This window comes from Mugil cephalus, chromosome 4 (assembly GCF_022458985.1).
Source record: "Mugil cephalus isolate CIBA_MC_2020 chromosome 4, CIBA_Mcephalus_1.1, whole genome shotgun sequence".
In the NCBI taxonomy this organism is placed as follows: Eukaryota; Metazoa; Chordata; class Actinopteri; order Mugiliformes; family Mugilidae; genus Mugil; species Mugil cephalus.
Genome location: NC_061773.1, coordinates 910,094 through 1,029,103, shown reverse-complemented (window position 1 = coordinate 1,029,103; position 119,010 = coordinate 910,094). Strand labels below are relative to the sequence as shown.

Genomic DNA, 119,010 nt, shown 5'->3' with positions numbered 1-119,010 from the left:
GCTGGCAACCTGTCCAGGGTGTACCATGCCTCTAGCCCAATGACAGCTGGGATAGGCTACAGCAACCCCTGCAACCCTAGTGAGGATTAAGCAGTATGGAAGATGAGATGAGTAAATGTGAACACATTTACTCTTGAAATCATGAAATGATGAGTTCCATTCTACGCTGTAGAACTCTTAAATGCTTTAGGTTTGCTATTATTACTATTATTTGCTACTATTAGGGTACTATTGTTTGTGATTATTAAGTTAATTATTAAACGGGGTTCTGTGTTAATAGTTAGCATACCCACCTTTATGAGACTGATTTTGGTAAATTGGCTGTCTGTTGTCCCGAGGTGGATTTCATGTTAATTAAATCCTATTATATTTTTGCACTGTAAATAGCGGCCTCTATGTCAAATAGAGCTTGATATTTACAGTGCAAACCTAGACCAGCACTATCCGTAGGAGGCAGTGTACAATTCCCAAAATAAATGGTGCTTCCATAAGAGGCATCACATTCTTCATATTCTTATGAGTATTACTAGCTTTGGTTAGGGAGTGAAAACTGTAGCCTATTATATGCATCTGCACATTTGGTGCAGTACACCCTAAAAAAATGTTGGATTTATACCCAAAAGCTGGGTTGCATCTTTTGTGTAATTTTTCTGGGTCATCTCTAAAGAATTGGGTAATTTCAGGGTCATTGAGGTGATAAAAATTTGCCCTTCATGTTTCTGACGTCACCGTCATATCTCAGAGCTCCCAAAGTCCCTGTGGAAACTTTTGAAGAGCATTCTGAATAATTACCTGCACAGATTGCCATGAGGCCCAAACTAGAGCCTTCTGCAGTGCCATATTGGGTGTACATTAGGCGTAAAGTCTAACCTTCCACAGGACCATATAGGCAATACATAAACACTATAAGAAAAAAAAACATACAATGCAGTATTATAAAAGCAGATTTAAGTACATAGCTGTACTTAATGTACTGTTTTAAAAAAGATGTGTTTTACGTCTGGATTTGAAGCATGTTAGTGAGTGTATATTTTGAATGTCAGGTGGGAAAATGTTCCAAAGATGTGGAGCTGAGTGATTGAATGCTCTGAAACCATGGTGGTGGCAGGTGGTGCCCTGACGGTAAGTAGCAGGATCTTGTATCCAATGCTGGATTTTACTGGAAGCCAGCGGAGCTGCCGAAGAACTGGAGTAATGTGGCTATGGAGGGAGTTTGGGTGATGATATGTGCTGCAGCGTTTTGGACCAGTTGAAGTTTGTGGAGACGGTAAACCAAAAAGAACATAGTTACAGTAGTTGATGCATGAGGTGATGAGAGTAGTTGATGCATGAGGTGGTGAGGGAGTGGACAGGGATGGCAGTACTGCATAAATCCCTGCACAGGTTGCCATGAGGTCCAAACTACAACCTTCCACAGAGCGTAGTGACCTTGTGTGACAGGGATGGCAGTGCTATAACTCAGTGAGTAGAGGGAAGTACAGCAAAGATGTGGAAGTGGACTCATCAATTCTTCTTGATGTGGCCCAACACAGCAGGTGACAACACATATGCATGTGGGCATTCCCTAAATATGAGTGAGACCATTTCCAGTGTCCAAAGTCAGGTCAGGAGTCCCAGCCTCAAAGAACCACCACCCAAGTGTGGGGCGCATGGGTACCAAGACTAGAGAACCACCATAGCCACGGGGCACGCCACACCCCAGCGCACATGGCGAGCGACGGGAATCACCCCCAGACTGACCAAGCGAGCAACCCCAACTCCAGTGTGGTGGACTCCAGGGAACCCGCCAACCCAGACCGCCACGGCCCACAGGGAGACCCAGGAAGGGTCGGCCACCGATACACCTCGACCCCAGGACAGTGAGCAAGTCCCAGAGCCACAGGAAACCCCAGGCAAGACTCCAGTGTCACCCCACGTGTGGGAGAGGGAGGTCAGCTGGGTAGACCGCTCATGGCCAAAAATCAACCCTGGGGTGAGCAGGAGGAGGGCACCCCTAATGCATGCTCACGGTTTTGTGGTCTGGGGATCCTCCATTGTGGATGGATGTGGAGGGCAGTCAAATATTTTCCATAACAAGTTACCACTATAAGAGAAATATTAAAGTAATTTACACAATTACGCTGATGTACCTAAATGTGTAACGATGATCTTGTTGGCACGATGACGTGTGAGAGGGACGAACAAAACAGGTACGCAGCTCTCACAGTTGAAGGTCAGAAAATCCCATGTCGACCTGGGATTTTCGATGTGAAAGGGGTATTACTTAGACACACCTAGACCAGACCAGACACCCTATAGCAATGACACTCCTTGATGGGAGCAGCCATCCCCAGCACACGGACACACACACAAAATGCTTTTGCAATAACTCAGAAAACATGAAAAACAGCACAAGGTGTTGACCTGACCTCCGAATTCACTAGATCCCAAACTGATCACGTATCTCAACATTCTTTCGCCAGACACCACAGGTTTGGGGGCACATAGAAGGTCTACACAATATTAGGAAGGTAGTCATAATGCTATGCATGATTGGTGTATCTGTGCATATATGTTTTTTCTGTTCCAGCCAAAAATTTCAGACCACATTTATTAGAGGAACAGAAAACATTAACATTCAGTTCTTCCAAATGTCATGTTCTTGTCCTAATAGGAAAGCCCGGCATTGCCCACAGAGACCTTAAGTCCAAGAATATCCCTGTGAACAAGAACCACACCTGTGTCATTGCTGACCTAGGTTTGGCTGTACACCATGACTCTACAGACAAAATCGACATTGCTCCGAATCAGCGAGTGGGAGGTAGGAGGTATTTGACAACGCTAAAAATTAAATAAACTTGAATAAAGTCTTCTCATGGATATCTTTGACGGCTTCCCTAGAAAATTCAATTGTGAGTTGTTTTTATGTCTCCCAGGTACATGGCTCCAGAGTTTCTGGATGAAACTTTCAACACAAGACAGTTTTAGTTGTTCAAGTGATAGAAACAGTGATAGCATTATAACCTACAAATAACCTTTGTTTTAGTGCAAGGAAGAGCAAGTATATTACATATATCAATTTCTTAAGAATATTGAAGTGTAATTGTAGCTGATTGCTGCCATCTACTGTTAAGTTTTGGTTTCTCAGGTTTGTGTAATGTAAGCAACTCTTAGTGGACAAGTTAGGAGTAGGTAACTATTTGGTGAAAAAGTACAGTTTATGTCTTTTTTTCTTCTTCTTTCTCTTCCTTTGATTTCTTCTTTTCCTTTTTTCATCTCTGCTTCTTCCTTCTTTTTCTTTTACATCCTCCTCCCCCTACTTCTTCTTCTTTTCCTCCTTCCCTATCTACTTGTTTTCATCCTCTTTTCTCTCTTCCTCCTTCTTATACATTTCCCTTTTCCGTTCCCTTTGTCTTGCTTATTACAATGTTAACATATATAAAGCAGTTGACGCTTTCTGTGTTAATGCAGTGGCCGCTGCAGCATATTATGGCAGCTTGCCAGACATGAACCCACCTGAAGGCTTTCCCATAAGCTGTTTTAATCCTCAGGTCTTCTTTATACTTAACCAATCTTACAAGCACATTTTGAAATATTTTATAATTTTTATTTATTTATTTTTAACTAGGATAAAGGGTTTGCTGTAGAGCAAGCAGGTGACTCTGACAGGATAGCGCGCATAGTGATACAACAAGCATACAGCAGCATGGTATGTGTATCATGTCTATGTTACATAACCATTAAATAAGCTGTTAAACACTGTTCCATGCTTCATACACTAATATACATTCAGATAAACCTTCATCTCTTAGACTCTTCCTTTAAATATGAATGATAATATGATTTTATTATTTTCTTTTACATGGCATGGTTTCCAATGTTGTTTATCAATGCTTATTGTCTCTACTGCTGTATTGCATATTTTAAGGAGATACTTGTACATATTGAACAAACTGAGTATCTTTTACACTGTTGAATGGGAGTTGGTTTAGTTGGTTGGTTAACGTTCTGTTCGCCCTGCTCACACTGAGCTTCTCTTATAACCTTGTTTAACTGTAGAGCTGTATTTGATGTTTCCTTCTCCTTTATATGCATATTAAATATGGTTTGTTTCCTTTAGTTTCTGTCAGACCTCACTGTCTGCGCGTGCACATGCGCGCGCACACACACACACAGGTTTAATGATCCGTGCAGTGGTGGAAAAACCCCATGCATTTGTTGAGTATTGCATTAAGATTCACTCTTAGGTCTTCAAGTGCTATTTCTTTTAGTACAGTCCCAGACAAAATACTAAACAAATCCTAAAATTGATTGGTTCCATAAAACTACATAAGAGATTTTGAGTATTTTTTGTACCAGTGATCCACTAACGAAGGCTGTGCCACACTGAAGATCTGTGGTGGATTATCAAAAGGTCTGTTTCAAAGCGCAAACCAAAGAATGTAGAAGAATTAAAATTAGTAATTCAAGAAGAATGGGACAAGATTAGCCCTCAACAGTGTGAAAGGCTTGTGGGGAACATGCCAGCCAGGATTAGAGCTGTACTGCTGCTAATGGCAGGAGTACTGATTATTAACTTGATGATGTGATTGTGTATTTACTTTTTTGTTCAGTTTTGAACAAATTCTCTGTTATTTGTAGACTTTGACGCTGATGTTGAAACCTGACATATTGAAACTGTCAGTAATTTAGTTTTGTTAGTTTTTCTTGTAATACTTTTGTAAAATTTGTCTTCCAATATTTCATATTTGAGATTGTGAAAGCCTAAGAGGCCACAAGTGCACTACTACTGACCTCACAGCAGTAAAAACCCAACTGTTTTCTGAATTACCATGGCTGTGGCCTCCAGGTGTTTATTTAAGATCATGCTAGCGAAAATGCCAGTGTTTACACAAATTGTGCTAGTGAGCAGCAGCCATCTTTTCACTGTAAGAGTTTTTTTTTTTTTTTTTAATCCGTGTAAGACGAATGGATAATTGGGGTTTGATGCAGTTGTGGACTGAAGATGAATAATAGAAGGCTTTGAGTATAATATCCAGGATGTGAAGTTCCCAGGTTTCTGTCCAGTTATAAACAAATGTGTAAAAAAAAAACTTTAGGACATCAGTAAATTCCAATATAAATTAAATCAGTCTATATCTACCCCACCCACACCTCTCTACCCCGATAAATCGATAAGTTATCAAGCCTTTAAATAATTAATGCTCTTTTAAACACTTTTGAAGAATATTTATTGCTCGACTTTTAAATTATCATCTCAATACAGATTAGTACAAAAAACTGTGCCATGACATACTTTTGTATACGCTCAATTTCATATGACAAAACAGTAAGCGTGACATGTTTGCTCGCTTCTCTTTAGAAAATGACAAGAAAATGCTGGTATTAAGTGATTTTAGGAAAGCCCCCTAAACACAGAAAAACTCAAAGCTACAATATCAGACTTTAACTGATGTCAACGAAATACAGCAATGACGAATAAATTTGATAATCAATAACAGATTAACTGTTGACCATTTCTTTCAAGTGACGGACCATTTTTCTGAAAACAGTAAGATTTTGCAGCACTGTAGCAATAACCACTACTAATGCCAAAACCAAGAGTGTAGACAACAAAACGTGCAGAAAAAATATCTCAGATCAAATAAACAATCCATTTTTAGAATACGTGACAACACAAAAATACCCAAACTTAAAGCCCATAAATATCCAAAGCTGTACATTTAAAGAGAATACAACACGGTTAATGGCCGTCTCCAACAGCAGGTTAATCTTTGCAGTTATAGACTTCACAGATGAGGTTGCCATGGGAATTTGAAGAGCTCTTTTAAATTTGCTCTCAGGCTATAATACAGATCAAACTCTCAACCCTTGAATTCTTTGCACTATGTTTACTGCACAAACTTATCGTAGCTGGTTTTGAAGAAACATGTCTAGAAGTTTAAACTTTCAAATTTAGGCCAGGACAAGAGCTTTTTAACATCTGTTACAGTTGTGATGAAACACAGACTTTTGACAATCTGACAATCTCCAAGGTATTAAAAATATAGTGTTTGGATTTTAAATTCAGCTAAATAATTCCATGCGTTAAACACACAGGGTTTATGCGGCTCTTACAAGCATTTGCAATTGGTACGACGCACACAAAGACATAAATATTGCCTTTGCAAATTAGAAAAGTAGGTAAAAAGTCAAAAATACAGTGGGGGAAATAAGTATTTGATCCCCTGCTGAATTTGTAAGTTTGCCCACTTCCATAGAAATGATCAGACTCTGGTTTTTATGGTTGTTTACTGGTTATGGGTATAGACAGAATATCAGTCGAAAATGCATAAAAAACACACAATCTAAAAGTTATAAATTGTTATGTATTTTATTAAGGGAAATAAGTATTTGATCCCCAACAATTCACTTAGAATTCAGGCTCCTACAGATTGGCTGGTGCGCATGTGGCACACAGCTGTTCTCAGTCAACTAATTACCAATACTCCTGATCTTAACTCGTCATGTATATAAAGCACACCTGCTCTAAGAATCAGTTTCTTACATTCCAACTTCTACAGCACCATGGGCAAGACCAAAGAGCTGTCAAAAGATGTCAGGGACAAGATTGTAGACCTGCACAAGGCTGGTATAGGTTACAAAACCATCAGCAAAAGGCTTGGTGAGAAGGTGACAACTATTGGTGCCATTATTCGCAAGTGGAAGACCCATAAAAGGACCATCAACTGTCCTCGGTCTGGAGCTCCCCGCAAAATCTCGCCTCATGGAGTGAGGATGATGATGAGAAAGGTGAGGGAGCAGCCTAAAACAACACGGCAGGAGCTTGTTAATGATCTGGAAGCAGTTGGGACCTCCGTCACCAAGAAAACAGTTGGCAACACACTGCGCCGTTATGGATTGAACTCTTGCAGTGCCCGCAAGGTCCCCCTGCTCAAGAAGGCACATGTACAGGCCCGCCTTAAGTTTGCCAGTGAACATCTAAATGACTCAGAGAAGGCTTGGGAGAAAGTGCTGTGGTCTGACGAAACCAAAGTTGAGCTATTTGGCATTAACTCGACCCGCCGTGTTTGGAGGATGAAAAAACGTGAGTATGACCCAAAGAACACCATACCCACGGTTAAGCATGGAGGTGGAAACATCATGTTTTGGGGCTGTTTTTCAGCAAAGGGTACAGGGCAACTTCACCGCATTATGGGGCCAATGAATGCAGCCATGTACTGTAACATCTTGGACAAAAACCTCAGCAAGAACACTGAAGATGCCTCGTGGGTGGGTTTTCCAACATGACAATGACCCAAAACATACTGCCAGGACAACAAAGGAGTGGCTCAAGAAGAAGCATATTAAGGTCATGGAGTGGCCCAGTCAGTCTCCAGACCTTAACCCGATCGAAAACCTGTGGAGGGAGCTGAAGCTCCGAGTTTCCAAGAGGCAGCCAAGAAACTTGAAGGATTTAGAGACTGTCTGTAAAGATGAATGGGCCAAAATCCCTCCTGCGCTGTGTGCAAACCTGGTGACCAACTACAAGAAACGTCTCATCGCTGTGCTTGCCAACAAAGGTTTCTCTACAAAGTACTGACTTGTGTTGTGCTTGGGGATCAAATACTTATTTCCCTTAATAAAATGCATAACAATTTATAACTTTTAGATTGTGTGTTTTTTATGCATTTTCGACTGATATTCTGTCTATACCCATAACCAGTAAACAACCATAAAAACCAGAGTCTGATCATTTCTATGGAAGTGGGCAAACTTACAAATTCAGCAGGGGATCAAATACTTATTTCCCCCACTGTATATTAATGGTTTAATATTCCACCAGACTTAGGCATAACATGATCCTTTAAACTGGATAACATACTACTTAAACCAATCAGGCATATCATTATGACCACTGACAGGAGAATAACATCGACCATTCAATGTTCTACTGGAAAACTTTTGGACCTGGCATTCATTGGATGTTACATAGACATGTAGCAGTCATCCCCAGCAGGATGCAGCCTGACACAGAGACACATACACAAAACACTTTAGGAACAGTCAAAAAAAAAAAAAAAAACATGAAGAACAGCACAAGGTGTTGACCTGGCCTCCAAATTCACTAGATCCCAAACTGATCAAGTATCTGTGGGTTGATCCACAGAGGCCCCTCCCCTCAACCTATAGGACCCAAAGACCCCCACTAACAACATTCTGTTACCAGACACCACAGGACACCTTCAGAAGACCCATGTCCATTCCCTGAGGAGTCACAACTGTTCTGGAGGCACAAGGGACCTACACAATATTAGGAAGGTGGTCATAATGTTATGCCTGACCCGAGTATTCATACGCATAAAAATGCTCAAGAAATGTGTGATCTGTTAGAATAAAAACACAAATCAGCCAAAGCCAGTTTAATATTACCTTGAGGCAGGCCCTATGTGCTTGTAGATTTCATCCTTTTAACAGAAATGAAATACTTCAAACAAATGACCATACAGGGATATCAGTTCTCCTTCACAAGGTAATTGGTTATTATTGGGAAATTTTTTGTAATCAGTCACAAAGAACTGACCCTGTCTATGAAGATCAGCTACTGAGGTGAGTAAAGTGCTGAGTTTCCTTGAGTGACTACACCTCCTTCTCAAAGGTTTTTTGGCTGTATGGTGATTCAGAAATTGGTTCAATTTTCAAGAAGCTCTGTGCTACTACAAGTATATGTTGTATTGCTAAAACATCATATTTTTATTTTGCAGAAAGGGAGAAGTCTTCATCTGTGAATGTTACAGGAGATGGATAATACTTCTGTACACTGTTTTAATTTCCCTCTGGAATATCTGTTCGTTCTCCATTTGCTCTGGCCTCGTCTTAAAAATACGTAGCCTTTCCACATTTCAGTGACTTAGTCAAGCTGTGACTGTAAGAAGAAAAGAAAACAAATGATCACTTAAAACAAATTTACAATGCTTATTTTTAATGCTTCACATATTATATTGGTGTTTATTTACCAAAGACAGCCACACGGCTGTATTTACCTTCTTCTCCATCAGTCAGCACTAGTGCCTGGAGGATATCTGAAAGGGACACTATTCCCTTCACCACCTCCTGCTCGTCCACCACCACCAGCCTGTGCACCTGGAGGACAAACAGGAACACCGTTCATGTTCCTCTCAAAAAAATTCTAACATAGCAACACAGCAGTGGCCACTGCAAGAGATTAGTCTATAAGTTTTTCTTTTTTTTTTTTATTCAAATGAAATATGAAGAATGGCAGACATCAGAGAGAAGGGTATGTCAATGGGGTGGCAAAACATTTACATTTCCAACAACGACAACACTGAAGAAAAGATGCACTGGTCTGTTTTTCAGGTTGTGTTTGATGAGGAACTTGGAGGGTAAGCCAGTCAGACACTTTTTGACACATAATGACATCTTCTTCTCACCTCAGCCTCCACAAGTCTGTTGATAATGGCTTCCAGTGTCTCATGCCTGTTGCATGTCAGCACTCCTTCAAAGTACTGAGAGCGGTGCTGCAAGGCTTTGGTCACTGTCACGTCCAAGTTGTTGTACGTCTTTTCTGCTGCCAGGTTCTGTATAAGATGTGTCCTTTACATACAACACTTACATACACACTCCACTATACATCGTTCTTATTATTGCCATCTTCAATTATCATGTTCACAAGAATGTACCACAACAACATAAAATACAAATACAAAGTCACTGTTTTTAACTTACTATAACGTCAAATTTTGAGTATATGTCCACCACTCGACCTGCAGGACAGTGACGGCACACAAGACATATTAAATTCAAGAGCAACCTCGTCATTAATGCAAAACCAACACGGGTGACTACCTTTGTCGTCCACAACAGGGAGTGCTGACACTCGCTGCTCAACAAAAATACCCAGAGCTGTGTACAGTGGCGTGTCTTTACGGACCACTGCTATGTTCTGGAATGTCCCGATGTTCAGTTCCTCTAAAGTTTGTCTCAGGAATGAAGGTTTTGGCATCTCTGATATCTAGAGAAAAAAAGATTGCACACACTGGATAAAAACTGAGTGTTTGTTCAGTAAGTTTAAACATGGACATGCTTCAAATTTGACATCTAAACGGTTACAACCACACGCAAGCATACATACAAACAAACAAAAAACATCAACAGCAGATGATTTTAAGTATTTAATGGAGCAGCAGTAAGGTGAGAAGCCCAGGGAGACTTACAAAAAGCTTCAGGAACTTGAGAATCCTCTTATGTGTGAGAATATAGAGTGTGTTTCCTGTGAGGGGGTCGATTACAGGCAATCTGTGGATCTTGTTCTTCAGCAGAGATGAGACTGCATCATACAAACTGTGATACAAAGATGTTGAGTGAGGGCTGAGTTTATCAAGTAATTTGAGACATGGCATGTCGTGACAGAACAGAAACTAAAAAACTAACAAAGAAGGAGATTGTTACTATTGCTACCCAGTCAGATCTGGGCGTCTTGGAAAGAAATGCATGTTGGGTATAGTGATTGTATAATAAAATAAATGTTTTGCAGTTACAGACAAAATTTCAAATTTCCCACAATCGATCATGAAACATGAAAAAAGCTTTTAGTAGCCCAAGCTACATGAATGTACTAATAAACATTAAGTACAACATCAACTTCTAAAGGGCAATAAACCCACACACATTTAGAGAAGTGGATCAACAAAATTCAGACACTTGTTCGTGCTACACTCACCTTGCATTGGGAGATATGCAAACCAAAGGCTTGAAGGAGTCTTGAAGGTACAGCTCTATTGTAAAAAAACAAAAAAAAACAAAAAAGTACAATCTAGTTTAGCCTTAAGATTACCAGAGTAAATGACACTATTATTGACAGTATTATAACACATTCATTAAACACTCTCACCTCTCCACGTCTCAATTTTGTGTTCTTCCAACTCATATATCTGAACCTGAAGGAATACAATAAGAGAACAGGTTAAGTAACTAATAAAAAAAAAAAATGAGTCAATTAATATCTTATTTATATCCAAAATAATGATACAGATGGAGATTTAATGTTACATCTCCTGAAAGACAACAATCATCTTACCAAGGGAGATTTGTAATAGCGATGAAGAATGTTAATGAAGTCTGTGATGGTTAGCATACCTGCAGAGTACAAAGAGGAGCATAAAATCTGTTTATTATGTCACTTATGGTAAGATGAGACAAAGTCAGATGAAAATGACACTTACCAACAAAGCACTGCTTCTTACTGTCCCACAGAGGAGCTGCTCTCACCCCATTAGAAACAAGAGCGAAAAAGGCCTTCTTCACCTGCACCATTATTCACACAAAAGATTTTATCTTATAGATAGATAGCAGAGAAAGAGAGAATTTTGGAAATGTATATGAGGTCTCTGTTCACCTGAAGTGAAGTATCAAACACTACTAATTTGGAGCTGGTGGGTACAAGGTCATAACAACGGTGGGACTTCATAAACCTGGTGTACACATTGTGCTCTGGGTCTGAGGAAACAAGGAAGATGCGATTAAGGACGTGTCTCTGTGTGGTCTCTAAAGATTTATGCAAGTTCCTTTACCTTCTGTGACCGTGTCCTTTTTGCCCTCAACATCATTGATAGTTACTGGAATCTAGAAGAAAAGGTCAACGAGCATTACAGTTCAGGTGGTATGGGCATACTTCCAGATACAAAAGTAGATACATGCTTAAACAATCCCGAGCCATGCTAGACTATTGAGTTCATCTGAAATAAGGGAAGAAACAGTGACTGGTCAGATAAATAAATCTGTACCCATGATGTTTAAAAGTCTGTTTAGTCATGACACTTGACATGGTTGAGTTTATGAAAAAATACAGGTACATTGGAATTCTTGTGCGTTTCCTTCAGTGAATCTTCCTAAAATTTAAGAGGACAAATAAGTTTTTTTTAAAGGCAGGCATACACGACAGGCATAAATGATACTATGTCAGTTTACATTTATCTAAATGCCTCAAGTGTATCCATCAGGTTTCTCCAATATGTCAGATGCTACATTAAAACCCAAAGCAGCTGACACAGATACTTTTATAACATAACGATGTTTAACGTCATCGTGACACAGAACATATGTGCAACCTGAATAACGGCATTATACAACAGGAACTTAGCGAAGCGTGGCGAATTCAGCTAGCACCACAATGTGTTGACATTATCAAACCGGTCGAGGTGACTTTTCATTTCGGCTCGGGCTTTAGCGTTCACTTCCTCGGCGAGGCATTATGCAGCCTATTGTCGATTTTTACCGGGACTAAAACTGCACTTGTGAGCTTTTCTGACGGTTAACCGACCTCACCAACAAGATACTTAGCTCAAAAACTACTACTACTATCAAGAATTAGCTCGCTAGCTAGCTGCTACCGTTAGCATGCCTCGAAAAGTCGAGTTAGTTTATTTATTAACAGGTGGAGAGTCTTTGTTGGAAAGTTGTCTAAACAAGTGACAGCAGGCTAGATAACTTACACAGTCCATATTCCATTAGCCGAACCGCCTTCCTGTAGCCGCCGGGTCGGAATACAACAAGGAACAGCACCTGCACGTAAGTCACTGCGCAGCTTTTCCGCTACAACATAATAATGAGCAACAGGAATTGGGTGCGCAGTCCTTACCGTAATACAAGCAAGAGACAACTACTGGATGTGGTGCGCACTGACACCCTGTGACTACTTGTCAGGATCTTCCTAGTGGCCCTGTGACAACTTGGATCCCTCCCAGTGACACTGACGCCCTGTGCGTTACTGGCAATAACTGCCGCTCTTTTAGGCAGAGACTGTCGCCCTTTCCGCAGTTGACGAAGCACTTGTATTCATCGAGTTGTATTTAAATAAACCAGGAAGGGAAAGATAATTAGTGGATAAGACCCTATATACCCTATCCTATATTCAGCGACTGCTCGTGTTTTGGTCTAATGTGTTGTACTTTGGTACCATTGCTACTGCGTTGTCTCAGGTCCACCTACTGTTATATTTTACAAGTGGTCAGCCTCCTGTCCTGGTTATTCTGGACACTTACCTGTCTGTACTGATACAAAATTGTAGCGCCTTGACTAGATGAACACTAAAAAGAAGCCTTTTCAATCACCACAATACATGACTACATGAGAACCACCCATGAGAAAAAAAAGTTGTAATTTGAGAAAAAAGAAATTTCGTGAAAAAGTTGAAACTTTCTTATGTATTCTGTTTTCTAATAATACATAATGATAGAAAATGATGTAGGTCTAAGTTAATTCACCACAGTTTCTTTGTTTTAAAAGGTTATTGATTTCTGTTCTCTTCACACATGTGTGCTTCATGTACATTTCTGAAACTATGTCTCTATTATTACTCTTATAATTCAAGACAACAACATCTGGGAACATAGGAAAAACTTTATTAATTCTCAGTAGCAACAACAACAATATTGTCATTACTATCTCTCTGCACATGTCCCTCATACACCTTCAAACCTCCAAAAAAAAAAGAAAAGAAAAACCACACAGTCCCCAGTGCAACCATGCTTTCATACCATTACACTGCGTAAGCCTCCTTAACCTAGGAGAGTTTAACTTTTATAAGACACAACAATTATTTATTTTGTATTTGCTGCATTTTAACAGGTCAATCATTCCTAGACATAAAAGCAACATGTCTATGGATCATGGTGTGGGAGCAAGTGACACCGGTGGCTCATTGCTCATGTATGGCAGGGCTGGTAGAGGTGTGTATGCACCCAGAAGCCATGTGCATGAACAGAGTTAAGTGCAAAGAAGGTTCTGCAGCACATGAGACCATCCGCTGATGAGTTCAAGTTCTTCTATGATCAGCACCACCAAGAGGTAAAGACCAAGAGGCAAAGCCCAATGTGCAATCCTGTCAGTCATCAAAGATCATTCCCTTAGATACATGCTCAAAACTGAACAATTAAATCTGTCAACACCTCTGACAAGTCTGTATTTAAACACCAGGCTTGAAATGGATTTCCTATACTGCTGAAAGAGGTTACCAAGATCTTTGAAGAGCTCCATCTCACACGAGAGCACATTAGAAATGCAAGTCAAGAATGCCATAATCTCAATATATAAACGTCACAAAATTCATTGCGATTACTTTAATTCTTTTGTGATAATTACACCTGTTTCAGTTGTTCAAATCCTTTTTGAGTGTTTGTTACTTGAGGAGAAGACCATTGAACAGAGAGAATCAAAAGTGTGGTTTGATCAGAGAGCAGAGCAGGAAAAGTTACTGGATCATCGTTCCACGAGACAGCCAGATATACTTAGATTTTATTGTCCCCATGGGGAAATTCTTTTTCACTGCCCATCTCCATTCCACCGACTCCAACACATTAAAGCAGACAGCAAGTCACATGGTAAAAAAACAAACACACAAACAAAAAAACACAAGGGACACACATTGTTAAAACAGACAAAACAGTATCAAGCCATTTATCCATTTAGCAAGGCCTTTTGTTAAGGGCAGCTATGGCAACAGGTATCATGTTTTTTCCAGAGTGAGTCATTCTGCACCTCAGTGCTCAGTATCTTTGCCCTGAGGGGAGTGGGATGAAGTGGATGTTTAGTGGGTGTGTGATGACCTGTTCTACTGTGGTTGCGATGCATGTAATTGCCCTGCTGTTGCGATCTGTTTGGGAAGGTGAGACCTATCATTCTGGAAGCTGGTTATGCGTGGTGGTAGTTTGGTCTCGTTTTTAACAGATAGCATGTTGAAGAAGTAGGTTGAATAGTACAAGTGTATGGATTGGATCACACTTTTATATAGCAGCAGGAGACAATGAGAGAGCAACAGAGTCCTTTCAGTTTGCGAGTATTTGCTGAGTGTTTCAGAAACTGCTTATCTACTGGGATTTTCACGCACAACCATCTATAGAGTTTACAGAGAATGGTCAGAAAAAGAGAAAGTATCCACTTTGGGCCTCTTAGCACAATTTGAGCATGGTTTAAATGCCACAGCCTGCCTGATTTGATAGTTGCTGTTGACCATGTCCATCCCTTTATGACCACAGTGTACCATCTTCTGACGGCTACTTCCAGCAGGATAATGCACCATGTCACAAAGCTCATATCATCTCAAACTGGTTTCTTGAACATGACAATGAGTTCACTGTACTCCAATGGCCTCCACAGTCACCACATCTCAATCCAATAGAGCACCTTTGGGATGTGGTGGAACAGGAGATTCACATCATAGATGTGAAGCCGACAAATCTGCTGCAACTGTGTGATGCTGTTATGTTAATATGGACCAATGTGGACACCGTGTTAAAAGTAGGCCACGAAGAGTTAGGGCAATTGAGCCAGTGAGTGTTATACGTATAGGTTTATGAAGCAAGACAACCTGAAGCATTTTACTACTTTAGTATGAACAAATACAACTGAGAACTGGATTGAGAAATGATATATAACCTTACACTGTTAGGGTTTCTTTTGACATAATGAACATGTACATCCAGTATCATCCATATATCTCATTGTTGTGCTGTTTTCATCAGATGAGGCGTAGAAAATGAGAACACTGCTAGAGAATCCTACCTGATGGCCTTGAAGATGGCCATGCAGACCTCAAGGTTGCAGCATCAGGATTTATCGCTAGCCAGCTGCCACGGATCAGTGCTTCACCAGGGGGCCTGGTGACCTGTGCTTACTGTGAGCCTGGGCCTGGCATGTTAGAGATGGTGTCCTTTAGTGCAAAAAAACAAAAAACAAACAAACAAACAAACAAACAAAAAACCACTCTACATGAAGGTGCCAAAGACTCAAAGTTCTGTCTAACTGCCAGTGAGGAAGGTATAATGACAATGAAACTAGATCACGGTTACATATATCAAGTGTAGCCCAGATGTATGTAGCAGAGGTACTGTGATTTGGACACCTTCAGAATTTTTTAAACACCATATCCTTTTTTTTTTAAACATAATGTTTTTTGTTTGTTTTTTTCCATTGCCACAGATTATAAACTCATTTACTTAAAAACATAAAACACAATACATTTACAATAAAAATGTGAAATAATGTAACAGACTTGCAGGTCTCCTCAGGATTAGTAAACACAATAAAATGAAATAAAATTATTACTACACTCAAACACAACCCTCATCCTCAACAAATCCAACCAATTCATAGCATTATACCAATAATATGTGGGTGAGAAAAAAAAATCAAACAAACAAACAGAAAAAACAACAACAGACAAATAATTTGGGGGAGGTAGAGCCTCACATACATTGCCAATTTCAAATAATCAATTACTGGGCTCCATCTTCTCAAAAAAAAAAAAAAATTAAAAAATAAAAAAAAAAATCAGATTTTAATTGTATTTTGGCTGTTATTTTTTCCATGAAGTATGTGGAAACTATGTTATTATTTCCGTTTTGCTGTATCGTGGGCGGATGAGGATTCCACCAAAATAAGATGATAATCTTCCTTGCAATCAGTAGGAGAGTATCTAATATATACTTTTTATGACTGGGATCAGGCCTAAAATATCCAAGGTTAAATCAATACCTAGGATAGCTAGTATCTCTGAATGGATACATTGCCAGTACGAATTCAATTCTGGACAATTTCCAAAAAATACGTGGATGATCCCCAATCTGCTTGCAATCTCTCCAACATAACTTTGTTATTCTTTGATCATATTTAGAAACAATACTAGGAGTTCTAAAACATCTGATTAACTAATTAACTAAATTCTTTCCAGGCTGGACTACTGGTAATTTTATGAGCTCTTGCACACCCCCTCCCAGTCTTTATCCTCAGTAGTCACATTTAACTCTAATTCCCATTTCTCCTTAATATCCAAGATATCACATGTCAAAAAGGATTGCAGGAATTCATACACCTTTGATACAATTTTCATATTATCCTTTTCTAAGATAAGCTAATTAGTATTGACTCCAGTGGGGATGGTGGTGGTTTTAGTGTATCCCAACCTTTATGTGACATGAAATAGCATCTGATTTGTAAATATTTAAAATGATCCCTAGAGCTGAGCCCATATATTTTTTTCAACTGATTAAATGATTTATATTACACCCTTCAAACAGCTAATGGATAACAATGATCCCTTTCTCTGCCCAGCCCAGAAAACCCAGCTCCATCCTACTCAGTAGAGTCCCTAATGTTAACTATATGTTAACTTACTTGATATTGATGGTGGTAGATTTAAATATTTTCTCACAACTGACTGGATGTTGACTCTAAGTACACCCACTATCAATGGTAATGACTCTAGAGGTGAATGGGGGCTAGAGCTTTATTCCATCTCACGCCAATTTAATTGATTATTAAGCTTTAACCACTTTATTTACTCAATTAGCTGTGAAGGCCAATAATATACTTTTAGATTTGGGAGGCTGCAGATTTGGGGTAAGTTAACACTTTCCCTTTAATCCCTGATTTCCTCTTTTGCCATATCATACCCTTTCAATGGCACTTGATGATGAGTATTGGAAGGTGGTTGACTTTATCAAGACAGACTTGAAAATGTTTAGGGTGCAAAAAGCAAAAAAGAAATAAGGTGCTCCACATGTGAGACACTCGCTGTCAAAACTAAGCTCTGTGGCCTCATATGGCCTTGTGATGGCTACACCCACAGTCACCCAACAGAATGGAAGTGGATAACCCCCTGGCACTGACACCTTCAGTTTGTAGTTCATTTGTGCTCTCAATTAGTTGCTTTCAATAGTTTTCTTTTCACGCTTTCCATATAGTTTACAGATAAAAGACAACACGGGCTTTGTTTCACACATTACATATATATTTTATGCTGCAGGTTACAGTAATTAGTTCTAATTGGATGCATACATTTAGATTATCAGTAGATTAGATTAGATCATCCAGTTTAAATTTTATGTTAGTTTACACCTGTCTTTCTTTCTTTTCTTTGTTTTTTTGGTGTTCCTGTGCTAAGGTCCATCTAGTGCTAAGGGCCAAGTGAAAGGGTTGGCTAGATAGATAGATAGATAGATAGATAGATAGATAGATAGATAGATAGATGGCAGCAACAGTTATGTAATAATAATAATATACGCATAGAAATGTGTCATATGTGCAAGGTGAGCAGTGTATGCTTGAATGCTTTTTGAATGCTAAAAAATCCAGGTCCAGGCAAGTTTGAAAAATAAAAGGACTTTATTTTAAGGGACAACATCATCGTCCCATTTTAATACTAACCTCACAACGTGTCCTCCAAATGTTATGGTTATTATTAACTTCATTTTGAATGAGATACAGTATTTTACCCCCCACCCAAAAATGATATTTTAATAAATTGCATCTTAAAGCAAAAATCTACTCTAGATTTCGCAGATATGCTAAATACATAAAATTAGGTTTAGCTACCTAAATAATGCAGCAAAACTCAGCAGACACATGAAATGAGTAACAGATTTATTTATATACAAAACTGTTTACAGCAAGGTTTCTGAATCAACATTGACTCACAAGGGAATATTGGTGTTCAGGTGCACAACACCTGCACCCATGGTGTCAAGTCAACAGAAGAAAAAAAAAAGCACCTTGAGTCATGAAAAGAATTAGATGAAAGAGTTTGAACAACTGTAAGGCACAAGACACAGCATCACCAGCGTCTGTTCAACGTTCATCAACCATTTACTCAGCAAAGCACTTGATAAAATTACAATCACCCACTACAAAAATAACATGGGGTTTGTGAAGGAAAATTCACCGTCTGTCATGCTTTATGTAAGGCGTCAAGATGTTTGAAAAACAGGTCATATAGTACTGGCTTAGATTTATCAAGCCTGTATTAACCATCAAATCTGAACAATGAGTTCAAAAATTACTAACCAACCTTTTTGGCCACTTAAATTGTCATAGGCAATGTTAAAATGTAATTTAAAAACTGTTCATAATTACAATGCACATATATGAAGGCAGTCGACTAAGGATGTTGAAGAGAGTGTGCACCACACTCAAAGTATAACCAATAGTACCAAACCAGTTTCTAAGATTCTATTACTATTGATAAAAAGGCCATAACAGGTACTTAGCAAGATCAATCCAATCTATACTAAAACTGTGCTGTCCATAACATCTTTATTACAGTTAATAAGAAGAAAGGAAACTGTAGAAATAACCAAGGTCTATCTGCTTAGCAGAAGGGCTAAAAATATGTGGTTTTAAATATACAGTAAGACTCCTCCGTCATGAAGACACAGCTCCATAGTTCACTGGTAAACGGTACCTGAAGATGGGTTGATAAAAACTACAGTGAGAACTGCGAGAACAGAGTGAGATTTCATGTGTGAAATCCCAATACAGGGTGTTGAAGGAAATACAACATATGTGAGAAATAGCAACACCTGAACACCACATTTAAAGCAATGTGTACTGTGACTCTGGATGGCTGTAAAATAGATCTGATGAAAAAATACACAAATCCTCAGAAAGGTTATTAATCAGTCCCCACTGTTCATAACTCAAATGTTTGAGACAGAAGTCAATTATGTCCCAAACATTACAAAAAAAAATCAAACAGACAATTTGGACCAAAATATTTCGGCAGTCCTACTATTTTTCTTCGCATTTGATTGAATCCAATATCAGTATTCTTCCTAGTCATGGATTACATTTCAGTATTTAAAGAAGGTGGTTTCAGGTTTAAAACAGAAATTAATCTTGGAAAACTCTCCCTGCGATTACAATTAGTGATAGTTTATCAACTGGCTGAGCGGCGGCTTTGTAATGTAAATCAATCTGGTCACAACGAAGTTGAAAAGTTCCACTGCAGTGTCTTGGTGCTGATGAGGTCACGATTGGCAAGCTGGTGAAGTTGTGCCTCCTGTCTTCAGTAAATCAGCTTACTGATGTCCTGGAAACACTTTTACATCACAGCACACTTCCTCTCCTCTGCCGGTGCATTTCCATCAGCTTTCTCCATCTCCAATATGATCCGCTTGAAAACCTCCACAGCAGTCTGCATTGCAAAAATATTGTTAACAGAGTGTGAATCTGTGTCAGAGATAAAATGTGGACTGCTCCGATGAGTTGGCATCCTTATCTATCATTACCTCATTCTCCTTGGCTGAGGACTCCATGAACGCAGCACCCCAGGAATCAGCGAGTTTTTTTCCCTCCTCTGGCTTGATCACTCTGAGACAAGAAAGGAAAATAGTATTTTAATTTTTTTATGTTATACTCAATAAGTCACCAAGCATTGGCTACACAGGCAATTGATTGCCAAAAAGAAATATACAAGGACAACACATGACCTTTTCTGAAACTGCCAAAATTACAAATGGTTACATTTACCATTAAAGTATCTTTAATTATGAATTACACAAAGTGCCAGTATATTTATACCCATCTTATACTCTAAAGATTTTTTATTCCTATTTATTACCTTTCCATGTGAAGATCTTTTTTGTTCCCTACAAGAACAGTTGGGACCCTAAAAAGAAAATAGTCTTGTTGAAAAAAAAATAAACTAATTTGGAAACAAAAAGATCATTTTGTAAAGAAAGAAGTTTAAAGAATCATCTAAACTTACTGAATCTTCCCAACCATGTCTAGCAGCTTGTCATGTAGAACCTGCACAACTTCAAAACTGAACACATACAGATATCAATAGTCAGTGAGTTCAAAAATACACAAATATACTCTTAACTGTGTTCCATTTAAGTAGTGATCACGCATGAACATATATAACTGCAGAAAGGTAGATTTAAGGCCTCTCAAGTACTTGACTAGATTACACTCCTGTGTTTGAGGGTCAATGCATCACTCACCTTTTCATGGAAGTCACTGAATAGACAAGGACATAGCCATGAATGTCCATTGAGTGGGATTGTGGAAAAATTGAGTACTCATCCTACAAACAGAGAATAAGTGTTGTAATGTCATTGACAAATACAACATTATTAAAAAACTGCAGCTTCTATCAGATTCCTTGTCATAATATCTGCATGGTTAGATTAAAAAAACGTCAATGTCAGTCATAAGAGTGGATTCACTACTTACTTGCCCAGCTGTATCAACTAGCTGAAGATTGAAGTCTTGACCATTCACGCTGACCATTTTGTTAAAGGCTGAGGAGAAGCATGGGCTAGTTAAACAATTCTTACAATAAGCCAAAACTACCATGATTTTCTTTGCTACAAAATGTTACCAACAGGCCTAAAGATTACACTCACTGTTTTCGATGGTGGGGTCATAGGAGTCAACAAATTGTCCTTCCACAAACTGTATTGTAAGAGATGACTTTCCTGTGCAAGGAGGAGAAATGTAAAAATGCTTATTGGTTTTTAACATTTTTTAAATATCACTGAAAGCTTGAAAACTCTTGAATCCACTACGTTATCATATATGTATATTATTACCGCACATTTTGTGAACTGATCAGGGATTTCAGTTATACTGTCAAAGTAATTTTATAATAATAAATTTATATTTTTTTCCATATCTATCTATCTATATATATCTTTATCACATACATATTCTGTTATCCATGTTAAAACATGGTGTGTCTTTGGTAGCGATTTTCGAATTGATTGTTTTGGATCAATAAAGAATCTGTAAGGTTAATTGAGGAGGTCTGGAGATACAGACATTTATATGACACAAGTTTGGTGAAATTTCACCTAATGAATGCCATTTTGCCATGAAATCTATGATCTGACTTCAAGAGGAAAGGACAGGAAAGGATTTCTTGTAATAGACATGTGATAAATACACGAACTCTAAAGAGCATTCAAAATGTGTGTATCTATGTATAAATGTATCTATGGTGTTATGATTTTCAGCAAAATTTGCAAATTCTATTGTGCTTGTGCTGAGTCGTAAGCTTTTACATGTTTTCTTTTTGGTCATGCACATGGAAGACTTCTTGCAATGTACAATCAACAGGATATGTTTCCCACAAATATTTCCTCAAATAGTTTTCTCTTTAAATAACTATATGTATATACAGATATTTAGAGCACAAGAGCACATTTACACAGAAACTTGTATATAAAAGTCCCATCCACATTCTCCCTTATGATACATACACCCTATATAATGACACTGAGAGCAAGGTGTAAACGCAGACAAATTCCTTGTATGTGTGAGCATTCATGGTCAAATAAAATTGTGATTTGGAAATGTATATATTTAAATGGCAGTAGCCTACATCGTCTTCATTAAAGAGTAAATAGAAATATATTTAAAAGATAAATATGCATATTACATATGTACTTACATATGCTGCTGTAGTAGGCATAGTTTCTATTAACCAAAGTTCTATACTGTAAATATCCAGCTGCAATATCTGTACAAATCCTGATTTATATAACCATTGTGTACAATGGAAAACGGTCTGTTTTCACTTTAATTAGCCATATATATACTGCTTCTGCATTTCTGGTTGGATGTTAAGGGCGTTGGATGCCTTGTGCTTGGACATGTGTAATGACAATAAAATGCGATCTAATCTAATTTGATGTGGAACAAAATCTGGTGTAACACCGATCATATAATGTATGTGTACAGCATACACGTATTATGACTAACATGCTAGGCAACAAGTTTCAATCCGCACATCATTTGGCACTGTACCAGTATATGACCGGCTGAGCTAACTCTATTTTCACATATCATTTCCCATCTAGTAACGTGTGGTTAACAGCAAGAAAATGTTAAATTGAGTGTGATAAACTGCGCGGTGGATCCATATAACAGAGAAGCCAGAACAGAGGTGAGCTAGCGTTGGTGGTGTTGTTGTCATTCGGATGACTGAAGATGAAAACAAAGCCAGGACGTTAGCTTGTTAGCCAGCTAGCTGCCTAACGTTAGCTGTGCGCGAGCTCGAAAATGTAGTACTCACCTACAGATCGGTAACCAATTACGGCGATCTTTCGGTATTTTGGTTGAGGCATTGTGGTGAAACTGTGTTCAATAGGTTTTGAAAATGTACTACGCCACCTAGTTTTAGTATCTAAACAAAGTTTTATCGCCACATTCGTCTAAGGTCACGTGACAACAACAAACTTTTCAGAGCCGCCGCCGTTCGAGCTCTCCGCTGGGCCTCGAGCTGAAACTTCAAAATTTAACAACAACAAATACACCTTGTACTTATCACCAAAAATTCTACTATTCTGGTGTATCTGGTGCAGTCGTCGATATCGACAGGTAAATTGTAATTAAGAAATTGTCTTTTCAACTGAAACTGGAAACAAAAAAGCTCGTGGTTCAACGCGGTTACGATCCACAAGTCAAACTGACGGAAACTGACATTGTGTAAGCACACCGTCGTAAAACCAGCCTATACGTCAGAAGTGACATGGACGCCCATTCAGGCCAATTTTTACAGTAGAGGTCACTCTTGTAAGTCCCAGCATGTTCCTGACCACTGTCCATTTAGACTTGACTGACCTTCATAAGCCAATTCCCGGTACATAGTTTATAAAAATAAAAGTTTTACAATACGATAGTCAGAATATTTGCTGACAACAGTCCTTCACTAAAGCTTAAATTCAGAATCAGAATTCTCTTTAATGACAGACAAGTTCACTCTCAGGAATTTGTTGTGGTCGTTAGTGTAATACACATACACATAAGTTTGGAATATGATATAGAGAAAATATACGTAGATGATAAACTCTACCATATTAATCGTGCATTAAGACACAAACAAGATGCATTAAAGGATTCAAAAGTTCATGAAAGTTATGGTATTAAGCATTTATTTAACTGAGAGAGCTGATGATTCAATTGTGTTTTAACTTTGGAGACGTTTGTTTGTAGTGCAGTTGAATTATGTTGTACCACCATGTGTTTCTCAATTGTATTAAATTTTATATATATATATATCACCCGAGTGTATAGTAGTCTATAGACTATAGTAGACTCTATAGAGTCTATACTTAGAAATGACACAACCAATCAACCGATTGCACATGTGACTTTTATTTGGGATCCAACCCGGATGTGATTTGAAGCTGGAGGTAACCCCTGCCGGGAGATGCAGTCGTCATAAAAACAGGCACATGAAAATATAGAATAACCTCAGTGAAGAGGCCCTGACAGGGACAGGTAATACCATAGGTACTCGAGAACTAGGCAGTGGTAAAAGGACTTCTAGTTGTCCGTCTCCGCTGTGTTGTTTTATAAAAGTTAGATTTAAGGCTTCAAGGAGAGCAAGCTAGCAGGCTAACCGCTTAGCTAGCTAATTGTAGCGTTTTGGGTGGCGGCGGTTGCCATAGCAACCGCGTAGGAAACACTGGCTGCTGTGCTAGCTAGCTAAGAGACTTCAGGCTAGCATTAAACACGACGCCGAGGATTGTTGAATGTCCAGTTCCGCTATAACCAGTCTATTTATATCACATGTCAGCATTATTTAGTGGAGTCGTCGCATATGTTACGAAGTTGTAACTTTGCTCCATGCTTTTGCGCAAGCTGTCGACGATGGCAAATTGTTGTAACGTTACAGTGTTTAGTTTAGCTAACTTGGCCAACGCTAATTTCCATCCCATGCAGTAAGCTAACGTTAGCCATCAAGGCCTTAAACTTTGGTTATCTCAACGCCACCGTTATGTAAACGTTGCCAACGCTGTCTTTCGCTATTATCTCTAGATTCCAGGTCAGTTTGTCTCAGATGGGCCTGACGTTAGATTAGCTCAACTTCAGGTTACTTCAGCAATTTTGTTATGGCTCGTCCTAATTGTTGGTGGGTCTGGCGTGTGGCTGTTGAGGCGCTAACTTATAGCTAATTGTTTTCTGGTACAATTTATTAACCAACGTTCATTTTGCATTACTGATAAAACCAAAGGCTAATGTTGCAGTTAAATATTTGTGCAGTCCAAAATGTTTGGCCTAACTAGCTTGGCACACACCAACAAGTTAGCAGTAGTACGTTATAGTTAGCCAGGATCCATGCTAGCATTTCCTTTTCCTTTTTTTTCCTTTTTTTTTTTTTAGTTTAAAGTGTCTACTATATTTTAATTGTCAGACATCTTTATTCATATCAAGCTAACTTGATATACGTTTTTATTTCACAATGTGATGTGAAACCTGGCCGGAACTTGTAAAATTTACTGTTTCCATTACATGAATGGAGGTTGTAGAGTGATTATGTTTATATTTCAGTGAATCAGTGCTGTGAGATGCTGTATGTGAGAGAGGATTCACTTCCGATTTAAATGTTGTTTCAGCAGCCAGCTTGAACTAGCATGGATATTGATGACTGCAATGGCCGGTCTTACATATCAGGTAAAACTTTGTTTATTTACCCAAAGAGATATATACTTTCTAACATTGTCATGGTTTTCAAATGGCATATCTTTCTTTTAATTTTTCTTTTGATTGCAGCTAGTGGAGACTCTTCAATGGAAAGAGACTTTTCAGGGGCCCTTGGTGGTCCAACAGTGAGCACCCCAAACAGCAAGGAGAACTCTCCCAGTCGCTCGCTCAGTGGTCAGTGAGATTAGGCATCTTTATTAGGTCCCCCTGTACTCTATGGTGAAACTGTTATATGGTACACTTTAAAAGATGTGCACATTTTTTGATCATTATTTTCACTTATTTCATAAATTATATTAATATGAATTTGAGTTTGGGTTACCAGGCAGCCCTATCCGTATAAGTTATGACATGTAAACCAATGCTGATGTCGCTGTCTCATAAGTCTGGTATCATCAACAAATTATTTAATTTAAGCATTCTTTATTTTTTACCTTTGTGCCACTGTAGCTAACTCCATTAAGGTGGAGCTGTACAGTGATGAAGACCCAGGTCGCAGTACTGAAGATGAAAGAGGGGAGCGGGTAGAGGAAGGAGGAGCAGAGCAGAGATCTGAGGTTGTTGGAGGCTACAGGGAGCTCAACCCGGAAACCATGCCATCTGGTGCCACCAGACTACCAAATGGAAAGCTCAAGTGTGACATCTGTGGAATGATCTGCATTGGACCTAATGTTCTCATGGTGCACAAACGCAGCCATACAGGTGACTGATATGTCCAGTTTAGATAATATTTACCTTGATAAGGTGCAAGTTATATTTTCTTTTTGGTAAACCGCATTAGATACAAAAATCTTTTTGTATTATAATTATTGGAATTGTAAAATAAATTTTGATTGTCTCAAGCACATTATTTCTGCACACATCAGATGTACCGCATACTCTTGTTGACTTATGAAGAACTAACATCAATTCATAGTTATAATATAGTTAAAATATGTCAGAAAAAAATATTAAATATGCAGAACCTTGCATGTTTAAACATATTTGAAGCCATACAATTAAGATGAAGTGCAGAAGAAAACTTTGATGCACCGGTGTACTTGCAGTTTAACAGATGTTGTTATGGATATAATGAAACAAAACACTAATACTGCATTTGGAGACGTTAGGTTGACAGGTTTGATCTCTCCATAGGTGAGCGACCATTTCAGTGTAATCAGTGCGGTGCCTCATTTACACAAAAGGGTAACTTGCTTCGCCACATCAAGCTGCACTCAGGGGAGAAGCCCTTTAAATGTCCCTTCTGCAGCTATGCCTGTCGAAGACGAGATGCACTCACTGGCCATCTTCGCACTCATTCAGGTAAGACACATTTTACCCTGATAAGTGTGTGTTTTATCATGGCAATAAAAAAAAAAAATATTTACCAATATTTGACCATGGGAATAAAAATCTTATCTGCCAGTGAAATCATTCCTGCCTGTGGCCATCAACCTGTTGGTTGGTTGAATAAATTCCTTCTTGTGCAATACCCCATATTCAATCAGAACACATGTTCATTCGTACTTGTACACACACACACACAGATATGTGTATTCTTATTGCATATTCTTATTGCCTACATTGCTTTTTCTTCTGAACACTGGTACACTTTGAGTAGGAACTGTTGTAACAGAAAGTAATTTCCCCTTGGGATCAATAAAGTGATTCTGATTTTTTTGTCCGCAGTGTCCTCTCCAACTGTAGGGAAGCCATATAAGTGTAATTACTGTGGCCGTAGTTACAAGCAGCAGAGCACACTTGAGGAGCACCGTGAGCGCTGCCACAGCTACTTACAGAGTCTGGAGTCACAGCAGCCACCCAGTGTGCAGAATTCAGGTATGTGTTTCATGAAGTAAGAAATACTTTCTGATATAAAACAGTTATTTAACCCAAAATTTGGTGTTATGTCAATATCAACTCTAAACTGGATTATAATAGCATCCAACATACAAATGTAGTCTAACTCCTTAACACGGTAAAGCATAGAATCCCAGATTTATAATCACTTCCAAAAGGTGGTTTAGATTGTAATTTAAACCACCGTTTTGGAAAAAGAAATGGCCGGTTAATAGGAAAATCCCCAAATAATGTTAGTTTGTTTGTACTCCGTGCAGGAGAGGAGATGAGAGAGCTAGAGTTTATACCAGACTCTCTTCTGCAGCCCTCCTCAGACAAGATGGCATTTATCGATCGGCTCGCCAACAGCATCACCAAACGCAAGAGATCCACACCACAAAAATTTGTAGGTGAGCATTATGTCTCAGTGTGGACGGTTTGAGGAAACCTACAAAGCAATATTCATTGCTTAAGATGAGATAACATGCGATAGGACAGACTTTTGTGGTTTGGGAATTTTTAGTTCATCCAAGGTATATGATTTGATGCAGCTTGCAAGAAAGACTACTCAGTATAGTTTAGTCACTATATTGAACCAAACTAAAACTTGTGTTGTAAACTCAATAACACTTCATTTTGATCCAGAAAACTTTGCTGGCTGTTTTTTCTTTCCAATTAAGAATATGTTTCTTTTGAAAACAACTCTTCATGCTTCTGTTGTGCTGTATCATGAAATTGTACCTCTCTGTTTTGCAGGGCAGAAGCACATACGTCTCAGCCTTGCAGATGGACCTTATGAGCTCACTGCTGGTTTGGATAAAGATGGGGATATGCATACAGGAGACCTTGAAGGTCCGCACTTTACTGGTCTGGGAGGAGAATACACAGGTGTAGTAGGTAATGGAGGAGGAGGGGTATCAGACACAATGAGGCCCCTACACCTTCCCACCACTCACCCTTCATGTTTGTCAGAACTCAGGTCAGTCCACAGCTCCACTCACCATCCCATTGCTCTTGGCCCAAGGTTGGATTGCACAGGGACAGGAGCTGGTCTGGGTGCTGGGGCTGTTGGTGGAAGGGAGGCAGCAGAGGGTCACGAAGACCTGCCTGCTGGTCGAAGTCACGCACCCTCACCGAGCAATGGTTGCCAGGACTCGACAGACACTGAAAGCATGCCAGATGAGCCGTGCAACAGTACTGCTCCGACTCCGACCTTGCACAGTAACAACGGCCATCACCTCCTTCACTCCAACAACCATCACTCAGCACCTGCTCCCATTTCACATCACAGGAGTCGGGACCGACACAGCCCCGGCCATGCCAAAGACCGAGAAGTAGAAAGAGATGATGTAGGCCATTCTGTCCTCCCACCTCCTGCTATTGCTCCTACACCCAGCTCACCTACAGCACCCTCCTCCACCTCCAGAGAGGCTTTTCGAGTTGTTGATGGGGAAGGTCGGGCCGTGCGTTCTTTCCGCTGCGAGCACTGTCGCGTGCTTTTCTTAGACCACGTCATGTTTACCATTCACATGGGCTGCCATGGTTTTCGCCAGCCTTTTGAGTGTAACATCTGTGGCCATCGCAGCCAGGACCGCTATGAATTTTCTTCACACATTGTCCGTGGAGAGCACATCCTTGACTGAGGATAAAAGATGGACAACCTGCTTTGCCTAGAGCTTTTTAACACTGAGACGAGGACCTGACTGGGTTTGGTCTGCACATGTGTTAAAGAGGTCACTGATGGCATGAAACTGATTATTGCAAACAGGCACAGTTTGCATGTGTCATCATTAACGAAAAGCTAATTTATATGACCCCAAAATTCAATGCACTTTAACAACAAATGCATTTTTAATTAAATGTGTTTTAAAGTAGAGGAAGAGCCAAAGCATTTTTTCATCTAGACATGCCTTGCTCCAGAACTCTGGGTTCAAACCCAGTGCACATATTATAGTAGGTGAGTCAGACTTTTGTCCATAACATGAAGTTCCCTTTTTGAGCACTTTAACAGAGATTATATCAAAAACCAAATATGATGTTTATAGATTTTCCTGCGATGGAATCTGTACAGATGTTAATGCCTTGTTCTAAAAGCACCACATGCAATGAAATGATTCCCTTACAAACCTTACTTTTGACAAAGTTGTTTCCATTGTGGACAATTAATTGCATTTCACAGTGTGAATAAAAGTGCAGACCAAACTCAGAAACCAGGTCGAAGTCAATTAGAAGTTGGGGGGACTGTCTGTGAATTGGAAATGCACTTTGGTTTTTAACAGGGGGTCAAATGAACAGATCTAATTGTGTGTGTGTGTTATTGTTTGTGTGTGATCCGAGGAGACCTTGTGTTCTTTGGAAGCAAACTAAATAGGTAAAGTGTAAAATGAAGGTCTTTATTTGTGTTAAAGCCGTGCAGGGCGGTGAATTGTTTGTTTTTCTTTTCTATGACTGCTTCTGTTGCACTGATACCTGCCAGAATATTCTGATTATATTAAACCATTTTCTAGAAGACATTAATGATCTGCACATTTCTCTCAAAACTATGAGGAAAACCTGGTGGAAAGGCTTTCAAGTGTCACTGCCACAATTTTAGAGATTACCGAAGTGGATGGGTTATTTAAGTTTTCCCTTTCATGACCACATCCACTGCAAACCAACACTACCACCAATTTATGCTTTATTTAAACATTGTGTTGGTGTTATGTCATTGTTGTATTGTGCCTTTCTTCACCTCGTTGAACAGATTGAAGGACATGAGCTAGCTGCTTTTGATGTCATAAAAACAAATCTTCATCTGTGGGTGTTGATCAAGAACATGACTTATTCATTGTTTTCTAGACACTATGAAGTCTCTGGCCTGTTGTTTTAAAGTATGAATTTGTCCTATTCATCTAGGTTTGAACTGATTTTTTTTTTTTAAACCCTCATCTAATTTCCAGTCAAAGTCTAAATGTGCAAGGCATATCACAGATGTTGCTTTCACATTAATGCAGTTTACTACCATCCACACAAATGCAATTCATAATTATTTTTCCTATGAAAACATTTCAGTCTGCAGTTACAGTCACTTTATTACCATTGAAAGAAACAGATGTTATAATTTTTGATTTTGTCAGTTGTGATCTATAATCCTCTATCGGTTGTTTGTGCAGATATGAAACATAAAGAGAAATGTGCCAGTTAAAAGGAGGCCATCAGAACCTGAATCTCCAGTGGATATTTGACTTAAAATAGTTTAAGCACAATAGGTTTTTTGTCCAGGAGGCTGCATGAAGTCTAGGTCACCAACTTGGGCACAAAAGTTAAAACTTTGAAACGTTGATGAACAGGACATTAGTGGATGAGATTTATCTTCCATGTGCACTGCATTAATATCAACAAATATAGATTTTGATGAAACAACTAATTTGTCCAGGATGTATTTAAAATCGAGGAGGTCGCAAAAACGCTAAACTAAGATTCAACTGCTGGTTTGAGTCCATAAATGTTTGTGTATCGCTGGCAAAGGCCTGTTGATTTTTCACTGTGTTTATCTTAACTGGTATTTTGATGCTATATAAAGATTTGACGCTATACTGAAACCACACAACCATTCATGGCTCCAAGTGAATATTTGAGATCACGTTAGCATTTGCAAATGGTTGCTTTGTGTCATATAGTGAACTCAGTATTGTATGGATTCGCACATTTTAAATATTTCAATTGTCTAGATGCTCGGTAATATCATTTAAAGGTAGTACTTTGTTTTCTGACTGTTTTTAGAACAGCATGAGTGTGGTTCTGAATAGCACCAAATAATTTCCCCAGGGCTGAGCCAAAGAACCACTATTTCGTACTGTTAGGCACTTTTCCCTATTATGGTGGCACAATTTAAAAAAAGGTGAATTTAATATTTATTATGTACATAACGCATAAATTAGGAAGAAGCTGCAAGGTAACAATTTATTTTCAAAAATTTAAGCCATGTTGTTGAAATGTATCTCATCTCTATTTAGTGTTGCTAAAGAGTTTTCTAAATAAATGATCTAAATGTTTACCTCACTTGATCTGAGCAAAGAAGGAGCTCCAGAGCAGAGCGACAAAATTTGACAGGAAGCTGGCAGATAGCTGTCGAGATTTGAGTCATCATCTGTAGCCACCACACAGCACGGTGACCATTGACAATAATAATACCAATCTAAATATGATTAACTTTATTTCTTCTAAAGTTACTTTAATAGTCACATTATCTTGCCTTAATATAAGAATAGACTGTTAGATGATGGTGGCACATCAGTCAGTTTGTCAATGGAATTTTAAAACTAGTTTCCTGTCTAATCTGAAAAGGACACCAAAGTTGTCACTGAAAATTGGTGAAACTGTCTTACTTTCAGTTTGCATAACTTAAAATGTTTTGACCAATGAATTACATATTTTCTGCCATTTGTGTGAATTCTCCTTTTGTTGTGATCTGTGTGAAGTAGTTTGCTGTTGTGCCTTTGGCTGGAGGTCTTGCACACATTTTCTCTTAACTGTTTAAATTCTCAGTCTAATAACTAAATGTTATGATGACGAACATAATACATGGTTTCATTTTAGATTTAGAATAAACCTTACACCTTTGTTTAGTGACCCTGGCCAGAACTAGTTTTTGATTTTTATCTGTTGACCACCATGAGCCAAAGAATATATCCAAAACAAAACATGTAAAACTTTACCCTTAAGATATTTTGACCTCACGCGAGGCTGGTCTGTAGAATTGAATTCTGCATTACAGAAGGTGCAAATCCATGTTTTTTGTGTGCGACCCCTCAGTTACATGCTTCTAAACCTGATGCATGCTTTACCAATGTTTGCTACTTAAGAGGCATCCATTCACCTTTGTTCCAGATGTTAGGGCAATTAAGATGTCTACACTACCTTCCTTCAGCAGCAAAAAAAAAAAAAAAAGCTAGCTTTGTTGTATTTTGTGTGGAAAGGTTTCCTTGCTGCACTATTTGCCCCCCTCAGTTTCTTTTATTTCCCTACTCTCTGTGGTCTGATATCGCTTTAAATAACTGCAGAGCCTTTTTAAATGTATCATATGTAATTATGCTTTTGCATAATTCAATCTTAAACTACTGTAAGTTTTGTACTGTAAGAAAAGTTTATTCCAAATAAAATACTTGACAGGCTTGTCTTTCCTACGACTGCATCATAAGATTCATCAATGACACACACAATTGAGGTGTTGTAAAGATTTTCAAATTTATTTTTCAGATGTACAGCATCTTCAAATTTTGCTTTACATGGGCTTTGGAGGAGCTCTTGGTGCACCAGCCTGTAAAAAAGAAAGAAATTAAGCTCAATACGAGTATCCTATGCAAGTGGCTCGATTTGTTCCTATAGGTGTAACCAGGGCTTTCTGTTGTAATGGGCTTAAACATTCTCTCAACATAATAAACCACTTTTAACTGTTCTTGTGATGATGATTCAGATTATCCTGTACACAAAAAATGGGCAGTAAACAGAAGTGCATGCGTTTTGGCTGGTACTCACAGCGGGCCTGAATCTGGGTGGTGGGGTACGGTCTTTCCTGGCCTCACAGGAACGGTTCCTCACCACCTTGCTGTGGATGGCACAGCTCACACAGTAGTGCAGCTTCACATAGAGCTTGGGCAGAACATATGCTGCAGAGTGGAGAAGAGTACAGATCAGAACAAACCACTGGATCAGAAAGCAGGGAGTTTGTAATGATGTACAACACTGGGGTTAAAAAAACAATAATGACACTCACAGTCAAAGACACTGGCCTCTGAGATGTCTCTCACAGCTGCTGCCTCCACAATGTTCCTGATGACAAACTTCTTGATGGCCTTGTCCTTGGGGACACAACGGGCACAGTTGGTGCAGCGGATGGGCTGCACATGCCCACGGCCCTTCTTGGCACGACCGTTATTCCTCCTCTTCTTGGTCTGCAAAACAGGTCACAGTAAGAACGAGCCATGTGTGAGGAAACTCACAGCGCGCGCACACACACAAAAAGCTTGGAACAAATTGACAGCTTGTAGTATTTTAGTTAAAAAAAAAAGAAAAGAAAAAAGAAAAGAATAAAAAGTATTTTCAGTACATCTTGGCCCTACTGACAATTACTGAAAGCAGTCACAGCAATCATTTCAGCATCCCATGTGTTGTTTTTTTTTTTTTAAATGTATTTATTTATTTTTTTAATGTAAGCTTAAAGACAGTTTACTGACAATTAAAATGACATAAAGTTAACGTGTACAAACGGGGAATATTCAAACTACGCTACACTGCCTGTCACAACATTTACAGAAGCCCTCAATGAAAAGGTATCCGCAAGCTTGTCGAGTCCAATTCATCGCAGTCAGTATTCACAAAGTCGTCTGTCGGTAATTCGCTAGCTTTAACCCATTTGTATTGAGTACAGCACCATTAACTCAGTTCTATGCGGATGGCCAAACGCATAGAACGGCTGCGGGGCCACTGCAAAACGTATTTAAGATAATGTACCGTAACTATTTGAGTGTTTTTTTTTTTTGTTTGTTTGTTTTTTATTTCTCCCCCCTAACAGGCACACGATAACAATTACTGGATAGATATAAAAATTCTTGCATGTCCGCCAATTCACTGTATTTCTCCATATTAGCATATTGTAACTTGCTAGCTAACAGAACACATGCACAAAATGGCTAGCCTGCTAACAACTAGCATTAGGCCCCAAACTCATTTTGTAATAATTTTAAGTGACATTTAATAACGATTCTTCAGATGGTGATTTCTTTGTGTGTTCATAATATCTAACAATGACTAATTGTGTAGTCCCGTTCGAATAAAATATCGGTTTATTCAGTTTTTGTCACAAGACCGCCAGTGAAACACACTCACCATGATGCACGGGAAGCTGGAAAGAGGACCGGAAGAGGTTGTGCTGCGAGAAGTAGCGCCATTCGCTCCGCCCTACAAAAGTCTGGATTTAAAATAAAGATTATTTGAGTCTTATTTTATTTTCTATAGTTTTAGAAATACACAGTCTAAAGTAGCTTATAATAATACCCTATAAAATAGTTAATTTATCTGTAGGTTAAAAAAAAAAAAAATCATAAAATAGTTTAAGCCGCGGAGGAATATCAGTACACACTCGACACACAAGTGTTGGCGTGAGCGGAGATTTCAGTTATTGTATCAATCAATCCGAACAGAAAGATAGTCCGGTTTTTCTTCTGAAGGGTTTCCAGTAAATAAATTATGTACATATTATCTTGTTATCTTAAAATAACATGCACAGCGATAGTACCAAAATAATCTGGCTGTAGATAGATAGATAGATAGATAGATAGATAGATAGATAGATAGATAGATAGATAGATAGATAGATAGATAGATAGATAGATAGATAGATAGATAGATAGATAGATAGATAGATAGATAGATAGATAGATACTACCCAGTCCACATTAGTAGGTGCTACAACCTCATCAAATTGTTTTTAGGACTGTTAGTATTCATGATTACATTTATGCTATACAGACTGTACACACGACAACAACCAATTTTGCAACCTTTAATACACCACTCTACAATCTCCATGCCCTCTTCTGGCTTGAGCAACAACAACATGCACTGTGGATCAGGTTCCAGGTCAAGAAGGAGCATTTTGAGCATCAGGACCAAAATGACGATGTTGTGATTATCAGACTGCTTTTGAGCCATTGTGCTCCTGTGACAATGTGTAGTAATGAATGAGTAGTACTACTCTACAATGAGTAGTAAAGCTGTCCACAACATGTGATATTTTAAAAGAATCTGTCCTAAGTTTGCATTAATCCACATGTTGTTGGTCTTTTAGTGTGTCCTGCTGTTTTCTTCTCAAAGGAGGTAGCCAGAGCTTGTCCCATTAGCTGATGCTACACTTATTTCCAAATAATACTTGGTAACGCATTACATTGTTGCTAATTACTGATGCTTGTTGTTATATCAGGCTGGTCTTCTTATGGTTGCCTCTTGTTACAAACAGACAGGTTCTTGCACAAGATGCAATTCATTGCAATATCATACAAAACATACAAAGGAATACAACTGATTTGTCTGTGCTGATTCATGTCAAGACTGTTTTAACATTAATTAACTGCCCTGCACTTATGTTATGTCCTTCTACTGTCCTGGTGCTGTAAGTAAGCCTTGTGCCACCATCTATAGTTAAGAAATCCACTAATTCTGGTAGTATGTAATGTGACTGTTGCTGACTTGCTGCAGAGTTACAATATAACATCCCTGCTTTTAGTGATTATTAGTTGTGCCAATTTGGTATTAACATTTGACATGTGTTTGGACATCTCTTTCATGGGTCTTTGCATTTGTAGGGCTTTATAATCATATCGTGCTCAGTGTAAGATGGAGATGTACCAGGCCAACATTTGCTAAATTTAGACCTATAAACGTGTGTCACTGTTAATAAGATCATTAATAGCACAGCACATCACCCAGATGATCACAGCATTACAGACTCATTATTACTCCAGTATTAGCTTCTCTTCATTGGCTCCCTTTAAAATCTAGAATTGAATTTAAAATCCTCCTCCTTACATACAAGGCCCTGAAAGGCCTAGCTCCATCATATCTGAAAGACCTCATAGTACCATACTGTCCCAACAGATCACTACGATCTCTAAGTGCAGGTCTACTTGTGGTTCCTAGAGTTTCTAAAAGTAGAATGGGAGGTAGAGCCTTCAGTTATCAGGCTCCTCTCCTGTGGAACCAGCTCCCAGTTTGGGTTGGGGAGGCAGACACAGTCTCTACGTTTAAGGTCAGGCTTAAGACTTTCCTTTTTGAAAAAGCTTATAGTTAGAGCTGGACTTAACCATCCCTTAGTTATGCTGCTATAGGCCTAGGCTGCAGGGGGACAATGCACTGAGGACATGTCCTCTCCTCTTTCTTCTCTGGCTCCTGTCCTCTAATATCTTATCATTTTATTTTCTATCTCTTATAATTTACTAACCACTGTGTCTTACTCTCTCCCCTCTGCTCCCCTCCCCCTCCATCATCTTGTGAGGGTCTCTGGTCTGGAGTGCTGAATATCTGACCTGTGGAGTTCTAAGCTACATCTGCTGTCGTGGCCTCATCAACCAGCCAAGTCTTCATGGTCTGGAGTGCTGTGTATCAGACCTGTGGAGCTCCATAAACTGCATCTGCCCCAGTCATCATGGCCTCCTCCAGTTGTCCACTCCTACCTAGATGAACAATTCACCAACCTGCCCATGAATCCTGTCATACTCACAAACTGTCACAGATCATCAGCTATGTGTTATATTACTAGACCCTACATGTTTCCTTCCGCTTGATGTATGTATCTATGACAGAAGTTTGTTTATCTTGTTTCTCCTGCTCTTCTTTTCTCTCTATCTTCTCTGTTTCTACCCGGCTGGCCTTCAGCAGATGGGTCCCTCTATATGAGCTGGGTTCTGCTCAAGGTTTCTTCCTGTTAAAAGGGAGTTTTTCCTTGCCACCGTTGCCCTCAGGCTTGCTCTGGAGGTTGCAGGCTGGTTTTTGTGAAGTGTCTTGAGACGATTTGTATTGTTATTGGCGCTATATAAATAAAACTGAATTGAATTGAATTGAATGTTTTCTTCTCTTTAACTCCAATAGTGACGAATCCATAGTTTTTGATAGTGGACTCAATCTGATAAACTCTCAAAAAGTATACTTAAGTATACTGTGAGTTTTGTCTGTCCAGTCAATGTTAATTTAAGTCAAGTTTTTAAGTTTTGAGTTGTAAAAATCAATGGGGGAGGAGGAGGTGAATACGATATGAATACAGAGAAATATCTGTGCTGCTGCCATTCTTGCATTTTTCATCAGGAAACTATAAATGTGCAATACCGTTGAAAGAAGGCTCTATTAGAAGAGGATTAATCCACTGTATTACAATGTCAGCAAAAATATTGTCAACATAAGCGTAATGGATGGATGAATTTTTGGAACGTCTTCCAAAGTGGCTGCTTTATTTGGATCAAATTTTAATGTCTTCCTCTCTAAACAACCCAAATGGCATCAAGTGAGGGCTTTGTTTCAAATACCAATACCAAACATTGAACATCTTGTCAATTTATCTTAACATAAATGTTAAATTTTAATATAGTACAGCTGTTTAGTTGAAATAGTGAAGGAATTCCAGTTCAAGAGGGGGAAAAAAATCTTGAATGGTTAACCTAATTCATTTTTTAACTGATAGTATCAAGTTGAAACAAGAGATGATTATTAGCTTAGCTTTTTGTGTTGAAACAGCTTTTCCTGTTCACAAAAATTTGTAAGTCAACAAGTTTTACTGACTTGAAATTTATTACAGTGAACTGTATCCTTAAAAGTCCTTATTTCCATATCATGATACTTTAATAAAATTGAGGATGAGTATTAAATAAACATCAAGAACAGATTCAATTAAAAAAAATTTATTTAAATAATTGTGTTCCTTTGCCCTTATTTCTTCTTGCTCTTCTTATCCTTTGCCTTCTTTTTGTTAGGTTTCTGGGCATTGGCTTTTTTGTAGAGGTAAAGTCCCACCAAGCCAAGTAAAGTGGGTACCAGGGCCAAACACACCAGGGGGAAAACATCGTTGACCATTTTCTGCCACGGCGTCTGTTGTAACAGAGAAATCACCTCCACATCGAACTCAAGAGCAGCATCACCTAGAAAAGATCCAGGTATTTCAGACCAGTTTTGTAAAAATCATGCAGAACATGAAGAAGATGCTTGTGTATGACTGAAGAATCTATACATATTTAGACATACACCCATCAGGCATAACATTATGACCACCTCCCTGATATTGTGTTGTGACTCATCAGAGAATGGACATGGGTCTTCTGAGGGTGTCCTGTGGTGTCTGGTAACATAATGTTGTTAGTGGGGGTCTTTGAGTCCTATGGGTTGAGGGGAGGGGCCTCTGTGGATCATCCCACAGATACTTGATCAGTTTGGGATCTAGTGAATTTGGAGGCCAGGTCGACACCTTGTGCTGTTGTTCATGTTTTCTGAGTTGTTCCTAAAGTGTTGGTGTGTGTGTGTGTGTCAGGTTGCATCCTGCTGGGGATGGCTGCTTCCATCAAGGAGGGTCATTATTTTGTCGTAGGGGTGTCTGGTCTGGTCTAGGTGGGTGCTACATGTCTAAGTAACAGCAGAACAATGAATTGTCATAAGATGGTTTAATGTTATTTACTTCTCCTGTCAGTGGTTTTAATGTTGTGGCTGATCTGTGTATACAGCATGTACATTCATAAGGTGCTAAGAATCTAAATGTTGGTGTTCTTCAACTATGTCTTGTTGTTTCACCACTCCATCAACTGTTAATGTCTGGCACTAACACACCAATACTGAGAAAAAAACACCTTGACACCCAGTTGGATAGTGACAAATGCTTCTCGACGAATACCTTAATTGTGTAGTGACCTTTTAAAGTTGTTTCGCTGTCAATGTCTATTTTTCAAACCGATGTGATAGCTAAATCTGAATCTCTCGTTTCTCTGACTGCAGCCACTTTTTTGCAAACAAACTCAACCCTGATGCTCTGTTAAGCTTTTGTCCATCATCACAATAGGCCATCAAAACAATTAAACTGTCCCAGCAGATCCTTTAAAAGTTTGTGGATGGGGGATGTTCAGGCTTGCTTCATGGCTACTAAATGAATATGGTGATATTCTGTTGAAATAATTTCTAAGAAAATATTGAACGTTTCACCAAAGATGAACTTTTCTAGGTATATGCAAAAATATGGCATAATATCAAATACATATACGTATTAAAATCATTCTTTTTGTAGTTAAGAATTATTAGTCTGACCTGTTCTGCAGTGTGTGTATTAGTGCTACAGTTTTTCACTTAATATTGACTCTATTGCCTTTTTGTGTATATTGAATTGGAAGCACGTGTTCAGTACCTGGAATCGTAGGAGGGTAACCTTTTTTTCCATATGCAAGGTGTGGTGGAATAGTGGCTTTGATTTTTTGCCTGAGTGAGAGAATGAAAAAAATATCTCAGATTCAGTCTAAAAACTCTGGTATTCTTTGATTCATTCCTGTAAACAAATGGCTCAGCTCTTTCTTCTTCTCACTTACCCTTCACACACGCCAACCAAGCTTTGTTCCAGACCTGATAAGATAATCACACAGAGCCAGTCAATCAGTAGAGCAAGCACATTTTGTCACCGCGTGAAAGTCAGGGTAAATGAAAGCTGTTCAAGTTTACCTGCAATAACAGTCCTCTTCCCTAGCTCAACAACGAGAGGATCCCGAGACAGCGATGAGTCAATCACCTTTCCATCCATCAGTTTACCCTGATCAGTAAAACATTCAGCAATAGAAGGAAGCTGGTGATTTTACAGCTTAATTTTTTGATATTGTGAAATTGTGCATACTTTAAAAAGGTGGAGTTAAATCAACTGTTATTAAAAAAAAGAAAATTATTTTTGCTTAATCATCATAAAAACATATAATTCCTATACAGTTACTATGTACAAGTAAAGTGCTTTTACAAATATACATGGTGATGTGATATACATAGATGTTAAAATGACTTAAATAAATGCATTATCGAAATCTTTTTAAGTAGCATTAGCAGTAGCGCTCGAAGGAACAAATCTTTCTTTCAGTCCTGTTTATTTAAACAAAGAAAAAACAAATGATGCTTTATTAGGAACCTTCCTAGACTTCCAGCACTATCAAATTACTAAAAAACCCCAACTCTAAATCTAATCAAATTTGAGATTTTCGTTTCAATGTAGGATATAACAGTTGTGTACTATTTTTCACTTCACTAAATGTTATATACACATATATTTAATTACACAATAGTTGTTAAATGCAAAAAAAGGTCAATTGTACATTATATTATAGTATTTATCTTCTTTTGTCTATGTAAATATAAGCCACAGTTCATGCTATTTTTATGGAAGCGAGGCAAAGTCAACATTAATTTGGAGAACAATAATTATAATAATGTGAGTTTCAGATACTTTTTGATATGTAATGATAACACAATGAGAACACACTGGGGCCTGTTCAAATGGCATGTGAGGGGAAAATGGGCAAAAAGCATTTTATATTTCAGTTGCTTTTACTATATACTGACATATGAAGAGTTTTTACACCTGACATGTGGGGGCTGAAAAAAAACATTGAATTAACCCATGAATGCGCTTCCCCACACTAACTGACCGTTACTGCTGACGTGTTGCACCGCCCCGTCTCTCCATAGTAAAATCAGAGTCCAGATAACACCACATAAACCACACAGACACCCACCAGACAGCCAGGAAGCCGCTCAATCTGCGACTGACCACTTAAAATTTCATATTTCTGTGTTTGTGTATATATGTGGAGACGCACAACCACAGCTTGGTCCACATGGTCCATGCAGACGGTGCCACATAGACAACAACCGCGGCTCCTCATCAGCTGGGCCGGTTACATACAAATCTTGCAAAAAAATAATGCACACACTTACTGGACAGTTTTATCTGATCCATCTGACCATGAAGAAGGGTTTGTTTGTTTGTTTTTCCTTACACTTACCGTGTAGTGGATTTGCAGCGTGTCTCCCATTGAGGAAAGTACAGAGCAAGTTTCGGGTTTCACCTTGGGTCAGAAGAGTTGTCTGTTAACACTGGAGCGTGTAAGCGAGTTGTTGCTTAGTATTTTAAAGCTGCTGTGTTGCTACAGTACAACACGCGTGTCTTTCTCACCAGGGTCTCCACCTGCAGCTCCTCGGCTTCGTTTTCCTCTCCGTGGGCCAGTCCACAGATGAAAGCGGCGAACAGCAGCAGAAAAACGCTCGCCTTCATTGTGAACTTCTGGAAAAGAGCTGCCATTCAGCAACTTCCGTACAGGCTTCTTGTGCAGTCAGCAGCGGCCAGCTAAAGAGACGAGCTGCAACCCGTCGAGCTCTGTGCGTCCAAAATGGCTCAGCAGCAGGTAATGCTGATGTGTTGTAATACTGGTACGATAAGGACTAGCGGTTCGCGGACGTTGTCCCAACACCTGGGTCTCTCCCCAAAGAGCCCGCCTCAAACATTCCGCCAGCAGCATCCCATCAGGCTGACCGTGGGTGGAAGCGGAAGTATTGCCCTGCACAGCGGCTAGGGGGCGATGAGGTGCTGCCGTCCGACTCCACAGTATGTAGCACGACGCCACGTCACTGCTGGTTCCTGCCTGGGCCTGGGTCTGGGCCTGGGCCTGGGTCTGGGCCTGGGCCTGGGTCTGGGCCCCTATAGTCCCGACAGCAGCAATGTGGAGATCAGAGGTAAAACCCACATTCAACTCGGAAATTATATAAAAAGCCAAGTTATTGTATTGTATGTAACATTAGTCTACTCCATGCACAAATGGAAACAACGTGATCCAGTTTTTAAAATATATATATGTTGCTGTCATCTAGTAAGAGTTTAATACTCAGGAGCTTCAACTGGATCTTCAGGAGTGAGGCATTATAACAACATGATCTGAACATCCTAGATGAAAGTATAAATCATTCTTTTAACCTGAGATTTCCAAAAACGTTAAAGGTAAGATTTCTTTGAGAGGTTTCAGCTACTTCGAAGGACAGCTGAAATGACTGGATTTGTGCAAGGCTGGATTACCAGCAAAGCTCTGGGACCCCAGATCCTTAGTGATCTTTATTTCATTTACACACAGAGGATTTGAGTTTACAGATGAAAGCATATTCCAAACTACAACTTTATACATTTACACATTTACCAGTGCACAGTACACTTATAATATAATATCTTCATTTTTTAAATTGATTCATTACAAACCATAACTCTACAAACCATAATAAAATGATGCATATATCTGCACATATTCCTACCAAATCCTCCGTTTACTTGCAGGACTTTGAAGGATCACAAGCACAGATTGTGGTATTTGCACCACATGGTCATGTGCCAGACAAAGTACACTTTGTCATACAGAAGAGTAAATGTTATATTCATCTTTGGTGCTAACTAAAACAAGCATCTAATGAGACAAGCACATGATGTCATATCATAGCATATCACCATGTTTCATATTCAAATCACATAAGGGATGAATTTACCAGAAAACCTTTTTTTTTCATTAAGGTGTTTGATCAGAATCCATGTGATGTTAAAACATGCTGAAACTGTAACTAAAGACTCATCCATGTGCAAACTGAAAATATGGGCTACTTCTGCCCCCAGATTGAAGAACTAGATATATGCATGCTGGTAAATAATAAAAATAAAAGGATAGAATAGAAAGAAGAATAAAGACAGCTGTCATTATCTGTCACATATTCTCTAGAGGAACGGTTCATTTGCACTAAGCTGCTCTCTGTCCTTTGTGCAGTGTTTCATAATGATTATTTGTCACTCAAGTTCTTGTTCACATGCATAAGATACTTTGTTCTCCATCTGTGGATGAATATATTGCATAAGTGTTATTCAGTGCTGAAAACCATTTCATCATTTCCTCAGAACTCAATAACTTCACACATTGAACAGGAACTTTACACAACAGGATGAAGCAGCAATGAGATTTATGACAACTTTCAAGTTGTTGGGCTTCCACTTGAATTCATGACACATAATTGCTGAACTCGATACTAATAAGCATGCAACTAATTAAAATTCAGTGGAGCAAGCATGTAGCTTTCAGCCATCTCTTAGAAAACCTACTGAGCTTGTTGCAGTTTTTAATGACGGAAATTGATGAGCAGTACAAATGCACTTGATCCATTTCTGCACTAGAATCATAGTGCATTAGGTTGTAGTACAGTGGGTTAATTCTTATCAATCATGCCTTAAAACTGCTGTCAATATTTAACAGTTCTCTGTCTATTCACTGTGTAAATGATTATTTTAAAATAAAGTGTGTGAACCCATTGTTAAAAAAGCAGGACTGGATCTCTCACAACCATGTAGTTACAGACCCATTTCTAAGCCGGCCCCCTTTTTTTTAAGAATTGTTTTTAAGGTATTATTCATTACTTTTAAAGCTCTTCACGCCTGTGCCCTGGGCTACATTGCTGACTTTTATCATCATACAGGCCGGCATGTACCTTGGGCTAGAGCAGTGATCCTACTCTCTGTTCCAGGCCCTTGCCTGAAAACTTAAGATGATAGGGGATTTGCAGTGGTGGTTGTGGAGTGATATGCCTGAGGAAATCAAGTGAGCAGACTCTGTGAACTCTTTTTGAAACTTTTTCAGAGAATCTTTCCTGGTTTTTACTTAAATTCTCTATTGAGACTTCATTTAAGTTCTCAACTCAACTTTTATTAACTTTGTTTTATGTGCCTTTTTTAAAAATAAATAAATAAAACCAATTTTTAATGTTTTTGTGAAGCACTTTGAAACATTGATTTGAAAAGAAAAACAAATATTAGTAGTAGTAGTAGTGATATGGAGGCATCTGACCGGTCCCTTTTCCTTTTGCAGCAAAATTAAGGACAGGATTATGATTATATATGAATAAATAATGCAAACTTCCATGTTACCAACTAAAGAAAGAATTGGATGTGAGAAAAATGTGTTTTATCCTTTAGTGATTGTTGACAGCTTTACAGGGGTCCTAAACTAGCAAAGGTGTTTAAATGTTTTACATGAGTGTAATTTTGTGGCATTAAACGCCACAGAAAAGATCTCATAAGAGAGGCATTGATTAGTCCCAAACTAATTGTACAGCATGACCATGAGCCCAAACAGTATAAAAAAAAAGAAAAAAAAGAGAGAAATTCAAATTTCATTTGATATTATAGTTACACATATAGTTAGCATATCCTTATACACATTATGTTTAATCAATTCAACACAAACTAACACACGCAGAAAAGTATAGTATAGAGAAGAATGCCCACAACTGGAGCACTGGTGAGTTTCTTTCCGTCTGGTCAGTTATGAGAAGAAGCCATATGTAGCACAGAGCGTGGGAAGAACGAGGCAGTTGATTTGCTTTAACAGGAGACACGCTGACTGGTGTTAACAGGAAAAGCACAGGTGCAAGTGATAACACTGATGATGTCTCTCATGATGTTTCTCCCACTGAGTCAACCAGGCACTATAACAATTCTCTGGAGCTGGTAAATCTATAAATGCATTTCCACTAATGTCAGTGTGATTGTTAGTTTGGCTGTAATAGCATGGAGGTAATTTGACCCTAGTTGTTTCTCTCAGGTGTACATTGTGGGCTGGAACACATGAGCCCAAACATCAGGGGACATGTGGACTAAAATCTATTAATGCATACTTTCCACCAAAGCTCAAAGAGAAAGTCTGCAGAGAAAACCAAATAAAAACAAAACAAAATTAGTAAAAGTAATAGGCCAGTAGTACCTTTTGCATAATATTGTATAGTTTACATATGTATACATATATACATGTGCAGATATTATGTACAGTAGATAGGTATTCAAGATTCAAACAGTTGATTGCAATGTGCACAGTATAGAAACACGTTTCCCTGCACAATAAATTCTTCTTTTGGCATCCACACAAATCCCTAACAATATCAGCATCAGTAACTGTATCAGGAGAATCTAATACAAATCTAAATTAAGTAGTGGAAATATTCATGTGCAGTTGAAAATGTAAATAATGGACTGAAAAATAATTAACAAATTGAAGGTGTGAACTAAAATCTTTGTGTATGTATTGTGCGTGTGTATGCATTCAATCCAATTTTATTTATAATAATAATACAAATTGTCTCAAGTAGCTTTACAAAAACTGTCTTGAATGCAAATGCAAATAGCTGAATCTACTCTAAAACATGCCGTAGAAATTGTAAATAAGTACAAAAAAAAGTAGAAGAAGAAGAAGAAGAAAAGGAATGTGGTGACCCCCACACCCCACACGGCAACAATACAAACCCATAACCAGGTTTCTTACGTCTTCTCAAAAGGTGAGTGGGGTTGTTGGCATCTATTCTCGCGAGACCTCGCGTACTCATGAGTTTAAAAAATATCGTGAGACGTTTAGTAGAGGACTGCTCAGCTAAGGTAAGGTAGGTAAGCGAGGAGACTGACTCCACTATCATGTAAGTGAACAAATATCCGTGAGATTTAAATGCGTGCCGTGGTGGCTGTGTGAAGCATAGGCGGCGGCTGTGCGGGTCGCTGGTTGGGGGCTGGCCGCTGAGCCGGTGGATGAACGGGGAGGATGAATACGGCAGATCCACCGCTTGCTCCGGTCAACGTTTAATCAATAAATTTGTTTGTTATAGAGACAGCAATTGGACAAAAATTGGGTGCAGGGGTTAAGTTCGGATCGTTATCTTAAGTAGTAGCAGTGTATAATAGCTAAGCTGCTAATTAGGACGGAATGACCGTTACCTCGCGTAGTAGCATCCCGGGCTAACCTGAGTCACCCGGAGCGCGTTGGACGCTGTCAGACTGGCACACCGCGGCCCTGCTTCCTGATTATATCACCCACCATGTATATATGGATTACCATATTATAAAGCTACGTTTAAAAAGCCGAGCTTAAAGCCGAGCTGTGCGTGGAGAGAGGAGCAGGTGGTTTCGTTGTGTGGATCCTTCAGCACCATGGACAGGGCTGCATCATGTCTTTATTTATGTCTGGTTTATTGTCTTATTATCTAAGTCCGTGTTCTCTCCTCTCAATCAATGCACAGAGGATAATAATACACAAACTTAGTATTTCAGAATGTGTGATCACTGCAGTATTTCACTAGAGCTTGTTTCACTGCACATTATGATGAAAATTGGAGGAAATCTTTAGCTTGGAGGGAATCGGTCCTGTTCTAGGTTGGGGTGACTGTGGTGCAAAATTGGGGAAGGTGTTGTAGACTGTACACCCTCTTAGTGAGCAAGCCATGCTATAAGGCAAGCTAGAGATGCCTCAGCATCTTCTCTTATTAACATTTGTCACATATGTTCATGTTTGAGCCACCTAAGAGAGGCATTCTGTTTACTGTATTTTATTCTATATTTGTATTTCCGTATTTTTTCTGTATATGACATCTATTTTGCACATTTTCCCTTCCTCAAAGAACGATCTCCTCTTGCTCCAGTGGGAATCAAGCTTCAGCAGGTTTTGCATGCAGTGTAGATTTTAAAGCCACCTGAAGCAAATTATGGTTAAATGAAAAGATATACTGCTTAGCACAACTGAGAAGGGACTGCAGTCTTAGCCTGTAGCTTTTAGATCAGGTGGCTTTGTGGTGAGGTTATGTTAAAACGTGTTGAAGTCAGGTCTGGTAATATAGGACATTGTGCATGTGCTCTAACAGCTTCTTGCAGACTAACATTTGAAGGAGAGGGGGAAGAAAAAAAGCTGTGAAAAGGGTCTGAACAGATTGCAATATAGCTTGGAGTCATGGCACGGACACACATACCCATCAGCCTCTCTGTGAGCATGACTGTGGGAGTAACACAACTCTGCACCTGTCTCATGGCATGAGCATAGATGTGAGATGGGGTTTTAGTTTTAGAAAGGTGAGAGGGGCAGCGGTCATGAGCATTTTCTTCATTGTTATTTAACAAGGCCCTTACAGACAGTTTGTGTCATTAATAATTCTACTTTTATTCCAACACATTAATAATTTATGATGCCTCATTCCAGCAGATGCACATAAAAGTATTTCTAAATTGTTATTTGTTATTTATTCTGTTTCCAGCCAATTATCTATCCCTGCTCGACCGTTCAAAAAAGGCCTCCAGCAAAAGTTTAAAAACCTAATTTGAATCATGGGGAACATTTTTGGGAATTTGCTGAAGAGCCTCATAGGAAAGAAAGAGATGAGGATCCTAATGGTGGGGCTTGACGCTGCAGGAAAAACAACAATCCTCTACAAACTCAAACTGGGAGAAATTGTCACCACAATCCCAACAATTGGTATGTGTAGGGTAGTTTTTATATTCATGCATCACTGTGTTTGCTGTTTGCGTGTTGTATGACCTCTTCCCTCTTTCCTCTTTTCAGGTTTTAACGTGGAGACGGTGGAGTACAAGAACATCAGCTTCACTGTGTGGGATGTGGGTGGGCAGGACAAGATCCGTCCCCTCTGGAGACACTACTTTCAAAACACACAGGGTGAGCAGAGCTAATCATAGGATAACGCAGACAAAGGATATTCACCTTTGCTCTAAGCTTATTTCCTGGTATTCTTGCTGTTTCAGGTCTGATCTTTGTGGTGGACAGCAATGACAGAGAGCGTGTGAACGAAGCACGAGAGGAGTTGATGAGGATGCTAGCTGAGGATGAGCTCAGAGATGCAGTGCTCCTTGTGTTTGCCAATAAACAGGCAAGAGGCCGTTACTGTTTGCATTTACATTCACAGTGCATGTAATTACAACAGGCCTTTAGCAGAGGATCAACCCCCGTGAACCGACTTCCTGTTCTGTCTTTGGTATAAAATGTGTCATTCTGACATAGTCATTGTCTCCTCTTCTGCTTGTGAAGCAGTTGTGTTTTTCCAGTGACCTCTAAATAATTGCCTCTGCCGTAATCATTGCTACGGTATAAAGGGGGCCAGGAGCGCAATCGGTCTCAAGGTTCAGGGGCCAGGGGAGACCAGGTAGTCTGACACGTAATGATGCGACAACAGTGACGTCATTAACTGCATGTCAAACGATGACACATGTAGTGTCTGAAAGTGGTTGGAATTGAGCTCTATATAGTGCAACTCTACATAGGGAGAAGGGGTTAGGGAGTGGACACAGGGAATGTCTTAGATGAAGTCTTAATTTGCAACAGTTTGAACCAACCAACCAACTCCAAAACCCCAAAATATTCAGTTTACAACAAAACAGAAATGCATCAAATGCTCACATTAAGCTGACTATCTGTATCGTCTGAATTTACATCTTCCAACGCTAACGTGATTGCCAAATAATGAGACCTACTGTGATTATTGATGCAAAACTGTTCATCAAGTTTAACTCATACAGGACATTACAAAAGTCTTTTGCAACCATGGAGTTTTACCGGCAGTTTTGTTCTTGTGACTAATGGTGCTGCTGTATATTACTACATTTTTTTCTATGTTTGCATTTCAATCTGCCATTTTTTGTATTTTTTCAAAAATTGCTAACATACAAAAAAAAACCAAAAAAAAACAGGGCAGCCTACATAAAGATCTTTGGTTGTTGATTGATTGCAGGTTAGATAAAAACAAACAAGTGAATTTAAAGTCCTCAATACAGCACCATTGGTTCAATTCCAGCTTTTGTTCCATGCATACACTGCATATAAATATGAACAACAGATCCCCACTTCCTTGCATTGGCCATTTTGAGCAGTACGGTCTGAGAGTAGAGGTGCGAAGCCACGTTAACGATGACCCTCCCACACTTCCGTCAGTCACGTTTCTATTTAATTAATACTGCACTCTGCTCTACCTTCACCAGTTACAATGAAACGTTGGATTATACACTGTTGTCATTTATTTATTTATTCACTTTTCCAACTTTCCTGGTCGCGCGGGACTGCTTTATGGAGCGGCTGGCATGACAAATTGTTGGCAACTCACATCCTGTTTCTAAGGTGTCAAAAAACATCTTAAGTGAAACTTAATACTTGCATCAGTATTATACACTGTTGCCCAAGTTTGAATAATTATATTTTCAGACACCTTGCTCTTTTTAATCCCATTTATACATATCAGTTATCACTTTTGACCACGTGCTATGATTATATACTGAGTCCCAGTTACCTAGGTGAAATTCATGTTTAAAAATTGTTTGGTGCTATAAAAGCCAAGACAGCTGATCTGTTGTCCTATTGGACTTACTGTATACAGACATTTAGCACATGTTTTCAAAATTGGCTGTATCATTTTCAGCCAAATTTGACATCAAGATCCCACCAAACAAAGCTTGCACTCCGACAGGATGGACACTAACAAGCTAATATTGCTGATTTCCGTTGAATATTGCAGAATGCGGTTTGTAAAATCATCAAACTTCATCAAGAGGAGTCAGTTGAGGCCCCAAAAACCTCCAAAAGTACGAGACAAGATGATGGGCAACTGCTTAAGCTGTGTTGTAGGAATTTGAAAATGCCAGTGAGCCATCTTCGTTGTCTGTGCAAGATGAAAGACCAAGTGTCTACGCCTATCTTGACTAGTAACATTGGACAAAGCATGCCCAAGATGAAATCAATACTGTACTTAGCCTACTAGTGCGATAAACAGGATAAACATGCCCCCATTAATTATACAAACTTAAATCATACAACATACACTGCTGTGGAATTGACTTTGGTAAAAAGATAATTGTTTTTCCACGCTCCATCTGCATCCTGTCACTTGCTGATGGTCTTCTTCACCTCATAGCTTTGAGCTAGCAGTAGCTCAATAACGCTACTTTACCATCAAGGTATCACAGTGTTATTCTTTGGTCAGGAGTGGAAGTGCACCAATAAGTAGTATTTAATGAGCAATATTCCTCACAGTTTACAGAGCAGGAAGCTCTGCCCATTGATGAGATTAACAGAGTTGTGGACAGTATGCCATGACGTCTTAACGCATTAAATTCGTGTCAGGAGTGCATACTTGATTTTATTGACTGTGAGAAATTTGAAAGAGTAATACTGGACATTCTTTTGCATGAATTCCCTTCAAATATGTGTTTCCTGACCAAGGTTAAAAAATTGAAAACAAACTAACAAAAAAAAAGGTTAATTGGTGTTTAATTTTCACTGTGATATGTTTTCATAGACTGATCAATAAAGTTTTGAGGAATCCATCTTGATAATCTATCAAGAATAAATCAAACTGTAATTTCTCATTTCAGGAGAAGTGGTAAAAAAAAATGTTTTATTCCTAAATTACCTAAAGCACCTAAATGATAGAAGCCATCCTTGAAAAAAAGTATGACCTATACTGCAGCTAGTCACCAAGGTGAGCACCACTTGATTTGGCTTCATTTATGAGGAGCTGTTCTATCTTTATTTACAGTTTATGGTTTCATGTCATGTCTCTCTGTCTGCTACTGTTACCTGTTAAACAAAGGAAGAAAAAAAGTAGAACGTTTATATGTAATAGAGAGGGCAGTACGTCTTCATCTGGAAATCTGGAAATAAATAATCAAGTAGTTTCTTCTGTGGAAGCATTTATCAGTTCTACAAAGTTAAACCTAGGAACACAAACATCTCTTAAAGCTCACATACATAGATCAAAGGACTCTCCTCTGACTGACCTCTCACCTCTTTGACAGGACCTACCGAATGCCATGAATGCTGCCGAGATCACAGACAAACTGGGCTTGCACTCTCTGCGTCACCGCAACTGGTACATCCAGGCCACCTGCGCCACCAGCGGTGACGGCCTCTATGAGGGCCTCGACTGGCTGGCTAACCAACTCAAGAACAAGAAATAAGAGGAACGCTGGAAAAAGTTGGGGTCAAGGGTATTGATAGACAGGAAGCAAGATTCTGGGTTCATGTACTACATACACACACTTTAACACACACTAGCTGTACACTATCACCGCTGACACTTGCTTTCCTTCCGTCCACCTCTCGTCCTTAGGTACAGCGTACTGTATGTTAGTCTCTAGGTGCTGTCCAGTGTGACTCCACCGTGTCAGCAATCAGTCAGATATGACTTTGTCAGTATATGTTACTGTTGTGTATCAGTTATACTTCCTGCTATTGTTCCTTTCCTGTGGTGAGGGGCCAGAGCCACATTTAAGAACAATCACAGCTGGCAGATTCATGTCACTATACCTCCTTTTTTAATGATTATCTCTCTTAATTTAGGAGCAATACTGAGGCACTTTGATACTCCAGATTTAATGTGTGCGAGCATGCACTTGTAATCTATTTTAAAGTGGTCTATACAGTATTAATGCCTAACAGCTCTCTGACACTGGGCTGGGTTTTCCCCCATCACGCATCCCATTACTGCCATATTTTGGAAATCTTTTGATATCTGTGGTGTGTTTCTACTCCTCCTTGTGGTAACTCGAAACATCAAAGCCATCCTTTATAAATATTCCAAAGCACTTAACACATTCTCAGTTGCCTGCATGCATCCTGCTGGCCTTGTTGCATACTTCTCCACCCTGAGAGATGCATAGATGTTGATGCTGTTTGTAGATTTCATCTTAACTAAACTGCCTTGTTCTGTAGTGGGTGGCAACATTTCTGAACACGTTTGTGGTCCACTTCATGGTCTTCTATGTGAAAACAGCTTTTAGGTTGACCTCCACATTATCCCAGCACTGATTGCCTGTGCAGTGTATGTCCATACAAGTGCTCACACTGCATCAGGTTGCTCTCGCTTTTTGTGGTTTTGTCTCAGATAGTGGGGGTTTGAGTCTGTCACTGATACCTTTGGTTGTTGAATGTGTATATTGTTGATGAACCTATAAATGACTATTATAATGTTTCTTTGACATGCATATACCATCTTTTCAGTGAAGTGTCTGCATTAATTATGCGAAAGGAAGCAGGGTAAGCAGAAGAATATGTTGGTGACGTCACTTTTGAACTGCAGACTAATCACTGCGTCGCCACTGAAACCAGCAAAATCTACAGACTTCTGTCAATAAAACTATTTGTGCCATACAACTTGTACACCAGTAACAGTGAAACATGATGTAAATCCTCTCTACCAACTCACCAGTACTTTGTTAATATTCAGCATATATCCCTACGTTAAATTATGATTTTCTTTATTTTATTTTTTTATGCCTTATATTTAGTGATGACTTTGGATTGATTTCATCTCAGCTTCTAATATTCAGGCGTTGAGTCACATATATTTATCTATGAAGAATGATTTAAAGATGAATTTCTCTATGCCCTGGAACAGGCAAGTTTTGCACCATAGTTCACAATGAGGTACAATAGCATTTTGTTGCATATTATCATTTAATTCATTTAATTTCATATCTGGTGAAAGATATATTTGCTTTTCTTGGAGGTTTAAAGAAATTTCCATGTAGACTGTGTGTGAAACAATGATCAGTGCAGAAATAAAAATACTTTTGATTACTCATTATGTACCGTTATAGTTACACGTAGATTTAAAAATGGTGAATACTGTGTTTTTATGCTGAACACATGGAGACACGTGTATGTGATGAAGAGAACAAAATCCTGCTGTATTAAAAATAAACCCCTTTTCTGTATGACATGAATGTCTCATCAACTGAGAATGAGTGTTACTAATGACATATAAATATTATGTATTTTCATGGCATAGTTAGGGGTTATTAATGAAATGAAAAAAAAAATAAGATCTAGCGGTGATGATCAGGCCACTCTTTAGCAACTAGACTTAAGTATAAATGTACTTTTACGCTTTTATTTCCAATGAACAATGATATTATTTCTTCACTTCAGACAAACTACTCAAGGGTTTTGCAATCACCTGTGCTGTCTGCAGTTGTGCACTAACTGCTTTTAGTCTGTACCAAAGATTTACTGGAACAAAGATCTTTTTAAAAAATTAAATTAAATGCAGCATCTCATTTTCTACAACTGCTTATCTTCACTAGGGTTGCAAGGATTGCCTAATCCAGCTGTCATTGGATGGGAGGCGGGGTACACCCTGGACAGGCCACCAGTCTATCACAAGGTTAATACAAAGACAAACAACCATTCACACACAGAACATTCAAACTACCCAGAGAGGCCCAAGTCGCACTCAAGCTCAGACCTTCTCACTGGGAAGCATCAGCACTAAATACCACACTGTGCCGAAACATCTCTCACTTGTGCCTTCTTTCTTGACAATAACTCCACTATGTCATGGGTCTTCAACGTTTTTCAGACCACGGACCCCCAAACTGATGGAGAGGTTAAGTGGGAACCCCCTACCCACTACATGTGTTCTATATTAAACTCACCCTAGTGCTATTTATAAATGTACATTATTATCATTGTTTTGCATTCAATACTAAGCTGTTCAAATAATACACAGGTTCAATTTTTTTTTTTTTTTTTGGTCTTTCAGCCACACACGCCATTTGATTTCCTCTTTCTTTCATTCATTCAGCAGGCGAGTTTTGGCGTAGCTTTGTTCTGCTGTCTGTCAGAAATCATTAAAAAAAAGTCAGTCAGTAGGCTATATCAGAAGTTCAAAAGGCACAGCAGGAGGCGACTTTTTTCATGAACATGGCATGTCCTTTTGACAACGATCCTGTCGATGAAGGTGCAGCATCACTGCGCAGAGAACTGAATGATGGTTATCAGACCGCGCATAGATGTTTTAGCATTTCCAGACAATTATCTTTTTGAGCGGTACCATCAGAATCTGTTGGGACAAAAGAAAAAATGACATAAAGAACAAATAAATAATTGTATGAATAGACTTAGAAAAATATATCTATGGGCCTATTACATTTTATAAAGGCACTTGTGTCTTGGGGGGTGAACTCAGAGGATGAGCTCCCTCCAGGGATTCCCTCAGCCACAGGCCTTCCAATATTTTGGTTTAGGGCTCCTCTGCCTCCATTAGAGGTGGAGGTGCTGGGCCACCACCCATCTGCCTTCTTTCTGTTGCCTGAGTATAAGTCTGTGTTAGTTTTAACAGGCTTAATTATTTAACAGAACATGACATAGATGAGAAGACCTTTATGTGTGTGAAAACAGCATTGTGTTGGGGATAAAACAACTGCACAGTACAATAGTCACTTAATATTTACTTTACAGTGTAAAACATGATCAAAATGAGGTCCCTCTATGCCGAGATCTGACCTGTTTGAACAATGTTTTTATATTTCATCTTAAACTGCTGCCAAGTGCGCTTCTCCCCCGCAGGAATACACCTATGAAATAAATCAATAGGCTACCATTCAAGCAGTTTTCCCCTATAATATTATTGTGATTGTAAAGGACTACGTTTAAACTTACGCATTGACCCGAGCAGCAATGTTCTCCCACGCCGTCTCCCACTCTTTTGCAGTTGCAGCGGTGTTACCTCTTTCTAAAAACGTGTTGAAACTTGCTGTATCAGCGCATTAGGATTTCCACTTCAGCCTTCCGCTTCCCCGTTGCCGTTTTTAGAGTTGTGACGAACGTGCTTAACTCCGGGTGAAACTACCCGAGTTGATTAAGCTAACTCATATCCGCTGTTCTGAAACTGGAAACTCAGAGTTTTCTAACTCAGAGTTCCGGATTAGACTCAGAGTGTGTTGAACCTGCTTTGTGAAACGGACCCCTGGTGTACAACTGACATAAAGAAAACAAAAACAAAGTGATCCATTGTGGCCTCCTGGGAGCAAGCTGAACCATGAGCTTCTCTTCTGCTAATACTGCGGCGTGCATCTGAGATTTCACCTGGGGACTGAATAGACTCTCGGCCAATTGTGGGGAACCTGACAGTGTTAATGCAATATTTAAGGATTTATATTTATTTGTCATTCGCAAACCATATAGAAGCATGAGATTGAACGAAATAATGCACTCAGGCCCCAGATTATTTCCCATAGTAACTATAAAATATAGAATATGCAGCCTCATGATTGACTCAGCAGCGGCAGTGGGATGGATGGACTTGATGGGGCACAGAGGGAGTGTATCATGAGAAGAGCTTTGGAGACATGGTTCATTGGACAACGGCTTCGGACTCTGTGGGCAGACACACTGTTGGCATTTGCATCCTTCCCTCAGCGGACAACGACAAGGAAACACCATTGAGAGAAACACCATGCAATGACACAATCCATGCCGCTATGCAAATGAACAAAAAAAAAAAAAAAAACATATTGGATACAGTTTTGCTAGCTTATTTGTATATTTTTTCATAATGCTAATTCTGTAAATTTTTAACTTTTATTTAAAAGTCTAAGAGTATAAAATAGTATAAAAACAGTGTGTAAAATGGGTTTGAATTTAACGTAGAAAATACGTCCAATGTCTAACATGAGTTCAATTTGACGTAGAAAAGACATCCACAAAGACCACATTTGGACGTTGTCTGGAGTAACATCTTGTTCCACAGTGGGCAGGGTTAGTGAATTCTGGGTTGGAGTGGAGAGGAAGTATCCACTCATTGGTCAGAGAGCGGTCTGCATTCTCCTACCTTTTGCTGATCTCTGTGAGACGGGCTTCTTAGTTGTTGCTTTGCTGAAAAATCCCAAATCCCAGCTCAAAACTGAGCATGATTTAAGAGTGGCAGTGTCAAGCTTGTTACTCTGTTTTAAAAGATATGCAGTGGAAAAGAGGCTCATTGCAGCCACCTGCCTTGACAAATTGATTTGCTTTGTTGTTTTGTGTTCCTTTATTGCAAATGACTAAAACAATGTTTCATTTTCTGTATTTTTGACCACTGTACTTTTACTTTTGGTTTTGATTCAAGTAATGGCACAACTACACTTTTATTTCCTTTTGAATTTTGTGTTATTTGGTGATTTTTGATTTGTTATGAAGTATAACAGTCATTTGTGTTAGTACAATAAATTTAAAAATGTGTAATTTGTCAGGATTTTTGTTGGGACGACTGAGGCAGGTGGGGCTTGACTATTCCCTCTTCCCAAAGTGTGGAATGACCAAAAAAGTTTGAGAAGCACTGCCATACAATGTGTGGATCTGCAGATCTGAGTAACAAAATGAAAATATTGAAATGTACCTCAGTGAAAATGATCTCAAAACTCATTGTGCATGCACAGGGAATATTATATATTACTATTATAAGACAAATAAATATTATGCAATTATTGAAACAACCTGCCTGTTGACAGACTTCAGCTGTTTGAACTTCACAGTTCTATTAACAGTTTTAACCATTTGTTTACCTCAGCTTTAAAATTCAAAAAACATCATAAAAGGACAAGAATGAAATATTAAGTGCATGAAACCTGTTGTTTCCAATACAACTTAAAGCAAATATCTAGGTCTGCTCCATTAACAACAAAAATAATATTCTAAGTATACTCATGCAATACACCACCAATAGCATGAACAGATTTGAGTGAGTCGTCTGTGAACTCACATTCTTATTAAAATTTACAGATTAGCTTGTTTGCTTCTTCAATGTAAACTCCATGGTCTCTGAACTATTCATTTGTTTAGATGGATGAAATCATTAAATCAATCATTAATGTGTACATCTGCAAAAGTGTAGCTGATTTAAATACCACCAGGTCCTTGGTAATTTCTTCCCCAGGATAAATAAAAAAATATATTTTTTTTTTCATCCATTATAGATATTAAACCGCAGTGGAGTGAGGCAGAAAGTAGAAGAGCCATAACAATGGATTGTAAATTTGAGTAAAACACTGAGTTCGTTTATACTGTGTGAATGCGCCACATGAAACACAGAGTGTAATATTTGAATCACAGGACGTCCTCAGGTTCAACTGAATTCAATTTTATTAATATAGTGTATACAAATATAGTGTATACAATACAAAAACCAACCTGAAACCTCCAGAGCAAGCCTGAGGGCGACGGTGGCAAGGAAAAACTCCCTTTTAGTAGTAAGAAACCTTGAGCAGAACCCAGCTCATAAGGAGGGACCCATCTGCTGAAGGCCAGTCGGTTAGAAACAGAGAAGATAGAGAGAAAAGAAGAGCAGGAGAAACAAGATAAACAAACTTCTGTCATAGATACATACACCAAACTGAAGGAAACATGTAGAATCTAATAAGACAAGATACAGCTGATGATCTTATGTGACAGTTTGAGAGTATAAGAGGATTCATGGGCAGGTTGGAGAATTGTTCATCCAGGTAGGAGTGGACAACTGGAGGAGGACATTAAGACTGGGCAGGTTGATGAGACCACGACAACAGATGTAGGTTCTCTCTGCAGCTCAGATATACAGCACTCCAGACCGGAGACCCTCACAAGATGATGGAGGGGGAGGGGAGGAGAGAGAGGGAGACACAGTGGTTAGTAATAGAAAATAAATTATAAGAGATAAGAGGACAGGAGCTTAGTGCCAGAGGACTCCTGCAGCCTAGGCCTATAGCAGCATAGCTAAGGGATGGTTAAGTCCAGCTCTAACTATAAGCTCTGTCAAAAAGAAAAGTCTTAAGCCTGACCTTAAAATTAGAGACGGTGTCTGCCTCCCAGGAGAGGAGCCTTATAGCTGAAAGCTCGACCTCCCATTCTACTTTTTGAAACTCTAGGAACCAGAAGTAGACCTGCACTTTGAGATTGTAATGATCTGTTGGGACTAGGGTCATGCTAAGTCATGCAACACCCACGCAGTGTTTCCTCTACATTCATTTAGGAGTGGCGGGTCACCATTCCTAAATCCTAGCCGCCACTCCTTCAAATGTCTCAGGTACTCGCGACTACTAAGGTAAACAACAGGTAACTATCTTGCTCAGCTACTCTTTGGGGTTCTTTATCTACCAGTTACCATTGACTACTTTTTTAAACTTCCTCAAGTGTCTCTATCCACTGGACGGCGCTCAGTTTATCAATGAAGAACGTTATTGTGGCCCAGAAGTTTAACATCACATGTCCGTGTCTGTTTATCATTTATCTCTTTTGAGCGCTGGCGTTCTCACTGCACGCTGGTCTGTTGACAATATCACATGATGGTGGTGACCGATGCTACACATTAAATTATCCGACGTTTCATCAAGTGGTTTTCTTTTTGCTCAGGTGTATCTGTTTACAAATCCAAATATTGGATCATACAATTGGATCATACAATATAGCTGTATTTCGGCATCAAAAGATAGAAATAAAGGAAACTTTAAGACATTTAAGGAGTGTTCATGTGATTTTACATATGAATAGATTTGTGAAATCAGTCAACACATAATAATCGTGATTATCGTAATATCAGGATAAATTCTCTGACAATAATCATACTAAGGAAAACTGTAATCGTGACATCCCTAGTTGGGACAGTATGGTTCTATGAGGTCTTTCAGATATGATGGAGCTAGGCCTTTCAAGGCCTTGTATGTAAGGAGGAGGATTTTAAATTCAATTCTAGATTTTAAAGGGAGCCAATGAAGAGAAGCTAATACTGGAGTAATATGATCTCTCTTGCTAATTCCTGTCAGTGCTCTTGCTGCAGCGTTTTGAATCAATTGGAGGCTTTTTAAAGAGCTCTTTGGAGCCAGACAGTAACGAGTTACAATAATCCAGCCTGGAAGACACAAATGCATGAACACATCACTCTGAGAAAGGATGTTCCTAACTTTGACAATAATACACAGGTGAAAGAAAGCAGTCCTGGCCGCCTGCTTTATGTGAGAATTAAAGAACATATCCTTGTCAAATATAACTCCAAGGTTTTTCACAGTAGTACTGGAGGCCAAGGTAATGTCATCCAACGAAACCAGGTGATTAGATAGTAAATCTCTAAGCCAAATACAATTTCTGTTTTGTCAGAATAAACGGAAGGTTGGAAATTGGCTTTTAGTTTACTAAAACATCTGGATCAAGAGTGGTTTTTTTAAGTAAAGGTTTAATTACATCAGTTGTAAAAGACTCAGGCACATATCCTGTTAATAAAGATGAGATTATCTGATTTAATATGTAGGTATTAATTAAAACAGTAAGTTGATACATTTACATTATGAAAAAAGCCAATTGAATCTAATAATGACATAAATGAAGAGCTGAGACTGTTAAATGTCATGGATGTTAAAGTCAGCTATTGACTTTATATGTTGTAAGCACTAAATCACATAACAACTCAGACAATTCGGCTACAAATTCAGAGTAAGGAGCAGGTGGCAAGAGACCACAACAAAGAGAATTGGTAAAACTAATCGCGTGCATATGGGGCTTTAGATTGAGAACCAGAATGGCCAACAGCCATCTTTTTGAAAATCCTTCACATATGCCTATCTGCCTATTACAGGCGAGTTAAAAATATACACACAGTTCTCATATGTTAATAAGTCAATTTACCTCGTAAATTCAGTCAATTAAAGCTGACATTAAACATTAATTGATGTGTTTGTCAAGAAAAACTGTTTGGACACCCCTGCTGTAGGACCTTGTATCAAAGTAGCTGCAGTAGCATTTCACATGATTTTTATGTTTCTCAAAGCCCTCGACTCAAAGATAAGAGTCTGTGTGCATTCTATAACATGAATGTTTTATGTATTGAATATTTATCCTATAAGCATATTTGTACATGTTTCCTGAATGACTTTCAGGATGTCATACAAGTTTTCAACTGTAGTAGATGTTGGCCGTGACAAAAACTTGGTTTCTGAATGACACTGTCCATTACAACAAGGAGCACAGCGCATGCACAACGGAATTTTATCTCAATGGTACACACACACACACACACTCACCACACCACAGTTCCTGCAGTCCGTGCGAGGGTGCACATTTGCCGTTCTGCACATACGTTTTGCACTGCAGACCGCTTACCGCAGACACTGAGTCGTCCTCCTCGCTCCCCTGCCAGGCCAAAGAGGCTTTAATGGCACATGGCGGGAGAGGTCACCTGATGCAACTGAATATTGTTTTCACTAATCCAGAGGTCTTCAACGTTTTTCAGAGCATGGACCCCCAAACTGATGGAGAGCTTAAGTAGGGAGCCCTTACCTACTATATGTGTTCTATATTAAACTTGACTTAGTGCTGTTGGATTCCTGATAATGTGTATTAAAAGAAGCTAAATTTGTGGGGGAAAATTTGGGATAACACTATACACTACTGTTGAGAGAAACTAACACTGTTAGTACTGAGTAGTGCTATTATATATTTTAACTATGAGTCAATAATAACACTTTGGGAGTTACCAACACTTCAAAAAGAGTCAAATTGACACTGTGGCGTGGACCCATACAGACACTTTGCAAGTGTGGAGATTAACTCTGATAGTGTTGATTTGAGTATGCTGATTTTTGCTGTGCAGCCATTTCATGTTTTTTTAGTTAATGAAGAGCCTATTTCAGCAGTTTGAATATCCACTGTTTTGTAAAGAATAAATAAAATTCTCACTGTCTTGGGAGTTAGAGAAATAAACACCCCAAAATCGTAACTTCTTGTCGATGCCATATTTTCTTCTTTTTTTTTTTTTCAAAAAAAAAAAACCCTCTGCACATAAGCGAAGACGAGAGCTTTGGCACATGTCTGGTTGTCTTTGGGTGGTGCATGCACCTAATGAGCCTGATTGACCACACCTTATGAGTTAAGGCCTGGATTAGTTATTAGCATAAGCCTCACCATCTCTCACCTTTACTTTTGTAACTCTGTTATCTATGTCCACTTTATGTTAAGGCCCTAGAGCAGGAACTTAACGAGCTGATGTCACACACTGTAAACATAATAGGCTATGATTTGACCACCAAATAAATGTTGTTTGTTGGTTTTGGAGCTGTTCGTATCATGTCAGTAGCAGGATGCAATACATTTTCTCTACTTTCTTTTTCGCTGAAATGTCTTTACTTAACTTTGTCAATTTTCTGATTTGAGTAACAGCACCAAAAAAAAAGTAAAAAAATCAGTTACAGTAAAAGCCTTCTTTGTTTTTCTTTTGTTTTGTTTTTTTACATTCACATTACTAGAAAGCCTGAAGTGTTGAAAAATATATTATACAAATGTCTACATATGTATTGTGCTGACTGACCTTGCTGGACCAACTTAAATCAATATCAAAAAAGAAGGCTTTTTTTTGTTGTTTTAGCACAATCAGTCGTGTGAGCAGCTGCATTCAGTTGAACACTACTGTGTTGAATTGACCACTACAGAAAAAAAAACATGACAACAAACATTAGAAAATTAAAAAAATATGCATAACTATAACAGGACATAAACAATATTGCTACACCTTTAGTGAACCCGTTTATCAAAGACGGAGTAAAAATGTCCATTCATACTCATGTCTGAAGCTGTGGCATTCAGGTTGCACATAACTTTCTTATGTAAGAAATTCAACTTGTTTTGGCTTGCTCGGCCTCTGTGTAGGTGAATATTTGGACCCAGGTAAATTATCCATTATTGCAGTGACAGCGTCTGGTTTTATTTCCTGTTCCTTAAACTCAGCTGCTCTTCTACACTCTCCTTTTCTGCACTCAGAGCCACTCCTTCTTTTCTCTGATCCATTCTGTTGTCTTTCTACTCCACCTCTCCTATGCTCTGAGCCGCTCCTCCTAAACCCTCTTTTCCAGTAGTCTCTCTCCTCCACTTTACCACCACCATCACTGGACTTCCTGGCAGTGGAAGGAGGCCTGGTAGTAGCACCTTGGACTGGGGTACGCATGTTTCCTGAAGCTTGCATTCTCCTCAGGTGGATGTTCGTTCTCACAGGGCTGTTGGACCTCTGAGTGCAGGAGCTGCTGTCTGAGGAGTGTACCCGGGTCTCACTGTAGCTTCTTTTGGGGAGCAGCATGGGCTGCTTGCTGCACTCCAGCATGGGACTCACTCTGGACTGACGGGTGTGGCTGTGAGTGGAGCGACAGCATGACATTATACAGTGGGAGTAGCGCGATCGGCAGAGTGTGCAGGCACAGCCCAAGAGCAGGGCAGAGTGACTGGACAGAGAGGAGAGGAATGTAAGGGGGAAGGCACGCTGACACTGTAGGATGCACTTGGGAGAGCTGAGGCGTGATGAAGCAGCAGCAGGTGACCTGTGGCAACTGGATATAAGTTCTGAAACAGCTGACTTCCCACTCTCCTCTTGGACAGTCTGGATCTGACACCACTCTAGCTGCAGCAGTCTCTCCAGGTACCTTTCCAAAGGCCCAACAGGTCTGGGCCGAGAGGCCCCCCGGCCCTCCATGTTGTAGAAAAGAGCCAGCTGACTGAGGCTCCATGAATTAAAAGGAGGAGGGAGGAAGTCTGGGAACTCATAACCACCACGTCCCTGGCCTTTGGTCCAGATGCTGTGAAAGGAGCAGTCCTCTGCCTCAGTGACCTCTGGCCTGACCTTGAGCTGTGGAGGAACACGAACAGAAGGTGATGCAGGAAGTCTTTCTGACTCAGACAAGTCAGTGTCAGTGTCCTCCTCCTCGTTTCTGCTCAGACCTCCAATCTTCAGTTTTGGGTCGTCTCTTTCCAGGAGATTAGTGCTTGAACCAGACTGCTGGTGGGAGGGGGAGGCCTCTGTGTACCTGCTCCTTCTCAGACCGGTGTGCTTGTGCTCTCTGCTGCTGGCACCCGGACACGTTGGCTGCACACTGGGGTCCATCCCATCCTCTCCAGGGCACACAAGATGATACATGGACTCTGAGGTTCCCTGAACACTGCAAAGACAAGTAAATGTTTTTATCTCAGCACCCAGCCAGCCCAAACTTGCACAAAGTCAGCACAAACAGTGATTTCACCTGTACTGTGGAGTATAGTGTTTGGTCGACGAGGTGTTGGGCTTGTGCTTTCTTCTTTGCTGCAGATACATCACAAACAAACACTGCATCAAATTGTAATTACTACAACTACAAGTAATTGGTGAAATTTATTACCTTTAAAGCAAATTCACCCACCGTTTCCAGAAAATAACCAATTTTAAGTCATAAATAATACAGCAAATGATTTCAACCATAATGAAAGGAAAGGGTAGGTGTAACACCATGTAAACTATCGGTGCTACATGTAAATCATATGTGCAAATTATTCAAGTTTCTAAAAATAATATATTTTCAATTTTAACTTATTAGAATAGAATACTGTTTATTTGCCAATTGCACAGGTGCATTACAGTACAGGAATCGCACACTTACTTTGTCATGATTATTTTCCTGACTCGGGAGCATGTACTCAGGCTGTGGAGACTTCCTCTGAGACTGCCGCCTTCCCATTCTGTTGCTTGAAGAACAAAAATATTAAAAATTAAACCGGGAAATTGGCCCGGTGCGTACGACCACAGGCTACATTGGAATATAGAAACAATAACATAGGCGGCCGTTTGCAGGACAAAAATGGCGGTCTTCTTTGTCATGTGTTCATACACACAAGAGCTTTAACACACCACAGGGTGCCACACACCAATAGCCAGCCACCCAGAGGACAGCAGTCTCCACCCACTATTACTGTATTACGGGCTAATAATATCTGACGTTACCTAGCCACATTAAGCCTGTTGATGCTCCACGATGTCTTCTTCTTCCATTCTCTCTCCTTGGTGGGAACTCTCTCCGGGCATCTTTGCGTCACTCGCTCCTGCATAATGGTGCCCATCCCAGTTGAAGGGAGGCTCCAATGAAATGTGCGTATGGGTCGTGATCACAAAAACACGTAGTTGTGATCATCCGTGGAGGGGGCGAAAGCACCCTTCGTTATTTATTGCATTGACTACTGATGTCGCCTATTTTCGTGTGATGTGCGATTCAGTTGTTGTCCAGCAGAGGGCAATGCAGCTCAGTACCAGTTCATCATGAAGTCACGGTGCAAAAACCAGATGGTAGGCTGTCACGTACACTGACATACAGGTAGCATATTCGACTAGTGTGTGCAGAACATATAAGACAAGCCCGAGCAAAGTTTTTAAGGTTAATCTCAGGTTAATCTAGGAAGATCATTGTTGTTATCATGGCCTCATTTTGTTCATAAAAATCTCGACAGCCACACGAAACAGTCACATTTCCTATTTTATTGTCTTTTCCCACCTCTTTGATTATACTCACCTGTTTTGCCTTGTGTCTTTTCTCTTTGTGTTCTTCAGACCTCACCTGTCCTTGCCCATGTGTATATATACACTGATCAGGCATAACATTATGACCACCTTCCTAATATTGTAGGTCTCCCTTGTGACTCATCAGTGAATGGACATTGGTCTTCTGAGGGTGTCCTGTGGTGTCTGGGAACAGGATGTGGTTAGTAGCGGCCTTTAGGTCCTATGGGTTCAGGGGAGGGGACTCTGTGGATCATCCCACAAATACTTGATCAGCACTTTGTGCTGTTCTTCATGTTTTTTTGAGGCGTTCCCAAAGTGTTTGTGTGTGTCTGTGTCAGGCTGCATCCTAATGGAGATGGTTGCTGCCATCAAGGAGTGTCATTGGGGTGGAGGTGTCTGGTTTGATCTAGGTGGGTGGTACACGTCCAAGTAGCATCCACGGAAATGAATGTCGGGTCCAAAAGTTTCCCAGCAGAATGCTGTCTTGTTACAAGATGGTCAATGTTATTTACTTCGCCTGTCAATGATTTTAACATTGTGGCTAATTAATCAGTGTACAGAGGGTACACAAAGGGAAAGACAGTTTCCCTTTGTTGCTCGCCAGTCTGTCAGTACAGCTTTCCGAGATGCATCTATTATCTTCTTACTGCTTTTGAACATGCTATGATTTCCTTATTTTGTAAGCTTCTTCCTTGAGGCCCTGACGAGCCTCAGGAGACTCACAGAGGCTCTGCCCAAACAGGCAGCATATGCAAAAGATTTATTTTCTGACTTTCCCTTTGTTCCTTTTCAAGTGTTATATTTCCCTTGTGTTGTTACCTTTATGTACTTTTCCCTTGTGGTTCACCCTGAGCTTTTGCATTTTCTTTCAATTTCTTCAATTTCTTCCAAATTTGTATGTTTGGATTACCCTGCAGCATTTAAAGTTCTGTTTTTTGAGTTTTTATTAAAGTAATTTTGTTGCCTGATCCTGTCCTTTCTTTAGTGTTTTCCGCTGGGTCCTCCATCCCTTGCTACACTAGATAACGTGGGCTTAGGAGATGTCTCCTATAGTGCTGTTGTCCCAATCACACAGCAAGTCATCATTTCACATATTTATTTTTTTTATTTTGTGTCAGCAGCTCAAGTTTTCTCCCGCTGATGTCATTCTTTCCTGTGATATACCTGTGACAACTAGCTCTGATAAGCCCCACGCTTCTTTTCACAAACAAAAAAGTCTCAATCACAAGGATACATATACCTTTTCTTCCTGCTTCTTGTCAGCTTCAATGACAGACTGTTTTTATAGGTATGTATTTCTAGGACAGACCCCTCGACAGGATGAACTTACAGTATATACTTGCAGATCATGTTTATTTATAGGCAACTCTGATTATATTCATCAGAACAAGATGATAAAGTTAAGATTGTGTGAAATCAGTATGTAAAGTTTTAGAATCTAAACTATGTTCTTGCCTACCTCAAGAACAGGAACAAAGACCAGGAATAGGCCTGCAAACAATGAGATACTCAACAGCTTTCATTGATAACCAAAAGCAGTTAGTGGAAATGTTACATTTCTTAACACTTTTCTGACCCAATGTAAGACATATTAGAAATTAATATAGTTTGATTAAACAAATTGTAACTAAATTCCATAGTTACATATGGGCTACCTAGAAACATTCTGCAACAGGGTCATAACTCTAGAAAACTAGAAAGGCTACAACATCTCAATGTGTTCAGTTAGCATGTTAAGGCACATACAGTATTCTAGTCATTATCACTCTGTGTATGTCCTGTGTATGTCCTGTCAGTGTTCTCACACACATCACTGCCTGCTGTCCATGATGTGACTTAGTACTCGATGGTCACTGCCTTTGTCTTCAGGTATTCATTGAGAGCTTCTTGTCCTGTGAGAGTGATGGTAAATATGGAATTAGTCACCACACTACTTTTGTACATTGCACCCTGTGATGCCAACGTTTTTGAGGTATGCTGAGGATTTTCTACTGCTCCACCATTTATAGTGTGCTGACATACTACATAATTGTATGGTATGCTGGCAAGAGGATCACAGAGAATATTAAAAAAACGCTGAGAAAATCATCAGATATGCTTTGCCTTCTCTGGAGGACATTGCAAGCTCAAGATGTGTCTGAAGAGCAAGCAAAATTTTAAAAGACACAAACTCTCTGCCCTCTGGGAGGAGATACATGGACTTGAAAAGCAGGACCATTCATTCATTTTCTGTAACCAGTTGTTACAGAAGGAAGGGTCGCAGGGGGCTGGAGGCTACCCCAGCTGTCAGTGGGTGAGAATTAGGGTACACATAGTCACAGCGGACAGTGGGAGGAATTCGGAGTACCCGAAGAGAACCCAGGCAGGCACAGGGAAAACATGCAAATGCCACACAGAAAGGCCCTGTTTGGCCTATGCCAATGGATTTGAACACACAATCTTCTTGCTATGAGGCATCAGTACTAACCACCACAATACTGTGCCACCCAAAACAAGATCAATAGACTTAAAAACAGCTTTTACCCCCAGGTTTCTTTTATTATCTTTTTATCTTTTGTACTATTCACATGTGACATGTATAATTTCATTGTATTCATGTAGAGTGGTGTTTTGTCTGACAGTGGAAGGTCCCTTTGAGGATTAGAGTTCAGCACTTGAGTTTCTTGTGAAGTACAAATGACCTGGCCTTAGCAGACTATGTTCTTGCCTACCTCAAGAAGAGGAACAAATTTCTCGCTTCTTGCGGAGTATATAACAAGCTTTAGTAAACTACAACTTTTCTTACCAAGGTCTTTGCCAAATCCAGACTGCTTGAAACCTCCAAACGGTGAGGCCACATCAGTCTTGTTGTAGGTGTTGACAAAAACAGTGCCAGCGTTGAGTCTTTCACTGACATAGAGAGCTTTGCTGATGTCTTGAGTGAAAACACCCGATGCCAGGCCGTACTCTGTATCATTGGCCCTCCTCAGCACATCGTCCACCTCACTGAGAGGCAGGGAGATGAAGAGGACATCGGGACAACAGAAAAGGAAAGACATAAAGTTAGTGTTACAATTTGGTAAATAAAATGAGTGGGGACCAAGCAATGTGCAAGTTTGACTTACCCACTCTTGAACTTGGAGATGATCATGACAGGGCCAAACGACTCCTCTTTGGCGATGTACATGTGGTCCTGAACATCAGTAAATATTGTGGGCTCAAAGAAGAAACCTGGAAGCAGATATATGATGAGACAGTATATTAGAAACCTACATGAGAAATCAATTAGGAATCAGTCTAAAGCATCCATTATACCAGAATACATGGGTCACATTGGTTCATATTCAAACCTCTCCTTGCTTACCTGGTCGCTGCACCTGTTTGCCACCACAAACGAGGGTGGCTTTCTCCTTGACACCGGTCTGACAGTATTCCACCAGTTTGTCAAGGTGAGCTTTGTGGTTCTGAGGGCCATGGTCTGTAGAGCGGTCCAGGGGATCACCGATCTTCATCTTCTTGACTTCCTCAATCTGAGATTAGAACAGAATGCAGTATTGATTAAATGAAAACCCAAGTGAGTCGAGAGGAGTCAGCTGAGGTGGTTCAGGCATCTGGTGAGGGTGCCCCCCGGAAGCCTCCCTTTAGAGGTGTTCTGGGCATGTCCCAATGGTAGCCTCCCTTTAGAGGTGTTCTGGGCATGTCCCAACGGTAAGAGGCCTCGGGGTCGCCCCAGGACGCGATGGAGGGATTATATCTCCCGTCTGGCCTGGGAGCACCTGGGGATTCCCCCAGAGGAGCTGGTGGAAGTGGCCGCGGAGAGGGCCGTCTGGACCTCCCTCCTAAAGCTGCTGCCCCTGCAACCCGGATAAGTGGATGAAGACGAGACGAGACAAGGCAAGGGAGTCTGGAGGAAGTGTGTGCGGTCATCGATATCGTGGCTTTGCGTGGCTCCACTCTCAGAACATACTGTGCAGACTCTGGTTCCAAACTTGCAAGATGGTGCTGCCTGTATCCTCAGGGAACTAGCATCAGTTTGGCCAGTGCAGTGTAGTATATTTTATATATTTCCATATTTACATACAGTCTATGGTTGGAATTGAAGTTAATAACTATGGATCAACAGTTCATTTCACTAAAATCATTGCAGCACAGAACAAAGAGAGTAGATGTTGTGTAGGAGCCTGAACAGGAGAACTTTCTGCAAAGATTCATGTGAACAAGGAAGTGCATGTCGGACCAATCACGTTACATTAAAGTCCATGTCACCACAACGCATAGTTACATTTCTACATGGTGGACGTACGGGTACGGCATAGAGTCCAAAGCTGCGCTGTTTTGATAGAGGACCCAAGTGCAGGATAAAGGTGATGAGGCTGGTGTTAAATAAAAGCCATATTTAAACAAAAGGTGTTGCAGACACAGCAGGATAATCTAAAATCATGGCATGGAGCAAAAAAGCATGGTTAGGGAACAAAAACATGGAGACATGAACATTGAGATAAAGACATAAGGACAAAAACCATGCAACAGGGAACAAAGGGAAATGCAGGGCTATATATACACACAGGGGCAGAGAGAAGTGTGAAGTCATTGCTGTTGGGCAAAAACCTTTTATCTCCATATTTCAATTAGTGTTTTTTTCATGAATTGATGCCCTTCTTCATCATGTCACACAAAAGTTGTGAAGACAGTAGATCTACAAGTTCAGCACATTGCAACACATTGTGAGCCACCAATAATTACAATAATAAAGGAATGGTTTTAGACATACAAGTAACTTTATTTCTAAGAGTGCTATTGGCATGAATTTTTCACAAGGTGTTGGTGACAACCCAAGTAAACCAAAACAAATAAGTCCAGAAATTAAGTTATGTGTAATAATGTAAAATAACAGTGGGAAAAAGTATTGAACACACGCAGGAGGTGGAAAAAGGCATGGAAAGCCAAGACACCAGCTGAAATCTATCAGTGATCAGAAAGCCATCCTGCCCCTTGTCAGTGCAAATGAATATCAGCTGGTTCAGTCCAAACTGATGGCCTATAAAAAGGTGTGTCATTACCAAGGTGTCACACAAGGAACATCTTATGATGAGTAAAAGCAAAGAACTCCCTCAAGACCTTCACAACCTTATTGTTGCAAAACATTCTGATGGCATTGGTTCCAGGAGGATTTCTAAACTTCTGAACGTTCCAGTGAGCACTGTTGGAGCCATAATCCAGAAGTGGAAAGTACATCATTCAACCATAAACCAGCAACGACCAGGTGCTCCTCACAACATTTCTGACAGAGGAGTGAAAGGAATTATCAGAAGAGTTGTTCAAGAGCCAAGGACCACTTGTGGAGAGCTTCAGAAAGACCTGGAATTCGCAGGTACACTTGTTTGAAGTTAGCTGAACAACATTTGGACAAACCTGTAAAATACTGGAAGAACATAGTCTGGTCAGATGAGAGCAAAACGGAACTTTTGGATGCCATAACACACACCATGTTTGGAGGACAAAATGCACTGCACATCACCCCAAAAACACCATACCAACAGTGAAGTTTGGAGGTGGAACATCATGGTGTGGAGCTGTTTTTCTGCATATGGTACTGGCAAACTTCACATAATTGAAGGGAGATAAATGGAAAAATGTACTGAGACATTACTGAGAAAAATTGTTGCCATCAGAATGATGATGAAATGAGAATGGATATTTCAGCAAGACAATGATCCCAAACGCAGAGCCAAACGCAGAGCCAAGGAAACTCTCATCTGGCTTCAGAGAAAGAAAATAAAGCTGCTAGAACGGCCCAGCCAACTTGAATCCAATTGAGAATCTATAGAAAGAACTAAAACTCAGAGTTGATAGAAGAGGCCTATGGAACCTTCAAGATTTAAAGACTGTTTATGTGGAAGAATGGGCCAAAATGACACCAGAGCAATGCATGTGTGCTTTACATTTAGACACATGGAAAACAGTAACACATCTAAAATACTACATTTTCCTCCATGTTTCAGTCACTCAAACATGGGTCAATATGACAATGCATTACACTTGCCTGGCCAAAACTCCCTGCATGTTCAACACATAACAGCAATACACACATAAGCTAATGAATTTATGTTAACGCAAACAAGCTAATTTTAGCCCGAAGTTAGCAGCCCATTTGTGCCAGGAGTTATGTGTCAGCATGGTGGTGGGTGTGACCAAACAAAGATAAGATGCAGCAGCACTGCTGATATTATTTAGCTTTTAAAAGATGGGCGGTAGGTGGAAATTGTCATGCCTTTTGAACGTCTGACAGACCACCCACTGACATTTACATCCAGTCTCGTCTCGTCCCTGTATGAATAGTAATAAAAACACATACCACTTTCTTCACAAACTGGTCATGAATGGAGTCTTCCACAAACAGTCTGCCAGCTGCGATGCAGTTCTCTCCCTTGTTGAAGAACACTGAGCTCATGCCCTGAAGCACACACACAACAACAGAGTGGGTTTACTTCTAGAAACTGTTTACATGTGTGCAAAATGAGAAAAGAAATACTCCTCAACCTAAATGCACACACCATGCGTACAGCCTTGTCCATGTCACAGTCACTGAAGATGATGAGTGGAGATTTTCCTCCGAGCTCCAGAGAAACTTTCTTTACATTACTTACTGCGCAGCTTTAGATTGAGCACAGATATACAAAAATCAAGAGTGAAGTAAGGGTTATTTGGACAGAGATTTCTGAAGCAGCTTTTCCTCTCACCTCTTCATGATGTGTTTACCGATTTCAGTGGAACCTGTGAAGCCCAGTTTGCGAACATCAGGATGGTCAGACAGACACTGACCCACCAGAGCACCTGGAGGAGAGGCATGAGTTTCAATAACTCCCAGACCTTCATAGGTCAACCTCGGGCTTGTGTAATGAATTTAACATCTATCCTACCTGATCCAGGCAGAATGTTAATCACCCCTTTGGGCAGTCCCGCTCTAGCTGCCAACTCTGCAAACTTCAGGGCTGTCAGCGGAGTCACCTGGAAGCAAAAAGCATCAATGACTTGAATGATCTCCATGATTTCAGTCTTTTATGGATGATAGTGTCAGTGTCAGTTGAACCTGTGCAGGTTTGAGGACTATTGTGTTTCCAGCTGCAAGGCAAGCTGCTGTCTTCCAGGCCAACATCATCAGAGGATAGTTCCAAGGAATCACGATGGCGCACACGCTGAAGACGGAGAACAAATGATAATTGGAAATAAGGAATATCTACTACTGGTCAAGGATAGTTTTTAAATCCCTTCCTTAATTTCGCACCCTATCGGTTCCTTCTTGGTGAAAGTCAGGTTTCGATTTGGTCTGGCCTGATTGATGGGAATGGTGCTGCCCTGCAAACAAAGGACATCATAATATTGACACAGTTATTATTACACTATGTGTAATTGTGATGTATTTTAAAGCAATTTTAAGCAGTTGTCTGACTTGGATCTTGTCACACCAGCCAGCAAAGTAGCGGAACGTCTGGATGGACATGCCCACGTGAGTCTTGAGGGCCAGAGTGTACACAGCTCCTGAGTCAATGGCTTCGATGGTGGCTAGTTCCTCCTGGTGCTCTTCCATCAGGTCAGCCAACCTGTGGACAGAGTGGCAGATGAGACACGGGGTCAGCAAAATCATGGAATAATTCAGCAGGAACTGGTTTAATACATGCAACATACTGTACTGCACACACACTGCACACACACACGAGTGCAAGGCCACGTCACACTCCGATGTCATCATCAAGTTTGCTGACGACACTACTGTTGTGGTATTAATCTCCCACAATGACGAGACGGCCTATTGGAGGAAGGTCTCGCATCTGAAGGACTTGTGCTGGGAGAACCACCTCCTACTGAACATCAGCAAAACAAAAGAACTGATAGTGGACCTTAGCAGGAAACAGCAGACAGAGACTCACATCTCATTATCAGTGGCTCTGAGATGGAAAGAGTGGGCACTTTCAGATACCTGAGAGTGTCCATCTCACAGGACCTGTCATGGATTCAACACCTGCACCATAGAGAGCATCTTGTGTGGGAGCATCACGACCTGGATGTGAAACTGCACCGAGCAAGACTTCCTGGCCCCTAAAAGCATGGTCTATTCAGTTATCTTATCTTATCTTATCTATTAACAAGTAATACCTACAATGGTAAATACATAACTAAAGTTAGTCAGTAATATTTGGGTTGACAGCAGCACAGCTCTAACTTGATCCAATTTGAGCTATCTGTTCACAAGTGATGAACTTTAGGTATGTGTGTTCGGACCTGATATTAACATGCATTTCCAGATCTGATCTCAGTTTCTCTGTATGTAAATAAAATCCGACATCATCTAGAGGGCAGTATAATTTTGTAGTAGCTGATTTCTCTAATCGATCTCTACTGCTGCTCCAGGACCGAGAACCCTTTAACATTGATGTGCAAGTGTGTAAATACAGAGATAACAGGACATAATTTGAGTAAGTGACCACTTCTCATACACGCTTTGTGCGATCAGATCTTAATGGTAATGCACAGTTGATGCTTCTGTGTTACGCTGATGCAGAGGCTACGGTGTAGCAGACACCTACACAGACTCTACGCAGAGACTAGCACCATAGCTGGAGGTCACAGCTGACATGCACCTCCCCAGAAATGTAATGCTAGCGGCGACGTGGAGCGCAAGAGCTGTGATTGGTCCACTTGGTAGTAGCATGTTTCCGCTTCAGTATTTCCAGCTACTTCTCCAACTCTGTGATTTTCGAATTGATTGCTTTGGACCAATAAAGAATGTGGAATGTGAACTGAGGAGGTTTGGCAATAAAAGACATCTGTACCACTTGTGTTTGGCAAAATTTCGGCGCAGCTTGCAGAAGTTTCAGCCGTCATTTGTTCATAGTGAGGCAGGAAGTGGAAACAAAAAATTAACCTGACTGACAAAAAAAGACAGCATCTAGTGTTTGGGTGGTGTTGTTACAGAGCGAGCACACAAGTATAAATGGCTTGCACCAGTGTAGGCTCTGTGCTTGAAAACACCATGAGTACATAACTGATTGGCCACAGGCTCGATTGTATGAAATGCAAACAAACCTGGAGCCCAGCAATGAAACATTACTCCACAGAGCTACTAGTGAATAAAAAAATATTCATCCTGCTGTTATTCCTGTTGATTCTCCTATATACTTCATAGGGCATCATGTTAATACACTGCAGGTTAGTAATTGGGCACTGACTTGTAGATTAGTCTGCCTCTATCTCTTGGGTTCATCTTGCCCCATGGTCCCTCTTCAAAGGCCTCCTTAGCGGCAGCCACTGCCTTGTCCACGTCACTGATTTGGGCCAGAGAGACGTCGCAGATGGCCTGAAGGATGGACAGATGGCATATTTTAATACCCGTAACCAGTAACCAATGAACAGTTACATGTTCATTATTAGTTCTCTACTGCAAAAAAAGGTGTTGCTGATCTGCCTAAAGAATAGAGGCAGTGCACAATGAATGATTCAGGGGCTATATAGCAGAATAGAAATGTTTCTATATTTCATCTCTCACCAATCCATCAGTAGGGTTGATGGTCTTGTAGGTCTTTCCTCCCTCAGCATCAATAAACTCTCCAGCGATGAACAATTGATGAGGCATCTTTATGGTCATGTTGTTAATGTTCTTCTCCACCTGAACAATGCACAAAATATCTGTAACATGTTGTATTTTAAGGTGCTGAACAACAATAAATACTTTAACATAGTATTCATTTAAAACATAGCTGTTTACATAGTCGACCACCAGCTCCTCTTCATCATCCTCCCCTCTGAGCTTCCTGATGCACATCTGGATGAAATCCTGGAAAGTGGTGTTCATGTAGATGTCCTCATTCTGCAGCTGGCAACTGTTGGCCCGAAGCTTCACCTCCTCCACAAGCCTAGAGTCAGTAACAAGCGAGTAACAAGCAACTCTTTACTGTAGTAACAGCTGCTTGAGGTGGATTTCTAAAAGACTAAAACTGATTATTGTATTACAAATGGATCCTGATCATTGTTGGCAAATATATGATAATTATTATATTTATATAATAGTCTTGGGGCCTATAAGACAAATACATTTTAAAAACGACAAATATGCAATAGTTTTGGGATTTCTATGCACCCAAAACAAACATTCTTTTGATTTACATGAACACCCACACATCACCAGAAAGAGTTCGGCAGCATGGAAACAGACCCCAGTAAGAAAACAAAATTAACCTCTCTGTGAGGTGCAGATCTGCAGATCCATGCACATACAGCTTTTTAAATGCACCGTCCTAGCATGTGATGTGGCTCTAAACATGTCAGAGATTCATTATCTGATCACCTGCTTTTGTTGGATGGCATTACCTTGGCCTCCAGTACTACTGTGAAAAACCTTGGTGTTATATTTGAGCAGGATATGTCCTTTAATTCTCACATAAAGCAGGTGACCAGGACTGCTTTCTTCCACCTTCGTAATATCATCAAAATTAGGAGCATCCTTTCTCAGAGTGATGCGGAAAAACTAGTTCATGCATTTGTGTCTTCCAGGCTGGATTATTGTAACTCGTTACTGTCTGGCTGTCCAAGTAGCTCTTTAAAAAGCCTCCAATTGATTCAAAACGCTGCAGCAAGAGCATCATATTACTCCAGTATTAGCTTCTCTTCATTGGCTCCCTTTAAAATCTAGAATTGAATTTAAAATCCTCCTCCTTACATACAAGGCCCTGAAAGGCCTAGCTCCATCATATCTGAAAGACCTCATAGTACCATACTGTCCCAACAGATCACTACGATCTCTAAGTGCAGGTCTACTTGTGGTTCCTAGAGTTTCTAAAAGTAGAATGGGAGGTAGAGCCTTCAGTTATCAGGCTCCTCTCCTATGGAACCAGCTCCCAGTTTGGGTTCGGGAGGCAGACACAGTCTCTACGTTTAAGGTCAGGCTTAAGACTTTCCTTTTTGAAAAAGCTTATAGCTAGGGCTGGACTTAACCATCCCTTAGTTATGCTGCTATAGGCCTAGGCTGCAGGGGGACGATGCACTGAGGACATGTCCTCTCCTCTTTCTTCTCTGGCTCCTGTCCTCTAATATCTTATCATTTTATTTTCTATCTCTTATAATTTACTAACCTCTGTGTCTTACTCTCTCCCCTCCGCTCCCCTCCCCCTCCATCATTTTGTGAGGGTCTCTGGTCTGGAGTGCTGAATATCTGACCTGTGGAGTTCTAAGCTACATCTGCTGCCGTGGCCTCATCAACCAGCCCAGTCTTCATGGTCTGGAGTGCTGTGTATCAGACCTGTGGAGCTCCATAAACTGCATCTGTCCCAGTCATCATGGCCTCCTCCAGTTGCCCACTCCTACCTAGATGAACAATTCACCAACCTGCCCATAATTCCTGTTATACTCACAAACTGTCACAGATCATCAGCTATGTGTTATATTACTAGACCCTACATGTTTCCTTCCGCTTGATGTATGTATCTATGACAGAAGTTTGTTTATCTTGTTTCTCCTGCTCTTCTTTTCTCTCTATCTTCTCTGTTTCTAACCGGCTGGCCTTCGGCAGATGGGTCACTCCATATGAGCTGGGTTCTGCTCAAGGTTTCTTCCTGTTAAAAGGGAGTTTTTCCTTGCCACCGTCGCCCTCAGGCTTGCTCTGGAGGTTGCAGGCTGGTTTTTGTGAAGCGTCTTGAGACGATTTGTATTGTTATTGGCGCTATATAAATAAAACTGAATTGAATTGAATTGAATCAGCATCACTGCATGTAGTTTTTACAATTTACATTTACACATCGAGATGCAGGAAAAAGGCATCCATCATCATCCATCACCAACCCTGCACACAAACTGTCTGCCCCCCTCCCCTCAGACGAGGAGCATCAGGAGCAGAACCGCCAGACTCAGTAACAGCTTCAGCAGTTAGACTGTTAAACTCTGACAGTCCCCTTTAAACACACACACACACACACACACACACACACACACACACACACACACACACACACACCAGAAATTAAGGTATATGTAAAATACACTCTTAATGTAAATATTGTTTATTGTTGTTATTTAATGTAAATAGTTTTATACTTATATTTCTACTTTTATATTGTTGTTCGAATGTTGTTGTTGGCTGAACTGGGCCTCATTGCTTAATTTCATTCCAGATCATATACCTAGTATATGATGTTGGAATGACAATAAAATTTAGACTTAGACTTAAACAGACTTTAATGATCCACAAGGGAACTTGCTTGGTCATAGCAGCTTAATTATTACAAAAAAGATGAGCTGTTATACAGCTGGAAAGAATACGGTATAAAAGAAGTTGTGTAGCGTTCACTATGGCAGTGGAGCTGAATCAGTCTGCTGGAGAATGAGCTCCTCTGTCCCTCTAATGTTTGGTGTAGTGGATGAGATGGATTGTCCATAACGGAGAGCAGTTTATCCAGTGTCCTCCTGTCCCTCACTGAGACAAATGACTCCAACTCCCTACTGATCACATGACCAGCATTCCAGATCTATGTGTTCATCTTGCTAATGTCTTTAATGCTAGTACTACTCCCCCAACAAATCACAGCAAAGTACAGGACACTCGCTACAACAGACGTGAATCCTTGAATTTTTGAATCCTTTGGATCCAAATATGTTCATTTTAAAGCGCCAGTACGATATTTCTTCATTTCCTGTCTGGCAACACTGATAATGATGCACAGCCATTTCATAGGATAAATGGGAAGTAAATATATATGTAGTGAAGTTCACACAACAATACTCCCCTTTTAATTCTCCCACTTTTTATTCCATAGTTCTGAGGAAACCGTTCAAATAAAGAAAAACCCTTAAAGCAGGTGTAGCCAAACGTTAATATGGTTTTAATAATTACCGGACCACATCCATGGAAGCAGCACCAGACTTGAAGAAATCTGTAGAGTCTTCAATCTGGCTCACATTAGTCAGAATGCTCTGCCACACTACCTGGAAGACAGAGTAAAGATCAGCACAGCAGCAAAAGCAAAACAAAAACATTGTTTATACTTTAACATTTAGATTTTTTCCTTTTTTTTCCCTTATTTTTATAATTATGTAAATATCATGTATACAGTATATGTCCTGTTATATAATATGTATGGTGTTGAGTGCCTGTTGCTGCTGCAACTGTGAAATTTCCCAGTTTGGGATGAATAAAGCATCTATCTATCTAGATGGCCCTACCCTCATTTGTTCTGCAAAGGTGTTCTCCTCCTCAGTGAGCTCCACGGCAGCACTGCTCCCAGAGCAAAAGTATTGGGCTGCAGCAATCATCTTCCCATCCTCAAACTGCAGATTCTTCACCAGCAGCTGCACATAATGGAGAAATGTTCATAAACTCATCCTCTTTAATATAATACAATTATAATACTTTTTTTTTCCCTTTTTTTTTTTTTTTTTTTTTTTTTTTTACAGCAGGAGAAAATCATATCATCCAAAACTACATAAAACAGGCATTCTTTGTTTCGCCACTAGGCTTGTTTATGTGTTTGATTCTTGAGCAGAGGACTAGAGTCACGTAAAGTTATTTTTAAAAAGAGTATCTTTGCAAACAAATATTGAAAACAAAAGCAACTGAAACCTCTCATGTATAAAAGTATGCAGACTCTTAATTCTGGACTTAACAGAAGCTTATGTGGCAGCGATGATGCTGTGAATCTTCCTGGGTAAACACGTACAAGCTTTACACACTGGCAGGTTGGACAAGTGTCTGTGAACTGCCATCTTCAGGTCTCTTCAGGATCTAGGCTTTCAATGGTAAGTGTCATTTTGGCAGTAGGCTTCAGGTCATTGTTGCTATGAAAGATTGACTGCTGCTCCTGCCTCAAGTGTCTCACACTACAGGAAGATTCTGCCAAGGACTCCTATCTATTTGGCTAAATCATCTTCTCTCAACTTTGCACTGACTCGTTTTGACATGCAAGTCTGTTGGTAAGTCATTTTTTCTTGGAAATAATCAAGAGGGATGATAGTGATGATATCTGAGTTTGAATTATTCGATATTGAGATAGTTTCTTTATTTATTCTGTGGGAAATTTGGTAAAGACATCACAAAAGTGCATTCTGATGCTCCTGCATTTTGTTTGACTCATTATCATTTTAGGTTTTTGCCATTTTAGGCTGTCCACAAAAAAAGAAATGCGACTGGTTCCCATCGTTCGCTTTAAAGAGCCGGTCAATAGATTCGGTTCGTTCGCGAACATAGCATCTCGAGTAGCAGGTAAGGAGCGAAAATAATCCTCGAGTCGCAGGATGGCGACAAGTACGCTTCAGTCATTCAACGCTTTCTTGACGGAAAGATTAACCGCAGCTGCGGTAGACATCTACGGCTTCGTTGAAAAGGCAGTGATCCAGTACCAAGAGGAAGTGGACCGAATCACGCTGGAGAACCAGAGGCTGCAGAGGCTGCTGGATCTGGTCTACAAACCGGAGATAAAACTGCACAGGGCGGGTATGTCTCCCAGTTTACAGCTGGCGCTATGGTTAGAGGATCATCATTAGCAAGGCAACACTAGCTACCGTCAAACCATGAACCGTGGCTCGCAGATGGAAGGTGGAGAAAAGCAGGGTAGTCTTTCCATCAGCTTCCACTCTGCACAGGATGTCACATCCTCATAGGCCTGATTCAGATTTAACCATGCACAATGTTATTTGTCCATAATTCAGACTGCAGTCTATAATTACATAATTACCTACTAAAGGCTTTAAGGGCAATCACTGATGATCTCTGTTCATTCAAAGGAGGGTGCAACACCCAGAGAGAGCTAGCTGGTGTTTGAGTTACCACAGAAGGAGCATTAATCCCAGTTTTGTTATCTATTCATTTATTTCATTATTTATTTGCATCTTCCAAAAACATCAAATTAGGATCAGAGAGTTGATTATCATTTCAACCACAGGATAAGTTAAAAAACAAAAACAAAAAAAACACAGACTATCTTAATTCAGTCTCGTGCTGGGGAACTTTTGGACCTGGCATTCCTGTGGATGTGACCTAGACCAGACCAGACACCCCCACCCCATAGTAATGACACTCCTTGATGGCAGCAGTCATCCCCAGCAGGATGCAGCCTGACACACACACACACACTAAAGCAGCTTTGGAACAACTCAAAAAGACCTACACAATATTAGGAAGGTGGTCATAATGTTATGCATGATCGGTGTACAGGTGTAGTGCATAGTGAGATGATTGTCCATGACTGTCTCATGCTTTACATGAGTTATGTGTATTCAGTCTTCATCACTTCAGTCTTTATTTTAGTTTTTCACCAAACTGCACTTATTGTTGTTAGTAATTAGTTGCTGACTTAAAACTTGATACAGCCCATGAATATTTGTATACCTTTCAATATATTTAATCTTGTATAAATTTCTTTTCTTACGTTATTCTATTTAATATTTACTTGTATAGTAGACTCTGAAAGGTGAGGAACTATGGGAGCATTATTTTGCAACTGTCTTTTTGACAGTGGTGTAATGCATTTCTATTTCTGCCCTTTTAGATGTCAAACAGCCAACTGAGTCGACATGCTTAGAGGACATTCCTCTTAAACAGCAAGAGTGGAACCAGAGCACGTGCCAGGATGAGCCCGGATACTCCCATGTTAAAGAAGAGCACAGGAAGGGACTGTGGATAAATGGAAGCGAGGAGCAATCTTTAGTGGAGGACAGCGACGATGGGGATGCCCTGACAAAAGAACTTATCAAAACAGTGCAGCAGTTGGAGGACTGCAGAGCGGAAGAAGAGAGCAGAGAGACTAAGCAAACATCTGAGGACGGTCCAAAGCTTTTCAAAGAGATGACAAGCACTACCTTGTATCGCTGCCACATTTGCAACTACATATTCACCAAAAAGACTGTGCTAACATGGCACCTCAAGACGCATGAGAGCAAGTCACAAGACAGCAAGGGCAACTTCGACTGTCACATCTGTGGCAAACACATCCCAGGTCAGAGCAACCTGCGAAATCACATGCGAGTGCACACAGGGGAGAGACCCTACCGCTGTCATTTTTGTGGCAAGTGTTTTAAACTGAAAGGACACATGACCGAACACATAAGGACTCACACAGGAGAGAAACCTTTCAGCTGCCACATCTGTGACAAATCCTTTAACAGGGGTTCCACTCTGAGGAAACACGTTCTGGTCAAACATAAAGAGGAAAGGCCCTACAAATGTGGGGATTGTGATGAGTTATTTACAGAGAGGCTGCTGATGAAGAGACACATGAGAAAGATTCATGGCATCCAACTGTCTACGAGTTAAAGTCTGGCCTGAGAGACCTTCAGAGCAGATATCATTAATGATCTATGTTGCATGTAGTGTAAAATCTGAGTAGAGAACAGGGCTTGGTATCTTGTCAAATTCTTGCTTTAACAGTTTTGAAGGAACTATGGAATTATTTTTTACAGGAAGCCAAACTGTTGTCTAAACATAAAAAAGCCACCCAAAAGCTTAGAACTGATAAAATCACATAGACGTACAGTCCATCTTCAGACATGAGACTTTCATTTAAGTGTTACTTTGATCTCATTCATCAACAAAACATTTTCCCAATAGCTTTCTGTATTGTCCACATGATGTTAGATAGATTTTTTAAACTAAGCACAGAAATAAACAACAGACAAGTCTCATACATTGATAAGAAACACTACTAGACAGATGGACTCTACTTTAGCCTTGTAAGGAACTTGTAAGTCTACAGGATTCCACAGGCATTTGCACCTTGCAGATATGTAATATTGTCTAATTTTACTGAATAACAAATACCACAGCATAATATTTCTGTTTTATTGGTTTGGGAATCCTAAAGTAAGGTGAACTGTACCATGCACCATGCAGAAGGTTTTCTTCATGGAGCTCTCTAATTTCTATTCTGCCCAGAGCTTTCACTATAACTGGTGGGACTTTATATTGACAAATCATTCAATGAATGCCCCGGTGGTCCCTGCACATCAATAGGCTTGAATCCTTCTATTCAGATGAGAAATTGGTATTTAATTGTAAACATGACAGATGTATTCCTTTTACAAATAAAACTATAAAAAACTGTTTGTCTGGGTTTGTCTGGAATCCTCTTGTCCCCTGGTTAGCATGCAGACTTACCGTCTTGCCATCGTTTCCAAACAGTACCAGTCCTGCCTTGGTGACGATGCCAGGGCGACTGGCTCCAGGTATCTCAAAGGGCTGACCTTTAGCTGTGCCAATATCAACCATAGTGGAGCCATAGAAAGTCACTTTCTACAGCAGAGAGAAAGCAGTCAGCATATTAGGAAGGCGGTCATAATGTTCTTGTATGCACCGATGACACATCTTCAGTATTGTCTCTGTAGCTATGAAATTGTGATTCTTGTATTATAACATTTATGATTACTGTGCAAAATATTGAATTTACTGCACATAGTTCATACTTCATCTGTCCTGTTACCTGTCCATCAACCTCTGCCCAGGCTCCGGGCACTTTGTCATTTCCTCTGATCCAGTTGTGCAGAGCTTCAGCTGACTGGTTCCAGTCAATCTGTTAAGAAACAGAGAAAACTTATAGCACTACCTCTTCAGATGTGACATACACAAATCTCTAGTGACTCTCCTATAATAGGAGAAAGCTATGAGTGGTTATTACTACCAGTCATGCTCCTGGCCTGCTTTCCACACCTCCCACAGAGATCACATGGATATAAACTTTACTATGCTCTTCTATTCTATACCTGGCTCTCACCCAGTTTCATCAGGACAGCTAACACCTAGCTGACAAACTCAACTATGTGACCTGACTAAGTCACTATTTTATGAATGAAACAACATGTCTGACAAACTTTGCACTCTTGACAAGGAGACAAATAAGAGGATACAGCATCCTGAATCAAACATCTTGTAGTGTTCCCGATCCTTGTGTGCACAAACTGGAGCAGATATTTGAAAAAAATGTCTAAAAGGGGCAACAACAATTTCCACAATTTTCCACAATCTTGTTTCGCTGTCATGCCCCTGTGAATTTAACAGTCATAGGAACATGTCTTGGAAGGACATGCATATTTTGCATATACACTTTTTCTATATTTCTTTATTGTTCGATTTTCCAAACTTTTGTGTATTGTACTAAGCAACACAACAAATTCCTCATATGTATGTGAACATATGTGGCAATAAAAAGAATTCTGACTGTGATTCAAGTACAAATTTGATTCACTTAAGATGTGAGAACATGTCTACTCCACACTTCTTTTTATAACTTGGATTTGTATTTCACCTTAGCATTGTCTTTCTTCTGGATGCACTCGTACGTGGCCCCCTCCTGTGGCTGCGTAATCCTTGGGGCCTTCCCTTCTGCGATAAGCCTCACTGCTTCCACCTGGAACCAGAATGATGCAGTTCAAGCAGAAAAACAAAGAAAACAAACTCGTGCTATCTGTCTGGACTTTGCCATCGTAGATCACATTGTTTGTCATGTTGGGAAACTGACTGATATCAGACAAGTTTATCCATAACACAATGCAGTTATATATGCATTTACATGGATGTGTTCTCACTTTGGAACTGTTCACTACACTTCAAGGCAACCTTTAGTTTATATTATTCTTGATGTGTTGTGAAACTGATGGATTGGACTGATTTGTCACAATGATTTGTTTTTTAAACCTATACTAATGAATATCTTTGCATGAACAACAGGAATCAGAAAAAAAAAAGTCAACTCCTGTTGGATGACTTAAATATAACTGAGTCAATGTGTGTGATTAAGTGACCAATAGTGAAAACAACAACAATAACAACAACCTACATGTATGACAAATGATCCTCTTTCACCTTGAGGGAAAAACAAAGGCATGTTTAAATTTAATACTGACTCATGAGAGCAAAGAGAGCAAAGGTGAAGGTTACGAGAAAAATCCTACTCTCCCTTATTTCTTGTGTGAATGAATTTGGATGTCTCAGCCTTTACAGTGTTTTGAGCTCATGCTATGCAAATGAAAAACAATCTTGAGTAGAATTTATAACGTAGAGTGTATCCTATGTGTTACAGTTTACACTGATCAGTCACAACATTAAAACCACTGAAAAAAAAAAAAAAAAAAACAGTGACAAGAGTGAAGTAAATAGCGATGACCATCTTGTGATAATTCAGTGTTCTGCTGAACATTCATTCATGTGGATTTTACTTTACTACATTTACCACCCACCCCCACCCCAATGACACGTAGTGACACTCCGCAATGGCAGCAACCATCCTCAGCAGGATGCAGCCTGACACAGATAACAAAAATGATTTAGGAACTACTCAAAACAACATGAAGAACAGCTCAAGATGTTGACCTGGCCTTCAAATTCACTACATCTCAAACTGATCAAGCAGTGGCAGCTGGAGGTCAGTGGTTCTTCTCATCTGGTCTAGGTTCTGGACCCACCATCACCCCTTACTGGCAAGCCATGACCAAAATCAAAGAAAATTTTCAACCTCTCAAATTTATTGAAATGAAAGATTGTGCAGTTTGTACCTCAGATACTAGAAGAGAATATCACAGTATGAAAACACACAAAGAAACAAATGTAATGGAAGTTTAGATTCTTTGCTTCCCCTCCTCCCCGAAAAACTGTTTCTGTATATTGAACTTACCAGGGTGTCTACCACCTCACAGGACAGATATGGAAATGCACAGACATGGGAAAACAACAGGCGTCAACCTTACTTCACATGTAAAGTCGACAGCAACAATGGTGACTGTGCTAGCTCCTCTTCAACTGTAAGATCCTTGTTACATATGTAACAAAGGAGGCATACTGGTTCCTGTGTAGGTGTAAGACCCCTGGAGGTGTCACCTGAGAGCTGGCATCCACCCCATAAAGGTGGGTCTTGCCAGAAGCTCAGGGTCTTTTTTTCATGATCACCGCTCGTGTGTGGACTGACCTTTCCTCAAAGAAATATAACCCTTGTCCGCTGGCAGAAGTCTCTATTTCCTTATTCCACCAGCAGCAGAGAAAAATTTCCACCACAAAAGGGAACTATTCCCTTTTACACTCAATTAGCGGCATTTTAATTAAAACCAGAACACTTCAGTAACTTCAGACTCAACAGTTTTTTTTATGTACCAACATGCCCCAATATCAAATAGAAAAGTGCAAGAAATATGGGGGGGGAAATGGAAAAGCTCAAATTAAGTAGCTTTTGCTGAGAATCCTCACTGACTGAATCTATGACAGCCAACACTGCACTATCGCATCACCTCAATTTTCAATCAGATATGTTGTTGCACCACGGCAATTTTCTCATCTTTTTTTGTGTTAGCTTTGGAGGGCTTAGCCCTGTTAGCCCATTTATACCAGCCGTCCCTGTGATCAAGTATCTGTGGGAGGATCCACATTCTTTGATGAGTCACAAGTGTTTTGGACGCACAATATTACACAATATTAGGAATTTGGTGATAATATTACACCTGATTGTTGTACATAAATGCAGATGTTTTTGCAATACCCCAGAGCAGCTACATCAGTCCAAACAACTTTTCTTTCCACCCATAAAGCCATACTCACTGTGCCTTTGACTCCCTCTGGAAAGAGAAACCTTTTGTAGATTGTGTTGACGGTGTCATTGGGTTCAACATCACACTCTCTCTGCAGCAGTATTGGTCCAGTGTCCAGTCCATCATCAGCCCAGAACACTGTGAACCCACCCTTTTTGTCACCATGGATCAATGTCCTGCGAAGTCCAAGGCAGCAGGGTAAACCAACCAACTAACACACCAACTACCCTTCCCCATACAGTAAATATACTAACCAGTTGATGGCAGAAGCTCCTCTGTGGCGAGGCAGTAGGGAGGGGTGGTAGATGATGGAGCCATGTTTGGGGTGGTCGATGACCTCCATGGGGATGAACTGGGAGCAGAAGGGCAGAACATTGAGCTCAGCACCTGCAGCCTTGTACTGAGCCACCACCTCTGGGATGGCATGGCCCTTCACGCGCCAGCGGGGGAACTTAAAGACAGGCACGCCATCTTTCTCTGCCTCTGTGGCTGCAGAGGAGAATGACAAAGAAGTAAAAGACAAAGGAAAGCAAATGCTGCATCATAACATGAACGACTACCAGTGCTTAACTCCTGAAAAATACCCAAGTTTAAAGTATGTAAAATGATGTTGCTGCAGGTTTATTAAAGGAGAAGTTCTCTTTTTGCAACTTACATAATGAAAATGTAATCACTCAAGTGAATTAGTAGTCTTAGGTCATCTTCTTGTGCATTCTTCCATATTCTTTTACACAGCAATAAACCCTGTTTTAGACTTTTTATTGCTCATCATAGCTCTGATATAAGCCTGCTGATATTCTGATAGTGTAAAGATAATGTGACACACGGCATTCCATGTTATTATTGCAGTCTAATACTGATACAAGAAGTTTAGACACCCTCAGTGATTGTGTGAAGGGTTCAGGTTTCATTCGATGAAATGGTGTGCTAGAAAAGCTCACCTTCCACAATATCACTTTGATTATAGAAGAAAGCAGTACTTCCATTACTATATGGTTTTACAACTATGGAGCTGCCTAGTAGAGTTCTCACCCAGTAGATCAGCCTTGCCGTCCTTGTCAGGGATAGTGAAAACCCCTACGATTGTGTGGCCATCTTTCCTCAGCTCTTTGTACACCTCTTGGCCAAACAGACTCTGTCCAATCACGGCTATCTTCATCCTCCTATCTTGCTGTGTTCTGGGGACACAAAAACCAGTGGGACAACGGTGATTTGGAGTCAAGAAGCAACTGAGAAGTCGTCAAGTTGTTCCAGTGTGCCTTTTGGTTAAAAAAAAAAAAAAACAGCCCTGTAATCCCAACTGAGTCAATACGAAGACTGAGAATACCCACTCAGTGAAGCCAAGACAAAATAAGATAAATTATCACTATGCTTCTGGTTTCTGTGACTGGTCAAGCTTGTTTCAGTAAGACAGAGTAACAAGCAGAGCTGTAATGATTAGCCGATGACAATTCTCAACATTTCTTGACACATCAACGAAAATAGTGCAAAAATAGTCTAATTAATGAAGTTAATTGTTTAGACATTTGATCACATTTAATGTCAACATGTGACTGGATTGAAAAAAGGCATCTGATCACATTCAGCAAAATGAGCTTTGCAGACTCTTTGCAACACAAGACTGTGGAGATTTAGCATTGCACTCACTGTATTTTAAGTTCACCAAGCTAAAACCAATGCAGTTCTGCAGCAAATCTCCACAAAACCCACTACTATTCTAGTTTAGTTTGAACCATTTCAGAAAGTTATCGATTAACCGACCTGTATCCTCTGTGAGACAGTTACAACCAAACCTGACCATTAAAGCCTTCACAAAAACAGGACTGTTGAATTAGATTGCCTTAGTTTAAGTCTGGTGATACAGATTTCCAGTTGTGTATGTTGCATGCTTGGTCATGTACAAGAATCACTATACTTTCAGTGAAGGCTAAGATGAAAAGGTAGAATTATAGAATTATTTTAAATACCCATAAGGCATGTGTTGATGTACCTTGATCATGCAACATTTCCATAAAAGAATGTAGACACTTATACATAATACAACCGATGCACAATAAAAGCTTGGTCAGTCAAACTGTAAAAATGCTCAGTAAGCATGACTGACTTGACAGTTCACTGACCCTGCACTGACTGGCCCCGTTTCCCGTGCCAACCGCTTTACACCAATCACATCGCTCCGTTGGGAACATACCTCCGAGTTTTGACCAGTGAAAAGTTCAGAAACAAGAGTTCAAGGCATTTGACAGGACACACTAAGAAATGTTTCCGCGCAAACTAGCCTTCACATAAATCATTACACACCACTAGGCGTCATGAAGTCATATGCAAGAATAACGAGGTGCAATGGTAATATTCTCAGCACCAGTTGTCTCTGTCTTTTATTGCAAACACAAACAGGGTGAGCCTATGGAGACCAATCAGAGCAGGCAACCCTCTTGTTAATAGACAGTATGCATCCTGCAAAAGCAATGTTAAGTGTAGTAAGCGTTCTTACCCCACCTACACACCCAGCGATCCTCAGTCTCCTTGGAAAGAGCGACGGGACAGAGAGCGTTTCTTTTTAATTTCTCCCCCATTGGAACAGGCGGCGCATTTACGTAACATGCAAATACAGCGGACTGATTGGACGAGGCGGTCCTAGAGCTGCAGGGCTGGCCTATCGCGAACCCAATCATAGGCAAACACACACACACACACACACACACACACACACACACACACACACACACACACACATCCTCGCAAAAATAAATTTGATTTGGTAAAAATAATAATGATAATATAAAAAAGATATTTGAAGATATTAAAAGTGCACTGCAGTGAGTCCAGAAGTTATTAAGATGGTGGAGATGGGGGAAGCAAGATAGGGATTGGACCCTATGGGTTGAGGTGAGGAGCCTCTGTGGGTCAACCCACAGATATTTGATCAGTTTGCGATCTAGTGAATTTGGAGACAACAGGTTTTTAAAAGAGGTAGCGCATGATGCTCTACAACATTTATTGAACACTCTAAAGGTGGATCAGCTTTATCCAAAACACAGTCAGGCAGACTAAAACATGAGCAAACATTAAGCTCTGTTTACTGAGACACTGAAAAGTAACTAGCAGGGACGCTGGTATAAATGGGTTAACAGTGCTAAGTCCTCACAAGCTTCACAAAAAAAGATGAGAAAATTAATTTTTAAGTTACTTACAACACATTGTTTTAAGTTTTGGTGATGCCAAGGGCAGCAAGAGCACCAAGAGCCAAAAGAAAAACATAGAATATCTCTAAATACAGCCCCAGTGCACACGGTCCACTTTTATTAATTTAATTCTTAAGTGATTGACAGGTGTCATGTCACGCCCCTGTCATTCACTGATCATTTGGGCTAAATCCAGTCAGCCCTCAGGCCACTGGTCATTGATCAAAAGTGCTGCTGGTGCCAGAGTGGGAGGAGGGAGAAGAGGTTCAGCTATGGCAGCGTTAGCATGAACGAGGTGGATTACTTGATTTCTAATCCATTTTTCTCAATGTCTCAATGTCTCAATGTCCAAATGATGTTCAAATAACTCAAAAGGACAAATGAGAGTAAGTTTTGTGCTTCTTGGTTTCTAGGAAAGGACTGGCTAATGGCAAGTGTAGCAAAGAATGCACTTTTCTCTTTTCTCTGCCTGATTTTTGGAGGAGATACACCATGGACCCAACAAGGAATTGTGAATTTGAAACATTTGTCAGACAAAACTAGAAAACATGACATGCAGCATCAGTCATGGGAGTTTGGCATTCAAATTCCATTCAGTATGGAGGACCAATTCTGCCACAATAAAAAATAAATTAATTAATACAGATATACACCATATATAATTAAATAAATACCTAAATATATGCCATTAATACTATTTATTTATTGATGCATGCACTTCAGCATGCACAACAAAATGTAATGCAAGTGAGGGGGCTGTCTACACTGACTGAACTTTTCACCTAAAAGTTGATTGCCGTGTGCATGAATTGACTGCATATGTCTTGCTTTTCACAGCAAGCCAGGTAATTGAATTGAAATGACACAGCAATGGCAGACAGGAGCTAATATAGACATACCGATAATAAAGAGTAGACGCCACATTCACGGACATAATAAAGAACATAATAAAAACACCACACTGACTGCTTTTACGACGGAATATAACCTCCACACAGTTAGTTTTCTCAACTTAACCATCTCTAAAGATTCAGGATGGAAGTATTCACACCTCATAGACACATCTATAGAAAACTCATAACCATCCCTGTCACCTGAAACAACAAAACATAACAAAGGGTCAGTTTTTAAGAATTGGGTGAATTTTAATGCAAGATGGCTAAGATGAAAAAGAGATTTTATGAAAGAAACTACCATCCATCTGCAACAGAAAAAGCTTACAAACATGTCTTAACATCCTCAAGTGCCGAACTGGTGAAACCAAAAACCAAACCTGCAGGAAGAGAAACAATAGGCTTCAATACTGAATTCAACTACTGTCACTGGGAACTCAGAGAAATAATCAATAAACACTGGCACATCCTCAAAGCAGAACCATCATTACATGAAATGACAAAGAATAATCCTCTACTTGCATTCTGAAGAGCACCAACAATAAGAGACTACTTGGTACATACCTTTAAACCGACTAAACCAAACAAAACCTGGCTCCATCTGAATGGAAATTTTCAATATGGGAGATTGCTGTCATTGTAACAACACAACTAATTTACTAATACACTTGCTAGACCAAATGATTATTTCAGTTTGAGATACTTTCTCTGAACAGGTTGCAGAATAATTATACTATATTGATCTCAGAGAGGAAATTCTATCCTGCTGTTTGACCCATCCATTTGTTCCCACAGTAGTGTGTACAGTTGGAGCAGCAGGAGCAAATTGGGGGTTAGGTACTTGCTCAGGGCACCACAGCCAAGGACAGTGCAGGAGGCGAACCTGTGACCCCAAGCTGTGCCTCTCACCACTACTCCACAGCTCCCCTACTTATTACACAAATATTCATCTCATCTTCCTCACAAGGGTCGCAGGGGTTGCTGGAGCTTATCCCAGGGGTACACCCTGCACCAGTCACCAGTCTATCTCAGGGCTAACACAGAGACAAACAAACGTTCGCACTCACGGTCAATTTAGAATCACCTAACAAGCTTGTTATTGGAGGGTGGAAGGAAAGTTTTATTTACTGAACATTTTCTGAACACTCTAAAGCTGGATCAGCTGAATCCAAAACACAGTCAGGCAGACTAAAACTGTGCATACATTAAGATGACTTTATTTGTCATTTAGATTTCCATAAAAATGACAAATTAAGTCTAAGTTTAATATATATCATCAGATATTTAATTACATAACATGAACCAGCTGAAGAATATATGATTAATGTAATATAAACAGTGTGTGTATGGCTACCTTAGTTCTTCTAAGGTAGCCATACACACACACACTGTTCACTGAGGACCAGAACAAACCAGTTCAGATTGACCTAAGTTAGTTCAGTCTGAACTGGTTGGTTCTCGCCCTCAGTAATCCTTTAAGTTAATGATCCACTCAGCAAAAAGTAACCTGACCATCACACCAGCTCTGCAGACTCTGTGGTTGGAGAACTTTTTCAGTGTGTGTATATGCATGTGAACATTTATGGATGTAATGCGGATAATACTCACACTATAAGTCATTAGCTGGGCTTCCCTTCTGGGGATAAAAAGAAAATAATATGCTGACATCATGCAAGTTGTGAAGTCATGATTTAATTTTATCAGAGATCCATAAATATAAGCAGCTATAACACTGCAAATTTCCCCACTGTAGGATAAATCAAAGGATTATCTTAATCGTCACCATACCGTAGAGACATTTAACAATAGCCTATTTTAATAGCCTAACCTTGCCTATTTTAGCTTATTTGCATTTGCTCCCAGTAAGTTTTACAGTTCATTTCAACATCTCTTTTGTGGTTTTTCTCTGTGCTACTACAACCACAAAACATCTGTCCTCTCTTGTTGCATATGGTAAGGTTTAGCAGGTACACCGCTCACGATGACAGAGAATTAAAAATAATGTATTGGTTATATATAATGCTTTTTCCATTAGATGTTCAAACACTTACAATCATTTGCTCGCACAATCACACCCCGGTGGTGGTAAACTACCTCAGTAGTCACATTTGCCCTGGGGCAGACTGATGAAAACGTGGCTGCCAATTCGCACCACCAAACATCCCTCACTCGCAATCACACATCATCATACAACATACAGGGAGCAAGGTGGGTTAAGTGTCTTGCCCAAGGACACAACACAAAGACTAGGGATAGGGTGGAATCGAACCGCCTTTCGTTAGAACACCAAAGTTGTGAAATGAGCATCAGTCTTTTATTGCAGTCTTATTATGTGGATCATCCCAGATACCTGACCAGTTTGAGATCTAGGGAATATAGAGGCCAATCATTTTAGTGTGTGTGTGTCTGTGTCAGGCTGCATCCTGCTGGGGATGGCTGCTGCCATCAAGGAGTGTCATTGCTATGGGATGGGGTGCTTGGTCTAGTCTAGGTCTGTGCTACATGTCTAAGTAACATCCACAGGTGTCTGTGTTATGTACTTCTCTTGTCAGTGGTTACGATGTTATGCTTGATGGGTTTGCTGGCTTGTTGCTCTAAAATTTTTGTTTCATTTTGTCATTCCCTTTCATGTACTAAAGGGGGCAGCACTTTACCACTGAACAGATGTTCAGCTCACGCTTGAGGCAATCCAAGAACTAGTTAAATGCTTTTGAGATAGGAAGTAGAGCCTTCTGTCTATATTTCTTCGTTGGTTCTATAAAAAAATTATTACGTAAATAGAACTTGAGATGTGAAGAACAAACTGTATTCTGAGGGATCACCAGGGTTGGTGGATGAAAATGCTCTGTGATCAGATCTGCTGTCAAGGAGCCCTGGATGGAGAACAATGTTTTGCTTCCCTGAATCCCTATAGCATAGATGAAGAGTATTGGGGTTAGCATGAGCCGTACAGTCAGGTTGAAACACTTTATTCAGGAATGATTTAACTATCAATGGATAAAAGGGGTTTAAAGATAAGTAACTTTTCTAACCAACAAAAAGAAATGCCTTCAAACATCTCTTAGATTGAGATTTGTATCACTGCTTGAGTTTCTCCTCCATCTCTTTATAGCTGACTACATACACACTATTTGCCTGTGTTTGCTAAATACAAGGTGTTTGCAGTGAAGAGGATGCCCTGTGCTCTGCAGTGTAAACAGAAACTCTATGTATCCATCATGTAGATTATAATTATAACTTGTGCATGTCCCTATTGGCCGAGAGCTCTGTGGTGGTGTTGCTGTTGTGTAGTATAGTTTCACACCAGACTCCATGCTGCTGGAGATTCACCAGCTATAAATACACACTGCATACTGCATCAGCTTTCCTGGAATAAACTGAAACACCTGCCCTTGTATCAATGCACACACATACACAAACATAGACTTTGATCAGACATCCAACCCATATTATTCTTTCAGTATTTTACAAATTAATTACAAAACCTCAACAGCGACATATCTAAATAATAGCCAAAACATTAAGACCACTGACAGGATAAGTAAAAAAAAAAAAAAAAAAACATTGCCCATCTTGTAACAATTCAATGTTCTGCTGGGAAACCTTTGAAGCTGGTATTCATGTGTCTATTATGATGAACAACTCAAAAAACATGAAAAGCAGCACAAGGTGTTGACCTGGTGTCCAAATTCACTAGATCACAAACTGAACAAGAAGCCATGGGATTCAACCATTTGGATTTCACATAAATGATCCAAACTCTCCGCTCCATTACTGAGCAGGTGTTTCTCTTACCACTGCCCCACTGTGTCTTAGTGAAAAGCCTACCCAGCTGTTTAGTCCTGCACTATAAATCCTCTGTGTCACACCACACAGGTGCTTAAGACCATAGAAATTTGCAAAGAATGTCCTACATTTGTCCATTGTTATCAAAAGGAGATCCCAACCTGTTACTTGGTGAAAATGACTTTTCTTTTTGAGTAAAGTTCTACTCTGAGACATTCAGAGAAAGCAAGATTACCCACAAAGTCTCAGGAGGGAGCACCAGTACTTATTCTAAAGTGCAGTATAAATCAGAAACATCTTGAATTGGCTGATTTGTTTTTGTTTTCGTGTTTGTTTTTATGGAGGGGAAAGATAGTCATACCAGAGACAATTTACTTATTGCTGGAGAGCTGTGCCAAGTAAAAAAAACATTAGCCCCTGAATGTGATGTGGAAAAAAAATAACTTAAAAATAATAATAATGAAATAGGGCCAAATGCTTAGTAGATTAATTGGTGGTTCTAACTTGGCCATAGGCTGTTACATTAGAATGCGTTAATTTGCCGATGATTCCTCCAGTCTGACCACTTTTTTTCCAGTAACTCGTTACTATTTCCAAACCAGTAATCATATTAAAGTTACTTATCCAAGTTACTGTGAGTTACTATTTTTCCCATTTTCCTGAATAGAAAGATATGTTTTTCCTTTCTTGTGGAGTTACGTCACGTACGGGTCAAGTCACGTTTTCAGCATGAGGACAGTTCATGTGTAATACCACACAGCAACGCAAATGTAAACAACAATGGAGGCAGAAGCAAGATGAGCATTTTCGAACTGGAAATACCACCAGTATTTTGAGTTTGTGTCAGCTAAAGACAACAATATTAAGGTTCACTATACACTCTGTGCTGGTGACAAAAGTTGCTGTGGGGAGCTGTGGAGTGATGGTTAGTGGCGCAGCTTGGAGATGAAAGGTCTATATATAAAAACATGTGTTTTATTTATCTTTTTTTTTCTTTGGAGGGTTCGGGGGTTGGCAGCCGCTAAATGAACTAACAAAGTAACTTTTAGTCTAACTTAATCAGTAATCTGTAAAGTAACTAAGTTGCTTTTAAAAGAATGGTCAATTAATTTCGCTTTTGGATCATTAAAGTCTCTGTGTCTTTGTGGGTTCTCTCGGGGTATTCCAGCTTCCTCACACCGTCCAAAGATATGCTCCTTAGAATCATTAGTGATTGATTCTGAATTGGCCGTAGGTCTGAGTGTGAATGGACAAAATCTTTACCTTTCTGTGTAAGATAATTTGGCTCATTCTCAGATCAGATTGTCTCTCAAAAATCCTTTCAGTCTGATTCATGTATCAATCTTTTTTTCCAGAGACTGTGCTGAGCCATCAGCCGTGGTCTGGAACTCAAAGGAAACAAGCTCTCGCTGCTAAAGAAACAACAGCCTTCCTGGCTCTTATGATAACTGGTGATGAAATGCTTGACCTTTGTGCTGCATGTTGCAATAAAACTGTGCTCTATCCATTTTTGTAACCCATTGCCATGGTTCATGTCGGGAATTGGACATCAAAGTTGCTCAAACAACTGGGTCAAATGATGAGACTAAATTTACTGTTCAAAGTATTCCTTTCTATTTTTGACTCATGTAAAGCCACAATATGTGACTGAGCAAACAAACATGTGCACTACTGCAAGCAAACATGATTACTCAAACTGACAGAAAACAAAGATGGCAAGAAATACAAAGTGTTTGTCACAATTCTGATTTTGTTTGTGTTTTTTCATGATCATGTTTTGAACTTCCTGTTTGGTGTTTCTCTCTGCATTTTCCTTGATTGCATATTGATTTCTCCTGGTGTGATTGCCCTCATTAGTTTCACCTGCGTCTTGTCACCCCTCAGCCCTCTTCTGTATATACAGCCCTGCTGTTCCCTTTGTTCTCTGTCGTTTTAGTTCCCATGTTCCTGTCTTTGTGTTTTTTGTCCTTTTGTCTCCATGATCCATGCTGTGTTTATGATTCTTTTGCCTTTTTTTTGTATTTTCAATTAACCTGCCCTCTGCAGTGCTTTTGTCTTTATCTTTATTAAATACTTTTTGTTTGATCGCTGGCCTCATCTCCCTTGTCCTGCATTTGGGTCCTTCCACACAACCCTTCATTGTGACATTGTTAGCCTAATAGTACAATTTTTTATATAGCCCCTTTCTGCCTTTTTGCTACTCAAAGTGCTTTACAGTCACAAACACAGCTATCCAGTCACACAAGCACACACACATAGACATAAACTATTTGGCAGCCTAGTTGACTGAGTGACTGACTGATTTTTTTTTTTTTTTTAAACCAAAAGGATAGAATTCTATGGCATATTCAAAATGCAAAGATAGAGTAGAGTAATTGTCAGGTCAAAGTGTTCCTCTGGCAGGAGATTGAGATACACATACAGTGTGTGTATATATATGCTTTTATGGTTGTATTTGTTCACCACGCTAACGCTGATGCCCATCCTGTGTTGACATGCAGTGAGAAAACAGCTTAATGAATGGTGTACTACATGCCTGGTTGAAAGCGGCGAGTTTACAAAATTAAATAGCATAGTTGGACTGAGGTCAGCTCCTGGAAGATTTTAGTCCACATATTTGTGGGCACAGGCTGAGCAGATTTTGGACTGGAAACTGGTTGAAAAATGCACTGAATCGAGCTTTGCTACAGTGATGTGTGCTTAATGTTTATTTGCTTGGCACAGACCATGAAACCAACCTCAATGTCCATGCTCCAGATTTAACCAGAGATGTTTCTCCGACTCTTCTTTTTTGGACCTCCACCACAGTATTTGCACATGTTTATTATTGCATGCAGAGTGCATGTCTATTTTCAAGTGTAAAATGCCTCTACAGTCTGTAGTGGGGAAAGATTTAGCACAGTGTGCAAGCTGTGAGCTACTTGTGTCATGTTTTAAATAAATAGCCGAACATTAGCTGGTGGGCAAGGATTCAAACCCACAACTACTCATGCTACAAAGTCCAACACAAGGAGTGAAGCAAGTCAAAACATTGAGCCATTTGCAGTCTTCCGCTGGAAGCACTTCATCAGAACAAGGCTGAGTAAATGAGGGACAACATTTGTTGTTAATTTAGCCCTGCTCCCAGATGAAGGCAAACTCAGTGGATTTATGGCACTGCAGCACAGCGAGTGCTGGAGGTATGCTACAGCATGTGGACATGAATACCAAGCAGGCTTTCAATGCCATGGCTTCTTATTTCACATAGATGTGAATTCAGCCTGACTTTGCTTAGAGTTAACTGTACTCTCTGCACACTGAGCCACCCACCTTCCTCAGTCAGGAAGATTCATCATGTGATGGTTTCTGCTTCAGCACAAAATCTGTTTAAAGAGGACACGACAGGTAGCAAAACTGTGTTGGTTATACCATGATTTGAAATTTACAATAAAAATGTACCACCTTCCTAATATTGACAACAGAATGTTGTTAGTGGGGGCATTTGGGTCCTATGGGTTGAGGGGAGGGGCCTCTGTGGATCATCCATGGTCAACACCTTGTGCTGTTCTTCATTTTTTATGAGTTGTTCTTAAACTGTTTTTCAGTGTGTGGGTGGGTGCTACATGTCTAATGAACATCCACACAAATGCCAGGTCCAAAGGTTTCCCAGCAGAACATGAATTGTCACAAGTGGTCATAGTGTTGTGGCTGACTGATATATGTTTTAACACACCCAACCTTACATTTATATAGCAATGTTTCACGTTACTTGAGCCAATAGGACTAAGTAAACTTGATCTGAAACAAAACAAGAGAAAGGGATACTATCAATTTAAAGTCTACACAATGTCCACTTGGTTCTAAAAGAAAATTCTTATTTAGCGTTCTTAAATTGCTCCACAAAGAACCAATTTGTTTAAAATGTGAAGAAGGTTACATTTTCACAGAAACGGAAATTAAGTATGAATATTATAAAAATATTTCTATTAAAGAAGTTTAAAATGCTCTCATTCATTTATGCATTGAAACAAATACCCATGCTTTATCCAATTCACCAGTTATCTGAGTGCATTTACCTGCCATGTGCAGTCACACCTTTAAAATAATTAAACTAAACTGCAGCCATTTGGAGCATGATCAATCAAATGAGCTAGTATAAAGGCAGACAATAGGAAGAACAAAAATAAAGACCTAAATAATTGGCATGATTCATCTATTTATAAGGTGACAGGACAGAGCTCAGCTCTAATGGTCAAAATATTATGGCTAATATATACTGAAGATGTAGTGTGAAGTTAAAGAATCAGGACACAGATTGTTCTCACAAGAAATCCACAAAATGCTTTGAACTGGATGAATAAGTCTAGATGCTTTAAATCAAATTAAATCATATCAAACTTTAGTTATAGAGCACCTTTTATGCATAGACATGCCACACAAAGTGCTTTACACATGTTAATCGAAAACAATTACAAGTAAAACCCCTCGCTCCCACCCTCCATACCACACACACGCACAGACTTGCATACTCTCACTACTGGCAATAGGGAGACATGGCATGACACTGAGGATTGAGGAAGTGCTATGTTTGAGGCCATCCACACTGGGAGGAGTCGCAGGCTGTGCCACAGGGGGCACCAGCACCCAGGCCCCCTGTCCCAGCCGGACTGAGGGGACCCAGGGACAGCGCCCCCAGCAGCAGCTCAGACACCGCTCCCAGCACGGAGGACACTGGAGTTAAAGCTAAAAACTAAAAACATAAGAAAGGATAAAAACCCTGAAAAGAATAAGTAAATAGAGTGAACAGCTAAAATAGGATAAAAATACATAAGATATATACATATATATATATACAATAGAATCACAGAATAACGTAATAAGAACTTAAGATACTAGTTATAGGCCTGATTAAAAAGGTGTGTTTTTAACCGTCTTTTAAAAATATCAACCGTCTCTGCGGTCCTGAGGCTCTCCAGCAGGCTGTTCCACAGGTGAGGGCCATAGTAGCTAAATACTGCCTCACCATGGGCTTTAGTTCTCAGTTTCGGTATGGATAAAAGGCCGGTGCCGGAGGACCTCAGGAACCGCAAGCGTTGATATTGTAAAAGCAGGTCAGATAAGTGAAAGGGCGCAAGGCCATTAGGAGATTTAAAAACTAGTAAGAGAACCTTAAAATCGATCCTGAAGCGACCCTCTGGTCCCCATCAGCACGCGTGCGGCTGAGTTCTGTAATACTTGAAGATTTAAAATACTCTTTTTGGGAAGACCAGAGAGCAGGGCTCTACAATAATCTAATCGACAGGAGATAAAAGCATGCATCAGCACCTCCGTACTGGCCTGAGAGAGAAACAGGCGGACTCTGGCTATATTCTTAGGATAATAAAAACCCATTTTTGATTTATTTTTGATATGTGGAATAAAATTCAGCTCCGAATAATTTAATTGGTTTAAGGGCTTGTAGTTTTGGTAGAAGTTGGTTTCTCTCTCTGGCCCTCAGGACCTATAACTAAAACCTCAGTTTTGTCCTGGTTGAGCTGTAGGAAATTTGCTGCCATCCATGACTCAACACCTGAAATGCAGTTAAAAAGGACATCAATTGGCCCTGTGTCATCAGGAGACACAGCGATGTACAGTCGATATCATCAGCGTAACTATGAAAGCTGATGCTGTGCCTCCTGATAACGTCCCCAAGAGGAAGTATGTACAGATTAAAAAGAAGTGGACCTAAAATTGACCCTTGGGGAACAACACATCCAATTTCATGGGTACCTGTGAAAGTCCTGCTTTACAAAATGTCTTAACTTGATACAGCCCTGCATGCAGACCCTACTTGTGCATGCAATATAGTGCAGATCCACAGTATCTGCTGCACTGAAGCTAAACATAATGCATTCTCTTCGTTTAAGATAATGACCTCTGCATTTTTTTGTACATTTGAGGCTTTTCATTGTGAATCTTGAAAATGGCCAGCACACAGTTGTCTGCTGAGCCATGGTCCCATGTTCATTTAAGTCACACCTATAATCACTCACAAGCAGCGGCAGCAGTGCAGAACAATGAAATCCAAAACTATACATTCTGAGCTGTAAAACGTCCACTGGGATCCAAGATATGGGACTGTGTCGCTGTTATTTTGTTCTCTCTAGTTATTACAGGTCTCTCTTATGCATTTAAACTCCCTTAAGATATGCATGCGCATACTATATAGACACATCTGCTGTTCCAGCTATTATGCTACTTTTTGTGTAACCCCCTGATATATTGGGCTACATAAATACATTAGAAAAAGAAAAGGAAATCAAATGAATGTTTTATTAATTGTTTAGTTTAATAAGAAAACTGCAAGTATGGTCTAGTCCAGTATCAATGTTTCCCATGTTTTTCTATCCCCTGAATGCGTCAGGTCAGATCGGCCAATCAGAACTGTAAACACAGTTTAGCGTCGCCCGCCGGTTTCTTTGAGTGTGTGTGTGTTTGAGAGCATCAAGTCGGAGCAGAGTTTTGTATAGTGAGTGAAAGAAACGAAGAAAAACGAGATCAATTCAGTGATAACGGAGCCCACTGAAGGCAAACGAGCTATCAGTGAGTGTTTGCTACAGGAAAGTGAGATAATGATAAGGTAGATGTGGTAAGGCTGTTATTTTTAGCCGTTACTGCTGTTGGCTCTTAACTACCATTTGCTCGCCGGCTAACGTTCGTCGCCGTTACTGCTGTTATCTCTTAATTACCATTAGCTCGTCTGCTAGCACTTAGCTGTTGCTCCTAACTCTCGTCTGTGTGTGGACAACTTCCGTCTGTAACTACTTTCGGCAGCAAGGTAAAGGCACAATTCACGAACGATGTGTTCCCTTGTAATGTCACCGAAAGTACATGTGTTTATTATTTACTTTTTGCGTAGAACCCCTGTGGCTGTACCGGGTGCTAGAGTCGTTTTGTGCATGTGCCCCACAGAACACAGAGATCGGTGAGCATGATTGTTGATTTTAATTAATTATTTTGTTTTGTTTTGCACTTGAATTGGTTCATGATTGTATTATACTGAATGCAGATGTTGCAAATGTTATTTACAAGAAGCAGTTTAACAAAGATGTGCAGTATTTTATATTGTTTTGTTGCCATGACAAACTGTACTAAATAACTGATGATATTTCTCTGACCCTGTCTGTTGACAGATCAGGTGTTCTTATTGTTGTTGCTCCTTTGGATTTTTTTTTTTTTTTTTTTTGCCTGTCCCAGTGAAGTGAAGTGATGGCGAGCCATCCACTTGATATAGAGTGAAGTGAACCCTAGATATCCTGTGGTCAATGGACAGGTCCTGTTACACTCTCTGATGTGGTAGGCCCAACATCTGAAACACCCTCACACTCAGCCATGTCACACAATTCCCCCTACCCTCAATTCCCCAGACTTACATTTTCTCCATCCCTGGAACACTGGACCAGCACTCACCTTTTGACATTTTCTTGGACCTTGAACTTCTCATGAAATTGGAAACGCATGACTGTTGTGTAGATTAATCCTCCTCAAGTGAATGTTGTTGTGATGTATTTTACAGTTTTTCCAATTGCTAAAACACAATTTTGCAAACTAGTGCGGTTTTTATCAAAATACTTAACACAATTCACAAAACCACACACCCAAACAACAAAACACCTCCTATAGCCTGCAAAATAAAGCACTGCAACCAAAACTGCATATTGCATTGTCAAAATCAAACTTTTGCACCAAGTGGCACACACGTCATGCATATTACCAGATGTTTGTGTAAGCAACTACACACTGTTGGGCATAATGTAAAGCACTCTCATCTTTGTATGCTTGCCATAATACTAAAATAGTTCAAAGTAGAACATTTTTCAGATAGTTCACATGCACAGAAATATTTGCAAATACACACATGCTGTTGAAACATTTTATTTTTCCCCAAACAGGACAGTGCAACATATGCACAGCAGATATATTTACATTGGAATGAACAAAAATATGCTAAAAAGAGAAAAACAGTAAACTGTAAAAGAAAACAGCAGAAAAAAATATAGGCAACAAAAATAATTGGGCAGCATCTATTCAGTTAAGCATTCAGTTAATTTAAAAAGTGCCATTTTGAATTCCAAAATGTGTGTAAAGCAGAAAATGTGTTTAGACATTTGGAGACTTGAGAGGAGGTTTTGCTCTCTGTGTGTTAGTTAAAATAATTGTGCTATGGATGTCATTTTAGTGTGTTAACAATTGGAAAAAACTGTAACAGATTTTTTGTTCTTCTTTGGTTCATTAAAAATTGTTATATTGGATCAGAGAAACTGAAATTTGAACCATGAACCAAATAAGGCTGTGGTCACAGACTGCTACCCCCTACCTCATGTGGATGAACTGTTGGCAAACTTACAAGGTGCAAAGATGTTTTCTGCGATCCGTCTGGCTAATGCATATTACTAGTTGCCTCTTCATGAAGATAGTAGAGACCTCACAGCATTCATCACACATCGTGGTCTGTGTAGATCCCGCAGAGTTCCTTACGGCCTTGTGTATGCTCTGTCATCCTTCCAGAAAATGATGGCCGACATCCTCAATGGCCTTACGGGTATTCAAAATTATTAGGATGACCTCATCGTCTATGGCAACACCCTTGTTGAGCATGACCAGAACCCCAACGCTGTCCTCCAAAAGCTGAAGGAGGCTGGACTGGTAATCATTTAGAACAAGTGTTACTTCCCTATGCTTCCCAGGTCATACCATTACTGCAGATGGTATCCTTCCTGACCAAGAGCATATTAATGCTGTCTTGAAAGCCCCTCCCCCATCTGATGCTGTTGCCCTGTGATCATTTCTGGGCATAATATCATGGCACTCAAAGTTTCTGCTGTGCCAGTGATAAAGACACATTTACATGGACCCTGTAGCACAAAGCAGCTTTGAGAAGGTCAAGCACCTTGTTGTGAACAGTCCTGCACTTGCTCTTTTCAACCCTTCTCTGCGACCTGTGACCTGTGGAAACACAGATGCAAGCGACTATGGACTTGGAGCTGTCTTTGCACAAGTACAGCCTGATGGCACAGAAAAGCCAGTGGCTTTTGCTTCATACACACTGACTGAAACAGAAAGAAAATATTAGATTTTTTTTAAAAAGAAGCACTTGTCTGTGTGTGGTGAGAGAAATGGAGAACATACCTGTGGGGATGACATTTTACTCTCCACAGACCACCAGGCATTGACTGCCTCTCATGTCTTCCCTTGTCTGTGCCTTCTGACTCCATTCCAGATGCAGAACCTGAAATGGTGGCACAGATTTCTCTACCCTGAGCTCCCTTCCTGTGGCCTGACTCTGCTTGTCCTGAACTGTCAGCCCTGCGCTCACAAATTGAGAGTGGCTGGCCTCCCTCCATTAAATCATTAAGTGGTGTACTGGCATCATACTACACATCAGAGATGAGCTCTCAGTCAAGGATAACTACATCCTCAGAGGCTCAAGAGTCATCGCACCACTCTCCTTACGACACACACTGATCATGCTTGCACATTAGAGTAATAAAGGGATTGTCTGCACAAAACAACACCTGCACAACCTCTATTGGTGGCCAAGAATGGACTCACAAGTACAGTCTTGCATCGCTTCATGTATACTCTGCCAGGCTAATGATAAAACAGCCTCTACTCGCCCTGCTCCTTTGCAACCAGTTCCATTGCCTGATGAGCCATAGAAGAAACTTGCCATTGGTGTTGTTGGACTCTTTGACACAGCAGTTTCTGCCTGCAGGTACACCATCACACTGACAGACTATTATTCTAAGTGGCCTGAGCTGGCCTTTTCATATACCACCTCTACTGCGGATGTTATTCACTTCCTGACATCTGTCTTCTGTCGTCATGGTAACCCAGAGAGCATAGTCACAGATAATGGGCCACAGTTCACTTCTGCAGCTTTTGCCTCATTCCTGCTCACCCAAGGTAGCTATCTCCCACAGTAGAACTTCAGTCTACTATCCGGCTGCTAACAGAGCTGTCGAGAGATTCCATCATTCTCTGAGAAGCTGCATTCAAACTGCCATTCAACAGTCACAACCATGGAAAGCAACTTCCACCTCACCATATGAACTCCTTTATGGCAGGAAGATGCGCACCAAATTGGATATTCTTCCCCTGCCATCTGCCATGTCTCCGCTGGATGTTTCTTCTTGTCATGCAGTTCAGAGACATCAGAAACAAATGCAGAGTTACACTTATGCTAAACGTGGCGCATGCATGCCTTCTTTCCGAGAAGGAGACATAGTGAGGATAAGGAAGCCTCATCACGTTCCTAAAGCTTATCCCAGATTCACTTCCCTTGCAACTGTGAGGAAGAGAATAGGTCCAAACTCTTTCTTACTGGGTGATGGAAAGACTTGGAATGCCTCACATCTTGCCCACACTCCCCTGTTGGCTGAACAAGACTGTGACACATCTGGACTGCTACCGTTAGTCATTCCCCCTCTCACAAACAGCCACATGTTAAGCACAAGCCTAAGTAGCATAAGGACTGTGTCACATCATAGGTTGACCAAAGAAAGCTGAAATGATTATAGTATCTTGATTATTACAGCTAAGACAGTTCACAAGGTTCAAAGTATTACTGTTTATGCACTAGACATTAGTGAAGTTGAAGTTAAGTTATTCATGATATCCTATGCTAATGGTGCACAAGAGTATTTGGTTATTTGTGTTTAGGTCATGGCAGAGTTACGGCCTTATTGCAGAAGGATTTGCTTACTTATGTTTTGTTGTTCCTACTAGCATTCACTTTTTATTGAGAGCAAAAAGAGATGTGTTTCCTATTGTGTTCCCTAATTATATTATTGCTACTTTATAAAGCTAGGTGGCAGTGTCGTAAAGCAGTTACGGTTGAGACGTTGTGAGAGCGTAGAAGAAGACCGAAGATGGCGACTTCTCAATACAATGTTGTGTTGTGCTGTTAACTACAGTAATTTTTGTGCTACACTCTGGCCTTGTTATTTGTGTGCCCACACTACAGTATGCACTTTCATGTGGATTTTAAACTGATTTTAATAGTGGCACTAATGTGTATAATATCAACAGCTGCCAGAGATGATGAATATTTTCATGTTGGGAGGATGATCGCTACATCAATAGTTCACTGTGGTCCAGGCCCTCGATTCTTGCCGGAAATACTCTACAACTACCTCACAGGAAAAGCGGCCGTTGAAGTTGAAGCAAGGATTGAGGACAAAACAGATGATACCATGAGAGCTTCCATGTATGAAGTGTGTGTCAAATCAACAAAGCTCACAAAGTGTTGTCATACAATAACTTTGGCCCAATCCCTTAGCCTTACCCCTTCCCCGCGGCCCTCTGTTTCAAGTGACAAGTGTAAGGGGTGAAAACATTCCCCTAGGAAACGTGATGGCACTCGATTGCCGTTACATCATCACGCATTGCCGTTTGCTTGCGGAGGCGACTGTAAATAAACATCCAAGATGCCGTCGCCAGCTGTTGCGTCGTTTGCTTTGGCCCTTCATATACTTTGACGACTTTCTGCGGCAAGCCAAAGACATACGAGAAGACGACGGTATTTGAGGAACCTACAATCAAAACAATCCTGTTCATGCACAGCTGTAAGTTACCGACGTTTGGACCGGAGTGAAAACAAACGTGTGTGAATGTGAACTGTGGCTGAAAACATGTAATTTTCCCATCTGATGCACAACCTTGGTCTGCAATATGTGTGGGAGAAAAAAAATATATATATATATATATATGGAGAGAGAGAGAGAGATAATTGTAATGTAACGGCAAGTAGAAGCGATGTCTAACATACATTATTAACCTTAACTAACGTTAGATGACTACGTAACTAGCGATATTAATGAAATAAACGGAACAAGACAAAACAAAAGCTTGATGAGTAAACAAAAGCTGTGTATGATGGGAAATTCGTTGTACCCCTTCATTTCTAGTGAGCTCCTAGATAATATTGATTTCCCTTCCCCTTAGCCCTAGCTTTCGACCAGAAGTAGAATTGGGACACCACTACCCATCACATGAACGCGCAAAATTAAGGGGAAGGGCTAAGGGGGAGAATTGGGATTGGGCCTTTATCTTTCAGTATGAGAAATTTGTGGCATTTCACTTGAATGTATGGTAATTGTCTCCCAGATCCAGTGCAGCAACAATGGATGAACTGCATGCAGTGATCGACAACCATTCAAGTCTGTTGCAGACTGCTAGTTTGTAGTTTCAAGGATGGGCCTTCAGCACTTAATGTGACTCATGTTTTGAAGAAGCATGCATTCATATTCAAGGCATTTATGTGCTCAAGTGTGAACAGCTGACATCCACAAAACTGGATAAGCTTTTTGAGGTACAACTAAGAGAACAAGGCACCACAAGACGCCAAGGGGAAACCAGAGTACTAGCATTCTGGAGAGACTATCTCCTCGATACAGAAGATTTACTGCAATAGCATGTCATACAGTTATTCCCATTTCTCTCATCTTTTATGAATAACAGGTTTAATAAAACACATTTTTCTAATGTTTTTTTTTTTCTTTTTTTCAGGCAAACTAACAGGACTTTCCCTTACTGACATCCTAATGTTCGCCACAGGACTCAGTTCTCTGCCCCCATCTGGGATTAACCCGAGACCAAAGCTGGTGTTTTAAAGGGTGTCTCGTTTCCCCTGCAGCAGAACCTGTGCAAACACAATGAAAATTCCACTCTCAATGACTTATGAAAAGTTTCAAAAGGACATGGACTTTGGAATACAAAATTCTCATTCATTTGGACTGTACTACTTTTTTAATCTTTTTTTTTTTTTTTTTTGTATAACAAACTGTTAGGTTGACCTTTAGTGTCAAAAGTTCAACAGTCATTACCTGTATTTTCAATTTTGTTACACATTACCCATGTTCTTCAATGTCATAGAGATGGGTTTCTTGTGTACAAACAATACTAGGTGTGCGTGCAACCAAGGGGCAAAAAGCTGGTATCAATGCCATATTGTTTGTAAGTTCTCCCTGACATAATTGCAAAAAAATGTAATTTCACTGAAAATCACTTTGTCTTTCATTGCATCACAAGTCAGAAAAACACTTGCTGAAATGTCCGTGAATTTCACTCAACTTACCAGGTTGTGATGGTTGTTTTGGATGTTTCCAATATCAGGAGCAGGGTCATAATGTTAGAGAATGCTAACAAAGTTGGCCCAACATATACAGTTATCTAATTGAGAAACCTAGTGTGTACTTTACGGACAGTTTGCATATAATTGGGCGCATATAATTATGTACTTTGCAGTCATGTGCAAAACTTAAAATGTTATGACACCAGTTCAGGGTTTTGCGCTTTGAGGGCAGGTGTCCCACCCAGCCAGAGACGGGGAGTAAAGGCAAAACCTTATGATACCTGGGTGTATGTGCACAGGGATCTAGGGTACATCCTAACTGCTAACTGCATATGCATAACAGGGTAAGACTCAAACAGCAGATATTGTTAGCCTATGATTTCACTTACTTTTACTAATAGATCTATCCATCGTGCCAGTCTCGCTTCTCGTTTGTTGAAGATGGGGACACCCCCGAATATTGACGGCTTCACTCTCAAAAGGCCGCAGTTCCTCCAGTGAAACAGGAACCCCACAGTCAGTTCCATCCAGTTTTTAAAAAAAGGTTCGGTTTGTATTCACGTTGCATTTTTTGACAAGCGGACCAACCTTATAAACAAACCCACGTGTGACCCATAGCTGCTCAATCACTGGATAAAAATTATTGGCGGGACCTTTGGCGAAGTTTTTTCACTGTAAGCCAACACTGCTTCAGAGTTTGGGTAAAGACTGCCTCGCACATTCTCTCGGCGATTTGGCCGGCATTTTTGTGCGTCAAGCAGCTGATATATGCTCTCCTCCGACCATATAGCGAGGAGCCAATGCTCTCTTCTGTGCCCCACGTTGACCCACGGCTCATTCTTGGCATAAAATAGAAACGAATGAATGAAAGAGTGAATTGAACAATGACCGATCACAACATTTTTTGTAACCTTTTTGTTCCTCGTATACCAGTTAGCGATCGATCGATTTTTTTTTCTTGTTTTTGCGGACGAAGCTGTCTTATTTTTCCTTTGGACACCTGCGGTGAATCGATTATATTAAGCTCATTTAACTTCACGGCACTGGCAGCCGTGAAGTTAAACGAACGTAATATAATTTGAACATTAAACATTTAAGAGTGGGTTGAATGGGGCAACTTTTATTATTTTCGTTAGATTTTGAATTACTCTGAATTTACATAATGTAAAAAGGACATTATTTCTGTTATTTAAATGCGCCCTACACTCATGTCAGGCTTTTGTGTGTTGTTGTGGTGATTTCAAAGGCGTAAGATATTAATTACATTAAAAGGTACTCCTTGTGTGTATGGTTAATTGTTACAAACGGAAGCCCGTTTAATCCCAAAAGGCGCTCAGATGTTGCATTTGGTTCGGAAAAGGCTCGGATTGCATTCACAGGACCAACGACACAGCAAGCATGGTATAACAAGCTTAAACTTTAGAATAAATACTGCATAAAAAAATTTAAAGTTAAGAAAAACGGTTGCATGTATAAATCGCTGTTAAGGGGGCATCAATACTGATACTGTAAGAGACTACTGAATTCTCCACATTTCAATACTTAAAGGCATCTTATTTACTTTCTTCTACCCTAATAGCTAGCAAATTAATAAGAGTGCAGCTACTTCCAGTCAAGGAGGACAGGACAACAACTAACATTAGGCGATCCATTTTTTTTTTCTTTTTTCTTTTTGTATCTTGCTGGCCATAACCGCGTACATCATGGCAGTGGGCAGAGCCGCACGCACCGCTGCGTGCCAGTGGAGTGCGAGTCCAGCTCAGCTTGCAAACTAACCGAATGTGAAGTAATAAACCTAACAATGTTACCCTTTTTACGTTTCAAACTTAACGTTAGACTAACATACCAGGGAGACACTTCAACAGCAGCTAACATTCGCCTAAGTTTGCGTTAACGTCAGTTTTATGTAGTGGTCACGTTCTGAAGCTAATGTTAGCACAGGTCGGTCTCACCCGAAGTAAAACCATTTGATCAATAACAGCAGTCGTTTACTGTTAATGTTATGTGTATATCATTATCTGCTCCACTTACCACTGTCTTCTCACTACTTCTCACTTCCCTCAGCTTCCTTTCCATTTCAGGCCGTTAACATTACACAGGTTAACGTGAGGTGGGTGAAGTGGGGCCCGTTCGGGAGGTTTCCTACTGAGCTGATGTCATTGCAAATTGCCCATTGTTGTTTATTTGATTTAACTTTTCTTAAGCAATTCGTAACCAATTCTTTTTAAATTCTCCCTGTCATTGTTTTTTCAAACATTATTTTTTTTTTGTCAAATATAGGATATATATTTTTGAGACCCGCGAACCAAATGAGCCTGGTGTGACTACGCCCTTAGTGTCACATGTTGCTTGGACTAAGACTATTACCTTTTCTAGTATCCTATAAGTGCAATAATTTGTCACATACTGTTTATATACTGTTATTTCAGGGTAAATTAAAAGTTCAACACTGAAAACTAACCTGTGAGGTAGGTAGGTTGTATATGACCTCTGGTTTACCAGATGGACAACGAGACAGTTTAACTGGTCTGATAGTGTGGGTGTTCCACTTTCCTCTGCATTCATCGAGACCACTCTGCAGCACATCCATAAACACAAATTGCAGAAGGCATATGTGCTCATGACTACTATTGAAGAGATTGTATGGAATGGTATGGAAGACTGTGATAAGAGAGCTTTTTAATGTAATGATAACAGGTGTCTCTAATCATCTTATTAAGCAGGCTAATCTACGAGCAAATGTGCAGCCTTGTAACATCTGGTGTAAAATACAATAAAATAAACTTCATGTAATGTGCAGCAGTGATTTAAACATAATATATACATATAATCAAATAAAAGTCACATTACCGTTCGCCTGGACCAGTTCCCTCACCCAGTTCAGTTTGGAAGAGGTTCTCCACAAGGAGAATCATGGAGGTGCCCTTGGCTCCTTCTTTTGTACTGTAGATTCCTAGATTGTTGAGGCAGGAATGCCCTTTGAGTCTGGTTTAAAGTTTCATTCACCTCAGTACTGAATGTCTTGACCCTCCCCACCTGTTGCTCTGCTTCCCCCAGTCTCTGTGACACCTCTTCAGTTTTCTTCACTGTCTCCTCCATGTTCTAATTCAATCAATCTCATTTTGTCAAGTTGTCTTTTGATATCCTCGAGAATTGCTCTGGAAGTCCGATAACTGTTTACTTTCCAAATGTTTTTATTAGAGCACATTGTTATAATGTCATACAGTTATATCAGACACAGTGTACATCAAAATAGACAGTAGACAGTGTCATCTTGTTTTTTTCCAAAACATATGAGATGGAAAATGAAAGAGCAGATAAATGCAGGGCACAGAATACAGATGAAGAAAAAATAACTAAATTAACTAAAAGTTAACTAAAGGAGAACCCAGAACCGTACCCAGCCGTACCCTTCCGTCTATTCACAGATTTGTTGCAATAAAGGGGAAACATTGATTGCCACTATGAGGTGTGAGATATTGAATGAGAGGTGACCAAATTCTTTCAAATAACAGGAGTTTATCCATAAGAACATATTTTATTTTCAACAAGAACAACCCTAGATTTCTTTTCAGCACTGTAGCCAGGCTGACAAAGAGTCACAGCTCTGTTGAGCCATCTATTCCTTCAGCCCTCAGCAGTAATGACTTCACAAGCTTCTTCACTGATAAAATTATTGGCATTAGAGATACAATTCATAGGATCCTTCCAGCTGTCAAAGATGTAAGTACAGTGATATTAGAAACCTCTGCAGGGCCTAGTTAATGTTTGTAGTTAATACTTAGTTAATACCTCCTAGTTAATAGCTCCGTATTAAATCAGATAATCTCATCTTTATTAACAGGATATGTGCCCCAGTCTTTTAAAACTGCTGTAATTAAAACTTTACTTAAAAAACCCACTCTTGATCCAGATGTTTTAGCCAAGTTAAGGCCAATTTCCAACCTTCCTTTTATTTCTAAAGTTCTAGAAAGGGTTGTTGCCAATCAGTTGTGTGATCATTGAAACAGGAATGGTTTGTTAGAAGAATTTCAGTCAAGTGTCAGAGTTCATCATAGTACAGAAACAGCTCTGGTTAAAGTTACCAACGATCTCCTCATGGCTTCAGACAATGGACTTGTCTCTATACTTGTCCTGCTAGATCTTAGTGCTGCATTTGACACTATTGATCACATATTCTACCACAGAGACTTGAATCTGTGATCACGATGACAGGAACTGCATTAGACTGGTAGAATCCTATCTGTCAGTCTGTAAACAATGATTCTTCTATATATACCAAAGTAAGCTATGGAATCCCTCAGGGTTCTGTGCTAGGACCAGTATTATTCACATTACACATGCTTCCCTTAGGCAATACTATTTCAAAGCATGGCATAAACATCCATTGCTACGTAGATGATACCCAACTACATTTATCCATGAAACCAGATGAAGCTAATCAGCTGGTTAAACTCCAAGCATGCCTTAAAGACATAAAGGCTTGGATTACCTGTAATTTTCTACTTTTAAACTCAGACAAAACAGAAGTCATTGTATTTGGCCATAACATGGCAAAGATTCATTATGTAATCACCTCTTTGAATGGCATTACTGTGGACTCCAGTACTACTGTGAAAAACCTTGGTGTTATATTTGACCAGGTTATGTCCTTTAATTCTCACATAAAGCAGGTGACCAGGACTGCTTTCTTTCACCTGCATAATATTGTCAAATTATAGGAACATCCTTTCTCAGAGTGATGCGGAAAAACTAGTCCATGCATTTGTGTCTTCCAGGCTGGATTATTGTAACTCATTACTCTCTGGCTCCAATACTCCTCAAATAGTTTCAAAATGCTGCAGCAAGAGTACTGACAGGAATTAGCAAGAGAGGTCATATTACCCCAGTTTTAGCTTCTCTTCACTGGCTCCCTTTAAAATCTAGAATTGAATTTAAAATCCTCCTTCTTACATACAAGGCCTTGAAAGGCCTAGCTCCATCATATCTGAAAGACCTCATAGTACCATATTGTCCCAACAGATCACTATGATCACTAAACGCAGGTCTACTTGTGGTTCCTAGTGGAGTTTCTAAAAGTAGAATGGGAGGTAAAGCCTTCAGCTATCAGGCTCCTCTCCCGGGAGGCATACACCAGCTCTACTTTTAAGGTTAGATTTTCCTTTTTGACAAAGCTTATAGTTAGGGCTGGACTTAACCATCCCTTAGTTATGCTACTATAGGCCTAGGCTACTGGGGGACAAAGCACTGAATGTCCTCTGTGCTCTCTATCAGACCTGTGGAGCTCCATAAACTACATCTGCCCCAGTCTTCACGGCCTCCTCCAGTTGTCCACTCCTACCTAGAAGAACAATTCACCAACCTGTCCTTGAATCCACTTGTACTCTCAAACTCTCACATAAGATCAATGATCAGCATTTGTTGTATTATTAGATGTACTTACTTTTATACTTTTTTTTACCCGCTGCATATACTACCAGTCAAAGGTTTGGACACACCTTCTCTCATGTTTTTTCTTTATTTTTATTACTTTCTACATTGTAGACACATACCGAAGGCATCAAATATATGAATATATATGGAACCACCAAGCAAAAAAAAATAAATAAATAAAAGAGTTAAATAACTGTGGATATGTTTTCTATTTTAGATTCCTAAGAAGAAGAGGTCCATCATGTCTGGAGGTGTAGTGTTAAAAAGATGACCCTATCTTGCATTACACTCAGTTGCACAAAAAGACACCCTAAAGAAAGAAATGCAAGGCGGTTGGCTTCATTATTGACATACAGATATTAAACATACATTTAAATATCTGTATGTGAGTTATGAATTATCTAGACCTAGCTGCAAAACCTCCTGCCGCCTTGATCTTGTTTGATTATCAGTGACTACCTTTGCTTGCTGAATACTGTCAGTGTTTATGGATGAAGATGGTGCAGAAGGTTAACTGGTAGTATTGTGCAGTGATTACATGTGGGCTTTGTTCTTCCTGAATGAGCACAACTAAGTGTAAAGTGACTAAGCAGTAAGTGTAAAAACTGCTGTAAAAAATGCTGAAAAAAGCACTTTCATAAACACACTGAAAAAACAAGTTTGTGTTATATGACTGCAAGTTCTCTTGGTTGAGGTTCAAGTCTGACTTGAGTTTTTAGCTGCTGGTGTTTTGTTTTATTTAGACAATCACCTTACACTTTGATTTGTGTAAGAAACACAAACATTTAGAACGTCAGTGTTAACAATAGAGTTTCAGTGATTCATGACAATAATTGTACTTGTGTCCTCAAAAGCTATTTGGGAAACATTCTTGACATGGTTGCCAGCCCTCAATGACACCCAGACTGTTCCATGTCAGATTTCTGGCCACAGAAACATTACACCAAAAAAATGGTTCCTGTTCGGCTTCCTATTTTTAACTTGTACCTTTTCTAACACTGTAAATTGCAGGAAACTAAACATCAATCAGCCAAAACAGGAGGATCTTGTGACAATACAACGTCCTGCTGAGAACCTTTTGGACCTAGAATCATGTGGCTGTTACTTAAACATGTAGCACCCACCTAGACCAAACCAGACACCCCCACCCCATAGCAATGACACTCCTTGATGGCACCAGCCATCCCCAGCAGGATGCAGCCTGACACAGACACTCACTCAAAAATGCTGTAGAAACAACTCCAAAAAACATGAAGAACAGCACAAGGAGTTGGCCTCCAGATTCACTACATCTCAAACTGATCCACAGAGGCCCCTCCCCTCAACCCATAGGACCCAAAGGCCCCCACTAAGAACATTCTGTTACCAGACACCACAGGACACCCTCAGAAGACCCATGTCCATTCTCTGATGAGTCACAACTGTTATGGAGACACAAGGAAGACCTACACAATATTAGGAATGTACAAGGATTTTGAATTCAGTATTTTAGATGAAAGAATAATTTGTTTAGGTTAAAACTTGTGAACTTATTCCAATCAATCAATTAATTTGTTTATAAAGCACATTTTAAAATGACCAAGGTTGACCAAAGTGCTGTAACCAACAACAAATCCATCCAACAAATACAACAAAGATCAAGAATTATTTTTATATTCTTTATTTTACAAAAGTTATTTGACTTATTTATTTTTGTATTCCTCTCTGCATTACAAACATGTGGCTTCCCTTTATAGGATGCAATTCAGATTGGACAAATAATTCAGGATACTGTGAGTGCACTATATGACAGGTGAGAGAGCTCAGTACACTGCAACTTAAGAGAAAAACAAGCAAAATGGATTATGATGTGTTATACCAGATTAATCTGGGCTTTTTATTAATTAATGGATTGATTTGATTAAACTCATTAAACTAATACATTCAAATAACTTAAGTAAGCTAAAAGTAACAATGAAAACAGTACCATTTTCTTATATTTAAAGTTATATTTTTTATTTTCTATTGTTTTAATTCAATACTAGAATGCACATATTACTATAGCAATTTAAAGTGTATATACAGCAGGTAAACTAAATATTGAATAGTAAACATATTTCTAAAGGTGCTATTGACATGAAATTTTCACCAGGTGTTGGTAACAACCCAAGTAATCTATACATGGAAAGAAACTAAAACAAATAAGTTCAGGAATTAAGTTATGTGTAATAATGTAAAATAACAGAGGAAAAAAGTATTGAACACACACAGAAAGGGAGGTGGAAAAAGGCATGGAAAGCCAAGACACCAGCTGAAATCTATCAGTGATCAGAAAGAACACAACCTTATTGTTGTAAAACATTCTGATGACATTGGTTCCAGAAGGATTTCTAAACTTCGGAACGTTCCAGTGAGCACTGTTGGGGTCATAATCCGGAAGTGGACAGAAGACATTCTTGAGAAAAATCTGTTGCCATCTACCAGAATGATGAAGATGAAATGAGGGTGGACATTTCAGCAAGACAATGATCCCAAATACAGAGCCAAGGAAACTCTCAACTGGCTTCAGAGAAAGAAAATAAAGCTGCTAGAATGGCCCAGCCAATCACCTGACTTGAATCCAATTGAAAATCTATGGAAAGAATGAAAAATCAGAGTTCACAGAAGAATACAACACTTAAACCCAGGACCAAACAGCAGACACCAATGTGCCTAAATTGCGCTTATTTTTCTTAAGAAATCTCATTGTATTCTGTATGTATGTATGTATGTATTTATGACAGAGGTTTGTTTATCTGTTTTTCCTGTTCTTCTTCTCTCTCTGTCTTCTCTGTTTCTACACAGCTGGCCTTTGGCAGATGGGTCCCTTCATATGAGCTGGGTTTTGCTCAAGGTTTCTTCCTGTTAAAAGGGAGTTTTTCCTTGCCACTGTCACCCTCAGGCTGCTCTGGAGCAGGCTGGTTTTGAGACGATTTGCATTGTTATTGGCACTACATAAATAAAATTGAATTGAACTGAATTCAGTGTTCTGCTGGGAAGCATTTGGACCTGGTATTCATTCATGTGGATGCTACTTAGACATGTAGCACTGACCTAGACCAGACCAGTCACCCATTCTCATAGACAATGACACTCCTTGGCTGCAGCCATCCCCACTTCATCAAAATCACTGACTTACATTTTAATATTTACCAATTCAATTCAAAGTTTAAAAAAGTGAATTATTCCCAATAGCCTATGTCTTGTTTGTCTCTCTGCTGTGGTGCTTCTAGCAGTGTAACTTTGCATTGGAGTTTTCATCCAATCATATTTCAGCCATCATGTGTTAGTGGAGTCTAAGTCTGCCTGGGCCTTCACAATTAAAACTGCAGGCGACTGAAGCTTGAAACGTATTGTAAAGGCGCTATTCCTCAACCAATCACATTTCAAGATGTATTCTTAGGCCTTCTCTGAGAATTATAACATCAGCGTTTTCGTGTCCTCTGACTGGAAGGTCAAAGGGCCGACTAGTCCTAGAGTTCAAGCCAAGCTAGCGGTTCATGTTCATTTCTTTCAAGCTGTACAAGCAAATAATACCAATTAATGTTTTAATGGCTATTTTTTGGAACTCTTATGGTGGAAGGAGGGGAGGCTTTTGATTTAGTTGAAGGTCTTCTTAGAAAGACATTTTCACAGCAGACTTTTTGAATAGTTTTAAGTGAGTTTCTGGCTTTAGTAATGACATGGATCTGGCTGTATGAGATACCCGTCTAACAGAATAGAATTATCTGCCATTTTCACACGTACATTTTCATTCCTGTGCATTTGTCAGGCCGGGACTCGAAGCAGAACTCAGGACTCAGTATGCAGAGATGACAAAGGGGGTTTAATAGGAATGTTCAGAGATCCCTCACAGAGGGACAAACAAAAGGCCACAAAAATTCCTGGACGTAATTCAAATCAGTGAAAACAAAAAACTCTCCAAAAGGAGGAAATAAAAATCGAATAAACAAATCACTAAATAAACACAAAACACTCCGAATGGAGGAAAACCTCAGAACTGAGGAAATAACTAAGAAAAGACTAGACAAACAAAAACTTTCTCTCCGAGAGGAAACACAGGCTTACTTGGAAATTCTTCGGTTGAAAACAAGAAGCAAGGCACGAGAACAAGTTGACGACGACAACACTCTGGCACAAGACAAGGGGAACACAGACTACTTAAACACATGGAGGGAAATAGGGAACAGGTGGACACAATCAGGAATCAGGGAAGACAATCAGACTTGTGACACATGAGGAAGGGCAAGTGACCTGAAACGAGAGGAGCGTTACTTTTCAAAATAAAACAGGAAATGACAGGACAAAACAACCCCAAGACAAGACGCCCTCACCACGGTGTGACAGCATTTCCCTGACTCAATATTACTAAAGATTTAAAAGGATAATTTAAAAAAATTAAACACAAATGTCTAATATAGGCACAAAGATCAGTATCAGGACATGGTCTTGGTGTCAACTCACTGAGATTGTGCAGTGTAAACAGTTCATAGTTGGCACACATGTGAAAAGGTATTGCACATTGTTCATCATGGGGTAGATACACTGGACTTTGGGTAGTTGTAAGCCTTGGATATTTCTGTCTGGACACATCTGGTTAGCATTAGGAAAGTCTGTGCCTTCATCTGTTTTCATTACAGGTATGCACATGCTCCCGTACAGTATACACTTCTCTCACTCTGTCTTTGTATCCTGGAAATAATCTTCCTCATTCCATTCTGGGTTCAGCTGCAGGATCTGTTCAGCAGGTTACATGGCGTTTCACTTCCATGGTAGAAAAAAAAACTGCTTTTATATCCAGTTCCTTTTTCACCATAAAGAGAAGTCGCAAGTTCTCCCTGATGAAACCTTGCAACACTGTTTGTCTGATCTCAGATCTGTGAGGATAATGGATAACTGTGTACCGTGAAATCCTCATCTTCAGATATATGTCTGTTCAAAGTGCGGTTTTAAAAGTAAGAAGTATTTTGTTATTTTTGTTTGTGCCTGAGTTAGGGCTTTGGTTGACTGGGCAACTGTTTGTTTTCACATGTATAAAATGTAAAGTTTTGTATATGGGCTGTCCATGCTTTTAAAGTTGTATTTGTTTATTAGTTATATATAAATAGATGCACAATTTGTCACTCTCAGACCCCCCTGTTTTTAAAAACACAAATTTTTGGTTTAGCTTTTCGTCTATCACTCGGTTCCAACAGGGAGGCGTCTGATTGGTCCCAGATTTATTCTGAAGCATAAACGATGAGTCCAAATGTCCAGTCTAGTCATAAAAATCTACTTCCAGCTAAGACAAAACAAGAGGTCTTGCAACAGATGTCCTGACCTCCGTAGAAAACTGAACTGAGAGAGGCAGAGGACACTATAATTAGCATCGTACATCATGTTAATAATGTCCTCACTAGATTTAATCATTAGATGAGAGTGTCAACAAACTATTTTGGTGGTTCACTCAGAACAGAAGCATTTAGCATTGTTAGCAGTGAATTTTATGGCCAGTAGACAATATCAGTTAGTTGCTCCAGCGCTTTTGTTTATTTTTTCAGAGGAGACTTGGCAGTTGGGTTTGGGTAATCTCATTAAAAGTTTTTTTTTTTTTTTTTTTAATTAAATTTACCTTCTCAGTCACAGATAATGTTGCCTACACTTTACCTAAATCCATGGAGCAGCTGTGGCTTGTGTTGTTGTGTCAAATTGTGTCAAATAAGAGACCTTTGTCAAAGAAAGCCCCTGGTAGTTGTTCAATTCAGCCTGGTGGAGTCTTTTCTTTGGAGTCTTGAAGAAATCGTCAGGAGTCCACATTCAGAGGATCAGAGTGATCTTTATTGCCAGCAACAAAGGAGAGCAACATTACAGTGCACACAAAGTTCACCACAATCCTACTCTAAAGTGTAAATGCCTTTGTTCTCATCTTTTATACTTTTGGGGTTAGAGATTGTTATCGTCACTGTTGCTGAACCTTGTGACCTTGGGTGTCTGGTGTTCTTTCTGTGTTGTGCACCATCGGCTGGAGCATCGTGGCCCTGAGAGCCTAGTGTTTCACTCTTATGCAGCATCTTGGTTTATTCCAAATACCTTTTTATTTTTTCTAGGTTCATCCACTTGTAGTACACCAGTAGCTTCAGAATTCCCCTAGTCTCCCAGTTTCATAAAGTCACTCCTGCCCATTTTACTCCCTTATTTTCTAATCCACTTCTAATCTTATTTTTAAAATAATAATAATAATAATAATAATAATAATAATAATAATAATAATACATATTATGTGCCCTTATACACATGCTCTTGTGAGGAATACAGTAGATATACTTTTGGTTTCAGTGCTCTCCCTTTGTGTTCTAGTAGCATATGCCTGGTGAAGGCCCATCATATCAAACATCATACTATAATCACCCTACCCCTTTCACACTGAAAATAGTGGGTTGACATGGGATTCTCAGACCTGGGTCGACCAGCCTTGGTGTCCTTTCACACTGCCAGGAGTCCTGGGTCTGACCTCCCTCTGTGAGAGCTGCTTGCCTTTTTTTTTTTACTTCCCTGTCATATGTCATTGCATTGACAACATCATCTTTACACATTTTAGTGTGCCTGTTCATCCTGTCGACCTGCCGAATGGACTGGTCAAACCCCTGCCTTTTCAAAAGGCTGCTGATATTCAAATATATCTGCCGCCAAATCTCATCTTCTCAGATGCAGAGCAACTCGTGGATCTAGGCGCTGTCAAAAAAAAAAGTGTGCCATATTGCTATACAAGCTGTGTATAAACCATCCGGGTAGAATATCAGGAAGACTGATCTTCTAGGAGTAGACCATGCTCTGTTTGGAGCTGCAGTGTAGCTGACCCAAGCCGATAAAATCCGTGGGAAAAAAAAAAAACTCCCAATTCAGTCCAACAGAAACGCACACACATGCACACACTGCTTGCTGTTACATACCTAGTGCCCCATTATCACAGACCCGGTTTTAAAGCGAGGGGGGTCCCTCTTTCCCAGCAACACTCTGCCCCATATGTTCAAACATGCAGCACAGGAATGTGTTTTCTTTCTTGTCTTTCTGGAAGGACAACATAGGATTATGCAGTTTTCTTGACGCATTTCACGGCCATGTGCTCTCTTCAATATGCATACACACAAGCACACTCCTAAAAGTATAACTGCCTAAGTAATTTTTTGACTATTACAATATCAAAGCAATGCAGAATAATAACAAGGCAATTACAATACTAATAAGCTACAAAACATTTTATTTATTTATTTTAAATGGTCATCCATTATTGGATGCAGAACAGTGTATTTTGACATTTATAGAGAGGTTCTAGGGTCTTCAAAGTGAAGCAGTTCAATAACTCACCAATAAGCAATCTGGAACAGAACTTCTCAAAAGAATGGACACTTGGACATACGTATTATATAAACTACCAAAATGATCGAAGCCGTCCTTGAAAAAAAAAAAATTTTGACTTGTATTTCAGGGTTTTAGTTTGGCACAAGTCCCCTCCAGTAACATAGAGAAGGTGGAGCTTATGATCTATACTGCAGCCAGCAGTTAGGAGGAGCTGTTCAGTGGTACATCTGTATTTACAGTTATCATATTCTTTCAACTGACATTGCTGGTTCAAGTTTGGGTATGAACTATTAAAGCATTCACTACTCACATGCTTCTTGGATAAGTCATCATTCACACATGCAGGTTTACACTCTTCAAAAACAGAACCAGACCCTGGCCACCAAAAGCAGTCAACACGTCGTCAAAGGAAGAAATTTGTACACCAAAACAAAAACAAAAAAACACAAAAAAACAAACAAACAAACAAACAAAAAAAAGATCAAAAGAGCTTAAGCTATCTATAGATGCTTATATGGGCGTTGTGAGCGGACATTACCATATAGATAGCAGGTCATTTGTAAGGCAACAAGGTATACGTGATGTAGGCTGATCAGTATTCATTGTAGCAAGACAGTTTCAAAGCATCTCTCAATGTCTACAGATCTTTTCTGTAAATCACTTCATATCAGCAGTAGATTGTCTGTTCACACAGTGAAATTAACCAACACATTCAGATATAAAACATGCCAAGTGGAGGCTGTGCAGAATGCTCATATTTGCCTTATTGTCCACATCTGAGAAAGGCAAGGACAATTCTTTATTTGGTACAGGTAACGGTAGCCTGGATTTCTCTGCAATCTCCTTCTCCCAACTCCGGCGTACAATAGTGAGTTCTGGAGAAAATTATTCTTTTATGGGACAGGGCATCCAAAAAAACCTCTTTGTGCTGTTCAGCGCAGACTAGAGCTATTTTGAGCGGCGGTTGTGAGGGACAGTGGAATTAACTGGGTTTGGAACCGAAAGAGCACCTCCTCCCCCCATGCCAACACAGAGCAGAGGGTAAGCAGTACCAACATTTGGTACTGCTTACATCTGTAATATTCACCATTGAAAGATGCCCAAACACTTAGTAGTACACTGCCAAAAAAAAAAAAAGTTGGACGACAAACTGTGGCGACGACAATTTTCAGTCTACAGCTCCTCATAGGATGCTTTTGCCCTTAGTGGAATTTGAACATCGTTTGGCTGA

General features: G+C 39.8%; 9 protein-coding genes and 2 long non-coding RNA genes across 25 annotated transcripts; 4 read left to right on the top strand and 7 right to left on the bottom strand.

Moving 5' to 3' along the window:
- Positions 1–8,368: 8,368 nt before the first annotated feature.
- On the bottom strand, positions 8,369–12,722 carry prkag1 (protein kinase, AMP-activated, gamma 1 non-catalytic subunit). 2 transcript variants are annotated; one of them, XM_047584071.1, is made up of 13 exons: positions 12,471–12,722; positions 11,550–11,601; positions 11,375–11,475; positions 11,202–11,283; positions 11,057–11,115; positions 10,871–10,916; positions 10,700–10,754; positions 10,194–10,320; positions 9,826–9,991; positions 9,706–9,743; positions 9,411–9,557; positions 8,976–9,102; positions 8,369–8,884 (listed from the first exon to the last, which is right to left on the bottom strand). In XM_047584071.1, exons 1-13 carry the CDS (start codon positions 12,477–12,479, stop codon positions 8,874–8,876), a joined length of 1,020 nt encoding a protein of 339 aa, XP_047440027.1. In that variant the 5' UTR covers positions 12,480–12,722; the 3' UTR covers positions 8,369–8,873. The 2 variants fall into 2 exon arrangements, with proteins under 2 accessions (XP_047440027.1, XP_047440028.1); XM_047584072.1 differs by having other exon boundaries at positions 9,003–9,102; positions 12,471–12,717.
- Positions 12,723–18,381: 5,659 nt separating this feature from the next.
- rhebl1 (Ras homolog, mTORC1 binding like 1) lies at positions 18,382–23,253 on the bottom strand. Its single transcript, XM_047583528.1, has 8 exons — positions 22,832–23,253; positions 21,162–21,233; positions 20,989–21,056; positions 20,757–20,839; positions 20,519–20,575; positions 20,372–20,419; positions 20,040–20,121; positions 18,382–19,945 (listed from the first exon to the last, which is right to left on the bottom strand). Exons 1-8 carry the CDS (start codon positions 22,881–22,883, stop codon positions 19,853–19,855), a joined length of 555 nt encoding a protein of 184 aa, XP_047439484.1. The 5' UTR covers positions 22,884–23,253; the 3' UTR covers positions 18,382–19,852.
- Positions 23,254–23,929: 676 nt separating this feature from the next.
- Positions 23,930–29,576, top strand: LOC125006844 (zinc finger protein Eos-like). 7 transcript variants are annotated; one of them, XM_047583278.1, is made up of 8 exons: positions 23,930–24,039; positions 25,161–25,215; positions 25,315–25,419; positions 25,696–25,947; positions 26,380–26,547; positions 26,914–27,063; positions 27,342–27,473; positions 27,820–29,576. In XM_047583278.1, the coding sequence occupies exons 2-8, from the start codon at positions 25,176–25,178 to the stop codon at positions 28,704–28,706; spliced, it is 1,734 nt and encodes a 577-aa protein (XP_047439234.1). In that variant the 5' UTR covers positions 23,930–24,039; positions 25,161–25,175; the 3' UTR covers positions 28,707–29,576. The 7 variants fall into 7 exon arrangements, with proteins under 7 accessions (XP_047439234.1, XP_047439231.1, XP_047439235.1 ...); XM_047583275.1 differs by having other exon boundaries at positions 23,939–24,039; positions 25,158–25,215; XM_047583279.1 differs by lacking the exon at positions 23,930–24,039 and adding an exon at positions 24,207–24,482.
- Positions 29,577–32,270: 2,694 nt separating this feature from the next.
- Positions 32,271–34,077, bottom strand: LOC125006846 (40S ribosomal protein S26). Its single transcript, XM_047583283.1, has 4 exons — positions 33,931–34,077; positions 32,819–32,996; positions 32,581–32,711; positions 32,271–32,362 (listed from the first exon to the last, which is right to left on the bottom strand). Exons 1-4 carry the CDS (start codon positions 33,931–33,933, stop codon positions 32,327–32,329), a joined length of 348 nt encoding a protein of 115 aa, XP_047439239.1. The 5' UTR covers positions 33,934–34,077; the 3' UTR covers positions 32,271–32,326.
- Positions 34,078–37,474: 3,397 nt separating this feature from the next.
- fkbp11 (FKBP prolyl isomerase 11) lies at positions 37,475–41,149 on the bottom strand. Its single transcript, XM_047584240.1, has 6 exons — positions 40,778–41,149; positions 40,608–40,670; positions 39,283–39,370; positions 39,153–39,186; positions 38,975–39,045; positions 37,475–37,727 (listed from the first exon to the last, which is right to left on the bottom strand). The coding sequence occupies exons 1-6, from the start codon at positions 40,901–40,903 to the stop codon at positions 37,519–37,521; spliced, it is 591 nt and encodes a 196-aa protein (XP_047440196.1). The 5' UTR covers positions 40,904–41,149; the 3' UTR covers positions 37,475–37,518.
- A 3,810-nt stretch (positions 41,150–44,959) lies between these two features.
- LOC125007030 (ADP-ribosylation factor 3) lies at positions 44,960–51,730 on the top strand. 3 transcript variants are annotated; one of them, XM_047583586.1, is made up of 5 exons: positions 44,960–45,054; positions 46,690–46,907; positions 46,995–47,105; positions 47,192–47,316; positions 50,231–51,730. In XM_047583586.1, the coding sequence occupies exons 2-5, from the start codon at positions 46,760–46,762 to the stop codon at positions 50,390–50,392; spliced, it is 546 nt and encodes a 181-aa protein (XP_047439542.1). In that variant the 5' UTR covers positions 44,960–45,054; positions 46,690–46,759; the 3' UTR covers positions 50,393–51,730. The 3 variants fall into 3 exon arrangements, with proteins under 3 accessions (XP_047439542.1, XP_047439544.1, XP_047439543.1); XM_047583588.1 differs by having other exon boundaries at positions 44,996–45,049; XM_047583587.1 differs by lacking the exon at positions 44,960–45,054 and adding an exon at positions 45,064–45,087.
- A 1,314-nt stretch (positions 51,731–53,044) lies between these two features.
- Positions 53,045–53,910, bottom strand: LOC125007438. Its single transcript, XR_007112689.1, has 3 exons — positions 53,877–53,910; positions 53,365–53,526; positions 53,045–53,277 (listed from the first exon to the last, which is right to left on the bottom strand). It is a non-coding gene; the product is annotated as an uncharacterized LOC125007438 (long non-coding RNA).
- Positions 53,911–59,977: 6,067 nt separating this feature from the next.
- fam217bb (family with sequence similarity 217 member Bb) lies at positions 59,978–63,681 on the bottom strand. 2 transcript variants are annotated; one of them, XM_047581848.1, is made up of 4 exons: positions 62,956–63,681; positions 62,615–62,693; positions 62,222–62,280; positions 59,978–62,140 (listed from the first exon to the last, which is right to left on the bottom strand). In XM_047581848.1, the coding sequence occupies exons 1-4, from the start codon at positions 63,069–63,071 to the stop codon at positions 60,817–60,819; spliced, it is 1,578 nt and encodes a 525-aa protein (XP_047437804.1). In that variant the 5' UTR covers positions 63,072–63,681; the 3' UTR covers positions 59,978–60,816. The 2 variants fall into 2 exon arrangements, with proteins under 2 accessions (XP_047437804.1, XP_047437803.1); XM_047581847.1 differs by having other exon boundaries at positions 62,615–62,699; positions 62,956–63,680.
- Positions 63,682–64,586: 905 nt separating this feature from the next.
- aldh1l1 (aldehyde dehydrogenase 1 family, member L1) lies at positions 64,587–86,640 on the bottom strand. 3 transcript variants are annotated; one of them, XM_047583653.1, is made up of 23 exons: positions 86,528–86,640; positions 85,066–85,211; positions 84,288–84,522; positions 84,044–84,209; positions 81,765–81,866; positions 80,943–81,032; positions 80,621–80,755; positions 76,696–76,821; positions 76,367–76,458; positions 73,250–73,397; positions 73,031–73,150; positions 72,714–72,841; positions 70,937–71,087; positions 70,772–70,842; positions 70,577–70,682; positions 70,407–70,494; positions 70,227–70,320; positions 70,041–70,140; positions 69,842–69,940; positions 66,851–67,016; positions 66,612–66,717; positions 66,293–66,492; positions 64,587–65,399 (listed from the first exon to the last, which is right to left on the bottom strand). In XM_047583653.1, exons 2-23 carry the CDS (start codon positions 85,190–85,192, stop codon positions 65,344–65,346), a joined length of 2,706 nt encoding a protein of 901 aa, XP_047439609.1. In that variant the 5' UTR covers positions 85,193–85,211; positions 86,528–86,640; the 3' UTR covers positions 64,587–65,343. The 3 variants fall into 3 exon arrangements, with proteins under 3 accessions (XP_047439609.1, XP_047439608.1, XP_047439610.1); XM_047583652.1 differs by having other exon boundaries at positions 86,533–86,624; XM_047583654.1 differs by lacking the exons at positions 64,587–65,399; positions 66,293–66,492; positions 66,612–66,717; positions 66,851–67,016 and adding an exon at positions 68,571–68,908 and having other exon boundaries at positions 86,533–86,624.
- Positions 76,768–80,606, top strand: LOC125007081 (zinc finger protein ZFP2-like). The gene is made up of 2 exons (XM_047583655.1): positions 76,768–77,962; positions 79,017–80,606. Exons 1-2 carry the CDS (start codon positions 77,764–77,766, stop codon positions 79,778–79,780), a joined length of 963 nt encoding a protein of 320 aa, XP_047439611.1. The 5' UTR covers positions 76,768–77,763; the 3' UTR covers positions 79,781–80,606.
- Positions 86,641–98,338: 11,698 nt separating the features above from the next.
- Positions 98,339–106,201, top strand: LOC125006941. 3 transcript variants are annotated; one of them, XR_007112621.1, is made up of 5 exons: positions 98,339–98,693; positions 98,775–98,840; positions 102,947–103,131; positions 104,024–104,228; positions 104,426–106,201. It is a non-coding gene; the product is annotated as an uncharacterized LOC125006941 (long non-coding RNA). The 3 variants fall into 3 exon arrangements; XR_007112622.1 differs by lacking the exon at positions 104,024–104,228 and adding an exon at positions 99,049–100,561 and having other exon boundaries at positions 102,947–103,482; XR_007112620.1 differs by lacking the exon at positions 104,024–104,228 and having other exon boundaries at positions 102,947–103,482.
- The last annotated feature ends 12,809 nt before the right edge of the window (positions 106,202–119,010 follow it).

Bases quoted from the DNA above. Each gene is read 5' to 3' on its own strand.
- prkag1 (XM_047584071.1), bottom strand. The intron at 11,284-11,374 runs GTGAACAGAGAC...ATAATGGTGCAG, and splicing joins TGTTTGATACTTCACTTCAG to GTGAAGAAGGCCTTTTTCGC. The intron at 10,917-11,056 runs GTAAGATGATTG...GTATTCCTTCAG, and splicing joins GCTATTACAAATCTCCCTTG to GTTCAGATATATGAGTTGGA.
- rhebl1 (XM_047583528.1), bottom strand. From the start codon at position 22,883: ATGCCTCAACCAAAATACCGAAAGATCGCCGTAATTGGTTACCGATCT. The intron at 20,576-20,756 runs GTGAGTGATGCA...GTATGTGTTCAG, and splicing joins TCAGTGACTTCCATGAAAAG to TTTTGAAGTTGTGCAGGTTC. The intron at 19,946-20,039 runs GTAATGATAGAT...TTTGCAATGCAG, and splicing joins CCTCAGCCAAGGAGAATGAG to ACTGCTGTGGAGGTTTTCAA.
- LOC125006844 (XM_047583278.1), top strand. From the start codon at position 25,176: ATGGATATTGATGACTGCAATGGCCGGTCTTACATATCAG. The intron at 25,948-26,379 runs GTGACTGATATG...ATCTCTCCATAG, and splicing joins GCACAAACGCAGCCATACAG to GTGAGCGACCATTTCAGTGT. The intron at 26,548-26,913 runs GTAAGACACATT...TTTTGTCCGCAG, and splicing joins CCATCTTCGCACTCATTCAG to TGTCCTCTCCAACTGTAGGG.
- LOC125006846 (XM_047583283.1), bottom strand. The intron at 32,712-32,818 runs GTGAGTGTCATT...TCCACTCTGCAG, and splicing joins AGAGGCCAGTGTCTTTGACT to CATATGTTCTGCCCAAGCTC. The intron at 32,363-32,580 runs GTGAGTACCAGC...TCTTTTTTACAG, and splicing joins CACCCAGATTCAGGCCCGCT to GCTGGTGCACCAAGAGCTCC.
- fkbp11 (XM_047584240.1), bottom strand. From the start codon at position 40,903: ATGGCAGCTCTTTTCCAGAAGTTCACAATGAAGGCGAGCGTTTTTCTG. The intron at 40,671-40,777 runs GTGAGAAAGACA...TTCTGACCCAAG, and splicing joins AGCTGCAGGTGGAGACCCTG to GTGAAACCCGAAACTTGCTC. The intron at 37,728-38,974 runs GTACTGAACACG...GATCTTTTCTAG, and splicing joins TTACCCTCCTACGATTCCAG to GTGATGCTGCTCTTGAGTTC.
- LOC125007030 (XM_047583586.1), top strand. From the start codon at position 46,760: ATGGGGAACATTTTTGGGAATTTGCTGAAGAGCCTCATAGGAAAGAAA. The intron at 46,908-46,994 runs GTATGTGTAGGG...TCCTCTTTTCAG, and splicing joins CACCACAATCCCAACAATTG to GTTTTAACGTGGAGACGGTG. The intron at 47,317-50,230 runs GCAAGAGGCCGT...CCTCTTTGACAG, and splicing joins TTGTGTTTGCCAATAAACAG to GACCTACCGAATGCCATGAA.
- fam217bb (XM_047581847.1), bottom strand. From the start codon at position 63,071: ATGGGCACCATTATGCAGGAGCGAGTGACGCAAAGATGCCCGGAGAGA. The intron at 62,281-62,614 runs GTAAGTGTGCGA...ATGTATCTGCAG, and splicing joins AGGAAAATAATCATGACAAA to CAAAGAAGAAAGCACAAGCC. The intron at 62,141-62,221 runs GTGAAATCACTG...TTGTCTTTGCAG, and splicing joins CACTATACTCCACAGTACAG to TGTTCAGGGAACCTCAGAGT.
- LOC125007081 (XM_047583655.1), top strand. From the start codon at position 77,764: ATGGCGACAAGTACGCTTCAGTCATTCAACGCTTTCTTGACGGAAAGA. The intron at 77,963-79,016 runs GTATGTCTCCCA...CTGCCCTTTTAG, and splicing joins GATAAAACTGCACAGGGCGG to ATGTCAAACAGCCAACTGAG.
- aldh1l1 (XM_047583652.1), bottom strand. From the start codon at position 86,609: ATGGGGGAGAAATTAAAAAGAAACGCTCTCTGTCCCGTCGCTCTTTCC. The intron at 80,756-80,942 runs GTAACAGGACAG...TCTCTGCTGTAG, and splicing joins GGGCAGAGGTTGATGGACAG to AAAGTGACTTTCTATGGCTC. The intron at 70,141-70,226 runs GTGAGAGGAAAA...CTCAATCTAAAG, and splicing joins GGTAAACACATCATGAAGAG to CTGCGCAGTAAGTAATGTAA.